General features: G+C 40.4%; 2 protein-coding genes across 2 annotated transcripts; one reads left to right on the top strand and one right to left on the bottom strand.

Annotated features, from left to right (window-relative positions):
* Positions 1–12341: 12341 nt before the first annotated feature.
* On the bottom strand, positions 12342–13304 carry LOC128937924 (basic proline-rich protein-like). The gene has a single exon (XM_054277805.1). The coding sequence runs from the start codon at positions 13302–13304 to the stop codon at positions 12342–12344; it is 963 nt and encodes a 320-aa protein (XP_054133780.1).
* Positions 12851–113693, top strand: BMPR2 (bone morphogenetic protein receptor type 2). The gene is made up of 13 exons (XM_054277650.1): positions 12851–13540; positions 64959–65132; positions 66391–66570; positions 92367–92477; positions 92997–93088; positions 95074–95304; positions 98198–98312; positions 99878–100038; positions 101188–101335; positions 102290–102426; positions 105948–106120; positions 107197–108458; positions 110151–113693. Exons 1-13 carry the CDS (start codon positions 13465–13467, stop codon positions 110399–110401), a joined length of 3111 nt encoding a protein of 1036 aa, XP_054133625.1. The 5' UTR covers positions 12851–13464; the 3' UTR covers positions 110402–113693.
* The last annotated feature ends 13235 nt before the right edge of the window (positions 113694–126928 follow it).

Consider the following 126928-nt stretch of genomic DNA (forward strand, 5'->3'; position numbering starts at 1 on the left):
CTGTGGTCCTTGCAATTTGTGATAAACATCACAGGCAATGAGCTGCCACTGCTGGGGACAGCCCTACCCTCCCCATCGTAGTCACCCAATGAGGAAAGCACGTGAGGAGAGGGTGTCTGGCTTGAAGCAAACTGCAAGGGCTCCTGCACACCTGTGCCTCAGCCCATCCCTCCAAACAAGGTGTAATTCCCCTTCTGAGGTGCCTCAGTTTGGCCTCTTTAGATTCATGCATCAAAAGCACAGCACAAACTAAACATCACCTTTACTCAAAGCTGCACAGGCTACGAAAAATACAGAATGCTTACTGTGATTTGTTTTGTGTGGATCACATCCTGTTCTCAGTGAGTTTCTGTTAAACATATCAAACACAGTTTGGGGGATTTCCCTTCAGCCTTCACAGCATCCTTCATTTCTCGCCCTCTGGGGTCATCCTGTTGCTGTTGCACTGTAGGAGCAAAGAGTTTTGACCAAGTATTTGTGAAACTGCCTGCACCCTAACAAACCTCCCTGAGCTTTGTCAGAGCCTGGACTGATGCTCGGAGCAGGGGAGAACCTGAGGGCTGTGCATGAGCACCAAGGCAGCCCAAGGCCTGCTGGGAGGGAGGTGAGAGTCCTGCCAAGCTCAGAGATGCTTTTGAAGGCTGCAGCTTCATCTGATATGATTTCATAAAGCTAACATTTAAGGGTCAGATAATGAGATATCCTGCCTTAGACATTGCATACACAAGCCCAGCCCACTGCGGAGACAAAAGTGGCTTTAAGCCCCATCTATCCATCTATCTGATCCATCTGTTTGCGTTTTGCCAGCTGGCATGAAAGGTTCTTTTATCTAAAACTATTTCCAGCTATTTCTTCTCTCAGAATCTCCAAAGTGTTTGCATTATTTGAAAGAACTATTTCCAGGATTTTTGGCTGCACAGCATTCAAGCTTCAGATTTTACAACAGGTATTTGAGCACATTCCCTTGCTTTTGTCAGGGCTTTTACAGCAGGTCGTCTGTCATGGGAAGGGTGTGTCTCCTGCTCCAAATATTCACTTTCTCATGTTATTTTTGATACCTCCTTAGCAATTGCAGCTTGGCAGCATATTACTCCTGGTAAGCCAAGTCCAAAAAATGAGTAGAGAAGTTTCATGTGTGTGATGATCTCCAACTGGAATGGGGAGAGGTTCTGGGAGGTGAGAGGTATTTCATTGTGGCTGCATCTCCTTGGGACTTATTGGGTTCTGGGATTTGCAGATGCCCTATTTGAAACTACACAGAGTCCTCCAGGTGAGAAGCTCAGAGCTGCTGCTGAGCTCAGTAATGCCCAGGGAATGGGATAGGGAGAATCCTTTTGCTGTTCTTTTGAGCCTGCCACTGAGACATTGGTATTTTTTTGTCCCAGATCAGCTATTTTTAAAAGACATTTTTATTGCTGCTCAGCACACGGTGGGCAGTGATGATTGCTATGTTTCCTTATGGCAGTACCCAGGCTTCTGTATGTTCATTTTTTCAGGAGTAGCTTTGATAGGTCCGAGTGGGAGGAACTGTGATGAGGATTGTACCTGACTTGTTTCAGGGAGCTTGAATAACATGTACTTGTCTTCATACCAAACAGCCACAGTTCCCACTTCCCTGGGTAGCAGCCACATAAAGGAGCAAATCCTGAAGATTGGCCTGTCCCTCACAGTGGTGCTGGATGGTGGCATGAAGCAGAGGACTTCAGCTACCTGCTGGAGAAGTGTTTGATGCCAGTCAAAGTTATTGCCTGCTATGCATGTCCAGCCAGCATAAAAAAGAAATCTTTGTTTTGTTGTGCCTTTTTTTTTTTTTTTTTGGGGGGGGGGTGTGTTTGTTTGGTTTGGGTTTTTTTCTAATGTAGCAATTTGTGGCCAAATCACAGGGTCTCGAGGGATTATTCTTGGATGAAAAAATTACTTCAGGATTTGGCCTAACATAACTTTAAGATAAAAACTTTTATGTAATCACTAATTCACAGTCGCAGTTGCTTTCGCTGCTCTCATTATCATTCCTAAGTTATTCTTTTCATGCTGGGAGTTGGATTTTCCTGGCACTGCATCTGTTTTCAGCAATGTATACACCACAATTGCTGACAACTAGGAGTTGGATCCCATGTTCCTCGACCCTGGCTGTAGCTTGTTTTTTCTGGCAGCACTTTAAAGTCTCCCATCTGCACTTGTCTCCTGATGACCAGTGGCGGTCCTTCAGCTGTGTGAGAAGTGCCTGATGTTATCCTGTTGTTCTCACACTCCTCCAGACCCATTTCTCGGCTGCACAGCCCTCTCCTGTTCCTAGATAGAGCCTTATCAGGGCCAGCCATGGCAATGCTCCCATCCCCTTCCAGCCCTCCCCTGTGGCCACTGGAAGGTCTGTTAGCTCTGTGCATTTTAGTGCAGCAGAAATGCTGCTCTGCTGCTTCTCTGGTTTTCCAGCCTTCTTTGCTTTTCTGTAGAAATGTCCCCCTGCCTCTATTCAATCTAGGCTCTGTAGGAGACCACCTCTGCACCCTTCAGTTGCTGAGAGCCGGAAGGAGAGCTGTGTGCTGGTGTCTCTACTTGCCTCTCATCTCCACTGGGCTATTTTTGCTCAAGCCTGGTGCTGGTTGCGCCGTATCCAGCTTACTCATAAGATGCCGCTGTTCCTCTTAGCAGTATTTTGAATGAGTACAGCTGTTCTGTGCTTGAATTCCTCCTCCCCTGGCTTACCAGGAGTATGACTTTTTAAGGGATGAGTGCTGTTTGGTAACAAGCAGGTGCCCTTGCTCAGCTAGGAGACTGGGTATTTCTCTGGGCTTACTCTGTAGTTTGATGTGGGCACGGTGTACTTGACAGATTAACAGTGTGTTCATTCCTCCTCCACTGCTTGTCTGGGTTTGTTTATTTCTGTTATTCCTGTTATATTCAGTTTCATTTGTTATTTTTGGCTTTTTGGCTCCATTTTCCAGGCCTCTCTCCTTTACTTACTTTTGCTCATGTTAAAGGAATCCTTCTTTGTGCTTTCTTAGTATTTTGAGGGAAAACTGACGAGTGTTTTGTGCTTTTTAATGGTGCCTCACCAGACAGGGCAGGCAGGAGCTTGCACATACTTGTTCCTTCCCTGTCCTCATTCAGATGTCAACTGACTTTGATCTTCCTATACCTCCCAGCATGTGTTGAAGCTTTACTAAGCACTCAGGGTTTCCATTACCTCCACACCACAGCTGACATGATGTAGCAGTTTTCAGCCATCCCTCTTTCTGCTGTCATCCACTGGCTGCCGCCAGGAAAGCGTTACCCCAGGCTGGGAAAGGACTGGGAATGGCTCCCTCCTGGAGGCCAGCTCCCACGGGCAGCAGCACTGGTGGTTAGGCACGTAGGCCTCCCTCAGCCAGGAGGGGAGCAGTGTCCCAGCCTGGCTGCATTTCATGGAAAGCCATTTTTCAGCTGATTTCCTTTCCTGCCTGCCAGTGCCCCATTGGTTTCCATGGTATTCGTGGTTGTGTAGGGGTGGCAATTTCAGTATCCTGGCAGCCTTCCAGGCTGCCTCTCCATAAAACCCTGTATGGTTTCAAACGTGTATGTATATATATAAGGTTTTTTTTCTTATTTTTCCTTCATCCCACAGAGCTGCTGTGTGCTTTTAAGCAGTTAATCTATTCCATCCTTCGCTTATCTCACAGGCACAGTGTGAGGTTGTGCCCTTTCTTGCTGGCAAGTTGCTTTGAGGTTCCTCTGATGAAAGGTTTGCTGTAAAGGCAAAAAGTGATCAGAGCCATGTTATCGCTCTCACTTCCAGGGGCTTCTACAGAACATCCTACTGAAAGAATAACATGGTCTCAATGACCACAAGCTGATTCTTGGAGCTGAACTTAAATGGGCTGGCATTGCCATCACTTCCATCCTATCACATTAGGGCTCCTTCCACGTGTTCATCCCCTTCTGAGAGCTGCTGTGGTCACTGTCGGTGGGTGTGAGCTCCCAGCCCGGCCACACATCTGCAACAGCAGTGCAGAAAAACATCAGAAAACCTTTTTTGTTACAGAGGAGATTCTGTCAATCCTGTTTTGTTTAAAAAACAAAACCAAAACAATCCAGGGCTTTGCCCTAAGCAATATTTGGAGTGAGCTGAGTACACATCTGGTCTCAGCTTCACGCAGGCTTTCATAATGGTCTCTAGCCATAATAGTCTCATTTTTTGGAAGCGAGTCATTGCTGCTCTTCGGGTTGAGTGAACTCTGATCAGGCGTGGACCTCAATGCGTCAGGGTGGAAAAACACCTCATGTCTGGGCTGTGGGAGGCTGGAGGGGTTGGAGAGAGGGGTGCTGTGCTTGGATACGCACAGAATGGCTTCTGTTACACATAACTTGAGAAGAGTGATTAAATGGAGACCTTCTTGGCTAAAGATGGCAGGGCTGTGATTTGTGATTTTGGCTGTTGTGGGCTCTGTTTCATCCGATAGGATACATCTGGCAAAACAGGGGAGTACCAGATTGAAGGCCCTCTTTGTTGAGATGGATTTAATGGCCCTGAGTTGAAGGAAGATGGTCCTTGGTCTGCTAAAGGGAAAGGAGCTGTAAACTGCAACATATATTAACTATATCTATCTGTAGAAACCACAGGAAGAGATAATCCAGTAGTAACAGCTGCCCCTGGAATTATTTGTGCACATGTTTGGCTCCAGAGCTTTTTACCCAGCTGGCTGGAGGTCACAGTGAGTACAGATAACTATTTGCCAAATGCTAAGGAGAAGACAGGACAAGGTCAGAAGCTCTTCTGGTAGCAAGGCAGAGTATGTTTAGCAAATGGTGCTATCTCCTGAATTGGGGTGAGAGATTTCATCAACAAAATACACAGGGGAGCTCTGAATATTAGTGGAGAGCAGGAAGAATATGCTTTACAGCTTTTGGTTAAGCCAAGAGAAACTTGAGACTTGCTGTTTCCTTCTGAGTCGAGGACTATCTGCCAGCCTGTCCCAGGGACCTACTCCTGCAGATGGGCACTGTGAAACTTCCAAGCCAGTGTCCCTGTCAGTGTGGCTCATAACAGAGATCTGAGTTTAGCATCCTCCTTTCTGTTAAATCAAAATGCATTTTCATTTAAATCCATATTCAAACATAAACCCTCTCCTGTAACATTTTCTCTCCTCCTTTCACTCCTCAGATCCTCTCTCTCCTGCCTACAGCTTCCTCCCTCTTTCTTTTCAACATTTAGTTCAGGGTCCATGCTTCTCTTTGCCCTCATTTCACACCCCTTCCACCCTTCTGTTGCTGGGAATGTGAGAGCTTCAGCACTTATGAGAGCTGAGCTATAGGGCTGGTAGTTTTTCCTTTTGCTAAATGCAACTTCTCCAAAGTTGAGGGGATGGTTGAAAGTAAATAAATACAAAAGTGAAACTGACAAAAATGCTAGAGAGGGGAAACCCTGCTCAGACATTGATTTTACTCAACTCAGAGGGGTAGGAAGCAACTGTGCCCTCAATGTTAGCTGCAGGCCCCAGCAAGTAGGACTGATGCTGGTGGCTGGAGTTGGTGTCCTGGCCTGTATCACTTCAAGGAGAGGGCTCCTGATGGATGCTTTGGGGAAGCAATTAGTTGGGTTCATGTTTCCAAATCAATCCATGAGAAGCAAGCAGGGTGTGCAGAGGTACTGACTCATTTCTTGATCTGAAGGAACAATCTTCTCAGATAAAAATGTCTCAAAATTGTCAGGCAACAGATGTCATGTTACAGGCAGAAGCAGAAGGGATAGAAATCTCCTGTTTGGTTAGTAAAAGGTAATAATTTTATTTTTATCTTGCTCCAGGTGACGTTCCCAGAGCTGGCTGCATGCAGGAGAGGAATGCTGGGCAGGCACACTCAGCAGCACCTTTCTCTGGAAGCTGTGGATCTGAGAGTGGTCAGCCCTCTGACATTGTCCTTGCAGTGGCAACAAAATCTGAGTTAAAAGGGGCTTCAATTCAGCTCTGTTTTTACTCCTTTTCACATTTGCAAGAGAAGACAAAACCTGAAGAAGCTCTGCTGTTGGGCTCATAGTTGATGCCTCTGTTCTCATTGCAAAGGACAGCAGTTCTAAACAGTCTGAGCAAAAAGGGTTCCCTCCACACTGTCATTTAAAATAACAAGGAACAAATGCATGCTGAAGATACCACTTCTGTCCTTTAGTTCAATGCCTGGCACTTGTCAAGCTGATGTGAAGTTCAAGGGTGACCAGCAATGAGCACAAACAGAGGCTGCTTCCTCTGGACCCCTACCATGGAAAACTGAGTGCAAGTCTATCACAGGCTTTCATTTTGTTCTCTGAGGGCATTTTATTAGCTTCCTGGTAGTATTGAGCTGATTGGAGAAATATCTTTAGGTTGTTTGCAACCTAAAATTTGCAAATTGTCCGCAAGAAATTAAAGACCAAAAAGGAAAAGGTGGCTTTTGGAAACCAACCTGACTTGCACTGCTAACTATCTTGTGTAGTGAGTAATTAAAAAACCAACAACTGAAAAGAAAAAAAATCCCAACAACGCAGAACCAGAAGGCAAAGGAAGGTAACAGTAGCAGGAGAGAGTGTTGGAGATTGCCTGAGCTCCGTTCCCAGCTGCCTGTTGTGAGTGTGAGAAGGCTCAGGTAGCTCTCAGGAATGAAACCCTGCAGGTCTGTGGTGATGACATACCCATTGCTGCAGACCAGAAGATGATTCTGATGCAGCTCATTACATTTCTATTTCTGACTACGTCCATTGTTGGATTTAATGAATAAGTGATGTTTTGAACTGATAAAAACCCTGCAGCAAATTTCCCATTTTATGTTGTGATGAACAAGCCAAGAGATTCAGACAAGCTGTAAAAGGCCTTTAACAGATGATTTCAGACTTAATTCAAAGTGGGAGGTGCTTCTCAGAGCTAACTTGAAAGTTTCTCTCACCTCCACCCCCAAAGTGGAGATAAGATTTCCACAGACTAAGCAGTGTTATCTCTAAAACAAGGCAGCAGCTGCTACCGACACTGTTGGTAGTTCATTATCACAGGGAAATATAATGTATTATGAAATGCAAAAATGCTGATTAACTATTTCACTGCTAATCCTTTTAGAAACAAAACAATCCCTTTGTTTATCCCACAGTGTGCATCTTCCTCCTCCTTCTCCTTGCATGCTCAAGGCCAACCTGTCCCACACCCACCTGCTTATGTTTCCACTCTTGATCCTCACACATGATCCTTTGATCATGCAATTATGGGCTCCCCATAGGAAACCACTTGCTACACCAAAATCAGGGCATGTGAGACCACCACAAAAAAAGAAGCAAAACATCAAAATAGATCTTTCTGGGGACTGCCACAAGAGTGGTGCAATTAATTTTTGTGTTCAATTTATTAAGAGTCTGTTATCAAAAGGTTAACAAAGCTGCCACAAAACTTCTTTTCTGATTTAGGATGTTGATGTCAAAGACTGTCATGACTTCATTGCACAGTGTGGTTCACCTTGTAGTAGATTACACAACAGCCTGGTAGAGCTAGAAAAACTCAAGTCTGAAAACACTTACTAGTACATGCTCATAAATGTTTCGAGGTTTTTTCAAAAGCTCAACAGTAGGTGCTCTTTTCTTTGTCTGAGAGACAAAGAAAAATGAAGTCATAACAGCCCTCAGACAGATTTTTATGAGTCTAAAGGCCAAAAGTAATGTCTGGCACAGATTATTTAACTGGACTAAAGGGGAAATTAATTCCTTCTGAGGCAGGGAATTTGATTTACCATTTCCTTAAGGCTTTTGCTAGAATTGGGAGCACGAGAGCCTGGTCTGGTATGTGATGCCACGGGAGCTTTTGCCACTGTCATATCTTGTCAGGACAGGCTGACCATTGTGGATAGGGCTTTTCTATCCTGTCAGAAAGAACAGAAAGAAACAGACTTTACCCCATAAAGGACTTCTCTGGGATTTCAGTCAAGGCTTGGTGTCCCTCTGTCCCTCCTTTGTAGAATCTGTTTTCCCAATATCCTGTAATACCAAGCCCCGGAAAAGGAGCAAAACCCAACAATAATTCAGACAAGATGAAAGTGCTGCTGGTAGTTTGTAAAAAGGCTCTGAAGGAGAGGGTGCCTTTCCCCAATCCCAAGGAAACATGTCCATGACTGAGGTAGGTACTTCTGTGTTCAGGTTGCTTCTGAAGTCTCCAGAGGTTTCATTGTTTTTCCTTATGAATATGTGCCTGCTTCCCTGTAAGTGTGGTCTTCCCACAGCCACCTTCCCTGCCCTGACTCCAAGGGGACTTATGGGGTGTGTTAATGCCACTGTGCAGCAGCCAGGATTGGACACTGATGGGAAAATCTATATAAAACAAGGAACTGAACACTTCCAAAGGTAACGATGTCTGTGTGTGATTTCTTGTTTGGCTGCACTGGCTAAAGCTGTAGCTGCTAACTCAGCAGACTGTAAGTAGACACTATTGTCTTTTCTGTGAGTTCTGGCTGCAAATCAGGATGTTAATAATATCTGGGGAGCTATAGGAGGCTTGGATCCCATCTATCAGGAACCACCTCTCTCTCCACACACAGGAGCAAGAGTGGGGTGATGATCTTGCTGACAGTTCCCTAGTTTAGCAATGAGTGGCAGGCACTTGTTGGGGAGATCTGTACCGACTCCATTATTTATTAAGCCATCACTTAGGATCCAGAACGGGTGTATTTATTTGTAAGGAAGTCTGTAAAAATCTTGATGGCTGTTCTAACATATGTTTATGCATCAGAGTCAATGCTAGGGAGATGCTTTCTTTTTAAATTAGGAACAAAATATCTCCTAAAAGCAAAATATCTGGATGTGTTGTTATATTCTTTCCTCAACGCTTACAGCAGCACTGGGAGAACACCCCAGCCAAGCTGACAGGCAGCCAAATATAATTTATGGCTTGTTTTAAACTGATTTGTTGACTTCATGAAAGGCCCTGTCAAAAAGAACAGTCCCCTGAGTCCTAACAATGATAACAGTTATATTGCATCAGCGCTGAAAAACTTTTGGATAACAGTGAACCTACCCTGAGAAATCTTCTTAAAGTGCCTGAACATTGGATTTTCTGAAAAGAAATGAAACTCAAGCTATTGTTTCATAGTTCATTTGCGTTTTCTTCATTCTTTGTTCATCTTATTTTCCACTGATTGAAATACTCTCTTGGTAGCATGAAAATAGTTTCCCTTATTCCAGTTAATTAAAAATAAAGAAGCGTGTTGTTTAAAGGAGATGCTGCTAACAAGGACTCGTTTGATTTCTCTTACGTGCAGTGATATCAACGTGTTTGTGTCTGCATCAGTCTGAGCCAGAGCGGACACTCCTGAGCCTCCTATCAGCTGCATTTCTCCTCTCTGTGTCTCACTGAAGCAAAGGGCAACCCCCACGTGCTGTTTGTGCCTGTGCTGTTCAGAGCTCCCTACCCAAGGGCAAGATACACGTCCCCTGCTGTATCTGACCCTCATCCTGGGGAGCTCCCAGCCACAGACCCTGGCTCCTGTGCCACCGTCCTCCTCGTCCTTGCCCCATGGCCGTGCTGCTGGGGCAGCCTTGCCTCAGCCTGGCTGGGAGAACAGTGAACACAGCTGCAAAAGACCATCTGCTTCCTAAGGCCATTCCTCCTCAGATTTTTTAACAGTCTTATCACCACTAAGCTCAGTAGTGTTGTTTCCTTGGTCAGAGTTCTTCCTGGTGGAAATACAGTCCTTCAGTCAGAATATTTTAAATCTTGGTAAATTTGATGTGTTTTCTCTTGTCTCCCCATCTTTACCTGAACCTGCACGCCAGATTTACAGTCCTGCAGCTCTGCAATTTTTCATTATCCTGACTACCTTTCTGTAGGTCTTACTTGGTGTTGCTGAACATTAGGAGAGCGAAATCCTAGCTTACAGATAAAACAATATCACAGGAAGAATTATAAATATGTTCTTGTCCAAGCACATAACAATGAGCGAGCCTGACTGTGACAGTTTGGATCTCTGGTTTCCTCCCAGCACCGTGGGAAAAGGAAGCTGCCTCTGTGCTTAGACAGCAGCGACTGCTTTCTACATCTGTGAGGGGGTCAGCCCCTCCTGGGCCCTGCCAGCCCCGGGGACACCGGGGTGCCACAGTTCCTGCTCCAGGGACACCGGGGTGCCACAGTTCCTGCTCTGCCGCTCCTGCTCTGCCGCCTGGCACCGGGCTGTGACCAGGGCTGGGGGTACCCGGCCCTTGCAGAGAACATCTGCAGGACTTGGGGAAGCAGGGGAAGTTCTTGCAAACTGCTGTGATTGCAAGTGTATGAGATCAATCCAAGGGCCTGATAGAAACTCCAGCAAAGCAGATGCACAGCCCCCTGCCCTTCAGTAGGGCGTTTTCTTGATCGGGTTTGGATGAAGGAAATGACATGTCATTTTTAATACAATTATTTCCTTTTTGTGAAACTAAAAGGAAATAATTGTATTTACAATGACATGTCTTTTGCCTTCATTTTAGGAAAACACAGAACAAAATACAAATCTGTTTTGTGGAGAGAAAAAAAGAAAAGTACTTTAAGGCAGAATATGTTTTTGTACAATTTCTTGTGGAGAAGAACTCCTAGTATTAATTAATGAGCCAAAACTAGAATTATTGAAACAAGTGAGACCTCTGTCATTTACTTCAGGCTGAGCAGGTTTTCATACACGTCATAAACAATTACAGTAATTTTCTTTTACCATCTAAACAGTGGCAGTGCTGTGCAACCCACATGGCAAGGCTCTTGTTTTCTCTAAACAAAGTAGATCTTGCTTATTTTATTGGTAGCTGCAGCTGGGCAGAAGGTGTGTGGCATAGTTTGGTGTCTGTGGAACCAGAAAAGAACATTGGATTTTGGTGCTGCAGAAAAATATTCAGTGTTGGGGTTTTTTCCTCTCTTGGAGGTAAAATTGTTCTAGCTGTTGAAGGGGGAGAGTTGGTGTTGGTGTTACTTCTAAAGGCTATTTCTTGACATTCATATTTCACAAATAACAGGAAGGATACTGTGGTTAACGTGTGGTTGCAGTTCTGGAAAGTGGCAATACAAATTACAATCTGTGATTCTATATTTTATTGTCTTACCCATAACCATGTTGGATCTGCATAGATTAGAAGTAAAAATATTGTAGGCAACTTTATAACTATCAGTGTAAATTCACCTTGACCCTAGGAATGTCAAACTATGACCCTGGCCAAAGCATCACAATGAAGAATATCCTAGTACAATTTATTTAATAATTCTCTTGATGATCAAAGTATCAGATTACATCTATTTCATCTATTATGGCTTGTGAAGAGGAATGGAATTGTGCAGAAAACTTTTATTATCACTAAAATTGTAACTCTGACTTGCAACAACACCATTTTATGTAGTATCATTCAATATTTTGAGGTGTGGAATTGGATTTCTGAACTTGTAGTTCACCCTTGAAACTGGTATAGGAATTTTGGCACAGGGAAGCATTTCCCATAATCAAACCTTTGGTGATGCCCAGATTTGAAGGTGCCTTCAGCGTGCAGGGTGTTCTTAAGAACCTTTTTTCTATGCAACAGCCAGTAGAACTTGTTTGAAAGAGCCTTGCTAGGCCAGAACATCAAACACTACATCCCAGTTGCAGCCCTCCCATCAGCTCTTTGGTCCTGTGCAATACAGCAAAGGTTAAAGCATACAAACAGCTGAGTGAGCTCACTTTATCTTTGTTTTGAAATCATAAAATATCTTTAATTTAAGAGGTAGATAATGGTTTTGCTTGAGAGAGTCACGTGGCTGAAGCTGAGTGGATTTCAGATTGGACATTAGGAAGAAATTCTTCAGAGAAAGGGCGATGGACTGCCCAGGGAGGTGGTGGAGTCACCATCCCTGGAGGTGTTTAAGGAAAGGCTGGATGTGGTACTTAGCTGACAGGGTGGTGATCGGTCACAGGCTGGATTCGATGATCTCAGAGGTCTGTTCCAACCTAAGGGATCTGTGTTTCCGTGACTTGCCTGGGCTCACCGCGGGAGAGCAGTAGGTGCTATGGCCAGCGTTCCTGGGAAGCTCACAGGGGGCTTGAACCCGAGGACGAGGCAGAAGCTCCGGGTGTCTGACAGGCAGGCCCCCGAGCTCAAACATGACGCAATCTCGGAGACTGCTGAACATTTTTTTCTTGTTGTTACAGCGTTTTTTGTGAATCCTGAGCTCACGCGTCCCTGCTGACAGCCTCTCTCACAGGCAGCCTGCATGGGGGGGGGCCGTCCGTGGCCTTCCCAGGAAGGTCTAGCGGGGCCTTCCCGTTCCCTCGGAGCCGCCCCTCGCCCGCAGCTCCCGCCCGTGGCGGTGCCCTCGGCCCCGCGCCCCCTCCCTCAGCCGGCGGAGCTCCGCCCGGCGGCCCCGCTCTGCCTACCTGGAGCCACCTCTATGGTGCGGGGCGGAGCCGGGCGGCGGGGGCGGTGCGGCGGGACGGGCGCCCAGGCCGGCGGCTGCAGCGACTCCCCTTTGTGTCTGGAGCCGCCCGTGCTGTTGGGGCGGGCGGGCGAGAGGGGGCGCGGGCGGCGGAGCTTCGGCCCTCGCTCGGCTCCCGCCCGCAGCCGGCGGCGGACAGGGGAAGGAGGCGGAGCGGCCCCTCGCCGGCGAGCCCGGCGCGGGGGGAGGAAGGCGCTGGCAGCGCGGAGGGGCTGAGCGGAGACCGGCGTGAGGAGGCCGGGCTAGGCTGCCCGGCGCTGTGGAAACTCGGGGCGGGAGGCGGAGGACGGGAAGGGCCTTCGCCCGCGTAGAGCAGCCGGGTGCGCTCGCAGCTGGAGCCGCCGAGGAGGGGCCTCGCCGCCCCGGGCCCCACCTTTGTCGGGGTGGCCGGGGGTGGCGTCGGTGCTGCGGCGGGGGCCGGGGCAGCGCGGAGGAGCCCGCCCGGCGCGGGAGGCAGATGGGCCGGGATGCAACCGCAGCCCTCGCCGTGAGAACAGGGGGCCTCGTCGCCGCCTTCCCCGGAGCGTGAGGCAGCGAGGAGGGGCGGCCAGAGGACAGAGACCTTTGCCGGGATGGGACGCGCCGCCGCCGTGAGCGCCTAGCTCGCTCGCCGTGCCCCGGCCAGCCCGCAGGGCCCGCGCTGACTGACACCGCTGTGGGCGCGTCTGGATATGTTCCCTTCCCAACCGGGCGCTTTCTTCGATGTCGTGAAGCTGCGTGGGAAATAGCCCGGTTCCCAGCGGGGTCGGGAGCGTGCCGCCGTCCTCCCCGGCGGGGGAGATGCCGCGGGGCTGGGAGGCAGAGCCAGGCGCTTCCCCCGTGTCCGCTGAGCGCTGCCGGCTCCCGAGGCATGAAGGCAGGCGGCTGTAATGGAGTAAGAGCGAAGACGGCTCCTCTCATCTGCCATTTGCCCTTCCAGACGGGATTGTAAACCAAGAGAGTTAAGGAAGGCTGTGCGAAAGCAAGAGGAATTTCGTCTCTTCGGGATTTAGCTTTTTTTTTTTTTTTTAAACCCCCCTTTTTTTTTCTGCTGGCGGCTCGAACCGTGGCTTGCCCAGGTATGCCTGCCTCACTGCAGCACCTTGAGCTGGTGCTCCTGCTCTCCAGTGCCACCCTACTGCTCGGCACTGCGGCTGGTGAGTAGCCACTGGGTGGAACGAACTGGCCATTTTGGCAGCGGGAAGGGGGTGGGGTCCGCTGGTATTTGGGCACATCGGTGCCTCCTTACAAAGTACTGGGCATTAATTTCAGCGGCGAAGCCTGATAAAAGTTTTGAAATCGTGATACGTTAAGTGTCTCGGGGAATAAAATCTGCTTTATTGTGTAAATGAGCTCGACCTGCACTCAGTAAGAATGCTTTGCTTAGATCTGCATGTCTTGTCTAATAACTTACTTCAGTTTTGGAAATATATATAATCTTTTTGTTTTGCATACCTCGCCCTTTGTAAGGTAATGCAGGAATTTTTAATATATATTTTAATCGTCAGCAGAGCTGTGCCTGTTTCGCTGTGGGATCTTCGGGCACAGCCATTTTTAATTTTATCAGCATCGGTGCTTCTCGGGGCCTTACACATGTGCTGTAGTTTTGTAACAGAATTACTGTAATGTGTATTTTTTTTTCCCCTGGAGAGATCTGAAGCAAATATGGAGCTATTTCTTTTGTCACTTGTGATTATAGAACACAAAAAAACGCTATTAGGGAATGCTGAAAGGTCTTGAAGGGTACTCTTTTTTATGACGAAGTTTGAAGCAGAAATGCTAAGAGCATCCTTACTCGTATATTTGGATACTGTAGTCCTATTTTTAATTGTCTTCGGAAGCTCAGTGTTAGATATGCAGGGTGTTGGAAAAGAGATGTATGTTGGTCTGGCATCCTTTGCTTTTCTGTCACGGTGACAGATTAACGTGTTGGAGCCCTCGAGTGTAACCCAGCTTTGTTAGGCAGGAATACCAATTGTTCTTGCAGTATGCTTTTTCCAGCACTTTTGGAAGACTCCTACGACTTTTCTGTCGTTTTACTGATCGGGATCCAATCTGCAGTGCTTGCTTTTCTTCCTGATATTTTGTAATCTTCTGGATATAGTTCATAAGCGAATCTTCAGAGGAAAATTGCTGAATGTTGCTAGGATGACCCAACAAGCATGGTGGTTTCCATGTTATATTTCAGTGAGGTCTTAAAATTAATTTGTCAAAGTTGAAGATACTTGGTGCCATTATTAGGAAAATCCTGTAAATGACACATGTTTAGGCAGTTTTCTCTGACTGGATAGTCCCTGATTTTCTTGCTTCTGCTTACTAAGAGGTCTCTTTCAGGAAGATTCATAAATGAAAAGCTCGATGTTCCCTATATCATCCTGACCTTTGACTGCCATTATTTTCGATGGATGTCTGCAGCGTCTCTCTGTGGTCGTTTCTGAGGAATGTTTTTGGTTTATTCCCCTCTTTTTTTTTTTTTTCCTGGGAGAAGGGACTTCTGAAGGTCAAAAATCTTGGTATTAAAGCACATATGAACCAAGAATGTTCAGCATCAGCATCTCAACTTTTTTTTCAAATGAATTTTTTTATAAAGTGTAGGTTTTTTTTTGCCTTTGTGAAAACTTCAGTGAGTTGGTCATTTCTGTGCCCTGATGAAGAAGGGTTCCTGAAGGAGCAAGCACAGATTTGTAGCAGGCCAAGGGCTGGGCAGGTGCTGTAAGAGCCCATTTGCACGGTTTACCCAATTCACTTCAGTTCTGACCTGGCAACAGCATTCCCAGTATTTCAGTTCTGCCTTGTTAAAAGGGTGTTAACGGTGCCAGCTTGGTCGGTTGGTTTGTGAATAGGAACCTATTTTCCCATTGTGATTTATTTCTTAATTGTGAAATTTTAACAATTCACATTTTAAAAAAAAACTTGGTCATAATCCTCTGTAAAAGTAATTACATGGATGATTTGAGCTTTAGTTAAGGAAGCTAATGGCTGATTTTAAGTTTACACTGCATTTCAGAAAAAAAATGTCTATACATGGGGAAGCTACACTAATGTGTAATTCTGCCCTTTTATGTTCATGAAAGAGCCAACACTCTTTCTTCTCTTCCCCTCCCCCAAAGTATGAACTGTATGCTCCCATCAGAGTGAAAATGCTGCCTTTGTAGCTTTGAAACCCCTATTAATTCTTTCTTCTGATTAGTGAACAGATACTATATCTCAGCAGTGTATAGAATTGAGTGCCTATAAATGCAGAATCATGACATCAGAGGGAAAGTATTTTGATAACAGGTTTTTAAGTTTCTGTCTGGAGGAGAAGAATATCTGGACCTCTCTGGGGAGAACTCCACAAAGACCTGGGTTTAGTATGGACAGGAAAGGGAAGATGAAACAATGAATAAAGAAGATGACACAAAAAATCTTACCATGGGGTTGTAGATGATAGTTCCACTCATAATCTGGAATATGAATGAAGCAAGAAGGTGGCTCTTCCTTCCCCTTTCTAATTGAAGATATAATAAAGAACTAGCTCTAGATGCAGAAATATTTGCTGATTATTAGGAGGAAAATATTACTGGTTTCCTCTTTAAAATACAGATCTTAACAGTTATCAGATAAGTCTGCATTTAAATAATGTATTAGTCTTTGTAAAGAGAAATGCTTTAGTGAGGATATTTTACTGACAGCAGTCTTGGGTAGAGGTTTAAAAAGCAGTATTGGAAAAAAATGGTTTGCAACATTTTGTTCTTTATTTTTCAAATTCTTTTAAATAGTTATTTCTAAATCTTTTGTTTAGAACTGGGAGACATATAAAAATATGTCTTTATATTGTAGAGGATTCTAGTGTGTTCATCATGAGGGTTTGTGCCTGAAAAGGTGGTTGGTGAACCTTTGAGCTGTTCCCCAGTATTGCAAAAGAATTTTGTTTGGGTGTTCGTATGGACCAGGTATTAAAGATACAATCTTTCCTCATTTCACTTGCTTACGTTCTGTGATATGCAATACTGAACCACTTTTCCTTCTGCATACATGGCCAGGGTAGACAGCATTCCATTGTCTAATGTGTAAATTATTTGCAGAAAGTATAAGGTGAAAATTAAAGCAAACAGAATATCCTTTTATCTTTGGGAGTATTTTCATAATTCTGTATCTGTGCAGTTCAACAAGGCTGCAAAAATTAAAGCATGGAAGGAATCGGATAGAAATTGAAAATTTTTTAATGATAATTTTAATTATTAATTAAAATGAGTGAACTGAAGTATCTTTATCTAATTCTGCCGTGCTCGTTTAAGTTACTTTAGTATCTCAACATAATTTGTCTGAAATGTGAATTGGGTGAAATGAGGAATAATCTCCTTTGGATATTCAACTTAGTTCTTCTAATTCAGTGTTTCAAATTAGTAACTGACCCTGTGTATCTTGCATATTAAACAGTGGGGTTTTTTTAAACTTATCTGCACCCTGATTTCTCCTTATTTACAAGAGCTACACCCATTGTTTATGTTTTTTTCAAATGTAACCTAAAAATTCTGCTTATTTTTCTGTTTGTGTTGGGAGTCGTCTCAGAAATCCTAGCCTGGGAAATGGAGGCCAGGCTGTTGGCTTGGGGTGCACACTGGTGCCTGAAGGATAACCACAGCACAAGTGCAGCCTGGACACCAGGCTGGGCCTTCATGGGCTGTGGGCTTGTGTAAAGAAATTGTGTAGCTGTGCAAGCTGTTCTCCCTGCTGGGAAGAGCCTTTTTTCCTTTAGGTGAATCAGCCTGTGTGAGCCTCTGTGATATTTTGGCTCAGGCGCTTCCAGTTCCCAAGCAGACTTCAGTACTGGGACACTGCACTGTGCACTGCTGGCACAGCCTGTGAGGAGATGGAAGCTGTGCTCATCTGGTGGCCAAGGAACTCAAATTTCAAGCCCTGAGACATTACACAGATATCTTGCTCCAGTGTGAATGGTTTTACCCTCAAAGGCACCGTGTATAAAAAGTTGGCTCAATTGTCTGCCTGTCCTTCTCTGATGAAGGCAGGCCAACCTCACTTCACCCTGGACAGAGAGAAGCATAACTGGATTTCTTAAAATTTTCTTACAGTGAAGTTTGTTGAAGAGGTTACTTTGATGGCATCTCCCTAGCACTTACTACAAATTTCTGTAAAAAAATATTTGTTGAGTTCTGCATTGTTGTTCCCCTTTTTATATTTCATTAGGTATTTATCAGTCGTTTGTATAGTCAGTGGAATTGTTTCCTTGGTAAATACCATTTTCCTCTGCCTTTCTCACTGAAGAGACAAGAAATTTGTATTGGGTTCTTCAGCAATGTTTTATTCCTAACAACAGAGTGCCTGGTACTGGAGCTGCATTGTGTTTGGACTCAGTCTGGCTGTGCTATGAACATGTGCTGTCATTTTCTGGGCAGAATATAACTTTATAGCCAGGGCTGTGAGCTGAGTGTAAAGTTTCATTTGGAACAAAATGTTTATGCCCTGAATAAAACAGGCTGGGTGATGATTTAGGTTGGGTAGGACTGGAATCTGTGCATAGCTTGCAGGCAGTAACTATTAATTTTATTGAGATTGTAGACATAGTAGAGCTACTCACTGCTTGATTTTGAATTTAAGAATAAGTGAAATACAGGAATTGTTCCCCAAAAGACTAACATTTCAGTATGCAAACTGATTTTCTACAGTGTGGATTTTATAGTGTTTTGTTTTGGGGGTTTTTGTGGGTTTTTTTTTGGTTGGTTGTTTTTTACCTGTTTGTGATTTTTGGTGGTGTAGTGTTTTTTGGGTTTTTTTTCCATGTTATTTTTTTTCTGAAGCATAAGTTTACAGAAGCATAAGGCTGGAAGTTGTTTCTCTGTTTCCTCCATGGCCTGGTAGTGTAAGTACAGATAATGATGTCTGTCTAACATCTCTAAAATCTCCAGTGAAGAGGGATTTCACAGCCTGTCTAGGTAGTCTGGCCTGTTACAGTGCTTAATTATCATGTTTTTCATAATGCAACAGTAGTAGATTTTTTTGCCTCTTTTATAATGCAAGATTGTTTAAGATATGCCATAATTAATATGTGGCAATCCACCTGAAAATGTAATGTAGTATGCATACACAGGCAATTGCCAGGGAATACCAGTTTAGATAAGTTCCTGTCTTTAAGCTTTTGATCATCAGTGTTTTGAAATGCAATTTTTCTATTTTTAAAAATTTTGAGAACTGTGGTCTTCCCAGAATTTTGATTCCTGATGATGCTTGCGTGACTGGAGATGTCTGTTCATGTGTTAATTGCAGAGCTGGGAGCTGGGCTGAGCAGCTGAGAATCTGATAGGAGAGGTCAGTCAGGGGGTGTGGTGAGCAGGAAGAAAGGCTGGGACAGGGGAGATATGAACGGATGAAGGATTGGGTCTGGCTTGCTGTGGGATGAGAACCAAGGCGTATGAGACGGCCAGACAGAGACAGTGTCTGAACATTTGTCAGACTTGCTTGGAGAATGAGTGGAATGAACCTTCTGCACTGGGAAGGCAGACAAAGCATGGTTATAGGTAGCAGTTTGGGAGATCTCTATTCTTTCTTGTGAGAATGAATGAGACGCACACAGTCATTCAGATGATGCCTTTACCCTTCTCTTTTTCCCTCAGTTTTGTAAGTTTCAAAATCACAAGCTTTTGGGTGGTGGTGGCATTTTGTTTCAAGTCACTGGGATCTGTCAGTTTTGTCAGTTGCCTTACTGAGTTTGCTTCGAATCGTGTGTTCTGTTTTGAACTGTAAATGTGTCTACCTTTTGTATCTCTCAGTACTCTGTATCCTCTCTTTGGTTTATTCTGTGAGAAAAGGAAGGAAAAATATGCATTATGGACCCAGAAGACTGACATCTGTGAACCCTTCTGTCTCCACCTCGAACTCCGTAATCTGCCAGCCAATTTCAACCATATGTGAAAGATGAGAAAAGTCTCAAGAGATTAATTTGCTACCATTTTCATGAAAAATTAGGAACTGAATAGAGGAATAGAGGAAAAACTTCCAAGGTAGAGGTTTTTCCAAGGGAAAAGAGGAGCATAACTCAGCCCAGGATGTAAGTGTTGGTGCATACACTGCTCTGGACTATGCACAGAATATTTTTTTTTCCTGTTCACTTGGCATGCTGTAGGAGATCTGGGGGAGAATGAGGGATCCCTCTGTGGGAGATGTGGGAGTTGGCTAAGAAGTGTGGGAGAAGAGTCACATTTCTAGGCAATTAGTTTGCTGCTTGTGGAACAACTGGTGCTTCTGAGACAATGTACTAGCCAATTTTTTGACTGAACTTGCAAAACAATGCCCAAATCATTTTACTGAATGCTTATCATCCATTTATGAACTTCACAGTGTGTATGAGTAACTTAAATGGTATGCATTGTTTTTCACACTTCAAAACTACATTTAGCTGATTGTCCTGTGTGTATTCTGTAGTTCAGATACCCCACACATCAAACTTCCTTATGATCTTCTTTTCAACAGTGCTGTAACTCAGGCTTTTCCAGTGGTCCCTTTGAATGTTTTTGTAATGCATATATTTATACTTGCTTCAATCTGTCAAGTTCGTGAAAAGTAGTTTATTGTTTGTTTAAGCAGGAGTAATGGCAAGGTGTGAACTGTCACCTTCTGGAGTAAGTGGCAGACAATGACACTGGCAGTGGTTCAGGGAACCTTGCATTACCTTGCCCACTGCCACTAACAGGTCAGTACAGAAGCTCTTACTATTATGTCCAGCCAAAAGCTGATGTTTATGCTGCTGCTTTCACTATATATCCTTTGACTGTTTTGAGTTGTAAGCAGGATGGGTGTAAGAAAAGATGGGTAAGAGGCTTTTTTGGGTTTTTTGGTGGTGGTGAGATGGCTGTAAGTATGATTGTAGGTCACATATGTTAATTGGCTCCTTAGTTTATACATTGGAGAATGCAGCACCTAATTAATATCAGAGTGTTGGGCGTTGGCAGTGTCATCTCAAGCTCGTCATTCCTGGCATCAAGTGCACTTCCCTCTGCATAAGTCACAAAGGTCAGCTTTACCTGGTGGGAGAAGCTGTAATGGAGTTCAGGGACAAGAACAACTGACTAAACATGATCTATTGCTCTTGCTTTTCCCTTATGAGGCTTCCTCAGCATGGTTTGGTTTCTGTTAAAAATAAAACATTTTATTTCTACAATTGAAGCAGCAGATACTTGATACAAGACTCCTAGACCATCCGTGTTAAAGAACCTTAATTAAATTTTCCCAAGAATTAAAATTAATCCACAATCCTTTGGTAGACTTCACAAAATTGTATCAGGAAAAATAGTGGGTTGTGATACCATTAAAGCTATTTTCTCTAGTAGTGATTATATTAAATAAATGATCTCACAGCAGTATGCTTAGTTATCCACTGTAAAAAAAATGCTTGCTTTTGTTAGAGTAGTGGTTCTGTTGTAGTCAGATTGTTGCTGAATCTACTTCAAAATTAGTCCTTCCTTCTGATGCAGAGAGAAGTCAGTAAAGCTGATTTCTTTGGCAGGCCTAGCGTTCCTATACCTTCCAAGCTGCAAAAATCTTGGTGTGGACATATTTTTTGCAGAAGATAATGTCCTGTGAATTTTTGTCAGTCTTTTTATTTGTTTAGATTTTAAACTCTAGAAATTGATTTTTTATATTTAAATGTGGAGAAGAGACTTAGCTGAAAATTTAGATGTTTTTAAACTATCAGTTCTTAAATATAAATTTTTATTATATTTACCTGTCTGAGATATGAATGGTATGTAAAACCAATATAGTAAGGTGAAGAAAAGTAAGATTGTAGTAGGAAAATTGTAGCAGCTGTCTTTTAGCTCGACAGTGGCACTGCCATATATATGCAAAGCAGTCACTCAGCCCAAGAAGCAGCTTTCTGTATTAAAATGATTTCGGTTGCAATCAGAGAAGGATAAAAGGAGCCCTGTAATGAAGTTCGTCTGGATGCCAGCGCGGTGTCGGTTTCTTGTGTTTGCATGTTTGAAGTTCTTTTCCCTTATTTCTGGCCGGGACGGGCCCGGCCGGGGAGCTGCAGCTGCCGGCCCCGAAACAGCCGGGCGGGCCGGGGCGGTGCGGCCGGGCTGGGGCTGGGGCAGGGGCAGGAGCCGGGCCCGGCCACGCGCCGGGGCTGCCGCTGCTGCTGCTGCACCGCTCGCTCCAGCCTCCCGTGCTATTCTTGCTCGGCTCTGCAGGCAGCGATGAATGACTCAGTGAATTTAAATGAGTGAAAAAACGATGTGGAAACAGTAGGAGAAATCATTCCTCGTGCCCACTGCGGTATTATTTGGACCTCTGTAAACTTTTTTATATAGAAAAGATGCAAATTCTCAGTTCTTATGTGTATGGCAAAGATACAGTGAAGATAAATTGTAAAACATACATGTATATATGAGAGAGAGTGTGTGTGTGTCTGTGCGTATCCCTACATGCTCACTGTTACCAAAATTCTACCAGTATGTTCTGCTAAAACCTAATACTTTTAATATTAGAACATTTACTGTTTTCATGGCATTCTTAACTTCCAAAAAATCATCATAAATGGCTTGTTTTGTGGGATGGGTAAACTTTACACTTATTAATTACATCCAGATTCTATCAGGACCTGTTAAATAATTTCTCTTTTAGTTATGCTAAGATGAATCTGACCTAATTAAATTTTAGTTAAATTTAACCTGTAGTAGTTAATGCTGTTGTAGCAGAACACAATTATTTGGTCACAGTTTTTTTCTCATTGTTTTAGCCAAGAATTTCAAATCTAATAAGTATCTTTCCTGATTTTTTCCATACAGACTTAGAAATATCTAAAGTGGCAAATAGAGAGACTTTGTTGTCTTTTATTGTTTCCTGTCAGAGAAATAGTACCATTAAGGAAGCTGTCAGCAAATTTAGCTTCCCTTATTTTAAGAAATACTGAAATAGAATGTTTGTATGCAAAACAAATAACCCCCTATTATTATTTTACTGATCTGTAGGTAGACTGTATAGCTACTTAAAACTGAAGATGTGGCCTTTGGGTACAGGAATACACAGTCTAAATATGACATCACAGAGTAAATTAATTTTAAAAATGGGGAGAAGGTGGGTTGTTTAAAGTAAGGAACACTAGTGATGCAGTAATAATATAATAACTCAACTTTGTGATTTCACTTGGAAAATGTAAGAATATTTTCCTATCATTTTGCAATGTTCTGGGGAAAAAAATCAGTGAGGTCCTAAGACAATAAGGACAATTGAATAGTAAGTGGTGCCATAATATATGAGACTGGTAAGAATATTATGAGCAGGAATCACTTCACTGAGGAAATCTAGGGGCATTTAAGAGGGAATGTACTGAAAGGGATGTTGCATTGAGTTCTGTTGAGGAATGGAAGAGTTAAATGTGGAAACAAGTGTTCAGATGTTATGTACTTTGAAGTAGTTATCAAAACAAAGTCTTTCATCTTGAAGAAGTGAAGGTCTGCAAATATTGTGAAGGAAGCAAATATTGCCAAAGTGATATCACGGCCAGCAAGTTGATTTTCTTGTCTGGTTTTGGAAGAGTGAGAGAAGGGTTAGCAACAAAAGAGCTGAGCTGAGAAGATAATAAGGCATGCAGAAAAATAAAGAATGAGCTTTTAATGTGGTATAAACAAAACTAGGAACAGACTTGGTGATCCAGTAATGAGGGGAGAAGATAGGTGGGGAAAAAAAAAAGCTCTGCAGTTAATTAAGGTTCTCATGAAACACCAGGAGACCCATTGTGAAGAAGAGTGAATTGTGTGTAGCACTAGGGCAGTGTGCATTGTCCTCTCACTCCTGGATGCCCTGTTTCAGAAGGGAGCTTGCACTGGCTAAGTGAGAAAGCATCTGAAATTGCCAGTAAATCCAGAATGTGCCCTAGAACTCTGTCTGAACTGCACTGTGTGTAGCCAATGCTTATGATAATAGCAGCAACAGGTTTTTGTTTGACCTGTAAAGAAACAGATTAAAAGCAAAATTTTAACTTTTAAAAAAGTTAATGTTAAAAAATTTTAACATTTTAAAAAAGTTTTTATGTGGCATATAATGCAAAAATTTACAGAACCTTTTTACAGAGAGCCTGAATAATCCACAGTTGTACTAACTGAAATAAGAATTTGCTTAAAATCTCAACCTTCTTAATGTCTTTGTCTTTTTGATTATGATTAATCTTCCATAAATTTGTTGTTACATATTAGTGAAAACTAGTGCTTAATTGAAGTGACTGAAAGGCTGTGGAGTTTTCCATACAGTACTTGTGTTTTAGGGTTGCTTTACTAAGGCAAGGTTAGATATGGCTTCTCTTTGGTGCTGGTTTAATGTATTTGTTGTGCATATGGTATCTTTTCTGCCAAGTTCAAATCTTTAAATATAGTTAAATCCATAGTTTTCAGACATCAGAATTCAGCATATATTTAATGACACTGATGTATAGCACTTCCAATCTTCCTGCAATATGTTCATGCATATAATGCAAAAGAAAAACCCAAAGATGTCAACAGCCTTTAGACAGGCTTCTAATTGAAGATAAATCAAGATAATTCTACATACTGAACTATTTTACTGTATCAACTAACTTGTCTTTTATATCTTTGCTGAGGGGGAAATTAACATTTATGTGAATGTTCTCTTTTTAAATGGAAATTTAATAAGTAAGTCACTTTTCCCTTTCTGTGCTGATGTGATGCCAGTTCTGAGCCTCTCAGTGTTGCTTTTTTCATGTGTTTGTGTTCATGCTATAAGCTTAAATCCAGAATCACTTTGGGACAATGAAGTCCAGTACAGTTAGATTCTGTTTCCAGATACTTATTATACAAGATGCTGGTGTAATCCCAGAAGCCTTTTTAGTATTCCTGTGTTCTGAATACGTTATTCATTTGTACACATTTATGGGTAGTTCTTTCAACTTGACAGAGGTTCTGGAGATCAGGCATTTTATTGAGGCTGCCAGGAAATACAGAGAAGTAAGCCTACTGCAATATCCTGGCTTCCCCAGATAAAACTGGACATCCTGGCTGGATGTTTACCAGTGTTATTACAGAAGAAGGTATTTGTGTCTTGATTCTTTCCTAGATTTGTCCATCCTTCTCCACCCTTGGCTTTGTTTTTCTTTTTAGGATGGCTAGAAGAAGCATGTCACAAATTTACCTTTATGTTACCGACATGTGCTTTCAACATGTGACTGCAGCCAACTGTGTAAAATGCAGGGGTACCACAAACAAACAGTTATTACATTGAGCTGAAATATTTAATGGCACAGGAGGGTGACGTATGCGATGGGATCTGATAGTAAATTCCTTTGTGGCAATGACATAAAGCAGTTTGTTTCAGTGCTTCATTGATAACACTGCAGCTTGCCTCACTTCCCTGAGGTGTGGGAATGCGAGGTGCAGAGGTAACTGCATTCCAGCGAGACTCAGTCTAGACAGGCACCAGAGCATCATTCATCCTGCAGCAAACAAGGCAGGCTAATCACCTTCTGAAAAGGGACCTTGCAGCTGAACAATGTGCTGTGCTGGGCACAAAGGCACCTGGAGAGCTCAGTGCCATCACCAGCAGCACAGGTCCTGGGGCTGAGGGTCTCACCTGGAGGGATGTGGTCAGAACTGCAGAATGCTGGCTCCCCCTCATTTTATAGGAGTGGTGGTTTTTGAGAGAAATGGTTTAATGAATTGCTGTACAGTTAATTATGTTTGATTTAAGGAAAAGCTTATTATCTAGTTGAGGTGGGAGGAAGTTTGAAGTGCTCTTTTATAGCAATAAGTATTAGAAAGCACCAGTAGAAACTCAGCTCCCTTTGATTGAAGAGGAACAGAGCGAGCTTTGGCTTTTTCAAACAGCATTTACAGGAAAAGGCCTTTTTTAATTGTATTTTATTTATGAAGTTGGATGGTGTCTATTTCTAAGGCATAGCAAAATTAAGAGGTAAGTGTGATGTGGCACAAAGTGAGCCCTGTTAAATGCTTCTGCTGGATTTGGTAGCCGTATCTCTACATGGACGCTACCAGAATTAGTTGGAGAGAAGTTAGTAGTGGAAAAATGTGGGAGATATTGAAGAAAGTGTGGAAAGGTATTTTCAGGTTTTCCTGGTTATGTGAGGACAAACAGTTAATAGCAGATGCCCCTAATAGTACAGGAGGCACAAAGAGTGAGATGCACCATAACAGCTTGAGGATAATTGTTAAGAACAGTTAACAAAGAGATGTGAAGGAAGAGAGTGAGTTCAGATGGAAACTAGTTTGCCAACTTCTGTGTTTGATTGACTCTGTGCATGTTCCTAACCTGTGGTGTTAAAACAGCTCTTGGAAAGAAGTTGTGAGTATGCAGATGCTGAGTTGCTGTAGGATAAATTAAGTAAATTTAACACTGTAGTTTCATATTTTATGTTATCTGGCTTTGTGGACGTCCTTCCTTCTCCCTTGTCAATTGTTCTGCTTGAGCAGGAGATTGTAATCCTGCAGATTAAGATCCAAGTGGAGCATTTAAAGAAAGGAAAATGCAAATGTTCTTAGCAGAGAATGAGCACAGTCCTGTAGTTTTGTTTTCACTCACAAAATCAAAATTGCGTAAAACCAGAGCATTATAAATAAGCATGAAATTAGTCATGTAAACCCCTAAACTCATTATAGCAACTATCTGACCTTAGTTCAGATGCTTTGTGCATAACTATGGTGGTTTTTATGAGGTGTTTCTCTGCCGGGTACTTGACTCATCTGGTGAAAAAGGGGTAATTTCAAGGCCTTGCAGGGAACAGACTTTCACAGTTGCACACTCTCCTGCTTCTCCCTTCCCCATGGATGTTTTATCCTTCATCTCAGAGGTGGTTCTTTGTGTGCTTCTTTCTTGATACTATCTCTTCTTAAATTTCACTTACTGCCCTTATTTCAGTTATTGTAAAAAGACATTTTCATTTCCACTTGAACATTGCTGTTTTATGCATTTCTTCTCTTTAATGAAAAGAAACGAGTTGTATCATGTTACTAAAAAGAGATCTTTGATAAGTGCTCAGATCAACTGGGGTGCATAAAGGAAGTGCAAGAGACTGAAGTTTATTCTTCCCTAGAGGAATGCTTAGCTTCTCTGACTCTTCTGGTATGCTTTCAAAAAGTAAGGCTCCTTTATTTTTCTACTTTTATTGTCTTGCAGAACACAAACTCTGAGGCTGTTAATTGACAGATGCACTGTGGATGTATAATTTGTTCTGGGGGAGATGCTGTTGGGGTGAGATTAGAGGCAGTGTAGGACGGTCATTGCCTACCTAAACTTGGCTCAGTACAGCCCACAAGAGGTGGCTCACCTACCAAACTTCTTTTAAACATGCATGAGCTTGAGTGAGTAATTAAGGAAGTGATTTCAGATATATATTTAAATAAGGCTTTCAGAAGAATCATAAGAAGCTTCGGTTAAGATTTGGGGAGAGGGGCAGTCAAGGTAAAATTGTGGGAAGGGCTGTTTTAGTCCTTGAGGAATATACAGGTTCCATGCCGCAGATTTCCAAATTATTTCTCTTATGGTGCATTTTATTAAAAGGTTCCAGGACTTTTGAGAGGCAAGCTGGTAATATAATTTGTCACTGCATAGACAAAACCCAAAGTTATTCTCAGCATTGTAAACTCCTGTGTGGCAGGGGAAGGTGGGTGTGAGAGTTCAAAAAGAAAATGATCATGCTCTCTGGGAGATCTGTATCTGGTCATTAGCGTGATAGCGGATAACTTGCAGTTCTACTGGATTTATTTTGAATTTTCATCTTTGTGTTGGAATTGTATTGTGCAAGACTGATGAGATCAGTCTTTGGAAGTGATCTTAGAATTGCAGTAGCCTTTGCTTGCTCTGCCCTTCCTATCCTTCCGGTTTTTATTCACCAAATGTATACAAATGTGAACACAAATACTGTCTTCGTCTCAAATGTCTCCATCTGAGGACAAAGAGAGAGTTCCTTTCTCATGTCCCATACTTGGCATATGGTAGCATTTATCTAGTTCTGTTAAGGACTGCAGAAGACTTGTTTTAGCAGTGCTTTCTGTCTCTACAGATTCCTGTACTGGAGTTTAGTTGTCCCAAGTGCAAATGATCACACCAAGTAGCAGTCCTTGAGCAGCACAACCACAATCTGTAGTAGTTTGTGTGAGGTCTACATCCCCTTGTACACTTATTTACACAGCAGCTTGAATCTGGATCCCCTGGCTGGCCTCAGGGCCCTGCCTAATTCAGGCTTGCTATTTCTGTGTGGAACAGAAATAGATACACTCAAAGGTAAAGTTGCCTGCTGCCCTTCAGGGCAGAAGTTGGTTTGGAAGCAGTATCTGGCTTTTGCTTTGAACCTGTGACTGTATTGAAGACAGTGCATAGTTGCAAGCTGCAAGCCCTGATATTTTGTAAAAACAGCTGAGGGAAAAGGAAGTAGTAGTTATGGCTGCTGTGTAAGATGAAGAAAGGAAATGGGAGCCTCCCTTAAGTGCAGCCACTAGGAAAGATAGTTAAAAATAGCTTCTTTTCCCCTCTAAACAATTGTCTAAGTTGCCATAAATCTTGTTTTTTCTTGGGACATGGAGAAAGGTCTCATTCCCTGGGTGCTCTGTTCTGAAACACCAGTTGTGTTTTGAGAACTCGCTCTGTGCACATTGATTATTGCAGGACAGATGTTTAAAGGGAAAAAGCAAACACTGAGGCCCAACTTTGACTGTAATGAGCAAAAGCATGACAGTACTTAAAAAATACATCCACAGTGGATGGGAGGAGGACCACAGTGAGATGAAGTATCTTGTTGTTGCTTAGTGTGCCACCAGCAAAGAGAACACATACCTGGTTTGCTGCCTTGGGGTGCATTGTCACCCACTTCAGCATCCATTCATTACAATGCCAAACTGTGGATTTTTGAAATTTATCATGGTAGAAAGCTGGTTGTGATGGTTTTGTACTAAGTAAAGCTGCTCTCAGAGAAAAGAGTTACGAGAAGTGACAGCTTTATTGCAAATCATACAATTATTAGAGATGGCAATTATAAAAGGAAATTTTTGTTTTGAAAGGTTTAGAAATTAATTTATTACTTTCTCAGCAATGTTAACTGCTCTGGTTTAGTTCTATACAAAAAGTTCAAAAGACAAAACGCTGTCATTTCAAATATATTTTGGAGTGTTTTACTTTGTGCCTTACCCTATTACTGTTTGAATTCTCATTAGTTAAACTGATTTTTTTTTATAATCATTCCTGACCACTACATTTCTTCAACTTGTTATGCCAAGCAGGCCACAGATTCCAAATATCTGTAGTTTTGTATCATCCACTCATGCTCTTTGTCTTTTCTGATTGACCTGCTTCTGAAATATTTAATAAAGCAGCTAAGAAACAGATGACTGAAGAGGTAGTGTGTACAATTGCCCAACTACTTAAATATATTTTAATGACTCAGCAAAAAGTGTTTATTTGGTAGGCACATGGTGGTTGTTCCTTATTTTAGATGAAAGTGAATTTCTAATCTTAAGCTGCATCTAAATTAGCAGTTCCAAGTCTCTTTACTCTGACATGCTTTCACTGCTTTTCTTAGAAGCAGCAGGAAACTAGAATGTTCCCTGTTCCTTATTTTCTTCCTTGTCTTTTGAGAGTGAAACTAGTTGGGATTTTATATTGTGAGAAAAAACGAATTGTAGAGATGTGAACACATTGCTAAAATTTCATTACTTTCATTTCTTTTTTTTTCATATTTTTGTATTTCCTTTGGTTTTTTTCACTTTTGTTTCTCTCTTCTGCCCAGTGTTCTTCAAGTGCTGTTCTGCCTGTGTAGAAGAGAGAAGAGGTAATTTGAGCCTTGGCATTATCCTGTTATGGTGCTGGAATGCTTTGGTGTCTGATACTAGTACATGTGGAATTATTCTGAGTCCTGCTTTCTCTGTAGATACCAAGAAATTCCTAGACCCAAAGGAGATTTAAATGAACAGATGAAACCCCAAGAGTGTTTTCATTTAACCATTTCTGAAGCTATTAATTTTTTGCATCTCAAGTAGTAAGTTTAGCATGAGGGAGTCCAGTGGGCTCGTGTCTGAGAATCAATAAAAGCAGATCACATGGATTTACCCAGATATTGCCAGCTTCTCAGTGCAGTTCGGTGAATGTAAAGATACACATACTGTGGGGAAGCTTTAATTAGTTTCTAATTAGTTTAATTAGTAGTTGTGGCTATTTTTTTTCTTGTAATCATTTGACTTCCAATCCCTTCCTATTTGTAACAGCCTTTATTTTTGCTAATGGTGAGCTTTGTAATTTTCTCAAGGCTTTCTGTATTTGAGAGAGAGAGCAAGCTCAGGATTGTGGTCTTAATTAAAATTATTGGCTTTGGAATTAGGAGACAAGATTTTAAGTCCTCTTTGGACAGTTGGAACTCTGAGCATCCAAATTCCAAAGTGGACAATGTAGTGTTATTAGATTGTTGAATTAAAATGCTTTAGTTGCCAAACCTTACGTTGTGGCCACATGAAAGCCATTATGAAAGTGGACATGGCTACTGAGCTACAGTTTCTTTACTGTGGGAGAAACATTCTAACTAGGCACAGATATCAAACTATATTAATAAAAATGTACAGTAGAATTAAAAGTATCACAATCTTTTGTGTCATACAGATGAATGTGTGGTAGAGTATTGGTTAATAGATGGAAAGGTAAGATATCTCTAACAGAAAAGGTTATTTCAATGATTTACTACTTGGAAGCACATGAAAATTTAGTGAGGTGCAAGAATGCTGATAACATAATTGGAAATTAACTTTTTTCTGTCTTGATTTTCCCCTGTGAAATGGCTGAAGCACCAGGTAGGCACTAGGCTAGTGTGAAGAAGGAATCCTCTTCACAGGGGCCATGGAATAAAGATTTGTTTAAGCATGGGGGGAAAAAAATCCATATTTGAGTTAGTCACCAGAAAAGACTGGACAGAGAGGAATTGTCCTTGGCTTAAAGTCTTTGTAGATTTCTTAGTAAATAAACTAAGGGGTAGATTTCTGATAATGGCACATGCACACAGTTTGTGCATAATTGTCTGTCTCTGCCATAGTATGAACGTGTTCCTTCATTCAGGATGGATAATATTCACTTGTAGCATGTAGTCTTGTTGGCACTAAACAGGAATCTGCAGTGATCCAATGAAAAATACATGGTATTTTACAATTTTTATTTGTTGATGTAATTCTCTAAATACTATGGGGTACAAATATGCAGTCTTGCATCCAGAAACCCCAGTGAGAGCTTTCTGCTGTAAGGTTATGGAAGAAATTAATTTTAAAAAAAAGAAAAAAAAAGACAGCCACAAACTCAAAACTTCATATAGTGAAAACAAGATGTTATTAAAAAGATATCTTGTTGTATGCTTTGAAGTGAGCAGTTTATTTCCTACTGTTTGCTACAATAATATTTTTCTCCTAAGCACAACATTGTGATCAGGATCATAGAAAAAATGCCAGGGACCTAGAGGGTGAGCAAGGGAAAGGGAAGAATCAAAAGCTGCTTCTACAAAGCAGAGTTGTTCTTTATGGGAGACCACAAGCATTTCCAGTCTTTCTTTTCTCTGTTGCAGCTGCATCTTCTCCCTGGCTTTTGGCCTTTTCATTTGGGTTTGACCTCCTTTGCTTTTGTCTGCTTTTCTGAGCAGTGGCACCACTGCTGCTTTTTCCACTGACCTGTGTTCTGCCTTTTCACTCTTTTCCACATACCAGCTTTCTTCGTATTTTTGGGGTTTTTTTTCTATTTTGTGTGTTTCCCTGGGAAAAGCAAGATTAAAAGACAGGGTCATGCTTTTAGTTCCATCTTTACCAGAGTAGCTGTTTGGCTGCTGGATGAGGAGCTGAAGTTCACCTCAGTTTATTCGTAAAGCACCAGATTTTTCCCTGCCTATGGAAGCAGCGTGTGCAACAATCCCATGTCCTAGGGAGGCTGTAGAGCACATCCAGCGCTGCTGGTCTGTGAAAAATTGAGTTTCCAAACTAACAACCCCTTCTGAAGTTTTTCAGAGGCCTATAATTTTGGTACTTTGTCAAAAAAATGAGCAATCCTCTCTCTGTTCCCCTTCCACTTCCCCACAAGAAAAAAAAAAGCTCACCGCAAACCAACCAGGAGCCACACCCTTGGTATGAGGCAGCCCGTCTGCCACAGCTTAAATTCAGCTTCTTCCACTTTTAGAACTTGTCAACAGAATACTCTAAAAAGGTATTTTAATATGGACTTCACAACCTATTTTTTCTAGTCTTGTTGCAGTCATGACAACATCGTTTTAACAGAGTCTGTTTTTAACTTCTCAGTAGAAGAGTGCTTGCTGTATGAAATCTGTGACCTCACTGATAGTTTGGTGAATGTCTTAAGCTACTGAAAATGGAGTTCTTCTAAGATGTGTCAGATCCTTAATTACAGGCGGAATTCCAGGCTGGCTTATAATAAATGTAATTACTCCCTTCCCTCTCAATTTAAATTAAAAGTAAGTAAATATAAATAATGTCAATCCAACTGTCCCTCAATGCTGTCCTCAGTTGGCTAACATTGGAAAGGTGGCTAAGAGTGCAATTAGTTTTTAGAAGAGGTTCTAAAACTTGAATTTCAGGTTATGTGTATAAACATACCGAGATGAAATAACGTGAAAATAAATGAGAACAGAAGTACTTGTTGTGGTGGTCAGTTTAACAAAACTAAATCATGATAAAAAGCCAATGGCAAAACAGACCTAGTGTGTTAATGTAAATATTTGTAACCTATTTGACCTGAATTACCACTGTTTTGCAATTTTGATGGAAACTTTCCTTCTGCTTGATTTTGTCTTGTAACATTATTAACAAATCCTAAAAAATATCAATTCAGTACTCAGTAATTTCATGGAGAAATGAAATTTGTATGGAGAAATCTGCAACTGCTAGCAAAATCTTTTGAAGAAGACAGGCAAGCACTCCATTATCTAATGATGGAGAATTGACATCACTGCTGTTCTGCAGCTTGTCCCCACTCCTGGTGCTTCTCAAACAAGCTACCATCTGTGGAGGACAGCATTCTAGTGACTGCTTAAGCTTGTTTTCTGCTGTGTAAGCAGAAGAATGTATATTCAGGTGAGTGTTTTTAATGGTCCTGTTCACAAGAGCATAAAACTCCTCAGAACTGCAAATGCTCCAATTTTTACAATCAAGCTCTCAAATAACAAAACCTTGTATCCCAATGGAAAGAAATTTTTGTGTTCTGTCTCTTGGACAGTCCCAGTAGCATAAACTGTGTCTGACAACTAGTTTTATGTATGAAAGATTATTTTAAAGGCCTTTACAGGAGAAATAGCTGTTTGTCATGGTCCCTCTTGTGAAGACAGCATTGCAATGGCTGCACAGGTGTAGGAGTGCAGCTGGCTGGTGTGGATGAGGCACCTTATCACACCCTCCATAGTTTGGAGTGCCTGCATCAGGCAGTGTAATATTCTGATGGGGCCAGCAAGATGTTTGATGTTTCTTAATTGACTCAAGACAGTTTTCTGTGGCCATGAGATGTGTTCAATCTTAAAACAAATATGAGAGACTGGCTGAAAGGTATGGGGGGAATCAGTGTACAGTACCCTCTACTTTTGTGTACACCAGGTGAAGCTTACAGTGGCTGTGTTGAAGTAGTTATCCTTCTTGGAGGGAATTTTTCATCCCCATCTTTATGAAACATATTTGGTGGCTCCTGCAGCAAGGGGAGACCTGCTGCAGGTGTGCCAGGCATTGCAGATGATAGGGGGATTCTGGGATTCTGTTAAGTGCATGTTTAGACACTCATGTTTTAAATTCCCCCATGCTGCAGTTCCCGTCACTGCTTATGATGAAATCATGTAACCAGTAAATTATTTACAGAGGCAAGGCTGCATTGGCAGAGGTGCCCTCATTGTGAAGTGAAAGCTCCCTAAAGCAATGAAACAATGTGAGTAGAATTGGAGCAGAATTTAAAGGAAGTCAAGATTGTGTGGCAGCCAGTCAGAAGGTCAGATTGGGTTTTCTGAAGTACTGGCTGGGTTTGTCTCTGTAATCTGATACTGCAGCCCTTGAAGTTTGTAGAGCTTTCTGGTTTTGTTTATAAGGTGGCTAAAATGTGTGTTTGGCATAGCATCTTGTGATAAGCCACTGTGGCTTTGCTTATCAAGAGCCTGTAAGGGATTCACAGATCCTCTTCTTAGGTATTGTTAGCAAGGCTGGGTGGACAAGGTCACTTCAGTTCAAGCTTGTTGAGAAGAGCATGCTGACCACTCTAGGTATGGCAGAAATAGTGTATTTAAAACAACAGCAACAAAACCACACTTCCCTCTCTCTACCTCCAAACTTACTCCCACCCTCCACATCCCACGTGAAAACCTGACTGAGAACAGACTTGTCAGCAGATGGTAAACTCCTGTTGTGGCCATGGACTGCACAGGCCTCCCAGGTCCACAGCCTTGTCTGAACAGAGCATGGCACAGAGGCAGCTGGCTGTCTTGGGTGGACATCAGGGAGAAATTCAACAGAAATAAGCAGTTGGATTTTAAGGCAAGTTTCAGAACACCTTACATTTCAGTATCTCAGGGATTCTTGCTGCTTTCAAATATTGTTACTACAAACTTGAATTTATTATCTATAGCACTGTAGTTACAGGCTTTAGGTTATGCCAGCGCATCTTTAAAAGTCTGTGGGAGTTTTTAGGTGTGTATTTGGTGTTAATTCCAATATCAAATATTAACCAACATTCCAATATTTACTACTATAGCTTAATTGCCTAATTTTACAGTGTTTACAGTGATTATGGATATGGTAGTTTTCAAAAGTTTTGTGGAAGTGAGAAAAATGAGTTTTGAAGGTAGATTACCCCCATACACACCCCCAATGGTCACTGAAGCTAGCAGGCAAATTGTCTGAACCGTTCTAAATATTGTTCATAAATAGTAATAGATGTCTCATTTGTTTTTCTGATTCTTAACTATTCCCTGTGATTTATTATTTCATTAGAAGCAAGCCATTATCCCACAGGAAACGGTTTTAGAGCTAATCTATACCACTGTAAGAAATTTTTTTTTTCTTTTCATGTTTCCTGCTTAAGGTAAGGCTAGATAGTAAATTTTTGAAGAGTTCTGAGTAAGTTACCCTTTTATGAATTAATTATTTGTTGTTCTTAACAGCTGCGACTGAGCAGCATTCATTGAATATACACAGAGGTAGTGCACCATAGCTAGAAGATAATTCAAATCCTTTCAGCTGCAGATAGTCTTATGGTGGGATGTGCTCTGCATTTCAGTGCTTTGGATATGTAATCTGTGTTACTGATGGTCTTGGAGCAGGTAGGACAAAGTGGAAACTTCGGGATTGGTATGGGAGCTAGGCAGCTGAAAGCAAAGGTAATATTCACTTGTCAATTATTTGATGCAGAATGGTGCTTGCCCGGGTCAGTGCATTGGGATTTGCAAATGGTGCTACAGTGTCACCATTTGTACAATTTTTGGTTTAGTGGGCAGTTTGTTACCTTGAAAATAGCTAACCCATGAGATAATAAGTTACTCTGTTCTAAATTATACAAAATTCCAACTGCACTTCTTTTATGTAGATAATTTTATCAAGAAATACATTTCTCTCTGCCTTATCCCTTCTCCTGCCACCCTTCTTCTTTTCATTTTGGGGTAAACAGAAGTAATTTCTCTGTGGGGATGGTGTTTAATGTGTTTTTAAAGATGATGTACAAATTTGTAACCATGAATACCAAATCTGGGGTTTGCATGGTATTGCTTTTGAAGAAGTGTCTGCAATTAACAGTTGTTGAGGTTTGGTGAGTGAGTGCCCTTTGAGGTAGGGAAGGCAGAGGGGTACTTGGAGTTCATTGCTTACTTGTGTCCCATTTGTCTCATTCTGGCAAGAGCCTTCAGGAGCTAGGCAGGAGACTGAGCCTTCTGGAGGTGGTGATTTAGTCATCCTTCTACAGCAGCAATCCATGAGGAAATCTCTCCCAGCTTCTCTCCTGCTCCTAGCAATGTAGTCCTTCCTCTCCCTTGTACTCATCTGGAACCCCTCATTAAGCAGCTTAAAGTCTCTAACTGGCAGAAATTTAAGCAGTGTTTTTGTGGGGCTACTGACCTAGTTTTCTGCCAGACTGGTGAGTTACTGCAGCTCGTGGGGCTCCTGCTGTGGGTCAGCTCCAACACTTGTTAAATAGTGGGAGTGTGCACTGCTTTTGTATCCTGCTTTGAAATTTTCTATGTTTCTGGCAATTATTTTGAGAAAGAAATTTAGCTCTGCCTGCTCACTATTTATTCAGGAATTTCGGACTGTTGGATGGTGAAACGCAATCTGTGTCTGTACTTAGATTCTGTGAGTGTCTGGGTTTCTTAATAACCCACATCTATATCCTATTGTAAATCTAAATTTGAAGAGCCTGTGGCACTTCCCTCTGGTACAGAATGGTCTCTATTTCTTCTTTTATGTAATTGGAGCATGGTTTCATATTTAGCCATCTAAACTTACCCTTTCTGTATCAGACTGATAACATAATTCATGTCTGTTGGTGTAGCAGGACTCTTCTGCAGAGAAGATGAATGATTGTAACAACATGAAATATAATGTCACAACAATACTTCAAATGTGAAAATTGCTGTAGAATTCTGTAGAAAAATACAGTATTTTTGTGCTGTACGAAATGGTTTACAAGCTGTAAGCAGTTAAATGCTTCATTATGAAAGATCTGGGTGATTAACTAGCAAAGTTCATAAGATATAAATTTTTAAGACTGTGTTGCTGTGTGTTTTTTCTTCTAACAGCAAATCTTTGAACTTTTTTACCTGCAGATAGATTCACCTGCCTTCCAAGCTGAAAGGCTCGGAAGCTATTTGCCTGCTTATCTTTCCTTATTTTAGTAACCATTTACATTAAGGAAATTAAAAGGATGTTCTGAATAATCAAACACCCTTTTATCTTCCATTATTATCAAAGTTCATTCTCATCAAACTAATTTAAGGTCATTTTTGTTGTGATACAGTGCAGTTGTCTTGTGTGGTTAACCTGTCTTTACACATCATCTCTCTGTGAAACACTCCTTGTTCCCAGTGCCTTTGCTTTATCCTAGATGAAAACCTGAGATGTTTGCATTGGACAAGTAGTCTTGAATTTCATGAATACCTGTGTGTAAGGAAAGGCAAGTCTGATTATTTGCAACACTTGAAATTCCAGAGTCAACTGGTGTTTGTCCAGGAGTGAAGTTACTCAGGGTCAGCACAAAGAAGGAAGTACAAATTTACTGCTCAGAGATGGGTCAGAAATGTCCGTGTGGAGTAATTATGAAAAGCCAAAACTGATGAGTTGTAAAATCTGGGGAGAATCCAGGCACCTGTGACTAGCAGGCTCATTGCTGATTTTGCTCTTCAACTTGAGTGATGGTTGCTCAACAGTCTGCTTTTGATTTTGGGTATTTTAATATGGATTTGTTTATTTTTATTTCAAAAAAATCTGATTTTAAATATATAATTGTGGTAAATTTTTCAACTTTTCACTTGGCTTCTAGAGGTTTCTAAAGGCTTGTTAGAGATGAGCATAAAATGGTTTTCAGGAAGGAAATGATGTTGTTAGTAAATAATCCAATTAAATTTTAATGCAGAGAATGTATGGGTGTCTGATTTCTCTGGGACAGAGAAATCGATCATTCGTAGCTACTGAAATAATGAACGTTTTCTCTGTAGTTTATTTAAAGGGATGTTCAGAGAGCCTCTTTGCATATTCTATCAAAATATATGCAAATTGACTACCCAGAAGTCCATTCACTGAGCTATCAAAAATGTATGAAAGCACTTCAAAAAAATTGAACCGAGCGATCCTGAAGTGTTATCAGTAACATAGCAGATTGTTTGCATTTCTCATTTCTCTACCAAGAAATCTGAAATTTCTTCATCAACTGGTAGATGTACTTGGTAATAGGTTGCTGGGAAATAGATGGTGTTACATTTTAGCTCCGCAGAGGTCAAAGAATGCAGTGCAGTAACATTTAGTGCTCAAAGGTTTAGTCTTTTACTCTTCTTTGTACAATTCTACACTGTTAATTACTCGGTGCAGGACGAGGTTACAACTTAGACTTATGTAAAATTCCCATAAAGGCACTGTGACAAGTCAATGATATAAAAAATAATTTCCCCGTGACAAAGGTCTTGGTTTTAATTTGTGGATGTGTGGAAGGAATGACACAGTGAAATACTGAAACAATCAGACAACAACAGCAGTTTTCTAACATGCCTCCAGCCAGCATTGATGAGTACAAATTTCTATTTCAGTGATATGACCACTGGCTCAAAAACACTGCTTTCTTTGCATTTGTAGAGTTGTTAGATGTTTGGTTTGCTGTTGAAGGAAGCAGTGAAGCCTGGGGTGCTGTTCTGTGGTGATTGAAGTTGGTCTGAACCTTGATCTGGCAGGGACTACCTTTGTGGACTTCCAGCCACCTCCAGTCTGCACTGGCAGCCAGCTGGCCTTGCCTTCTCTTCCCTGCCAGCCGCAGGGTTCAGTGAGACCTGTCTGAGAGCAGCTGCTCAGTATGACATCCCCCTGCTCCCAGCTTGGTCTTTGCCCAGAGCATCCCCAAACTGCTGCCCTGTGCAGTTCCACCAGTGTCAGCTCTGTCTCAAGAGAAACAGCAAGTATTGGAGGGGAAGAGGCAAAATGGTGCTAATCCTGCTTCAGTTTGGGTTGAGAGGCAGTGTAATGGCCCCAGGAGAGACAGAAGATTATTCCTGGATTACTGAATAACAGGGTTGACTAGAGTTATTGAGCAGCCGATTAGGAGAAAAATCTGTCTCACCACAATTGGTCCGTGGAGCACAAGAGACCCAGTCGTTCACTACTGGTGTGTAAAAAAAACACATAAACCAATTTAAAACTGCATTGTCTCAATGAAAATCTTGGCCTAAGCGTTGATGTTTTCAGAACTTCTTGCCTGAGGAGAGAGAGATTTCTTTTTTTTTCTTCTGCTATTCCCTTTGATAGTTTACTTGATTTATAGGAGATGGAGGCCTGTTTTGGGGCTTTGCTTTTTGGTGATCTTTGGAGCAGACCTTTGCTGCCAGGAAAAAGGAACTGAATAACTTGGAGCTGGTTGTGTGTGATACACCAGCTTTTGTTACCGTCTTTTGAATTTCTGCAGTGATTTTTTTTTAACCTCTGTTTCTGTCACTGGGTAAATAGCAAGTGGTGTGAATGCTTAAGTGTTGGGGTTTTTCCCTTTTTTTGTTTTATTTTAGAGCACCCATTTCTACTTGAGAAGCATTTCTTTGTGGTACTTCCCAGCCCTTATCTTTTGTTTCATGAGGGCCTCCCTAGAATGCTTAAATATGCTAATCCCTGGCAGAAGGAGGGTAAAGGCTTTATAAACTTTTTGGGTTTCTGAGCTTTTGGTTACTTAAGATAATGAGAAAATGTAAATAATAAAGATATGTAAATGATGTGGATATTTTTGTCTAAAAAGTATACTGTAGATATAGCTGGCTTTTGAGAGACTTCTGCAGTGGCAGAGACAGTAAGAGATGAGAGACATTGAAACAGAAAATCTGCACAGCTCTGAGGAGCTTTTTCTAGCTCTGCTACTGTATCACATTTGATGTATTTTAAAATAATATTAAATAATACAAAATAAATTATTATATTAATAATATTAACAATTATATTATTGCTGTTCTGAAAAGCTACTTGTTGAAATAACTCATCAGTACAATTTTGCATAGGGTTATACTGAACCTATTTATAATTTAAATATTTCATACTGAAGAGTTGATTATGACTGGGGTCTTTTTTTTTTCTTCTCCCATTTGATCTTGCTCTGTTTTGGATTATTTGGTAAAGTGATAGCTGCATTATGGACACAAGCTCTTACTGTGGGGTTCTGCATCATGTTTGGATAGGCTGTAATCACAACACACAGAAGAATGTGCAATGTGTATCCTGCTTGAGATTTTTAGGAAGTAATGTTCATTTTTGAAGAAAATACAGCATGGATATTTGATGTTAGACAGCTCTATGATTTTTAGAGGTACTAGCATGAGCAAGAAAAGAAGGATATGAAGACTATTGATTTTACCACTCTATTTATGATCTTTTGCAAACTTGCTAAAAACCAGGTTCAAAATCGTATTTTCTTGGGGCATGTACAACAGAAAATGAACAAATCTTTAATGATAAGCACAAAGTTAAGGATACATTTATGTTCTGCTGAATACTGGTCTCGAATGATAAGCCAAACAAAGACAATTATCTTGTGTTCATAGTAAACAGCTTGGGTTTGCATAAAGTCAGACTTTTCTTGGTGCTTAATTGCTTTTTTATAAAGTAATACTTTAAAATGGAGTTTTACACTATTGGATAATTCATTTTTTTATGTGACCTGGTAAACAAATGGTTTTGGTAGTCAGTTATGGACATTTTAAATGTCGGCTTACATGTTCTAAGGCTATAATTGTCTATTCCGACTCTAGAGAAAGATGTAAATCTTACCAAGATTGAAGGAGATCATTGCTAGCAAAATGTTTTGCTGCTGTTTTTAATGCAAGCTGTTTCATGCCATTACCTTCCTGAAAAGAATATTGATTAATGACATTATAGGATATTGAATTGCATTTAAAATTTTGAATTGCTTAACATCCATATTTGCATTTTAGTTGGGTAAAGCCCATCGTGTCTTTTCTATGGAAGTTGTGATTTGGTACAGTTGGTTTCTTTCTAAAGACAATTGGTAGATTTGCAGGATAGAACAGGGTGATGAAAAGGAGAAATACTCATTTCATATCTGTAGAAGAAAAGTTTCTAGAGTTTTTTTTTTCTTTTTTTACACAAAATGCTATAATCTCTGACTTAGAGAGTGCAAAACTGCTGCTGCTTAGAAACCAGAAAAGCGTACTGGAAAATATTGTATGTTTGTGTGTCTAACATCTGAAACTGGTCAGAATTGGAAATCATCCAAAAAACATATGCAATGTAAGTGTTGGATTTCAAAAGTACTGTACTCTGTTACTGGCGCCAAGTGAATAGCTGGAGGGAAACTAATGTAACACCCTAAGACCTTTTCACACCCTGAGCAGTGAGCTTGCTGAAATGCCTTTTAACCAGCACGATAATCCTTGTAAATGGTGTGTATTTGGTCATTGGGAAAAACCTTTTCTCTATACTGGAAATAAAGGTCTTCTGATACTTTGCCCATACATTAAGAATGGTGAAAGGCCGATCTTGTGCATTTTCCCATCTCCTTGTTAAGCATCACGCAGGGGATTTGTGCTGCACACCGCTGGTGGTACAAATAAATCACAAGTGTGGTTTTCCAAAGCACATAAGTGGCTCCTGAAGGAGTGTGCGGAGGGTGAGTGGCCTTAATCCGAAGCTTCATCCTGACTGCGCTGTGTGCTTTGTCACCGCGTTGTCACGTAGGCACTGGTGCCATCCTGCCTGCGGTGGGGGAGCTCCAGTGTCCTCTCAGCTCCTTCCCTCTGCTGCTGCTGATCCCGCTGCTTTTCTGCTTCATTACCCTGATGTGGGCTTTGTTGATGCCTTTTCACTCTGTCCCTCAGTCTGATTCAAAGGCTACTTTAGTGTATCTAAAGGAAAAGGTCTTTCACCTCCTTCTCTCTCAAAATATAGCCTACTTAGCAAATACTCCGTGGTGTGATTATGGAGCCGTGTTCAGCTGCACTGTTACAGAGATTTAAATGGAATCCAGACTGAAATTTTAGTCCAGTTTGGTGAGAAAATGATAAATGGAATAACAGGTTTTTCGTGATAGCAGCTTGCTAAATTACGGGTTGCTGAAGAGCAAACATTTCCATCTCTTCCATCCTGTTAATTATGCAGAATCAGTGTCTCTTCTCAAATATTCTTACGTATAAATTCTTATTTTTGCATTTCACAGGCATTCATTTGTATGTATTTCATAATCTAAATTAGCAAAGTGAGAGCATGATGCTAGTTGCAGCCCCTTCCTTCAGTACCATATAGTGGATCGCTAATTAATTTTCAAATTAAGTGATAACTAATACACTAAATCATTATTTAGGCATAAAAATGGTTTTACATTTCAGCTGGGTTATGACCAGTGGATATATAATTTGTGATGAATGTGGGAGTGGATTGCATGGCAATGGTAACCCAGCCAGTGCTTTTCTCCTCTTGGACAGATGGACTTACCTGCTGTCTTCCAGAATCTTTTCTCTTGTACCCTTAATCTTCCTTATCTGTACTTGTTGTTTGCTGTGTGTATTTCCCACACCCTGTGTGTGCTGTTAGGACTGTATTTAATTAAATGGCTCTCCTTAGCAGAATTACCCAGGTGCAGTGCTTTGCTGAGCAGCACTAGGAAATGCCTGTCTCAGGGAGCAAAGTCCCGTTGCCAAGTGTCATTTGGAGAGACCTGCACCCTCTTCTTCCTCTCAGCAGTTGGGAGACATTAGGTTTTATCTGTAGCATTTATTACAACTTCACTTTGTGCTCATTAAAGCTCATCCAGGTATTTTATTGGGTGCAGTCTCTTGCTGCTCCTTGTTCAGTGATACACGATCAAGCAGTAATCTTCTCCCTTCGCTTTGGGAAAAGCTTCTTCCATTCTGGGTGGAGAGAGCTGGTCCTAACCTAGGATGTACTTGCTGTGTTCATTAGATACTACAAACAGAATGTCTGTGATGTAAGATTTGCAGAGTAAATGCCTTTGCTAAATAGTGTGTATATAATTTTTATGTTTGAAACAAAAGGCTAGGGCTGAGAACTGCTTTCAGCACAAGATGGTAATGGGATGGTAAATTTCCTGGGTGGTTTTTTGAGCTTGGGCAGTGCTGGCATTGAGCTTGAGGAGATGGGATTCTTTGTTGGTTCACTGCTGGTAATTTACACAAGTTACACCCTGTTCAGATGGAACTTGGCTGCCAGTAGGATTTGAATGTGTGTTTTCTTGCAGGGTGTCCCTCCTGTGTGCAAGTGATCTTTTTGAAAGGATGTGTTTTGGGCCTTGTTAGCAAGGATTTGGCTTATACCCTGTAATATGATAGTCAGTCAAACTCAAATTACAGTTTTAATCAAGTTTGCAAATTATTGTAGAGAAAAGTGACATTTCTTTTCAAGTAAATAGACCCCTAAGCCAAACAAGAAAATCCTACTCCATAAATGGGTAACAGGCAGCATTTTCTGTGCACAATTCATTGTATTGTGCCTAATTTTGTTTTTTAACTTGAAACTTAATGTAGATCTGCTGGGAAGCAGAGAAACTGCTGTCTTTTGTATAATTAGGTTGTATTGTAATATATTTTGTTTTAAACCAAGCTTGTAGTCAGTCAGAAAAGGAGATAATCTAAAATATGAATATGAAGCATAAAAATTACTGTGATTTAAAAAATGTGAAGGTATGAGTGAGCATTACGTTCTTGAGCAAATTGAGTTAGTGGTGACGCTACTGTGTTGCTGAGGTGTTTCCTTAGTTGATACTTGTTTAAAGAATGAATCTCCTTCTGCTATGTAGAATTTGGTTCCTATTGTAGTTATTTGCCCTATCAGTGGTGCTTAGAAAAGAAATCAGAACTTCTCTACGAATGAATTTTTTCCCCTCAAATATTGAATATATAACTGAGTTTCTAGCAATTGAAATTAGAAGAGTTAAGAGGTTTTTTGCATCAAACGTTAAGTGACTTGAGCAGCACTATATGTAAACTTTGTTAATTGTTAGAAGGTATTAGCGCCCGCTTTTCTTGGAGGAGAGCTGAAGTGACACGGGGTTAGCTGCGGTGAAGCCCGGGCCATGCGATGTTCTAGCACGTCTAGAATAGGAAAAGGAGGAGAAGGCCCGGCCGTGAGGCGCGGCTGTGCCCGCGGTGCCCGTGTGTTCGGCGGGGGCTGCTGGCGGCGCTCGGCGGCGGCTGCAGTGCCCCGGAGCTGCCGGGAGCTCGTCAGGCGCAGCTTGGAGCAGGGCCAGGCATTCGGGGCAGGGGAGCCCCAGCCTTTCTCTCCCGGCCGAGGGAGGGGGAGAAGGAAAAGAGCGCTTCACCCATCAACTGCTGCCTTTTATTGTGCTGAAGGGGTTAGCTGAGTTCTTGGAAATAAACTCCGGGCCGTAACTTTTGCTGGCTCTTGTAAAAGTTGAATGTGGCCCCTCCTGTCCCTGGCCTTTTTCCTTGGCGTTAGTGAGACACAATAGCTGTAACAGGACATTCAAAGGTTTTCCCCTGCTCTTGTTCTATACTTGAAATCAAATGGGAAATAATGTGTTAAAGATGTCAACATCGCCACCTTAGAAAAATACAATCTTGTTTTCACATGTCCCATTCTTTGAAATCTGTAAATTATTAAAAAAAAACTATTCAAATCCATTTTCTTAAACTGTGAATTATAAAAATAATACTTTCTTTAAGACTTAAAACTAATTTTGTCTAATACTAAAAGTGTATCGTCTATATTAGTTATGGCAAAAATTTCAGGTAATTTGTAACTTTTTTGAAATACTCAGTAACTGAGGGAACTGTTGTAAGAGATCAAGAAAGAACACATTCGGAGAAGTTCTGCCTGGGAGAAGGATTTTCAACTCTGATGCCACATTTTTCCTTCTGAACCTATGATTTTGATGTGGATAAGATTTAAGACTTTCTAAAAATTGCAGTAGCTCTAAGCAGCACCAATATAAAAAGCTTTTAATTTAAGTGCTCCCCTGCTGAATGTTTTGAACAACTAAGATGAAAAACTGTGCCCTGAGATGTCTGTGCAAAGACAATCCAGAATAATTTAGTGTAGCTGAGCCATTGTCATGTGGATTGTTTTTAACAGGGGATTGGATGTGTGTTGGGTGGATGTGTCTGGATCTCTCTTCTTTCTTTCTCTTTTACCCAGAAGTGCCCAGAAAGATTGCAGGGGGAGCAGGGGGAAGCATGGAAATGAGTTCCAACCTGCTGCCAGCCAGGGATGTCAGCTGTGAGAGGGACTGTTTGCTCGTGTTAGCTGACTTGTTTTGCAAATTTGAAAAAACAACTCTTTCCAGACTTTTTTTAGAGAAATTACAGTCCCCTCATCAGTTTAATAGTTTATTTAGGAAGATGATGGCATTCTTAGCACAGCTGGGGAGACCTCCTCTACCTGAAGAAATAAATGGTGGCTTTTGTTGATGGCTGTGCTGGCAAAGCTTGTACAGTGCTGTTTTCTGTTTTGAGAACGGAACCTGATAATGAGTCAGAATATTCATAAAACTAACACATGGCCCCTCAGACTCCCCGGGACTTGTGATTTCAGCAAAACCCCTTTGTGGAGATGCAGTAGACAGGCTGTCATGCAGTTTACTGTTTGGGACCTCTGTGTATAGTTTTGTAGACTAGAGAGTATGTCTTGAAGGTATTTGTTACTGTTTTTCAGACATTGAACTTAAGCTTTAGGGAGTGCTATTGAATGAGATAAATTGTAGTAGAGGAGACTGTATGCTGGTGAAACACTGCTGTTTGTACAGCTGCAGGTCAGTTAATAGGGACATAAAGAAGCAGGCCAGGATGGGGATCTGAATAGTCCTGTATTGTCTGAAAACTTAGGAGGGTTGATGATGAGGGAGGGAAGCAGCCTGCCCATACGGTGGTGTTAATCATTTTCTGGGAGCAGGGCAGTGCAGGGGGCAGTGCTGCTGAGTGGTTACAGATAGCTTTAAACCAACATTTGCTTTACAATGCAGATAAGTTCTCTGAAAGAAAATGTACTCTTTTTTTGTTTGCTTTTTCACAGGGATTTAGAATTACTGTAAGGATTGAACAAACTGGTGTTAAGTCAGTGTAGTGGTTGTCTTTTGCTAGCAAATCTTATGAGCAAATCTTATGTGTGTAGAGAGGAGTGATCACTGAGTTGATACACAAGTATTGACATATAGTTGGTACTTAAGCCTCAAGGCAGTTGATTTACAGTTTCTTGTAAAATACTAATTTAGTTTTTAGGGGATGCAGCATCAGAGAGAGGAGGATCTACCAATGGCTATTACTTTCTGTAGACTTCTTTTTCAAGAAATGGTAGTTCTGCAAGTATTTAAAACAACACTGTCAAAAGCTAAAATATATTGCAAATATTGCTGACCAAGCAGAAAACTCAGATTTCTCCCTCAGTTGGAAAAGACAAGTCCAAGATTTACTTTGTTAATAGTACACAGCTATTGATAGTAGTGTGTAGGAAAAGTGTAACTGACCACTGCAGCTTATTTGTTTAGGAATACTAGAATGGGTAAAGAACAAATGTAAAAATCCTCACAGAAGCATTTGTTGTTGTCTTTTTCCCCCTAAGCTTGACAATGTCATATTTTGAGACAGATGTGAAAGATGTATCTATTTGCAAATTTAGAAGTTGTAGGTTCCCTTGACACAGTCTAAGTAATGCTGGCCATTTTTAGAGTCATATTTTGAGACATGGGAGCTCTACAGCCATAGATCCTGCATGCCATCTTTGTGCTTAGAAGTAGCTAAGATAGTTAGAAGGAAGTAATTTCATTGAAGTTTTACCTTTTTTCCCCACAAAATATGCACAAGTGAGAGGTGATCTCCTTGAACTTGTTTAGCTCACCAAAAAAAAAAGTTTTAAAAATTCTGAATAATTATGACCAAAACTATTTCTTGTTAAAGTTAAGCAGACAAGTATATGTGGTGTTTTTCTGTGCCTTGATAGTGTGCCAGAAATGTATAATCAAATTTGCATGTCTGGGTTTGCATTTAGTACCTAAAGCTCCATGTATGTAATTTAGAAAATATTTTTTGGTTAGATAGTTGGTTTAAGAATTTAGAGAACCATTTAAGAAATGTTTTCAGTTGTTATTGCTGTTATGGTAGCTTCTCATCATTGCTTGCAGGTTAGATACTGGTACTACTTGAACTTTCTCTCAGACCTCGACTCTATACCCTATCTATACATAGGATACCCATCAGAAATTGCAGACACTCCCTTGTTTATGATTTTAAAAATGAAAAATTACTGAAGAAATAGAATTTAAGTTATTACTTACACATTTGTCAAATGACAGTGGTAACTTAAACCTTTTTATTGTACTTCTCCACTAGTGACTGTCGGATTCCTCACCGCAATAGATGGATTTTGTAGGGACTCCAGTTAATTGGCAGCTGAGGTTGTTTGGAGTGTTATGTCCAGGGCTCTAGAAGAGAAGTATAGATTGAGCTCAGTCTGCTATTTTTCAAATATGGCCTGCACAATGTTAATTAATTTAATGACCTGTATATTTCTTTCCATTATTTATTCTCCTTTTGGAATGGGAATTCATACTGTCCCTATTTTCCTGCTCTTGAATTCTTTGAGAGGTGTGCCAAGGAAGCACAAATATTTGATGTCTGCTAAGAAATGTTTTTTCTTCCACTCATAAGAACTGAGCCATCTGTCAGCTATAGCAGAAACTTGCAATAAGAACTATAGGCAGTATTCTTTGGTGTGTTAGCACTTGTTTTCATTTATGTGTACTGGAGGACACAGGGCTGAATCTCCAGGGCATAAGGATGTTCCCAGTACAGGACCGTGCTGCCATTTGGAAATGGTGGCCTGCAAGCACTCTGTAGATGCTGGCACTGTGCCCGCTGTTAGCAGTGGTGAGTTACTCGTCTTTCCTGGCACCACAGCCCTGCCCAGGGCCTTCATTTGGCACAGAAGGTACAAAAATATGACAAGTTCACCTTGCAACTGAGGGGCCACTTCCAAAAAATTGATTGGACCAGAGCCTGGCAAATGTCTGGGTAATTATTTTTCAGGCCAGGAGCCAAACCAGAGAATCTATCAGAGTTTTCATTAAATACACGTGGTTTTGGCAACGGGAATACAGTGGAGAGCTAATGTATTCTGATGGTATTCTCTTTTTTACTTGAATATTATAATGGCAGTTATAGTTTGCACTGGCACCTGAAAGGATCTTTTGGTTTTTCATGCTTCCATAACATTGAGTTTTATGTGAAATGTTGGAACCAATGAACGAAATACACGATTGTCTGTTATTCACCCCTGGATGGCTGCATAAAAAAAGATAAGCCAATGGTGCCTTTATTCCAGTCTTCTGTCTTTTCCTAGAGGTAAAACAACCCTGGATCTTAAAAAGTCTCCATAGTACTTTTTAAAAAGTTACTATTGCTGTTAGTTTTTTCTAAGATTTTGATTCAAGGATATACAACCTTTTCTGCAAATTGCACCCAGGTAGCTAGGCCGAATTGGTTTGCAGCAGATGTAATGAAATGTTACAAAATACCCTGGATGCAGCATGGTGAGTCAAAGAGCTGGGCTACCAGAGAAATCTGTAAATGTGGAATTCTGGCACTGCTGAAATATGTGACAAAACTGTCTCTGACTTTAATGAGGTCAACCCTTGGGTTGTAAAGGGACTCAAATAAATACCTTGCATAACTCTTTTCTTGTTCTGATGGCATTTCCTGCAGGCATTTGGGTGCAGATATTGATTGCTTTATTTCTTTTCGGAACTGTGAAAATAGGTGAATTTATCCAAGTCTGTGTGGTCTTTGCAAGAGCAACTTCTGCAGCAGATGTCCCTGCTAGTCTTGGAGGCTTTGTAGGAAAGAGAGGCTCCTTAGAAAAGCAAGACAGACATGGCATTTTGTTCCATCTGGAATCTGAGTATCTTGCATCAAGGAAGTTTCAAGAGCTGCAGTTGCTATAGTGATGCTTGCAGTGATGTTTTTCAATACTTTTCTTTGAACACGTATAAAAAGTAAAGCTTAAGAAAATAAAAAATTGTCAGCCTCAGATTCATTTAGCTTTAAATGGTGTCTGGAGTAGAATCTTTTAAATCAATTTATGCATGTCAAGAAAACTGTATGAAATTAAAAGAATGTCTGCTCTGTTCATCCTACTGCCAAGTGTAAGTTTTGGGTTTTAATAGACAAAACTCTTGATTTTTTTGAGATGCTGTTTGTGCCAGTGTAGGATTAATGTTAGTGTGTGCTTCAGCAGAAGGTGATGGGGGGGTGTGTGTAGATCCCATAGGATTCAGTTGTTTGTGCTGCTTTACAAACAGGCACTGCTGTGAGGAGCGTATGGCTGAGCTTAGGTTAAAACTCAGCAGGACACTGCATGTGCCTCTCCTTCCACTTCCTCCCTGTTCCAAGTGTCTTGCTTGGGAAGCTGCTTGCTCTGCTGGGAAGGAGCAGGGAGATCTCTGCAGTGCTTCTCAGCTTGCACCATGACCTGGTGTTTGCCTCTAACGCTGCCATTTGGCACTTGACCGGAACTTCAGTACCATTTAAGTAAAGTGTAAATGGTGACATGTGTATGCTAAAAAAGGTATGGAAGTGAGAAATGGGGATTAGAGCTGATGATGGGAAAACTTCTGGCCAAATTGGGAGCGCTGAGTTTGCCAGAGGCCCTCTGAGAGCTGCTGTGCAGGGATGAAGTAGGAGGCACTTCTAAGTAATCTTTCCTTTGGCTGTAAAATCTCTTGTGCCTCCTTTTCTTTCCATTGGAGTGGTTCTGGTGCCACTCACCTCTAGCCAGCATGGTTTCTTTGTACTCTGCAGAAACGAGTATCCACGAGATGTTTACTTTTCTGTCACATTTGATTGGAAATTGCAAGTGAGCAATGTTTTATGATGGGCGGGAGAGGAGGACAGAGTCTGTAAAAAAGAGCTTCTCTTGTCTTGGCGTCTGGTGTCTCTAGGTTATGGAGCAGACACAGGGTTAAGAAAGGGACTCCTTTTTGTGAGGGCAGGAACAAACCAGTGGGAAAAATCTCCTCTGCAGTCATTATTACTGCAGTGCTGTGCCCATCCACTAGTGGGTTCCTATCAGGGTGAGCTCCTGTGGGTCACTTTGTGGGTTTGGCTGGCAGGCTCACCAAGAGAATGTTCCACCGTAGGTACTTGTGCCAGTCAATTTACCAGGGCCCACAGGAGTCTCTGGAATGTCCTCACCTTCCCTCCCTCAGATTCTGGAGTTACATATGCTATCCCATAAAATGAGAGAACAAATTGCTTCTCCTGAGTAGGGACTTTGATAAGAACTTTATGGTAACAGGCAACATGATAGTAACCTGGATGGATTTTATCTTTCCTATTTTAACGTTTTTGATATTTATTTGGATGAAAGCCTGAGTTGGATCCTGTCTCAGTTTATTAATAATCAGAATAAAGACACAGTGAAATGACTCAGGGCAAAAAACACTGAAGTGTGGAGGCCAGGTCACAGGCTGAGGGATGCCAAAGACAGTCACAATGGAGCCATGTGTCGTGTCAACTTAATGCATCTGTTAGTGTGGGGGTTTTGCTGCTGATACTTTTTAATGGTTTAAAAAAGAGGAACTAATTTCTTCATTGGGAAATTACATTGTAGTAGGAATTAATATCTGCACAAGCTTGGATAAAATTAGGTGAGAGTGACGGTGACTTGGCAGCGGTTCACAGGAGCTGTGCTGTGTGTATAGAGTGACCTAGAAAAGGTGCAGTGGTGCCTAAGAAAGAAACTGGCAGCTGCTATCAAATGCATCAGGGGAGGAGCAGGCCTGGAAATGATAAGCAGATTGAAAAAAACATCAGTAGGGACTGAATGTGGTGGGACTTTGAAAGGTAAGGTATAACGAGGTTAAGCATCAAGGGGAGGGAGGAATAGCAAGAGAGAACTTTACTGCTTCAGGGGTGCAGCAGGGAGGTGGAAAGGTGCATAATAATGACTCCTGTGGTGGTGTAAAACCTACCTGGAACTTTAAATGTCATGGGACAGATTCTGCACTCACTGTTTCATTAACTTTTAAAGTCCAAATACTACTATTACAATGACAGTACTTTATGAGTAAGCTACTCAGTGTGTTCAGAGATTGCTGAAGTTCACTGTACATATCTTGCCTGTGTTTTCAGTTACAAGTTAGTATTTTCCAAAGCTTGAAAACTGTCGTGTCCTGTTAACGTTTTTCTGTAGTGTTGAAAATACCCTGAAACTTGACTTTCATGTACAGAAAAAAACAATTATTTTTGTTTGGAACTTCATTTACATTTGTCTTTTGGTTCCTTGTTTGGCTTTGTATTGAACCAAGAGAACTTCAGCTGAAAGGAATGATGTCTTTCTGCTTATTAGGTAGAGAAAGCTCAGGCATAAATAGCATAAATTAATCAATCCCTCTTTTTTTTTGATCCATGGGATAATGCTCGTTTTCTTCTGTAACTGGTGGTCACTGGTTTATTGTCAGGTGGTAACAGTTGCACATTTCCTTTGTTGGACATTCTTCACTTTCATTTGCTGTTACTCTACAAAGCTGACCTGGCCTGGATTTTTGTGTTTGTGTTTTGTGTTCTGTTCTCCTCTTCACAGAGAAGAGACTTATTTATCTGCCAACATTTTCATTATTTGCATTTCACTTTAGTGTTGATACCTGTGTCATACATCCTTATGGTCCAGTGTTCTCAGAGAGCACTGACAACATACTAATTAGAGGCAGGGGGAAAGGATTAATGAGGCTGAGCATGAGTTCCTTTTATATTTCCTCTGAGATCCGACTGATTCTGTTGTTGGGATCTTCTTCATTTTAATTTCTGTTAGTGTTTTCTGGTCCCTGAATAATACAGTGGCTGGGTAGCATTAAACCTCACATCAATCAAATATTTCCTGTTTTCTCATCCTCATTGTCCTCAATGATGTGCAACTGTGTTTTAGAAAAAAAGGTGTAATGGAAAATACAGCTTTTAGAAATAAAGAAGACAAAGGCAGTGTGGATGAACTTGTGTTTAGACCTTCTTAGACATCTTTACTTGGATGAAAGGGTAGGGAGGGGGATTTCAAGAGATTTTTTGTAAGAGTGAAAAAAGCTTGCAAACCTGAGAGGTTTACCTTTCAGTATTATGGGATAGAGACAGCAAGCAAGATCTGGAGAATAACCACGTTGTAAACAAAGAAGCTGATGATAAAACTATGATAAGCTGCTTTTCTTTAACTACTCTGCCTTGTTCAGACAGAGCATTTAAAAACTGTGAGTGGCTGTTGTTTCATCTCATCTCCGACACAGGATGTTCAAAGACCTTTAAATCCCCAGAAGGTGAGGGAGAAAAGACAAACTAGAGAAGAAGCAAGTAGGAAAGAATAATCTATTTAATCTAAAAGCTTTCTGGAAAGCTGTGCTTTGAATAACTGGTGCATATTTATACTTCTGTAGTTCCCCCTAGGCGGTCTATCCTCTTTTGACTGGCTGTGAAATTCTGACTTTGGCTTCCTCTTCTGAGATATAGAAGCCATATCAATAGCTAGATACTGTGATGAAGATGATCCTGTTTTTCTGCCTGTACAGGAATCTTAGGATTTAATATTTAATTTCAAGTTACATAGACTAAAACCACTCTTAGTCAAAGTAAACCATATGCAGCAAAAAGAATGCCATGTCCATACTTCTCATAGAGATACACAGCTCTACTCTGAAAACATTTTTTTTACCAACTACCTGAGGGATGAAGTAAGTTGGTTACTAGTGTCAGCAGAAAACTAAAGACACATCCTTTTCTTTTGTAAGCAATGCTTAAATAAACACATCAGTATCTTTTTAAATATGCTGAGTTCTGCTGCTTTCCTGTTTGGTAGTAGCTCAGTCTCCACTAAGAACAATATTTCTTTCTCACAGCCTTAGGGAGGGAAAAATATTTGGACATAACAAACTATTAGAGGACTATTTAATAGCAAGGACTTTTTTTATTGAGGGCTCTTGGAAGTTTCTATTTCACAATTTTTTCTACACGTGAACTGAAAAGATACTTGAAAACATTTTGAAGATAAGCCTGTAACTTCCAAATTGTTCTGTTTTTTCTCTTTCCATGATTTTATTCTAGCATGTATAAGGTGATAAGGTCTCATGATAAGATGAATTTTGGCATTGGTTTAGTTTTTAGTGAGACTGGAGGAGAAGGCTGAAAAGTCGAACCTTCACTGCATGGCATCCTTAGCTCTGAATGGCAGTGTTTAGTAAGCCTCCAGTTCTTCATTTTGCCAGGTTTTACTGTAAATGTAGTTTATAACAAGATTTTCAAAAATCTCATGCAATTCCTATTACATACATTCCCTTTTTATGTATCATAAAATAATGAGTTACTATCACATTATCCTTCTGTACCCTTCTCTCTGGCAACAATGGAGTATTCCTGAAAGCACTTTCCAAGCAAGCTAGCTGTCTACAGTCTATGATAATCAGCTGTAATGGCACATAGGCAGCTGGTTTGTTAATCCTTTGATTGCAGTATTAGTTTGTCTCAGAGATTCTGAAAACCTGTCTGATCCTGTAAATGTGTTTAGTGAATATTTTCGAATAAATTATATCTTGCCTTAAGACTCTAAAACACATATTCAGCTTATGAGTTGTGTATTTTCTGCGTTTTTCCCTTTTGTGATATCCATGTTTATGTTTAAAGGGGGAAAAAAAAAGACATGTCTCTCATAAAACTGCTTAGCAAAATACTGAACTTAAATTCATTTAACACTGGAAGGATTTGTATTTTAATCACCAGAAATTGTCCTTATCTGGCTTATCACCCTGTCAAGTAATTCAGGCTCGGATCAGGATCTCTTATTTACAGAGATTGCTAGTAAGTTTTCCTTTATACAAATCTGTTAAAAAGAATAGAAAACCTACTTTCTAGGTGCATATTGATTATTTTAAATGAAATAATCTGTACAACCATGTATTTTTTATATAAAAGCGTGAATAATGTGTGTGCAAACATGAGTATTTCTTTATGTTGCACTTTAATTTTCATAAATTAGAGCCAGTTTTCTAGGAAATAAGTACATGAGTTAATAAACCTGAGCTGAATTTATTTCAAGCTGCTATTTAAATGTTTGTTGCAAGTTATATTGCTTTCTAATGTTTCTAGTTCAAATTAAAGAGAAAAAATTATCAGTTCATACAGTCATAGGATTGTTAATGTTGGAAAAGGCGTCTAAGATTAGCAAGTCTAACCATTAACCCAGCACCTCTGTGTTCACCCCTAAACTACGTCCCCAGTCATAAGTGAAAATGTTCCCAGTAGAGGCTAACAAAGTGTTTGATCACAGTTTTGTTTCAAAAGACACCAAATCAAATAAGTAATATTTTTTCAATGTCCCTGTAACAAGTGTATATAACACTTTTGGTGTTGAAAGCCTAAAGTCTTCTAAAAAAGTGAAAAGACGAAACCACCTCTTTACTGGTAAATTCTGCCATTGTAAAGCCTCTGTGCTGTTGTGGTTTTTTGGTTGTCATAATGAGATTTGGCATTGTTCCTTCCTTACAAGTCCCAAATGCCAAGATGCTGTTTGTGCTTATTTCCTGCCTTTTAAGTAGGTCTGAATCAGAAAAAGTTCAGACTCTGCTGGTCTGAGATGCTGATCTTGTCTGTGTCTGTGGTAGAGAGCTGCAGTGAGTGGGAGAACCCCCACAGTCTGGCTCTGTGCTCACCCCTGCAGCAGCTGGCTGGTGGATTAGGCTGCCTTGGCTCCTGCAGAACCTGATGTTTTCTGCTCACACTTCTGCTGTGTCTTGAGAGATGTTTTAACCTGTGCTCCCTGAGGTATATGTGCAGGGTGAGGAGTTCAGATGGTCTTTTGACCATAGGTCTAGCCATCATCCTCAGGTGCATAATGCAAAATGTTAAGCAAGCTGATCACAGTCCTTTCCTTGAGTGTCTATTTTGGGAGTGCCCTTTTCCATGTTTCCTGTCATTAGCATCAACAGAGATAATTAAAAACAATCTTCTTCTGTTTAATTTTTTTTTTGTTTCCTTGTCCCCAGAAGTTGTTTCCTTGGTGTGACGTGCTGTACTTCAGTATGTGAACGCCAGTTCTTGAAACAAGTGTGTTCAGTAACCTGGGCTTGTCTGCATGTACCAACCGTGCCCTTTTTAACTGCATACATTTAGAAATCAGGAGTTAATGAAGAGCTTGTCTTGACTAGACACTGATTTTTTTTCTGATTATACAAAGTCTGCAAAAGTTTGCCTATATCACCTTCTTAGCCAATGAAGTTGGTTTTGGTACAACGAGGATTTAAATGGAAAAATAATAAATGCATAAAGCAAATGTATGAGTTGATTTTAAATAGTGCAGTGCTGTGCCCATAAATTTCTAACAATTTAAGCACCATAACATCAAGAAATACACGAACAGTGACCTCTGTTCAATGGGCTGATAACCTTGAAGTCTAATAGAAACAAAGTCAATATTTTCTGGTTTTGACCAGTTCAACAAACGCCATAAATACCTTTAGCTGACAATTCTTTCCATTCCTGCTCTCAGTTAAGGAACACAAAGTAGGAGTGCTTGAAGTGAGTCCCAGGTTCCTGTAGCAGCCCACAGTCTCTCGCAGGTCCTCGATAGCCTGTCCTGTGCAAGAGCTGCCTTTCCCCTTGCGCTCGCTGCCTTAGGGTGCCTCAGCAGCTTTCATGTTGACCGTGCTCTTGACTCAAGATAACAATGGTTTGTGGGGCATTCTGTGGCATACTAATAAATGCCTTGAAGAAAAAGACTTGAGATGTTTTTGAATTTAAGCATGTGTTCTGTGAGGAATTCTGGAAAGGTGAGAAGTTTCAAACCCTTGTGGAGCATGTCTGGGTAGAAGCTAGTTTCTGCCTTTTGCTGCTCTTGTCGTTTTCTTCAGGGTGTAATATTTCAAAGCCAAATAGATTATGCTTCTCTCTGAAGGCAAAATATGGTTGTGATTCTGGAGCTTAATTTCCTTGTAGCTTCAGGTCCAAGAATGTTTGCCAGTTTTTGAATGTTTCAGCATATTCACAGTAGTGTATTCACAGCAGCGTATTCACAGCATCCTGAAAATATTTATAGGAAAAATGTTTGTAATATGCTGTAAGACCCAGGCTGTATGGGTTCTATCTTTTCCCAGATTTAAGGTACTGTAAAGCTCTCCAGAAAGTGTTTCAGTAATATCTGCAGTAGAACTGGCATCCCTGCTAGGTAGAAAAGTGAGTGCATTACGTGTGTTGGGGGATTACCAAGTAGCAGATCTTTTTTAGAGGGAATGTAAAGCAGACTCTGAAATAAGCAATTTTGCTGTGGGAAGTCTGAGTTTGGGGGATAAATATCACATCATTAGTTTGCTTTAGTGTTGCTTTTGCTGCAGAGTTTCCTGTGTTATTCCATGCAAATACTTTACTTTGACAGCCCAGATAAACAAAAGCCAGACGCTCATACCCAGAAAAAAATCCTGAACTCCAGTCTAGGGCAAAGATAAAGAATTCAGGCTTTTTCAGTTCCATGAATAGACACTGGCCACTGGAAAAGATTATGTGTGACTAAGGCTGTGGTGATTTCTATTCTGACATAATTGCTGAACAGTAACATGAACTTACTTATTTTTTCTTTGAATGGAGACAGAGTCATTTAGGAAGTGAAGAATATATAAAAACATAATTGGAAAAATGCAGGACTTGTTTAAATCCTGTAACTTAGTCACTCTTTCAGATTAAATGTAGACTGGGATTTTTCAGGGAGACCTTGAGAAGTTGGATGTCTAAAATCCTGTCGAGTCAGTGAAGGCCAGCTACTCCCTTTCCTGTGCTTTTCCAGAAATCTGGGTTTAAATGAACTTATGTGCATGTTGGACTAATTCTTGAATAAAGTGGAAGGTGTACTTAAAGCTGGCTTGCAAAGTACTTCTTGTTGAATTTTTTTTTTGCTCTACATTGTGCATCTAAGTAGATTCTCTCTGAGGTGATTCAGCTATGTGTAAAGACTTGAATTCCTGTTTGCTCATGGAGTAAAATAAGCAAAAATAATTTCATCTAGAGACAAGACAGTGCAAACAAGTCAGTGGATTTGCAACCACAAGGATGCTTTTTGCCATTTGAATCCTCACAGAAAATCATCATCTTCAACTTTATTAGTTTCATGGAAACTCTAAGATTTTTTAAACAAGCATTTGGAATTGAGGGTAATTTTTTATACTTTATCCTCCACTAATGTGTTTAGATGAGTAGATTAGATTCTCCCTTAAGTGAGTGTTAAACATATTCTATGATTTGACACTTTTATGGTATTTAATGGTTTAATCATGTTTTATGCTAATTTGCTTCTACTTAGGAGTAGTCTACTTAGGAATATTATAATATATAATATTCTGAAAAATCAGCTTTTTCAGAAGACTTTTTGTATGTGCTTGGACCCTTGTGTTTCCATATAGAACACACAGACTGGATTTTGCTTTGATACAAAATGAAGTTTTTGGAAATTACTCTAAATTGAAGTCTGATGATAAAGATGAGTATTTTAAAGCTTAATGAAGTGAATGCTAAAATGCCATGACATTTTACTGTTTTTACAATACCAAGAAACTTGCTGCAGTCTCTTTCTTGAAAACCTTCAGCTATTTCTGAAGTGCCAAGTTGTGTGATAAAATGTCATCAGGCCTGTGTAATTACTGAACTAAGATACTGGTACAGTTTTTTTTAACATACCAGAGGGTTTTTTTCAGAGTTAGCAAGTGATATATTTGGGAATTTCATATTGGTCAGATTGATAACCTTTTTCCACTACCTTTTTGTTGTGTGCTTTTTGTTGTAATTCTGTCTTGTTGAAAATCAGGGGGACTTCAGCAGAGGGGGAAAAAGATGGAAGGTGGAAACCTGCTGGACTAGACAGACTCACACACTTAGGACATTTGTTTTTATTGTATAGCTGAATGCAGCTATGCAACGATGTTAAGGAAAATGCTGAGTCACTGTGAGAGGTAGATTCTTTGTCTTGTTTAGTTGTATACATTGTGGAGGAGATATTGTAAGGTGGAGGAAGCTCTGATTAGTGCTTCCTGTAGTCAAAGGTCAACTTGTTATGGCTGTAGTGGAGACTTTAGGACACTTGGGTTTAATTCTGCAGTTTGTCCTTCTCTGACCCTGGCTGAGTCAATATCCTCATTACAGGTTCAGCTCAAATCTCTTCCCATATCAGCTGAAAAATTCTTATCCTCTTGATGTAAAGTAGTATTAACTGTTCAAATTCACTTGACATTCTTGAATTTTGACCCCAAACACAGGTGTTGCTGGCTTTCTTGCTACTGTGTCTTGTTCTCTTACTAGGTAGATAAAACTTTGCATCTGTAGTAATGTCTGGTGCTCATGAAGTCTGCACAGCAAGGTGGTCTGGTGATCCTCAGAAACATTTAGAAAGTTGTAGAAATAAGGCAGTGACATGGTTTATTGGCAGTAAACTCAGGTATTTTTTCATAAAATCTGGCAGTGTTTGGGAACGACATAATTTGTCAGCTGCTAGCAATAAATCTCTGCCATCGTGGTTCTTTGCTGCCTGGCTTCTCTTGCATAAGCTGGGTTCTTCTAAGGCAACACTTCTTTTGAGAGTGAATTGGGTAAAAGGAGAACAAGGCCTTCAGTACAGAATTTGAGTTGACAATTTACTTTTTGGCCTCTCCGTAATGGCTATTTACATTGATTCCAATTGGTGAGATTGCTGGTGTGGTGGATGCATCTGGTCAGAGATGTACAGCACTAATGTAAGGCTGCAAGGGGGGCACATTTTGGTAGTCAGGAGCCAGTGAGGTTGTGCCAGGAGGGGCAGCTGGTCCCAGAGGAAGCTATGGACTGTGTACCAAAGTGGTCTGAGACAGCAGTGCCTGAGTGGAAAGCAAAATGTGAACCTTTTGCACAGCGTGAGTCAGTGCAGTTGCCACATGGTCTGGCTCTGTTGCACTTATTTAGTGCTAGCAGACCACTGGTTCTGCAGAATGAAGCTGAAACAATGAGATACCCAAGGACTGTTAAAGACGACGCAGCAGGAAAAGGCTCCACTGATGTCTCCATTGCTGCTTGTAGCCCCGATCAGCCCACAACACTCTGTTAGAAAGTGAGCAAGGGAAGAAAACAGGTTTCAAATTTACTTGCTTGCTTGAAGGCTAGATTGAGAAGGAAGGACCATGTATATCCATGTACAGAAAAAAGACACTTGAATTTTCTAGTCTGTTTCAAGGGCAAAGGACCTTGTAGTTAACATAAGTTATTTTGTCATCTGCCTGTGCAGTCAATCACTTTGAAATGGGTATCAGTACAAGCATTCATTTCAGTTTTGGCACTAGTTCTCAGTCAAAGCCTGGCTCTGTTTAATTGCCAGCATTTGAAACTGTGATGTTAGTCAGCAAAAGCAGACAAAACCAAAATAATTTTCATCAACGAAGGCTAAGGGCGTGCAGTGTACTGTGAACAGATTATTTCAGATTTTAACACCAAGTGTAAACTGTAAAGGGTTACTTGTCAAAATATATTTTACAGTATATCTTGAGGTACATATTATGTCCTGTAACATAGTTAAGGATTATGATGGTTTTTATTTCCCCTCCTTTTCTTAGGAGGGGAGGAAAATATGTAAATTTACCACAGATGTAAATTTCTGAAGCATTTTTCTTTACTTTCCTTCCTCCTTCCTAGAAGTTCTGCTGTATTCTCTTGTGCAAATTTCCATTGTTTCATCTTCATGTCTTTAAAATGTGAGTCCAGTGGTTGTGTAAAGCAATAGGCTGTGCAGCCTGCCTGACCAAACATTCCCAGGCTTTGTGTTGCACTGTGCTGCTCCTGACCTCCTGCTCAAAAAGTCTCCAGGCCATTTCAGCTTGGTTTAGACCTTCATGTCCTCATGCCTAATCCTTAGGCAGACAATTTATTTGTTTTTCTAACCAGTCAGTACAGAGCTCTGCTGTTCAGTTGGTCAAACATGCTACAAAACAGAATACAGAAGTATAAATATGTGGAGGATTACCAGTAGTTTAGCTTTTTTTCCTCCCACTCTAAGTTGATATTGAGAGTGGTCTGTCTGGAGAAGCACGACTTCCTTCAAAAGACATCTGCTTATGATATATTTTAATATAAGTGGATACACATTTAGAAATATTTGTAATTAAAGCCTCTGAGGAGAAAAAGATAAAAAAAAGCAACAGAGTATTTGCTAAGTGATGATTTCTTCAAGATTCTATTTCTCTGTACATCACACGAGAATTCAGCTGTCAGTATTTGAAAAGATCCTCAGAGGAGCTTCCTGGTGTGTACCTTCCTTGGAATAGCACGTCTTCATGATGCAAACTATCTCATAACTCTGTCCCAAGGGCAATGATGTTTCCCCCTATTGTGTAAATAAAAGAGTTGCACAGAAAGCTGACAGAGCCAAAATAAAACAGGTTTTGTGTCTAAGGCTGTTCTGATGAAAATCTCACTAATTGAAAGGACAAGTTACAGAAAAAATGTCAATCTTTGAAAACAAATCTGATGCAGCCTACTGAGATTTACAGTTCAGTGTGTGGTGGTCTGTATTTAAAGAAATTCCATTACAGGCAAACATGCTCAGAAACCTTTTTTTGCCTTTTTTTTTTAAGTTGTCACCTTTATGGACTTAAAGGCAGTTGGTGTAATTACCAGCCAGGTACCCATGTGTGTGGTCTGTGATGCCAGCAGGTCTGCTCTTGTAGATTGCATGCAGGTTTGTCTTCAGACTGTTCTCACATTCTTTTATTTGTCACTGTTGAGTCACAAAATGTTTTGCCTGGCATTAATCATAAAGTGGCAAGTGTGTTATTTATCTTTAATCCCAATGATTAGATCATAGAGTAGCATTCAAGTAACATTTGAGTCCTTTTTTTGTTCCTTTCCCACTCGCTTCACAGTTGATGTGAATTCTGTGTACTGCATTGGATAGATGCAGGGTCAGGAAGCATCACTGAAGTACTAATGAAAGTGACTTCCGATGCTATTAATGAAAATATGACTCATGTTCTAAGGATTTGCAGTTGGATTGCTGTAACTTTTGGTATTTCTCTTTCATTGTTTTCAGTAGTTGTTTTCCTAGAACATGCAGTGATCATGAAAGAATTACTATATTAAAAACAATAGCGATGTATTCATTTGATTAAACTCCTGGTATGGATGAATGGTGTTCATTTCAACACAATAGATGCACTTGGAATTTTCTTCTGATCTTTGCTGTTCAGAAATATCTTTAGTGGGGAAAAAAGGCAAATACTCAGATAGTAAACATCTCAGGATGTTTTTGTAGTGAACAGACAGAATTCACTTATCAGTGTGAATCAGTTCTCTGTTTCTGAGCAGCTGGAAATAACATCATGATTACAGGGAGAAAATAGTGAAAAAAATCTATATAGCGTTTTTTCTGTCATTACATTAATATTTCTTTTTGTTGACAATAGAACTGAATAAGATGGTAAATCACATAAAACCCTGAGCTGTATGCCAGAAGGAAATTCCTGAAGCCCTGGTCCTCTTTTTCAGGGCTGTATAGTGGTGTGGGGGTGAACTGTATGCCCCCAGACCACTGCAACAGTAACCATGAGCCACAGGATGGACTTGGGAAACAATGGGCTATTCCCAGTTCCTTTGTGATTCCAGGGAAGTAATTTATTGTAGTCTGCTTACCCATTCTTGGAAAATGACAATAAGTTTTCACAGTCTGATTCAAGTAAAGTCTGTTAGAAGTGTGTGTGGTGGTCGGACTCACCAGTAGTGGCAGCCAAGCAGGAAAGCTGAGAACATTTACTGATTCTTAGATGACTGCTTGGAGCACCCATATTCAATCCAAATGCTACTTGTGTTTGTTTCTGAAACTGTATATAAAAATGTATTTTTGTGTACATAGAAGTGTAAAATGGGCTGGGGAGCAGCAAAACTCACTTTGAGGTTTGTTTTTTTTCTGGTTTGTGATAGAGAGTTGAAGAGCTTGCCGTGCTCTTGTTGGCTTTTTCCTTGGTAGAACTTGTGGGAATGGTGCTTGCCTTCTTGTCTTTGTTAGAAATCTCTGCAGGATGAGAGAACAGAAGCTTGAATTTGTTTTATTACTTCTATTGAAGTATTTTGACATAGTTTGTCTGGTATGCAAAGACAAGAGGAATGGAAAATTGACATTTCATTATAAATCCTTCATAATTTCTTGTTTAAGTTTTGTTGTCCTCTTCAGTGTCATCCTATCTGTTGCTTCTGCAGTTTCTCCAGTAGCCAATTTTTCAGTGGTGTATGACATGTAGGCATTTAGTTGCCATTTATTTATTTCAAAATCTCTCATGAAATTTCATTAAAGGGTCAATTAGAAAAGATCTGAATGTGTGATGAGCTCAATGTGTTGAACAGAGTTTACTATGAAATTACCATATAAAGGTAAATTCGGAGTTTTAAAGGATGGCTTCAGCCATGCAGTAGATGTGCTGTGAAACGTATGCTGCCACTTTGGTGCTAGGTCTTAGTTGTGTTTGTGTGCTGGGACATTTCATGTCTGGGCAGATACACTGCATAGCTTGATCTGTAAATGAATGCCTTCTGCATTTTGCTGATTTGAGGATACACTGCTGGTGCATCTTGGGTCTGTGGCATCTGTAAGGAAAAGGGCACTGCACAGTGAACTGCTCATGGCTCCCTAATATCTGGCGAGCACACACGTCTGCAGGGACTTTGCCCTTCATGTTTCTGACAGGTAGCAAATGAACTGGATGGATCAAATAAAGTAGTTCATCAGCCTCAGTCTTCATAAGCTAAGTTATTTATTTTAATTGCTCTTGTTGTTTAATGAGGATCTTAACATTAAGGTATTTCCTCGGGTCTGTTTGGATCTATTTGAACTGATGACAAGCAAGAGAATCCAGTAGTTCTAGTCTTACCCTACCATCTTGCCTGCCTTGGAGACTAAAAAGAGCCCAGCTGAGAAATAATTTTTGTGTCTTGTTTGCTGCACATTGGAGACATGCAAGAATTGCAGAATGGTTGAGGTTGAGAGGAACCTCTAAAGGTCATCTGGTCCAACTCCTTGCTGAGGTAGGCTCACCTAGAGCCAGCTGCCTGGGACCATATCTAGACAGTTTTCAAATATTTCCAAGCATGGAGAAACAGCTTTGGAACTGTTTCCAGCTAAGCTGCTCCAGAGTGTGTTAGTGGCTGCCCTCAAGCATTGCAGGTGCAGGGATCCCAAGGGACAGGGAGATGGGTTTCAGCTCAGAATGCACCCTGCATACCTGCTGCCTTCCTTGATGACTGAAAACTGACAGACAACGTCATCTATGTGGAACACGTGGAAATCCAAATGAGCAATGGTATTTCACCTTGAAGAGTAAGATTTCTGTTGAAATAGGTCAGCTTTTATAAAGAGGCACTCCAGCACTTTTGTGTGTGTTTTGTAGTAGTACTTTGTAGTACTTCTCTTGGGCAAGGCTTAAGGCATACAAACATACTCACCTGGGCTAGAGGCTGCTTTCAAGACCTGACCTAGAAGTATTCCAGTACTAAAAGTTTTTAAATCTGACTAGTTTCCACTGCCTGGAAGAAAGAAATCCCAGAGCAGGAATGTTCTGAAATCACAAGCAGTAACTAAAGCAGCTCATCTATTCTGTTGTTCTGCAAGATGGTTTCTGTACGTCTGAATGCCCTACCCAATTTTCTTCAGCATTACAGCTTCAACAATGAATGTACAGAGGACACAGAGAGAAATAAAGTAGCTTTTGTTCCATGTCCCCTGTTCTCCAGATGTTCCATGCCATCAGGGAAGGGGCAGGGGTCAGCAGAGTATTGCAGTGGGTACTGCTCCCACAGGGGCCGTGCTTCCCTGAGTTATAATCGAAGCAGGAATGTGCAGTGATCAGCATGAAAACTGTACTTCTTGGATGAGTAACCTTGATTTTTTTATTGGAAAAGTTTCCCACTGAGATCATCTGACGTTAAATTGTGTCAAGTTCACCCGTATTTTTATTGCTTTGCAAGAAAATTGATAGACAATCAGGTAGCTAGCGCTGTGTTGTGTTTTCTCATGCTTGCCCCATCCTCCCCTCTGCTGGTATTCTTATAGGGAAATGCAGTCTTTTTAAATCAGAAAAGCCTTTGGTAGTTACTTTTATTTTCTGTAGTACATGTATGGTTGGATAGCATCTAGCATGATTCTTAACAGCTTCTCTTTTTTTGGGTGTGTTCTCATATTCTTACCTCTGAATCTTGATCCTAGGAGTTTTATAGAAGGATTAAGCGACCTGAAAAGTGAGCAATTAAAGCTGTCTCAGTTGGTGGTGCACAGACACGATACATGTCATTATTTTTTGTCTGAGTCCAAGGCAAACTCAAAATGTTTTGGTTTGTTTTGGTCTTTTTTCTTCCTCTATTAGTTCATGGCTTCAAAGATTTTTTTTTTTTTTTAACATATTGAGGTATTATTAAAGTGGACTTCCTGGAAATTACTTTTCTTTTTAAATAGGGAAACCAGATTTGTGTGGCTGTTTCATAAATTCTGTTCCTTTAAATCAATTTTTCACAAAGGCAAGTTATGAAAGGGCTTATCTTGGTGCAATTTGAGCATTTTGTAAACAACCAGATCTTGGATGGCCTTAGCCCCACTCAGCTATCATATGCAAGCGGTTTTAAAACCTTCCTACTGTCCCTCAGAGCAGATGTGTCCTATTTCACAAGGCTTGTATACTTTTGTCCCATTGTGTCTTGAAAATTATAATTCTGTGACAGTTTTTTCTCCTTTGACTTTCCACAAAGTGAGTCAGATGCAGCTCCCTTACGGCAGTGGGTGCTGTCCTTTGCTGCGCTGTCTCTTGGCCAGTGCCATGTCGTGGAGCAGAGAATGCAGCACAGATGCTTCACGCCTGGCATACTCAGCTGTTCTGAGAATAAAACTGCAGCGTGCAACTGGCAAGTTCTGCTGCAGGCAGCATGTGCTGGCTGTTCATGTGTGACCTTTTTGTACTCAGTAACTTGACTAACTCTGCTCAGAGAGTTTTTTTTAAAAAATCGGATGTGAAATTTAGGCAACTGACTTTCTGACCAGAGTTCAGAGAGGTGGGTGAGCAGCATGGACTGCCAGCCAGGTTCTTAGAGTGCGGGAGCTGCAAGGGGTTGAATTACACTGGCTTAAGAAGTTTCTTTCTCCTCAGCTGAAAGTTTTGCCCCCACTGAGCTGACATGCAGCTCAACGGATCACACATGCTCTGCCAGACCAGTAGAAAAATCAGCTAAGTTGTGGTATTTTAATTACTGCTGCCACACCATAAACTGGGAAACACTGAATGCTGGCCTGAATAGTGCAGCAATCTATAGTTGTCTCAGCATAAAGGAATTACAAATTTTGACTCCTAATGAATAGTAACAGCCTTAAAAGTGAGACACGTGTATCCAGGTCTCTTGGTTTTTCTTACCCAATCACCCCAGCTGGTGACACTGTGAAGCAGTGTTCTTGCAGTAAGTCTGCTTGGCTGAAACATGGCTTCTCTGGGAGTAGTGCTGAAGAATGATCAAAGAAATAAACCATCTGTGAGAAGATATTTTATACAGGACCTTTAATAATTTACAATTACATATGCTGTAATTTTACTTGAAGTTCAAAATCTCTTTTACCCAAAAGACCAATCTACTTCATCTTGCATCTTTTTGCTGCCAATGCTTTGTTGAGAGTTAAAGAACTGGATGAAATCTGGTTGTTGAAAAATGTACTACAAATTCTTACTGTGATTGGATGTTTGCTGAGCTGTACTTCTGAATAGCATCTAAGTGCCTTGTAGTTACTCATCTAGCTTTTTTTGAATGCATCTTTTCAGAAGGCCTTAATAATCTCTTTATTAAAGTTAATATTTAATGCATGGAATCACTGACAAAAATGATTTTTCTTTCTTTGGCTAAAGCTACCCAGAGTGAGGAGCGGCTGTGTGCCTTTAAAGACCCCTATCAGCAGGACCATGGAATCAGTGAGAGCCGAATCTCCCAGGAGAATGGCACAATTTTGTGCATGAAAGGTAGTACCTGCTATGGACTTTGGGAAAAAACAAGAGAAGGAGACATACATCTTGTAAAACAAGGTATGTAACAGTTCAGTTTTAGTGCAGTAGTTTTGTTACTTATTTCCCTTCTTTGTGATCTAGCCAGCTCATCCAAAGCTGCGCAGCTGCAGAACTAGACTTCTTGCACATTGTTGAAATGCATAATTTTAAACTCCCATTTAACTGTTTTAAATGTGAACAGAATTTTTGTTTGAAATTAATAACTTCTAAAAGAGACCAGAGACATCAATGTACAGTTGAAAGAAGAAGCATTCAAATTTCTTCCTCATCCAGAGGAAGATGACTTTCTTGAATTTCAGTATATGAATTGATATAATGATAAATTTAACAGAAAGGGTCTTATTACGTAAAAAGTGTATATTCATATTGATTGGATGTTTGCTTACAAAGGAAATTGCAGCTATATTTCAGATATCAGTGCTGCTCTGTGGGGAGAATGAAGGTAGAAGTGTGGAGGACCTTGCAATTTCTGGAGACATGTTTTGATTATGATTCTCAGGGATTCTTCTCTTTTTTACTTGGATGCAAGTTAATGTAGTATAATGCTGAATGAAAATGCAGCTGGTGTTTACAAATAGCCTGTGGAGCTGTAGTCCATGATTCCTGTTTGATCTGGCAATCTGCTGAAGGGAGCAGCTTGACTCCTCACCTCTGCCCCACTGCTGCCCCTTTCCCTTCCAGGTATTTGTGGATAAATGACATTTAACTGCTGTTGACCATGCTTGGGAATGAACAGTTGCTGCAGGGACAAAGGACCTGGTATGAACCAGGCAATAGGCTGTGGTCCTGTAGAAAAGTCCAGGCAGTGATGCTGACAATGAGGAAGGGCAGAATTTTGAAAACTATGCAAGAAGCACCAAGCTGTAGATGCAGTCTTGTGGCCTAAGGAAGGGATTGGGTCACAACTCATTTAGTCTGTGGACTAGAAAATGGTGATATGGTCTGTGGTATCAGAGAGATGAGGAATAGCATATTTCTGCTTAGAAGGCTCAGAAATTCAGATTTTATCATAGTAAGGCAATAGCTGGACATTGGCCTTCTTCCCTGCCCACATTTTCTTCTCCTTGACCATGGGGAGTTCTAAAAGAAATTCTTCAGGTTTTGGTTTAAAAGATGGTAGTAAAGTCAGACAAGCAGATTATGGTAACTGTTCTCACCCCATTCTGTAATGTTTAATCAGGTAATGTATGGATTTCTGTAGGTGTGTTGATCCAGTCAGTAGAATTAATTTTATTATTACTTGGGGGAAAAAAAGGTCATTTGCTTCTTTTTGCAGGTTGCTGGTCTCATATAGGAGACCCACAGGAGTGTCACTTTGAGGAGTGTATAGTTACAACCACCCCTTCCTTGATTCAGAATGGAACATACCGCTTCTGCTGCTGTAGTACAGACTTGTGTAATGTCAACTTCACAGAAAACTTCCCACCTCCTGACCCCACTGATACAACACCTTACAGTAAGTCAGATCTTTGTGTTTCTGTCTTTGCATGGTATAAAGATTTTAGGGAAAGAGCCTTCTTTTTGTGCTACTGTTAAATGTGAAACCTGTGATCTTTCTGTGTCACAGAGATGGCAAACAGAGCAGATCCTTCCCTTAGGAAGTTTGTCACACTCATATTCCACATTGTTCCACAAATAATGAGCTAAATGCTTACAAGAGGATTGTTTGTATTGGCAAATGCTGAATACAGTTTATATTTTTCAAAATGGTCTGTAATCTTGTGTGTTTTGATATTTGGATGCTCAACCTCATAAGCCTGTGCAGGTATTCAGAAGATTCATGACTTTGTTGAGAAGAGGCCAGTGGTTTCATTAACACTATGGTACCTTTGGAAAGTTTGGCCTGTCTGTTCAGTCATAAATCACAGGTAGTTTTGAGTGGTAGAACTGGTCTTGTATCACAAATTCTCTCTAACAGTCTCTGAAATCTGACTTCTTTCTTTGACATATCTCTGGTAAGGGCTAACTTCCACATAATGTTCAAAGAATATTAGTTTGAGCAATGTAATTTTCTTTTCAGTTATTTATTATCAAATCAGCCCAACATACAGATCCAAATCAAGGGATCAGACCCCTTAACCTGGTAAGACAGAAGCAAGATCATAATTAGCAGGTACACTGTTACACTGTGTTCCAAAAGTTAAGAACATGTAAAGAGGCTGAGTTAGTGGCCTAATCTAAACATTTGGCTAACCTTCTCTAAATAAGAATTGTGAAAAGGAAGTTGAATAAAGTTAGGTATGTAAATGGAGGTACAACTGCTCTGTATGTCAAGAGCTCTTTATCGGTGGAAAGTATTTTGGGAAATGAAGGTGTGTAATTGGATAGCATTTACAGCTGTAGAATGCCAAATGAATAGCTTGTGTTTAGGAATGATAGTGTTTGAATTAGCTTCAGTGTGAAGATGCTGATAGTTATCACGGTGCTTTCTAAAATGGCTGTAGGGTCTGGTATTTGTAAGGACATTGGATCAAAATGAGGGTTTGGTTTGGCATGCTAAAAACCAGTGGTCTTTAACTTGGAAAGTGTGTACAGTATGAATGGGTAAAGAAGTTGCTAAAACATTTGGTTGACAGTACTGTTTGTAGAACCAGTGAACAATCACCATTTGGAATCAGTGTCACTGTGCAGTGCAGAACAGACTCTGCTTGACTTTGGTAAGAGTCATGCCCAAATGTAACTGGAGTTAGTGTTGTGCAGGGAAATTAGACAGGAGGAAGAACACCTGTAATGGTAATTCCTTGTCCCTTTCTGTCTCCCCAAAAGAGGAAGACCAGGTTATTACCAAATGATTTGGGCTTGTTATTCTCAAAGGATAAAAATTACAAGCTGAATTAATTCAGTTGTTGAGTGATAAGATCACCAAATAATTTTAAATGGATTTTTTGATACCAAAAGATCTATCTTGATTTGCAAAGGGGTGGGGAGGATGGGGTGGATTAAATCTGTAACACTGTCCTTAATTCACCCAGCTGTAATTGAATGCTGCAGTGTACATTTCTACTGACTCAAACTGTTTTGTGTTATTGTGTCACCTTCCATTTTCATAATAGGCAAATTTGGCTTTAGGCATAAGCACAAGCAAAGGAGGTTGCTTCAGAGCACAGTGTCTGTCTGCTTTGACTGGGTTAGGAGATGGAGATGGGCCATTCCAGCAGCAAGGATGGCCTCGTTTACCACTCTGGTGTTTTGTTTGTGAAGCTCTACCAATGCTGCATCTGACAGGGATGGGGCTGCTCCTGGCTGTTGACATCCAGCACTCTGGTAGCACCATTCTGGAGGTACAGGATACTTGAGAAAGCTGCAGGGGTGAAAAAGCAGGGAGGCTGCAGCACACAGAACCCTGCAGTGTTACTGACCCACATTCCAAGTGGTGTTGTGTTCATGGTTTCTCAGCTCCTTCCAGAGCCCATTTTGGTGCTGTAAGATTATATTTTGGCACGTGTATTAAGTACAGAATTCTTCCTTTGGCAAGGTTGAGTTTTTACAGAATTGTTGGGAAGCTTTGTATTAGTTACTGGATACCTTTCTTGGGCACTCTTCCAGCCTTTCTGTTATAGTTGACAGAGTGCTGTGAGGACATTAGCAAGGTTAGCTGCACAGGCTGTGCCAATCTGTGTTTCCAGACCTTTTAGATTATTAAATTGATCAGGTCACAGTCACATGGGAAATCTTCTGCAGAAGGTTATTTCACTATAGCCTGTGAATTGTAAGAGCATTATTTTTCATCTGTATTTTTGATAAATAAAGTTCTTGAATGGCCCAAAGTAAGGTAGCAGACCCCCTGGAACTGTACTTACAATCCTGGAAATGTTGAAGTGGAGGTGATTGGTGTACAATTATGTGAAGCCTGATTAATTCTGCCAACAGTTAACTAAGTATTTGTAAATGGTTTTTTTCTCATTTCCAGTGAAATCATACAGAATAAAAAGTTCCTGGAATGACAAGCAGAAATTCTGCTGTAGCTTAAAAACTAATGGAACCTGAGGACCTTGCTGATGACCCTAATCAATTTAAAGCTTAATTTTTAAGGGAATTTGCAGTTGTTCTTTTCAAGATGTTTCCTTGCAGCTATATGAAGGATCTGTGGAAACAGCAGAATACTGTTAGGCCCTTGAGCTAAATCCACCCAGAAAAAGAATGGAATAAAACAATTACTTTATACAATCTTTTGGTTGCCATTTTTCTATGATACTTAACAGTGGTGTGTTGAAAGATACAGCTAGACCATAAATGATTCAAGAAGGACAAAATTAAGATCTTAATACATGTTAGGTATATCAAATTATCATTGTTGTGACATCTAGCAATTAGAAAAATTAAGTGTAACATGTAAGATAATGTCAATGTTGTTTTTAGGATGTCAAAACATTTATCTCACAACTGTATCTGTGTAGAACAGAACAGTTTGTTGTTGTTTTTTTTTAATTTATGTTTGATTAGAGTATAAATACATGTAATCCAACCTGTTCTGTAACAAAATTTTTATACAAATGAAAAATAAGATTGAGGACAAACAGGTTCTAGAAGCCTGAAATTTAATCCTTACTGCTTCCTAATGCACAGCTGGTAATTTAAAACAATCATACATTGAGTAGTCATAATATTCATCTCTTCTATCTTAAAGATAATCCAGGCAGATTTGAGTAGCTGTTGGTTGCTAATCCCTCCAGCTAGAATTTTGCAAATATTGTAGGATGGGTGATAGTCTAGAAGCCACAGTCTGGAGTTATTAAAAAGGCAGAGATTAAGATAGCTGTTTCCTGATGCCAGGAGAAGTAGTGGTTGGGGAATGGTGTCTGTTTCTCATTTCAAGATTTGCCTGTGGAGTTTGGAGCTGCTCAAATGCAGACGTTCAGAAACAACCACTCATCCTCTGTCTTTAACTTGCACTTTTGCAAGACAAGGGAAAGATGTGCTTTCTTCTTCTGTGATCAATCTCTCATGGATAGATTCACTCTTCTTCCATCTTATATTTTCAGCCAGTATACTCATATACCCCTTAACACTGTCCAAAAGGGGCCAACTGTGGCTTCTTGGGTCAGTGTGTTGAGATGTATTTACTTTGTTGGCCTTGTCAAATATTTAGTTTGACATGCTAAATATCTGCCTGTTATGACTACAAAATGCCTCCTAAATTCTGAGACTGTTTTGAAGACAAATTTATTAGTTCTTCAATCATTCATAATAGCCAGTTGAATAGAAATTAAGTAGCTAAAGACTTAAATGATCTCTCTTGTTGGTCATAGATATATTGCTGTAATGAAACATTCACATTAAAATAACATCAAGATGAAAGAGCAATTTTTAATTATTTTTTCCCTCAAGGCTGCTTCCTGGTGCTGCAAATAAATTAATGTAGCAGCAACTGAGTGTTAAGAATGTATTTTTCTATGACAGGTGTTGTATTTGTGTGATATGTGGAAAAAATCCCTGGCAGCAACAGTTGAGCAGTTACTGGTACATGTGGTTGAATGTTGTATAGGGTTTTCATCTCATAACAGCAAAGGGCAGCTGCTACTTTTGGAGGATTTAGGAAACCTCTTTTAAATAAGAGCGCTGAGTTTTGGATAGAAAGAGACCACCTCACACTGTCAAGGAAGTTATTCTTCACTCTGTAACACTGATAACAGGCTTATCTTTCCAGTGTAACCTTCTTGCCTCTCTTTGCCAGCCTTCTTGCTCTGTACATGAAATAGCTATGTAAAAGTCTGTCTTGAAGGGCTCATGGAATTGTATGGAAACTTTGACATACACTGCAATTAAAAAAAAAAGAAGTAATTACAAATATATGTGGCTGGGACAGGTTAATTATGGTAGTAATGAGACAGTTTTCATTTAACTATTGTTTTTGAGAGGCAGCAGTTAGACTCATGTAGCCATGGGCGTGTGGCCCAATCTAACTCCCACTGAAGCTGAATTAGATCATGTCAGGCTAATTTTGGAAAGTTGTAACCCTGCTCACTCTCAGTTGTCTTGAACTGCTTTTTCTGGAGAACAGCATCCAATATTAATTTATAATTGAAATGCATTTACTTCAGCTGGGTTGCAGCACCTGAGCAGCTACATTTGTAGTCTTTAATTTCTGATCTGCCTAATCTAAAAAAACACTCTGTAAATAAACTTTTTCCTTCATGTGCATTATTCTTTTTGTTTTAAGGTGATTTAGATGTAGAGGAAATGACAAATCTTTGCAAGGTGGCAGATCTCAGGTTTTAAAAGATGGAGGTGGGAGTGATCTACACAAGGAATAAAACTTGTACCCTTGAAATGACTGGGGGTCAGTGAGGCAGCTATTCCTTCAGTGAGGAGGCATTCTATAGTAAGACAGTAATTAAGGGCCTAAATATTTAAAAAAAAAAAAGAAATTTGCTTTGAGACAATTAAGCATTTGATGCAAGAGGATGGTACTGTACCTCTGAGGAAGTTGCTTTAGGGTGCTGTAGAAAATGAAGTTGCTGAGCTGCTGAAGGAGATACTGGTGAATGTGCATGGAGATTTCTTAGTCTCTCTGTTAAGAGATTGCATGTGGAGCAACTGATGGAGGGAGAAAATGAAATGTAGGGCTTTTTTAAAGCAATTTTTAAGTATACTGGATTCATTATGAAATATTTTGATTTTTAGCCAGCTGTTAACAAATGTGTATTCTCCTGAACCTTCAGTTGCCTTTCTGTCTAAAATTTAGTGCTTAGTGGGGTGTTTTTGCTGTTTATTTGGTTACAGGAAACTAATTAACTTTGGAGGGGGCTGTGACACTGGGTGCACATTGCTACAAATGCTTAGTGATAAGCTTTCAGAAATGTTGGCTAATTAAGGCTATGTCTTGTATCATTGCAACTGAGGGAAAAGTGATGGTGAACTAGGGTAAGGGAGAAAGAGTAGAAGTGAAAGTTTTTGCAGGAGGCACAGTATTAAAGCAATTGCTATAGAAGGTTATTTAGAAATTCAAGTGAAAGCCTTAGCTTCTGTAGAACCAGTGCAATGTTTTGCAAGTCTCTCAAGATAACTGGTAATGCTTGTCGAATAACTTCAGTTTCCCATTAAAACTGAATCTATCAAAAGCAGAATCTCTTAAAGATTGTTGGTAGCAGCACTTAGCTGTTCTAACTTCTAAGACATCATAGTCTCCTGAGATTAAATTTGAATCTTTACTGAATTTAAAAGTAAAGCTTTGATGTGAAATTGGAGTCTTGCATATGAAATGTTAGCTGTGAACGCAGAACATACTTAGGCAGAAAACTGTATGTGTAAATTTTTTCTCTTACAAAAACATTTAATCAGGAAGATGAAATTGAAGTGTTTTACTTGCACTGACATTGAAATGTTTTGGAAATGTTTTTAAATTTCTGCTATGCACCAAACCCACAAAATGCTGAAAACCATGTTAAAAGAACAAACACGTTTGTTTGAAAAAGCAGAAACATTTCAAATATTATTTTTACAAAGACACCAATAACCCCAAACCCAAACACTCTTTTAAATTTTTTTTCCTTTTACGAGTATGTTCCTTGCTGCCTTGTCAGCCTCCTGTTGGAGCACACTTGATGGGAAAGGTAACTGCAGGAATTAGTAGTGCATTGGGACCTGGAAGGCCATGAGCAAGGATCTTCAGCAAAGTTCTCTTAAAAATATGCTGGAATCTAAATTTTTTTGGATGCGAGGTGGGATTTTTTCTATTTCTTGACATTGCAGTGTAGTGTGTTTGTTAAGTACTAGAGCTGTATTTGTGCTTTGTTTTAGGGGGCTAAATGTATTTTTCTTGAGTCCTTAGAGATTGCAATTTCTCAAGTACCTGTGAGCATAACTTCTAGCTTATTCATTTGATACAATTGTCTGATCTGCATCTTTGTCACCCTTGAAGTAGCCTGCTTGTTTCTAGTACTGCACAGTGAATATTTTATTCATATTTAAGATCTAAAATTAAGAAAGGAAACACAAATTTTTTGTAATGTAATCGCTGGTTTTACCATCTTCAGTAATAGTGAAAACGTGCATTTTAAGTTAACTGGTATCTGTAAATAAGTGATTCACAGTCTGTTATCATGTGCAGTTCCTGAGGCACTAATTTGCATCTCAGCTGGAAGTTACTTGCTTATGTTTTATGCACTTCTAAGACTTTAAAGATCTGCAAATATCTTTGGGTAATACAAATATAGTAATGATGCTCTTTCCATTTACTGGGAATGCTGTGTACTGTCAGACTTTTATGTGTTGTATAATACATTCAATGTCATCTTTAGCTGATACCTTCTGTGACTGTGTGTTGGGGCTTTATTGTGAATGCCTTACAGACCCAAGGTAAAAGTAGATAAGGCTTCTAGGAATTATACTCTTTCAGAATGCTCTAGTGGAAAGCTGGACTGTAAATAATAAAGGTACCAGATAAGGAATTGTTTCACCTCATCTCAAGGCAAAGTGGAGAGTAGACAAGGATGCTATACTTTTCATGTCTTTATTCACATGCTGCAGTATGCACTATAATACATATATGCCATATCATCATTATTCTAAACAAACCCTATGCTGCTACTTAGTACAAATAATTTGGGAAATAGGTAGGAGAGCTCTCTGAAAGGCAGACTGACATATCAGTGCACTTTTGGATGACATACATAAACAGGCTTTCCAGTGGTGATAGGCTTCAGTAACTATTGCTCAAATGTTTTAAGGCAGGTGCTGTAAATTTTAATATTTCAGTGGGAGTTAAGACTACAGCTCTGTGAAAGCATTTCTCCTTTAAAGACTCATGAAATTTGTTTAGGTAACTCTGCTCAACAAAGCATACTCAACTGAATTAGCCAAGATAGTGTACATTGAAGTCATTGCCAAGCAAAATGGAAACACTGTTTATGTTTTGTGGATGTTCTGCTTGTCTGTGTCCCTGTGCTTTTTCAAATGTTTATTTTCACGTTGGCTGTGTTGATCTCCTGCTTTCCCTGTCTTGTCATGCTAAAGGCTCTTTGCACTGAGCCAGAATGGCAGAAATGGCTGTGTACAGGCTGCTCTGTGGCTCCAGCTCCTGACAGAGGGCATTAGCTTCAAAGTACTGCAGTTGTGTCTCCCTGGGCAGCCTGGAGCTGCTGGGCTTGCTGTGAACACTGTTTCTCACAACCCCCTTTGTCCTGCCGTGTTACCCACAGAGCATTCCTCAGGATTTTTAGCGTGGCTCTGCTCTGGTTTTCTTGAACAGTTTTGCAATGAATGGAGTTAAGATTAAAAGGCACAAGAGCTCTGTGAAGTTTGATTATAAAGCACTGCTAGGTGTTGCCAGCTACTACTAATAAATTCCTACCCTATGCCCAGCACAGTAATAGTCTTTGTCCTCAGACTACTGGCATAGTAAGAGGCAGACTTGGGAATGGAGCTGTTAAGTGCAAAACAGAAGATCACTTATCAATATTGGGTCATTTGGTGTTCAGTGCTATTGGGCTCATCTGTGTAGAACAGTGAAATGGATCATGGAAATCCTTTCATGTCTTTTTCTTGCTCCTTAATTAGACTTGTTTCTGTATTATGTGCTAGTTTGCTGACAAAAATCTGATTCTCTGTCATGGTTTTGAAATAGATACAATTTATAAAGAAAGCTTTAGGTTCTTGGCATTTGATTTAGAATAACCTGTTAGCCAAGCTGCTTTTCAGTCTTACCTGAGTTGCAGCTGTAGCTCTGCACAATGCCTCAGAGGAGACTGAAAGTCCAGACAGAAACTTAAAATATGTTGGCCCTTCAAAGTTGGTCATTAAGCACGTTTCCTTATTGAGCCGTTTTTGATAATTTTTTTTTCTTTATCTGAAAAATAATGTGGTCCAGAAAATCCAGTATATTACTTAACATTGATTTTTGGCTACTTTCCTTATGATACAGCAATCAATGTATCTTCAGAGAGAGTATGCTATCTGGAGGTAAAATGCTAATGACAGTGGCACAATCCTAGGAGCTCTAGGTAAATAAAGCATTTGCTTTTAAGAGTGTGATGTTGTTTCTAAGGACACTTGAATTACTTTTAGACAAAAGAGCTGGAGTTTTGTAGGTTAGCTGCCAGGTGGCTCCTGTGGAGCAGAGGCTGGTGCAGAGCAGGCTGTGGGTGGAGATGGCAGCATTGCCCCCAAAGCAGGGAGCAGAGCTGCAGGCAGCCCTTGCTGGGTTGGATCTGGCTTGCAGGTGCTGCAGCCAGAGCCTGAACTTGAGACTGTGCTTATCTTTGTATATATGCACTAAGAGACTCTTCTTTGTGTGATTTGATTTCTTTCTCAGCTGTGCCGGTGGACCACCTTCTGTTGGGGGTAGAAAAAGGGTTAGGAGCTATACTTGATGGAAGCCATGGATCATCTCTTTCCCTTCATCCTTTCATCATATCAGACAAAATCTTTGCATGTAGATGCATATTGGGGATCAGTGTTTTAAATTAGTTTTCCTTACAAGGAAAGGCTCACATCCTTATTAAAAGAGTGAATGGCAAATCAGCTAAGTGCCTCAAGTGTTTGGATTGTGAACATGTGACTAACTCTGGAATTCTCAATGTGAAGTTTCATAACTGGGCATCTAGCTCCTGACATATGTCATCCTTGCTATAGTTATCTCCATTATTTCTAAAGAACTGAAATGTCAGGGTTGTTTTGAAGTTGCCTGAGGTGATCTGTTGGCTTTCTGGGTAACAGAACACTCATGCTTGAAAAACAGAGTTCCTAGAGCATCCAGGGGAGCCAGAACAATCATTGTGCTCCTGGTTGTGTTACCCCTGATTATACACCACTTGCAGGCTTTTGCAAAGCTGCAGTTTCTAAGATGGAATAACTCCTGTTGTTGCTGTCCAAATGGAAGATGATGGCAGTGTATTCACTAAAATCTTGGTGAAGAGTCCTGTGGATGTAATTGTACTTAAACAGGGATTCAAGTTGATACCAAAGTCTGTTTATATTTGTGTTGGTTGTATAATGAAGAAAGCTTTCTGTGGCTAATAGGTCAGACTAGGGTGTGGTGAGTTCCTGAAAAAGTTATAAAGAGACCTGAATGAAGTTACAAAGAATACAGTTCCTCAATCCATTACTACTTTTGTATACCCATACTGAGTATTTCTTTGTCTTTTTATTTTATATTGGTATTTTGTGGTGTTACTTTTCTTAGTCATGCTGCAGTTTTGTTTTCTTTCTCTGATAGGTTTGGGAATATTCCTTTCTTCCTTATGTATTGAATTAGCTGTTGTTGATGTATACCATTCACTATTATTATTTTTGCTGGTTTGTATTTAATAAATAAAATGAATGGTGAGGTGTTGCTATGGACACTAATACATAAGCATTAGAGTTAGGACACCAAGTGTTGTGTCTATTTTTGTGTGCGACAGAGTCCTTTTTTGCCTTGTTGCAATTCTTATTTGGACTGAATTTTGTGGTAGGAGATCTCATTTTTCATGTCAGCTGTTTGAGGTCTGCAGATTTTTTTTTTTGTACTTTAGCTTCCATGTTTTCAGTATCAGAATAGGTATTGATCTTTCAAAAAACCAAACATCAGATTTATTTAGATAGTCCATACATTTCTTTCTCAGAAGACCTTGTTTGTTTATCAGTGTTTTATTTTTCGAATATGAGATGTTTTGTTCTGTAACACATTTCTTAATTTGAAAGAAATCAATATATTAATTAGCCTTAAAATATAACTTACTGAGTTTCACCCTGTTTCAGTTTGTGTTCTATACTTCCATGCAGAATCAATTAATGGAAAAACATTTGCTGTATAGATATGTGTGAGAGGGGGAGTTAGGAATTCAATCTTTAAGGGCAAGGAATGTACTGAAAGAGGGAAGTGTGAAGATTTACCATTAGCTTTGCTTTTTTTTTTTTTTTTAATTGTGCTTTAGCTTTTTTCTCTTATTTTGAAGTGGAAAGAGTTGTAATTTTCTGAGAGATGTAAGAACTTCTTTTTCTAAGACATTAATATCAAATTGCAGTGAGACAGGAGTTTATGATCCAGCTCTTTTAAATTCCTTTGAGATTCCAGTGAGGTGGACTCAGATGTTTAATCACTACAGTTTAATGCATTTATTTGAAAGGTTGAGCCTTTCAAAATACTGCATATATGTTTCTTGGCATTATTATTTCTTGAAAACTTCTGGAGTACCAGTGAATGATATTATACAGCTTTTGACTTAGGCATGGAGTTTTGCCTTCCCTCGGCCTGGTGGCATGAGGCTCATTTAGGATCTGCTTGCAGGCCTTTAAGTGTTTTCTGAGTCTAGCAAAAAAATTCCTTGTTCCAGACATTGGTATTGACTTAAAGCTATATATAGTTGGAGCAAGGGTGTAAGGTATCCTTGCATCCTGTGTGAAAACACTTCTCACTTTCGTAATGCTAGAGCAGGAAATACAAGTGTTGGAGCCGTAGCAGTGAAAGTAGTTCTTTCCCCCTATGCCAAATAAAAATATTTCTTTTTCTCTTATTTCTTTTTCTCTTTGAGTTGTGGTTCAGTGCCCTGTCTGTCGATGTGTTCACAAGCTGATATGTCTGTCTGAAGGAATACACTGCTGATATGTGCTCTAAACAGCTGAACCAACTGTATGGAGCCACTTGTGATCATTTTTGCTTGGCTGTAGCTGTTTCTCCTACTGAAGCATTAACCTGCTCTAAAAGTAGTGGTGCATGGAGAAATAGAGCTTTAAACCCCAATAAATTAATACTAGTGTAATAAAACAGAAGCACAGTTTTTATGTATGTATTCCTTTGACCTGGGGGGTTTTTCTCTTTAAAAAAATGAAAACCAATATAATACACACATAAAAACTTCAAAAAGAAGCAAAACCCAAATCCACCCCCTGCTCCCCAACAGAAAAACCAGACAAAATAACCCCCAAGCATGGAGAAAATACCCACATTCACACCAACATGAACTCCTGACAGGGTAGACATTCAAACTGCAGGAAATACAAATTGGTTGTATTCAAACTGTGGTTCTGTTTTTCTCCATTTCTGTTCTCTGAGGATATAATTGCAGTGACTAAGGCAAAATGGATGATGCTGAGCCTCAGTGGATTGCACTGAGCAGTGTTCTTCCTTTGGATGCAATTCCAGACTCTGCTGTTTCACAGTGCTGTGGGAAAGCAGAGAGAACGTGGTGAAAACTTACTGCAATTAAGGCATGGAAAGCCAGAGAAATCAGTGACAGATGAACATTTATTTTAACTGTTTTTTTGAGAAGTTTTTTCAGCGAGTCTGAAGAGTTACTTGAGTTTGTCTGTATCAGCAGGGTCAGCAGCCCCATCCTGCCCTGGTTACCTGCAGGTGAGGCTGGGCTGTGCCCCCCACAGTGGGCTTGGGGGAGCCCTGCTTACCCTGGGTGAGCCACTCCCAGCTGCAGAGCCATTCATGGCATCTCTGGAGCAAGTTGGAGCTGTGTGGGGGTGAAATAAGTACAGACTGCAGGCAGGAGCATCACACACACACCTCTGAGTGCTGTGCCAGGCACTCTGGGGCTGCTGTCCCAGGCCCTGCCAGCCCTGCTCAGGCTGGCACAGGCACACAGAGCCCAGGGAGGTGCAGGCTGTCCCTGGCCAGCATTGGAGGGTTAAATGGGGCACTTCTGCCTGGCACCAAGAGAATAGTGAGTAAGAGCAGTGGGAGGGAGTGCATCAAGGAAAAGGTTTGAAACTAATTTGAGATTTCAGTGTTTGGAGGGGAAAATTTTCATAATAGTCTTGAAATGTTAGATATCTATGATATCTAATAATTAAATATTGCTAAGGGAGGGGAAACTCATAAGTTGTGAATCCTTGATTTCACTAGATATTCCAGAATAGACTAAGTGAAATAAAGTACCAAAGATAGCAGTCTGAGCAGGTTCTCCCATCTCTGCTGAGCTTGATCCTACACTGAGCTGGTGTGTATCACTATAGTCTGTAGTAGACTACTCAGAGCAGGAAGTAGAGGTGAGCACAGTCCTGCATTTAAGAAGACTCTGGCTGTGTGGTCATTGTGCCATGATTGCTGTGGAACAGAAGTTTCCTGTTGTATAAGGGGACACAGCACTAAGTATTTGATTAGCTGAGACCGGGTGTCCCCTAAATGTTCATCACATGTTCATTTTGTGCCTGCACACTTACGTGTGAGTTGGTAGGTGGACACAAGCAGGTAAATTTAGAGCTTTTTCTAGTTTTTTCTACCTGTATAAGAATTGAAATTACCACTTATTAGGCATTGATAGTGCTTAGGCCAAAGCTGATGAGTAGCCTAGCACATCTGATGCCAGAAGTTGAATTCCTTGTCCTGCCTTTGTAATCACTGTAATGGGTTATGTCTTATTCCCAAAAGTGCTGTTGGCACAATGCCAGCCTGTGTTATGATAGAGCAATTGAAATGAGATTGGAAGGCAGGCTTTTCCATTCTTTCTAGATGCTTATGGAATGAAACAGTTACAGGTAGGTGCAGGTTTTTGTGAGAAGCAGATATGTTCTTGCAAATGCCATCAGCTTCCACCTCTAATGGAGCTATCTTTTGATTGTTTGGTGGAAATGTGGTCAAGTACTTGACAACTTCATACATTTTTGCAGTGGACTGGGTTTCTGACAGACCTTCCCAGGTGTTGAAACCCTTCAGGAAATGGCAGCTTAGAAAGAAAAGTAGAAAGTGTGTTGTGTAAGTGTCATGAAACTCACAGAACACTTGGATTTCCTTTTTTAAAGGATAGATTGGGAACCAGAACTCCTGTCTAAAACAATAATAAGACAATATCTTCTCAGAGGCATAACTGGTGTGATTACCTGTGAGTTGTTAGAAGGAAAAAAAGGGAAAAAAAACCCCAACTATGAAACTATAGTTAAGGCTGAAAGCATGGAGTTGATTTGCAATCATAAATCCTCATTTTTGTCCTGCTTATGTATATTCACTTTGAGGAGGCTTACAGAATTGCATATCCCTAAAGCTAGACTAGTGATTGAGTGACCAAACAAGGATGTGTTAAAAGTGTCTTCAGTGAAGTGTAGAAATGCTTTGATGGTGACCAGTTGGGAACCAGAAGAGCCATTTGAAAACCTTGTGTATGACTGCATATATTTTGTGATGTGTTAAAGCAGGAGCACCTGTCAGAAAGGAGTCTGTCACAAGGTTAATTTTGGGGTTTTTTGTTTTGCAAAAAAAGATTTCTACTTGCTTAATGGGACTTGAGGTTTTTGCCTTTCATTTAATAGGATTTCATGGTACGGTCAGGATTTGAGTAAATTAGATTGACAGAAGACTTCTTTATATTCATTTTTTAAAAGACTCCTTTTTCCATTGTAATTTCTACAGTATCTGTGTAAATAAGTGTCTTGTGAAGGTTTTAGACTTACAGTTTAATTGTACAGCATCATTGAAACAGCTGAAACCAATACTCAGGGCTGTGACCAGTTCAGGGATTCATTTAAGAAAGTTTTTATTATGGAAAATATGTTTAAAGTAGAAGAGTTACAGAAGCCATATCATTCAATATGTTTTATTCAGTCTGTGAAGTTCATCTAGCAATCATGCAGATTCCAACATCGTTTGCAAGTCATTTCCATAGGATTATGAAATGTCTCCTCATGACCTATTCAGATTTGTGTTGAAATATTTATTCCTGGTTTGAAACAAGTTTGTTACTGTAGGGCAGACAGAACATGTTATACAAGTGAAGTCAGCTGTAACACGAATTGATAGCTTTGATGCCAGCCTTTGTACTTGATGGATGTATATTTATTTTGGCAGGGATGTTGCCTCAGATATGGTCCTTCCTCCCTCCCATGGCCTCCCTGCTGGCTGCTGGAGCTCAGCAGAGCTGTGGCTGTGCAGCACAGCTGTTGGGCACTGCTGGGCTGGAACAGCACCTGGGAGTAGGAGGCAAGGGATGCCTGAGCTGGCACTTGTGCTGCAAGAGCCGAACATCAAACGGTGTCTGTATTTCATCTGAAATCAAGCACTTAGATCTGTAGAGGGATTTTGCATAAGTGCAAACTAAGGATTGCTATTTATCATTATTGCCTTTTTCATCTTCATGCTATTTTAAAGTAATCAGAATAACCTTTGAAGTTAGGGGAGGTACTGTTTTTCCCATTATATAACTAGCTAACATAAAGCACTAAGAAGCAAAGTAACCTACCTAAGATCAGGCTGTTCTCTGTCAGAGCCAGAAACACAATCTAAGTTTCTCTTTGTTTTATATTTCAAGTTCTGGGGAATTTTTCTTTCCTTTAGGAAAAGGAAATGCATTTACACATATCTAAGGTGCACTTGTGTGCCCTCATACAAGATGCAGTTTTCTGTTTGAGGAAGGTCACTGCAGCTGGTGCCTTGGAAGCAGAAGCTGTTTGGCACAGGAGGTTATTGATTTTGCTGGGGTCCTCGGGAGGTTAAAGCCTTTCTCCTCTCTGGGCCTCTCACTGTGTCAGCTCCTGCTCTGTCACGTGCTGGCCCTGCCACTGCCTCCTCCTCATGGGCTTGTCAGGTTCCCACAGCCTTTTCTGTCCTTTGTTTCCTTCTGCTTGAGGATGTCTCCAAATAGCTGCATCTCCTATCTGCGCAGTATCTTTGAGAGAGAGGTTCTTCCTGCCCGGAAACCATCTGAATCTCCATTTAAGCAAGGACAGTAGAGGGAAACAGCCCTTGCTAAGGCCTCTCAGCTGGGAAGGAGAGGTGGTTTTCAGCAGGAACCAGGAGAGGTTCAGCTGCTCTGCCACCCTTCTCTGCTCACTAGCAGGGACACAGGGCGAGCAGTGTCCTCAGGGATGGCCTGTGCTGAGTGGGACCGAGTGAGGAACAGGACTGAGACTGAGGCACCGATGCAGACTGAGTGAGACTGCCTGTGGTCCTGGGGAAGAGAAGGGGAGATGCTGTTCACATGTTCTGCAGGCTCCCTGGAGTGAGGCAGGAGGGGGAATTCTGTCTGATCCCAACTTTCTGCTTCATCACTCAATTCCTTCTAATAACCATTTCATCTGGGACATACCTGGTAATACCAGTCAGTACGATGCTAGAGTATAGAGAAATGTAATGGTTATTTTCATCTTAAAATTATGGAAGACTTCAAAAATATTTTTCCAGTCCTAGAAAAAGCATTTGCTAAAGTTAGAATATGGCCAGGTAGAGATGATGATTGGGGAAAATAAGAGAGTAAGTAGGTAGGATTAATGGGAAAACAGGACGTGTGCATTCATGTTACATTCTCCTTCTAAACCATGATAGCAAGAGCTAGAGCAGATGTGTACCTTTTGGCAAAATACAGGCATTGTCTGAATTTGTATTAGCCAGACAAAACAATCTTTTACTAAGTGTGAATGTTTCTAAAATATCAGACAGGTTTAACTCACAACTTTGTAGTGTAGGCCTTCAAATTTAAATTTACAAAACCTGTTATGTACAAAAATGTACGCTCTACAGAGTTGTATTAGAAGTACAGAAATATGTTCCTGACTTAAAGAGAGTGGGAGAAGTTAAGTTTTAGTACTATAATACTTGCTACACTTGAGGATTACACTTGAGGATTACAATATTAAGCTGATTTAGGGTATTACATCTGGAATACCAGGACATAAACCAATCGTATAAGGAAAGATTTTGTCAGAACTCGTTCTTACCCTGTTTGTATTGATCTTGGGCTTCTACTTGAAACAGGTTGGCCGCCTAAAGTTGTGCTATAATTCAGATTTCATTGCATGCTTAGGGAAATGTTTTGGAATAAACACCCTGTACAATCATGTGTTCTAATAAAATCAGTTCATTCTTCATTGTCCATTGCTAAGGTTGACAAGAGAGAAGAGCTATTGCTGGAAGGCGGTGAGGGGAGGCGTGCAGCTGTGCTGCCGGGCCGCAGGGCTCGGTGTCCCTGCCCACGCGGGAGCAGCAGCAGCACAGCTCTGGCCGAGCCTGGCAACGGAGGCGCTGCCCTCCCTCGGGTGTGCCCGGCTGGAACCTGCTGGGGCAGGCCCAGCGTCCCGCCCTGCCGGCCCCGCCTCCCTTCCCCCCGACCGGAGGGTGCCAGCGGGGCCTGGGTGTCTCTGGGAGCAGGGGAGCCCGACTGCCGGGCAGCCAGCACTCCTGGGCTGCAGCACTCCTGCAGGCATGAAAAGTGCAGCACCAGGGGTCTGAGCTGATCCTTTCCTGAAGGATCTGAGGGGCTGGCTGTTAGCTCATCTGTATAAAAACAGGCGTTTCAGTGTTTTGATGTAATTTTCTGGGCTCTATTTTTGGTGCCTGGGAACATTACAGACGTGGAATATGTGGCTATTCAGCCTGTTGGAATTAAAATAACTTCAAATATCTTTAAAGAGGCTTTCTGAAGCACTCATTTTTTTCCATTGCAACACAAGTAGTTTTTGATCCAGTGCATTGCAGAGGCTGGAAGTGTGCCATATGTTAAAGCTGGTGTTACCATTTGGTTTGATAAGCAGGAAGTCCTGTTGGTCCAAGATGAATATAAGGGGATAATGTAAATGTTATTTTCAGCCTTTTTATTAAAAACCATTTTTTTTACTTTTGTTTCAATATGGAAGATGTCCCCAGCACGTTGTTAAGTGCTCTCATTAGTTTTCCATTTAGCTCGAAGGTAAGGTTGAGGTGTACTCAAAACCAGTTTGACTATAGAAGCAAGATACTTCTTTTATCTCTCTAGTAATCAAATATTTATTGGTATATAGGGAACTTCAGAAAGAATAACCTAGATTTAGTTTTGTGTTAGGGTTGCTATTTATTTTACATACATCACGATTATAAGGTTCTATTCAGTAGTGTTAGAAATTATACTGAAGATCTCTGAACTCCCAGAAGAAAAGGCAGGAAGAGAAGTTTTGTTGGGTTTTGATGAACTCATTAATTTCTTCTGCACACATGTGACAAGCTGCTAATTCACCTCTCTGTATCTAATCATCAAAGAAAGAGCACTTAGGGATTTCATAACCCACTCTCCTGCCAAAGACATTACCACTCTTGCTTCATTTTTGATTTTGATGTATCATGGCAATCTTCAGCATCAAAAAAACCTCCAGATTGGGTGCTTGGTGGCAGCCAGTACACCAGAGAAGGACAGAGGAGGGCTTTTAGAGACAAAGCTTACATTCAAATTACATTTTCCAGCAGCAGATTTTTGAAGAGAGATCTGCCTGCTGAAACTCTGCCACCACGGATGACTGACTTCCAGCTATAGCAGGATTCCTCTGGAGCACATTATGGGAAATAAATTTTACAGCCCAAGCTGTATGATGTTTTGAGGCATTCACTGAGGAGGCAGATGGATCTGTGATGCATGAGTGCCAGGTTTTGATGTTACTGCAAATCTCATGAGAGACTGATGCTTTCTGACATCCAGGTTCCACACAGTGATGTGGTTATGTGAAAAGTGCATTAAAATTTTAGCTCTCCCGATTGGAGAAAAATATGAAAAGATTGTCATAAAGGGCACCTTATGACAATGAGTTTATAAAATTTTATATAAAAAGTTAAAATCAGTCAAATAGGATGATGCTGCGTGCAAAGTGGAAACATATTTGTGACTGTTTAAATCTTTTCTTCAAACACTGTGATGATTGGAAGCAAGTGCAAATTATCTGTTTCATCTAAGCCAATAGACTAGAAACCAGAGACTTGCTGTTAAGTCCAGGGAAAACATCCATTTTCAGTTATGAAAGAAAACTGCCTTAGGGTTATGGATTGGCAGGATTATTTTGTTAAAGAGTGTTGCACCATCTCCCACAAAAAATACAGTTCCCATTGTGTTTTCCATCTGCGTGTGCACTGTGCTTCCATAGAAGTTATATTGCTGACTTCATTGTGCCTTCAAGTGCCTCCAAGATTTTATGTGAAAGAGTAGTTCCTAACCTTAACTTTGGTTTAAGTATTGGAGATGGTCATGTTGATAACATTTTGTAGTCCTACTACAAAATTTTGACATGGATCTTAATTTTATTAATAATTTGTCAAATGCTTACAGAAAGATGCAACCTTACCTCTTATACATGGGTTCATAAAACAGAATTAGGGTTATAGTTGATTTAAAACATGCACCTGTAAAAGCTTAGGTCAATAGCAGAAGTTGTTAGGAAATGCTATTTTTTTCCTTCCATCATTCTCAGCTATACATAGATTCAATAGAAAATTGAGAACAGCTCCTGCTGGAGTTTATTGTAAATGTCTGTAGACCATATTTTAAGGGTATTCCAACCTTGTAACTCCAACTGAACAAAAAAATAATTGGTTTAAATGCTTTTAATTAAATCTGTGTAGATGGGACTCTTGTTTTCATTATACGATAATCTGACCTGTGTCCCTGGTATCTAAAAGGCTACTAACATTTTTTGTTAAAATTTTGTACTTTTCCCCCCTTACGTGTTTTGTCCCCTGCACTGAATGAACTTAGGATTTACATAAAACAGTTTGGGTTGTTCTGGCACAGTGCTTATATCAGAGGCTTTCTTGTCATTTGCTCTAATGTGATGAGGACTGTACTCTCTTGCTGCAGGACTGATCAGGAATGAAGCAATGGTCACTTGGTCAGAAAGAAATGTTGATTACTGTGCAGAAAGGAGGAGAGGAAAAAAGACCTTGTGATGTGTTTTTGTTTGGTTGGAATGTGCTGCTAGAATGCAGTAAGGGATGCATGTTTTACTAGTTGTGGAGAATTCTGAGGACACGTTTGATCCAAGCTTTGCGTAGACAAAACAGATAAACAGATTGTAATTGAGGTCTGTGAGCCCTTGGAAAGGATTGCTAATTGTATGTTTTTTCAAAGGATCAAGATCTTATCAATGTCATGAAAATTGTGCAGGACTACTGTGAGAAGAAATGTGACTTTAGAAGCATGTTGAATTAAATATACTTGAAAGGCCTCTTTCTGATGTGCAGAGCATATTTGCAGTTATCTGCAGCTGAGGGCCACATTGCCCCCACCCTGCAGCCTCCATCTCACACTGTGCTGGTGACAGAACCAAAAGCTTTCCTTCTTCCTTCTGATCTCATCCTTGCTATCGCTGAGATTCCTTCATGGAAGAGCAACTTGTGCACCAGATTGGCTATGAACATATTGAATCTATCACATCAAAGAAATAGTTGGAGGATGGCGTGAAGACTCTGCTTCTTTTTAAAGTGATCTGTATGGGCAGATCTTTTGAATCCCTGTGTAATTTTACTGACTTTGATCAGAGTCCATACAGCTGTAGTTGTTTTGAACAATCAGATGTCACTGTTGTTCTGTGAGGGTTAAAGAATGGTGTTTTCCTTATTTGTTAAGACTAATGTTGCTACTTATGTGTGATATGGCAAATTAATTAAATGTTAGTATTTTGGTACCGATCGGCTTTAAGATCACTTTGCTTTTGATACATAGCTACCAGAAATTCTGTGGGAACATAGGTAATTACTTTTAAAACTGGTTTTGATTATATAGAATAATTGTATGTTTGTCTAAAATGTTTTTATACAATGCTTCTCTAAACTTAAATGCACACATATATTTTCTAGAATTATTTACTAGTGTGTGGCAGATACACAGCTGTGAGTCATTTACATGAAGAGCAGGCAGATTTCTGAAAATGGAATGAAAAGCTTTAATAGCAATATAGAGATCTGGTGGAAATTTATGTGCAAATGCCCTTTATTATATGATCACCACCATGTAAATATATAGCTTTGAAACAGCATTCCGAAGCCCAAGGTTTCATATTCAGATATTAGAAGGAAACAATGTCATTGCTTGCACAGTTTCAAGGCCATATCCTTTTGTGTGTTTGTGTTGGGATACAGCCTTTAATTACACAATCAGAATTTCTCCCTTGAGATTCCTAGTTTTTCAACTTGGTTAACACTTAGTGCCTCTTCCCATGGCTGTCTTTAGGTATCTCCTTGTAACAGTGACCTCTCTGGTGTCCCAGGGAGCTCTCTGGCCATTGCAGTGTAGCACCTTTGGTGTAGGGTTAGAGAGAAGATTTCTGGACAGCTTTCAGCTGCCATAGGGAAGAGACTGTCCTCCCTTCTCCTCATTTCCCATTCCATTTGCTTCATACCCTCTCATTTCAGTAATAGTACTGGGGAAACAATATGTTGAATGGTGACATAGGAAATGTGAGAACTTGCCTGGCTTCCACACAGTTCATCATCCAGACTGGAATGTTTCTCCAAGAGCACAGATATGGATGCTTGACCTGATGCTATGGTGTTGGCAGTGGTGGATTGGTTGGTGCTTTTTCCAGAGCAGCCTCCTGTCTGCAGGTCTCACAGTATTTGCTGAAGGGGAGGGAAGATAGAAGAATGGTGCATCCCCTTTCTGGCTCCCAGGAAGGAGTGTTCTGTATGTTTACAGACTCATTTGCCATTGGCTCTTGTTACCTGGCTTGTCTCAGTTTTCTCTCATTTCTCACAACTTTCTTTGGTCATAGGATAAACGCTGATTTTAAATTATGGAAACAGGAAGCCTACAAAAGAGGCTTTAATTTTTGAAAGTTAAATTAGAGAGAAAAAAAGTTTTTTCAAGCATAGGCACAGTTGGAATATTTTTGCATTAATTAATATTACAACCTTACGTTTATAATGGAAAAGTTACTTTGAAGAAAAAACATTGATCTTCCTGATGCCATTAGCACTGGCAGTATTCTTCATTGTATGTCATTCCTGGGGAAGTTTAGGAAGGCTGCAGTTTGACAACTTCCATGTGTGGTAGTATGGAAGCTTAATCCAAAATCCTCAATTCATCAAAGATACTGTATAAGTGCTTGGAAAATGTTATGGCAGTCATGTCTGAGAAAAGGGAGAGAAATGCTTCATGTGGTAGAAGTGCCTGCAGGGAGTGTCCCAAGAGCAGGGCTGGGTTCAGCCAGATGACTCACTTCTAACTGAATACTGGAAGCTTTCCTCTTCGTGGTTTGCTCTGAAATTCATTCCCAATTATTTGTGTGTACCTTCTCCATACACAGGAGCTGTTGTACTTGGGTTTTGGAACCTGAAAACAAGCCCTTTATTGGTGATGAGGTCAGGACACTTCTGGGAATGGTGGCCTGTTGGCTACCAGCTGCTCCCCAGCCAGAAAGAGGTTGTCCTTCTGTTTTGATGAGTTGTGCTCTGTTTCTTTTTCTTACTTTAAAAAAAAAATTGCACTGTCTGCTGTGATATTTCTTTGTGATGGGATTGCTAGACTTGGTAGACTGTAAGAATTACTGGTAAAATGTTCCAAGACAGAAGTGGGTACATGCTGGGTGCCTTCCACATGGAATCTCTGCACTGCTGCTTGTAGAGTCAGTAGATCTGTGAGCAGTGCTCCCCTTCCCATTCAAGTGGGGTAAGAAATTGGCTTTTAAGGTTGTTTGGACCTTACAGCAGTTTCTGTTGGTTTCAAGTTTTTGTTGTGGCACATTTGGTGTAGATGAGGGAGCCTAAGCTGAAGTTGGAAATAAAAACCTCAGTAACAAGTAGCAGTGAAACAAGCACCTTCATTAGCCTTCCTTTCAGTTACAGTAACATAAATAGGAGAAAGCTCTGACAAGATCTTCTGTGTACAACTGTCGGTAGAATTTAGTTCAGCAGCCAACTCCTTAATTATTGGATTGTCTAGAGTCTGCAGCTAATTCTGCCCTTTATGGCATTGCTGTTTTTATGCAGTACATTGTTTTGGAAATAATACTGAGATACCAGCACTCCCAGTCTGAGATTTGAAAACAGTGTTTTTGAATCAGTTGATATTTGTCACTATGTACCCCAATATTAGTAATGATTCAAAAAACTCAAATGAGATTATTGAGTGGTTGTTAGACATGTTTAAAGTCAGTTTGTACAATGACATGATGAAGAAATACTGAAGCTGTAGGGCACGTGTCTGGTCCTGTAAATAAACTTGAAAAGCAGAATCCACTGATTTGAGGGAGGGGTTGTCAACAGTTGAAGACCAACCAAATGTTAGTTCAGGAAAATGTAATATCAAATCATACCTTTCATAAGGAATGTCCCAATCACAATGAGTCACGGTTGTTTTCACCCAGACCATGAGTTCATGGACAAAAGCATGAAAAGGAACTTCTATACTTGTGCATTTTACATCCTTATTTTAAAAGTGCCTTGCTTAAAGGTTAGTGATTACTTTTATTGACCTACACTGATGTGTCTTTTGGTGAGTTAGTTAAAACATATCTCCAAATAATACCAAGAGAAACATGACTCTTGTGCATATGCATATAAAAAACTTGTATGAATTATTACTTAGAAGTATGTAAAAGAGCAGTTGTGAACCTCTCCATGTGCCTTGAGAGGTCCTGTATGGTTCTTAGCTAGACATTTAAAGGTGAGTATGGTGTGAAAGACTAAAGATTAAATATATCCAGACAAGGATTAATAAAAACAGTGAGTTAATTAAAGTTTTGGAAGGTTTTGAAACTGGGTTGATAAGTGACATATCCTTTTTGTTCTGTTTAAGAAAGATTGATAATCTGACAACATCCAAAGTAATTGTTTTACAAAGCAGGTAGAGGGTTGATAGAAATAGCACTTTTGGGGGTGAGGGAGGCATTGGAGCTGTCTGGGCCTTTTGTCATGGTGGGGTTTTTGTGCTTTCCTTTTGGTGTAGATTTACAAGCAAAAGAGAGTGAAGTTGTCCTTGCTGGGAAAGGACTGGCTGTCACACACAGCACTTTACTCACTCATGCTGTTTTGAGCTGCATGTTGTCACTCCATTGAGATGCTCACTTACCCTTACTAAGAAATGTGTATTTATTCTTAAATTTATTATTATTGTTCATCATCCTGACAGTAGTAACTTGCACTGTAGGACTGATTTGGCTGTTGGAATGTTGACAGTTTTATTTTTAAATATTTGTAAGAATTGAAAATTAGTTCAATATATGCCAATCTAAAATTCTTATGAAACAACTCTCCTTAAAAAAAATTAAAACATTGTTTCCTCTGGAAGGCCAGGGAGGTCTGTGAGGTTACCTGGTGGCTGCACAGCTACCCCCTAAACAGAAAAAGGCTGCAGAAGGGATGGTCCATCAAGGAAGGAGAGAGAAATTATCCTTTTTCTCTGTGTGTTTTTCAGCTGCTGAGGGGAGCAAAATGCTGTCTTGAGATTTTCTGGTATCTCTTCAGCCTGCAGAATGTCAACATTCACAGGCTTCTAAGGGGAGTGTGCCAAGGCAGCCAGAGCTGTGGAAGAATGTGTTGCTCAGCATGCCCTTGAACAGCAAAATCCTTTCTAGGGTAGTGGAGGGCCCTCCTGATGGAGGCATGTTGTTAAGCCTTTGATTATACAGAAAACTAAAGAAGAGCAATCAAACTCGAGCACCAGATATCATTTGGCACACCATGAGGGAAATGATTGCTGGTTATTTGGCAATGGGAAGGTAGCAAATGGCTGTGCTCTAGTTGTGCAGGCAAGGAAAATACAGCTGGGATTATAACCAAAGGGTCAGTCTCTGCAAACCTGCTACTCCTTAGTACGTGCTAGGAACTGTCTTGAACTGATGCAAAACCCTCCACATTTAATATATGTTTTAAAAGATAGCCCAATAAAATGTAAATTTCATTCATAAAAATATGAAAGTCAAAACTACCATTTCCCTGCCAGCAGTTACTCATCTGCTTGCACTTGTGTCATGTTTCATATAGCTTTGTATAATGTAACAGTTTCCTTTATGATGTTGTGGCTTTCAATATATATGCATGCCTATGCTTTGAATACATAATTTAGATGACAATTATAATGTGTATCTTTTCATCTCCTCACTACAGAAGTCACAGCTCATATTACACATTAGTGTTCTATGCCAGTATCTTATTTTCATGGTGAAAGTTATTTTACCAAAACCAGTAGTGATGGTATTTCTTTTGATAGAACAAATTTAAATTTGATGGTATTGTGATTTATCACAAGCTCTGTTTTATTTAAGGTGAGTATCAGATATGAGCTGCATGTTGGTTTTGATAGGTGATTTTTCACATACTTCTGTCACAGCTGAAATTCTCTCTGGCATTCTATTTTACCAGCTTTTCATTATTTCCCCTTACTGTTGTGGTTATGTAAAAAGGACAGTTGTTGTCGTTTAAATTTGCTTTTCCTTCTTACATGGTTCTCTTGTGTATGTCCATACTGGGAAAATGAAGTAGTGAATAATGTTGAATTTCTTTTAAATGCAATCCAAGAAAAGTGAATTTGTCAGTTTATTCAGCTAGTATAGATTGGGATAAATTGTATTTCAGTCTCACCTAAAAGTTTATTCAATGTTTAAGTCTTGTGTGCATTTTATATTTTGTGGTTTTAGCCTAGTTAGGTCTCATTACAGTCTTTTAAGGAGTACTTTTTGCAGTATGTAAGACATGCTTAAACATAGTTCCCAAACTTGGTTTTGAAGCCAAAGTAAATGAGGTTTTGTAGCGCCACATTCCAGCGATTCTGACACCAGAAGAGTATCTGCACTAATAATTTTTTGTATTAAAGCGGCTGGATTTTTATACGCCTGCAAGAAGCAAGACTGGACTCTGACATGGAGGAACATTTCAAGGCACTAACAAATGTTTTCAGGAAATCTTTTTTCCTCTCTGGGAAAATAAAAAACCCAACCAAGAAAACCTGAAAAAGCAAGATACTAATTTTGAGAAAAAGTCAAATTATGTTTTACAACAGACTCAATAAAACTAGTTTCATTTAATTTTGTTTAGTGTTTTATTTTTGTTTCAGATTTCCTGCTTCAGTCTGTAGAGATACTTCTGTCTTTTTGTGTGTTAAAAATTATGCCAATAATTATCTGAGCACTTACACGAATCAAAACCCCCAAGTATTTTGAAATATTTGCTTAAGTGGACTTATGTATGTTTTAGGTATTTGAGTGAATGTGAAACATTCAATTTTCATCATATTTGCAGCCCAGTTTGCAAACTGAGATTTTTGTCCTGGGAAAAACAATAAAAAAACCTTGTAAAGGTGACAAACCTGATTCATACCAGGAAAGTGGATTAAGGCACAGATAACAGATGAGAGCTGCATCAGCTTGGCCTTGTATGGCTGTGCTGAACTTTGCCAGATAGAAAGAAGGATCACTTTCTGCTGTCAGTGCCTCTCGCTGCAGGGCAAGGGAAACCTGGGCCAGGCTGCTGATGGATGTGTGCCCAGCTGGTTTTGGGCTGACCAGCTCTTCTGCCATCCCTAGATGTTGAGGGGAAAAGGATGTGGGATGTTAGACAATCCAGAGTACATTTTTCTTCTCATTGTTGTAATAACAATTACATGTTTTATAGTGTTGATTCTTTCAAATTTACAATTAAAGAGTCCTCATCTTGTTTGCTTTCAGATTCTTCTCATTCTTTTCATCGAGATGAGACCATCGTTATTGCCCTGGCATCTGTGTCTGTACTGGCTGTTCTCATAGCTGCTCTGTTCTTTGGATACAGGATGCTTGCAGGTAGGGCTTGACAATATTTTTGGCTTTGTTTTTTTCCATTGTTTGTTTGGCTATTGCTCAGAGCTATACTTAGGTCTTCTGTTCTCCCCAGTCCTGTTATATGCTTGTACATAATGCTGCTCCCCTTTCTCCTCTCTGACATTTTATGGTGATATTCCTTTTATAACAGTTTGGAGAGAGTTATGACTTCTCTAAGCTGGCATTTTGGGACCCATTTTTCTTCTACAAATCCTCTGCTCAGCACAGCTTAAGTGAGGTGGTGAACATGCTTTATAGTTATTGCCAGTGACTTTGAATTATCAAAATAGTTGTGTAGCAGATATCTCTAGTTTGTGGCTTATCAGCACCTTCACTGCTCATTTTGCTGATTTTGAGAAGATTTTACAGGACTTCTTTTTACTTATTTCATCCTTGCCTACTATATGTAATTCTGCCAGGTCCCAGGTAAGTTGCATTTTTTTCACTTGGAGCATGTCCAGAAAGGAAACTGGCTGATTTCCTCCTCACCCTCTCCCCCAGGAGACCGTAAACAAGGTTTGCACAGTATGAACATGATGGAGGCAGCAGCATCAGAGCCCTCATTGGATCTGGATAATCTAAAGTTGTTAGAGGTAAATATTCAACTCAGTTATTAATCTTTATTTTTATTTAATATAATGCTTGTGGTCATATCCCAGGCATAGTTACAGAAATGAATGTATCAGTGCTCCTGTAATATTTGCTTCTAAATCACAGCTTCAAGAAGAAATTAAAATAAAAAAGGGTTATTGCAGGTACATTTTGTCTAATTTTTTTAGTAATGTTGTTGGCATTTGCTAGAACATGTTTTACCTTGAGAACAAAATAAGAAACCCTGGGAGGTAGTGGGGAAAATTAGAAGGTGCTATATTTCAGCATTGCATCAGAAGATCCATCTGTTTTGCTTGACACTGCTTGCTTTTAATACAGTGTCCTACTGTAGGAATTTAAAATTCTTTAGTAACACTCTTGGAAAATAGAATTTACTGCACATAGGGTGGTATATTTTAGTATATGGTGCATTTCTGTGAAGTCATTCTTCCCTGTGGGGCGCTATCCAGCTCCATGGCAACTAGAGGCCAACCAGAACTTTCTGCTCAGCTCGGTGTTAGAGATATCATCACAAAACTGCAAAATGTTATGCTTCCAGTTGGTATGCTTGATATAGCATATGGAATTTTTAAAACCTTTTAGCCAGGAAAAAATGAGTAGAACAACTGAGATGCAGAGTGGTGCTTTTCTTCTTTTTCCCAGTAGAAGCCCCACCTGGAGATGCAGACTGCAGACATGCAGTGTGAGTTCTCTAATGGTGACAGCACTGATCAGCAAAGAACTTTAGGTGTCTTCTGACACCAAAAAAGGACTTGAGGCAGAGTTTAGGAGAGTCTAACAATGGGTTTTGTAAAAGTGTGCAAAGCCCCAGATGGAAGCACTTGTACTGATAATGCAGTCTTGAAGAAAGCAGCGACTTTCTCCAAGTCTGAAACTTGGTAGAGAGAAAGGCTATGGCCTTTCTGACCCCTTGCCTGCAGTCACAGGGACAAATGTTTTAACCTGTGCTTGCCTTTGGACATCTCTGTGGGTAGACTACATTGCACATTCATACCTTGAGCTGACTTGCTGCTGTTTTGCAACACAGTGCTATCAAAGGACTGAGAAACAGAAAGTTTCTCAATTAAATGATGCTTTATTTTTGAAAACTTTCCTGTAAGACAATTTTATAATCTTTAGAAACATTACTTTTGTTATCCCTTCTGTTTTCTCTTCCTCCTCTATTTGTAAGTATTTAAAAAGTTTAAAAAATGGCTAATGAAATCCTTACAGTTTCATGTATGGGTCTTCCTGAAAATTATTTTACATAGGTGCTTAAATTCTTATGTAGTTGGAATTTTTTGAGCTTTAGAAATGAGGGCTCTTCCTGAAGGTGGCCCTGCATTTTGGCTTAGAGATCACTTCTTTGTTCTGCAGTTACTATGGAGATGTGAAAGGCCATTCTTGAAGACTGTCTAATATAGTGGGGGCTAGAATAAATATTCACAGGTAGTCAGGAATTAATTATTCCCTTCTTTTAAAATCTTTCCACCTCTTTTGGCATCTATTTTGCACTACAAATGCATATTTTGTCACTACTAACCTGAAAGGTACAGCTTACAAACTGCCCTAAACCTAAATTATTTCCCTTAAAGTCTGTGATTTCTGGAGTGAAATGAAATTGATCACATAAAAGCTATAAATCTTTAGTAGGCAAAAGTTGTAAGAGAATTAGCAGCACTAAACAGATGTGTTTTATTGATTCTGTATATAAAAATACTGACTAGATTATTTATTATATATGTATGGATATTGAGATTATAAATCAGTTTAGTAAAGGCTACGTTGGCCTATGCTGAGGTTTCTAACTCCAAAATAGCCTCTATGAAAGCATTCTAATTCTGGTTTTCATTACAAAATACTCGTCATCTTCACTGTATTATAGTATAAGTCAGGATAAAAGTTGGCATACAATTCTTGTAGAGTGAAAACTCGGGTTTTGTCTTCACCTATTATTTTGTGAACAAATTATTTCTGTTTTTTGCAGCTGATTGGCCGGGGGCGGTACGGAGCAGTGTATAAAGGTTCCCTAGATGAACGCCCAGTTGCTGTGAAAGTCTTTTCTTTTGCCAATCGTCAGAACTTTGTCAATGAGAGGAACATTTACAGGATTCCACTGATGGAGCACGAGAACATCGCCCGCTTCATTGTGGGGGATGAGAGGTTCACTGCAGACGGCCGGATGGAATATTTATTGGTGATGGAATATTACCCCAATGTAAGTGCTTCAAGAAAATCAGTCGGGTTGGTTAAGAATCCTAAGAATAGCCACGTGAAAAGGAGGTACTTTAGGTTTTGGTGGTGCCTCTTGCACAGTAATGTAAAAATAATCCATATCAATGACAGTTTTAATGGATCTTATTGTGGGTTACTGTAATACCTTTTTAGACTTCCTGGTTAGTGCTACCAAATGTAGTCTTACAAATTCCTAGCTCTGGAGTACTTGGTCTTGGTTTTGGTTCAAGGTTTTTTTAGTCAATTTTGTCTTTATTCAATGACAGAATTTGAAAAGTTGTTTTTACTTAAAAGTAATCTAATAAATGTAAAACTTCTTAATATTAAGACATTATCTCTGTCTTATGGCATCGCTCAATAGCTGTAAATAGTGAGGTTTTTTACAGTGAAATGTAATAGATACAAGATCGTTGTCAAACTAGTTTATAGTACTATAAATCATAGTGACTTTTTATCCTGGTATCTTCTTTAAAGCTTTCTGTAGCATATACTGATGATGTAGGATGTGTCTTAAGAAGGCAGCCTTACTTTCCAGAACCTTCAAATCTCATCAGCTAACTGAAGGCTTGTATTTCTCAAATTCATGGATTAGGGAACTTCATGCTCTGTGTGTGTACACACATATACAGAAACAGAAACATTTAAAAATTACACAGTATAAATGTGAATAGCTTATCTGAAAAATCACAAAATGTATGTGGGGGATATTTATATGAAAATGCAAAAAATGGTGTCTCAGTTTATCTTGGGGGAGTTTTTTGCCTGTATATGGGAAAGAACCTTAGTTATTCAATTAAATAATTTTCTTTAACAAGCTTTTTAGTCTCAAGTAAGCAAACTTGTATTTCCTGCAGAGTGTGAAGGGAATGGCTGAAGCCTGATCTTTTGTGGAGGCAGTAGGACAACAGCTGCTTATTTGAATAGCAGAAAGGAGCAGGACAGTGCTACATAGCAGTAATGATGGCCTGTCTTAGGGTTTTTTAGGCTCTGTGCATATGCTTGTATTGCAAGTTAAGTGCACTCATGTAAATACATGCCTTAAACACAGGTATGTATTTACACATTTGTGCACTATATACAAACTTAAGGCAGCAAAGCACAAATATAAAAAGTGACTTAATTGAAACTTCTAAGTGAGAACACACTCCATCATGTCAGCTTGTAAGACAGGCATCTAAGAAGAGATTGCAGAAACTGGAAGTGACCATGAAAAAGGTCAGTTGTGCCCATACCAGATGGATAGTGGCAAAGCATGCGATTCTGACAAAACTGGCATGTTTTCATATAATAAAATGAAAGTTAAGTAAAATCAAGTGAGTATTCTGCTCCTAGGAGGCATGGCATAACTGTCTTCAGAAGTGATCTGGTTTTGCTATTTTCTTGAATGAAAGGATTTTCAGTTGAAATGTAATTTGATTGCAATTTGTGTCTTGTTGCTTATGTAAATAGGCTCTGTTAATGACCTGATTAAATGTACAGATGAAGCTTATGACTTCATATTATCAGATTCCTTCCCAATGTGGTATTAAGAACAGCAAGATTAGTCTAAAATCAATCCACTGTTGTTTGGAAGTCATTGGAAAAAGTGCGCAGCAGGTGTAATTAATGCACAGTGTGATCTGTATTTTAGTGAGCAGATGTTCTGTTGTATGTGGAGTTAACAGCAGAAAAGGAAGCCTGCTGTGGCAGCCCTGGTAGAAGGGAATTCCAGTGTTCAAACTGGAGCCATAAATCTGATTTCAATAAGGACTAACCCATACAAGATGTGCAGATGAAATATTCCCCATCCAAAACATCATTCTCCCTCATAATACTTTCCTTCCTGAAAATAAGAACACACAAGTCAGGGCATTTTTACACGGAAAATTGTTCTTGGTGTTACCTTGGTGAAAGCAAGACAGATAGGTTTGAGCCAGGTTGTGTTTTTATCCAAACATGCCCTCAGACCAAAGGAAATAGGCAAGTAAAAGGAATGCTATGTGCATTTATCAATCAGCATGCTGTTCTGATGGGACTCTGAGATGTAGCAGGTCGGTAAGGGAGTCAGTTGTAAAGCATGACGTGGTAGGAAATATGTAATAGCCACAGAATTATCACCCCAGTAGTCAGACACTCTTGTCTCTTCAGAACAACAGAAAAAGTGTTCTAAAACACAAATAGAATCTCTGATTGTTAAAAATATCACTTTTGATAAAAGTTAAAGTCAGAACGAATATCCCCAATTTAATGTGTAACTCATGACTGACAAGATAGTCTTAAATACAAATATATCTCCCTCTAAATCTTGACTAAAAGTCTTCCTGGTTATCATTTTAACTTCACTAAAAGCATAAAATCACAGACTTCAGCTGGCTTAAAAAACATCTAGTGGTGGGCAGGCTCTGCAGCAGAAACATCTTGAAGCTGGTTTAATACAGTGAATTTTTGCCAGTCACCTTATGACAACAGTCCTGTGGCCTCCATTAGAATTGGTTGAAATGTCAACCCACTAAGCCAAGAAAAAAAACAAAGCTTAAGTGATAATGGTCTAAAGCCCACATTTTAGAAACCCAGGCTGTTACGTCAGCAATTACCTTTATTCTGTTCTGCAACAAGACTTTTATAATTAATATCATTTTTTCTAGAGGCAGTCCCTGCTATTCTGTGATAAAATTCATATTTCACTTCAGAGAAATGAAATGGCAGCACTGGAATGAAACTTCAGTCAAATACTGTGTTTTAAAACATGTGGGTAAACCCAAAAGCAGTTACAGGTTTATACCTTTTAGAAGCAGTGGATAAAATTGAGTCTCCAAAAGATTTTGAGTTATTCTACTGGATAATGATTTTAATCTGTGGGGGTTTTTTGTTTTGTCTTTTTCTGGGGTTCTTTTCAGGGTTCTTTGTGCAAATATTTGAGTCTCCACACAAGTGACTGGGTCAGCTCCTGTCGTTTGGCTCACTCGATAACGCGGGGCTTGGCGTACCTGCACACGGAGCTGCCTCGAGGAGGTAAGGCCAGGAAGGGATGCAAAGATCTCAGTATATTCTTATTTCTGTCAGGTCATAGATTCCAGCCTTTCTTTTATCCTACTGTGAGTAGGAATTGATGAATGCAGATAGAGATTGCTCAGAACTTCTGCTCTGTTCCCTCCTTGGGAACCATGCTGTGGCTCTGTGGCCCTTGTGTGACAGCCCTGGCTCCGAGGTGGGAGAGGCAGGAGGAGGCAGAGCTGTGCATTGCTGCTGTATCATGGCAACAGATTACTGAAGAGCTGAAGCACTGCCTGCCTCTCTGGCAGAGGGTAAACAGATGAGGTGTTGTCTGTTTTTGCAGTTCAGAAATCACCAAAGCAGTTTTTAGTTTGTGTGTGAACCGTATGCTATCAAATTAAATATTCTAACCCCACTCTAGTTTTATTTATCATGTCTCTGGATTTTTGTTTGAGAGTTTGGGCCTAATCTTTGCTGTGTACAAACAATACTGCTGGATTTTCTGGTACTTTATTAGAGTACTAGCTGTGACAATGTATTGATTGGGATCTCTCTATGTCTGCATGCATGCTTCACCCAGTATTTCAGCAGCTGAAGTATCATAATTATAAAGTAGATATTCTGAGATCTATCAGTCTGCAGAATATGGCCTGGCACTGAAATGTTAGGGTTTTGGCAGTAAATAAAAGGCTGGTTTCATTATATCTCCATTGAGGTGCTAATGTTTGGATTAAGATTTCAACCTATATATCTCAAATGTTAAGCATGAGCACTAGCAAAGAATGACAACTAAAGATGCTATTAAAAGTGCTGAAAATACCCAAATCAGTATTCCTATGTGCCATTGAAGCTACAGCTATCATCTTAACTTCATCATTTTGAGATGTGCAGACAGGTGTGTCCATTAGCAACCAGAAAATGTGTAAGCTTTCCATCATAAAGGAGAGACAGCCACAGTCTGTGAATGCTAGGAGGGAACACATGGAGTAGAATAAATTCCACACTAAAACGAGTTCTGTACTGCTGGCTGCTTTACTAACAAAATAAATAAAAAATAGGAACAACTGAGATTATTCTTTGGAAAAGGTCAGATCCATTGCAAGATGAACATGTTCAGACTCTCTGGAATAATATTGTCTGCATACCTTCTGAATAAGTGCCAGTGATAATTCCAATTGTAATGTAAATAGTTGGTGCTGCATTTGACACAGGAGTGTGGAAGTGACAGAGAGTATTTGGAATGGCTGTTGGGGCTGTGGCAGCAGGTTTGTGTTTAACTGTACAATGTCTCCACTGCCAAAGTCGTGCTGAAATACCCCTTGGGAAGAAGAGTGTTGGTGAACATCAGAATTGTGTATGGCAGTAGCCTAATATATCGTATAGATACAGTGAAACTCTGGCTGCCAGTCAGTTTTCTCTAGGAAGCTTCCTCTGGAGCTCATTGTAAAGAAACAAAAACACTAGCCTTCTAAAAAATAAAGTGATTCTTTATTCATAATAGCTGAGCAGACGTAACGAGGTTCTCTCATTTTGCCAAGCAGTGGAATTGCTGAAATGGTAAAAGCACTTGTGTGTCCAAACAGAGCATTACAAACCTGCAATATCGCATCGTGACTTGAACAGCCGCAACGTGCTGGTGAAGAACGATGGCACGTGTGTCATCAGTGACTTTGGGCTCTCCATGAAGCTGACTGGGAACAGGCTGGTACGACCTGGTGAGGAAGACAATGCAGCCATTAGTGAGGTGAGTACAATGGTTGGATGAATGTTCAGCTGGTACAATTTCTGTAATGGGGAATGCAGTATGGGTGAGAAGGGGCTGAAGCCTCCCCAGGAAGAAACTGTGGAGGCTTCGCAGTTTCTGAGAAAACTATTCTCAAAATACTCATCACAAACCTGCCATTTTGAAAGGCGATAGATTGGCAGACTGAATTTTCTGTGTGAGATACGAGAAGACACAAGGTAAGTTTGGTTGCCATGTTCTCTGTGATTATGTGGTAGAAGTCCCTTTGGTTTTGTACTGCAAATGCTAACTGAAGACCAAACATTCTTTGGTGTTTTTTTTTAATTTTTGATTTTGGTGTTAATTTTTCTGAAATGGTGACATACCACATTTTGCATCTGCTGCTTGACATCTGATACAGGCTACTGAAATACAGTGAGACTGTTTTAAATAAAGAGTGCCTAATAGTTCAGTGTAGTTGTTATCTGTGCTTTTACAGAAAAACTTCATATGTCATTCAAAGAACATGCTACACGGTGCTAATCACTCTCCCCTAGAAAGCAATTGCTAAATTGAAAATACCTAGAGCAGAAGAGCTCCATCTAGATCTTTCCATACTGATAAAAGAAACAGGGAAACTGCTGGTTAAAATTCAGGGTTGTAGAATAGTCCTTTGACAAAATACTGTCCTACAAGTACTGATGAATAAGTGCTCTACTCTACCACATATCCAAGTGAAAATGAATAGGTATCTTCCAAGACTGTTCATAACCTTTGACTGTGGGAGTTGTAGGGTGGAACCTTCCTGACAGTCCAGGAATAGAGAACAAGTTTCTTATTCAGCAGGATCCTCTTCCTTATGATACATACCTTGGTGTTTAACAAAGCAACTTGGAAAAGTAAACACTTCAGCTATATCATATTTCATTTGAGAACATTAAGTAAGGGACAAAATAATTTTGTTTTGGTACATACAAAACAGTGGCAGAGTAGGGGAAAGGTTTTGTTATGACTAGACTGGTAAGAATCTAAAAAACTGGGGACATTGATTAGGAACAAGCTGTGTTTTCCTTAACTGTAGAGAGTACCAAGCAGAAAAGGGCACAAAAAAAGTTAATTGAATTTGGAAATTCCTTCCTGATGTGAAGCTCTGATGTGATGTTTGCCCAGGTCGGTACGATCCGCTACATGGCCCCAGAAGTGCTTGAAGGAGCAGTGAACTTGAGGGACTGTGAATCTGCCTTGAAACAAGTAGATATGTATGCTCTGGGCCTGATCTACTGGGAGATATTCATGAGATGTACAGACCTCTTCCCAGGTAAGGAAAAGAACTGCAGAAAACCGTAACAGTAGGAAGTGGCACCAGCACCCAAAGCTGCTCCTGAGCCCGAGCTTTTGAAAGTGGAGAAGGGAAGCCGTTCCCTCAGCTGCTTCTGCCATTGAGTCGGTGCCATCTAGTGTTCGAGGTGGTGCTTGTCAGGACATCTGGGGGCGAGGTGTGGCTCCTGCCCAAAGGCTCGGTAGGACCTGATCAGGCGGTTCGCAGGCCTCATGCTAGGTGCCTTTTGAGCATTATTATTGTTGTTAGTATTACTGTCCAGAGTTTAAAAACACTGAGTGTTAGACTGATGGCAAAGGCTGTGTTTCCAGTTCTGAGAACTGATAGACGTGCTTGAAGTGTCTTTCAGACTTTTCACCATGAAAACATGCTATGACTTAATGTAGCCTTTAGTCAGTTGTACTTTTGTTTAGGATAGGACATGGAAAATTTAGGGAAATCCTCCCTACCTGTAACATAAACAAAAAGGAAGTGGACATAAAATTTGCACATGAGATTGGTGCCACATGCACCATCTTCTGCCCAAGCTCCAGCATATAGAATGGATCTGAAATGCAGCATACTCTCTGCAGTCAAACAGCTGTTCTTGGTGTGCAGAGGGTTGTAATCCTGCTGGGCTTCCTCCCAAATGAAGTACATGGAGATCATCAGTCAGTGGCATTTCACAGAAAGTTGGTGTCATCTCCAGGCTCCAAGACATTCCAAATGTGCCACTGAACCAGCACAGTCTGAAGATGCTATCCTTTGAAAGGTTGCTGAACAGCACTTAATTCATTTGCAGTTAATTCAGCTTTTTTTGGAAGTTAGACTTTGGGGAAAGTGGGGAACATCTCGATAGACAGCAACTTTGATAATGCCTTTCATCAACTGAAAGTCTTTGCTCTGCCTTTTAATCTGTGATTGATTTTTTTCCTTTCTTTCTTTTGCTAACAGGGGAATCTGTGCCAGAGTACCAGATGGCTTTCCAGACTGAAGTCGGAAACCATCCCACTTTTGAAGATATGCAAGTCTTGGTGTCTAGAGAGAAGCAAAGACCAAAATTCCCTGAAGCATGGAAGGAGAACAGCCTGGTGAGGGAGAATATTTTCAAAGAAACAGTGATTTAACCAGCTTTAGGGTGTACTCATTTCTTAAAAGCAATTCTTAAGGTTTTTTCCTCTTTGTTAGTATTTAAAGATTGAGAGCTGTTTCTGCATGAACTTCTCAAATACTGAATTCAGTTTTTAAAAGTTATTGACATGAAAGACAGATTTCTTTCAAGGAAAAATACTATTATTGTTGTTGTTGCATGCTGCAGTGTGATTATCAAAGATAACCTGTTACATTAATTTCAGACATTGTCTGTAGTATTGGGCATGAAGTGCCCATGTGTTCTCTGTGTGCTGAATGAGAAACACAAAGCCATTTTTTGTCTTTTGACATCTTATAAACTAATAAAACTGAACTAGGATACCAACTAAAATAGCTGACAAAAACATCAGTATACTCTTCCAAAACTAAAATTGGTAAACATTGTAATAAACTTTTTTGAACTTGTATAGACCTCAAGATTTGCAGAGACTAAAGCTTCTAGAAATAATTTCATTTTAACTACATAAAAGATTTTATATGGCTTCATTTGATCTGCAGTTTTTTTTCAAGACTATCAACATTATAACATTGCTTGTTGTTTTGAGTGAGTGTAGCTATGGCTTAGAACCTTGCTGCTGTGCGCCAACAAGTTAGAGCAAGTCAGCTGAACTCTGGTGACAGTCTGTGCTTGCTTTCATCTGCAGCAAAGCTCAGGCAATGTGAATCCCCTTGCTTTGGAGGGGACTGTTTGTCTTTTATTACAAGCGAAGTGCAGTGCAAACAGGGACTGGGTTCCACCTGATACAAGGTAACACAGCTGAATTGCAAGTGTGAAACTGCCGTGTTTGGCTGTTATTTAGAAGGATACTTCTTGTTTTTCCCATTTTGAATGATGCCCATCAATCTTCAGAGGCTTGGTGGTTGATAAGTTTGTAGCTGCTGTGCAGACCAGGAGGAGCCCAAGGCCTCGCCTGGTGTGAATAGGTGGGGGCCTGCTTTCAGAGGAGCATAGCCTGCAGAGGTACACTGCAGTAAAACATGCTGTAACCCAGCTGAGAGCTTCCAAGAGAGGTGCTTTTATTGCACACTTTGGCCACCCAGTCTCAGGGGCAAAGGGGGAAGAGGAAAAAAGAGAAATCAGTGCCCAAACTATATAGGAAATCAAACAACAGCTGTTTTAACTATAGCCATGTTGGCAGATGTGGTGTTGGAAGAACCAAGCTTGACAGCTGTTTCTGAAACAGTTCAAGGTTTGTTTTGTTTTGCAGACTGCCATTTTAAATGTTCATTATGTTCTACCAAGCTGATAGGCTCCAGCATTATTAGATGATCCCCATATTTAAAATGCCTAGCACATTCTTTGTGGTGTTACTAATTTTTTTTCTGTATAATCAAAATGGTGGTAACTCCAGCTCTAAGAATTTATCTACACCATTGCTTTAAGAGAAAAGAATAATAATCACAGGGGTCAAACAACTTCTTCCACCCTATGCCAGTTTAGGATAATATCTGAATGAGCACTCTAGGGCGCAGATAGTGTAGAAAATTAAGCTCCAGATAACCTCACTCTGGACCCGCATCCTAACCTCCTGTATCTAATACATGAGATAAAAGACTTTATTCCATTATTTAAAGCTCTGCTGTTATGTTGGGTTGTAATACCATCATGCAAATTCATCTTTGAAGCAAATGCATTTGTCCTTTTCATTTGAGAAATACAAATAAAAAGTAATGCTTTCTTTTTTAATCCCATAATTATCAAAAGATTTGGAATCCTCATTTGTGATTACCTATGCAGTCTTAGTGTGCTTCTGGAAGCATCTATGTTGTTACAGACCTTGATTAGCAGTGTTGTTTTTCATAGTATAAAGCAAGAACCTGAGCAGAGGATGGACATGAAATAATTCAAAGGCTTTAAGCTGTGTTGAGATATTACTATATTCTTGTCTCACGTGCCAGAGTGGGGCCGCACTTGGCTTCAGAGGTCAGCACTGAAGGATATTAGCAGAATAATAGAATAATGCAAATTTCTGGTCCCTTCTGTCTTTTTGATGAGTGCTGGTACTTGTAAATAGTTCATTTTAGCATAGTTGTCTTTCAACCTGAAATTAATAGCAAACACATAATTGTGGTGTGATGCTGAAGAACTCCAGTGTACTGTCTGTACAGTCACTACTGTGTCCTTTAGTGATCCTTAACACATCAAAAGGAAAGGATCTGCTGCAGGACAGACAGTATTCAATTAAACACTGGTTGAAAAGTCTTGCAAAGAGGAAAGGCAGGAGATTAGGATATCCACTGATTTAGTCTGAATGGTGACAAAATCAAGTCCTAAAAGCTGAATGAAGGCATTTTATTGTGGGAGAGAAAATGGATCCAGTACCCTGACTCATGTCCCTCAGCTGAGGGGAGAGTATTGGCTTGTCCCCTGTGTGATCTGCTGTGGGAAGGGAGGTGAAAGGTTTGCTTGTGGGGGAACTTGTCCCCACCTGTGCAGCCAGAGCTGCATCACCAAGCAGCAGCGCTTGCCAGATGCAAGCCATGCCAGGAGCTCGCTCCGTGGGCGAGGAGCTCTTGGCTCGTGCTCAGAGCTGGTCCTGGCTTCCACTGCCAGCAGGGCACAAGGCAGCTCTGGCACACAGACAGCCAGCAGGACTCACTGAATGCCTCAGTGCCCAGCTGGGACTCTGCACAGTCCTCAGGGCTGGGGAGGTTAAAGCTGGGCTGTAGATGGGAGCTGTGCTGGCAGACCAAATCCTTTCTGTGGCCATGGGCTGGCAGCAGGGGCCCAGAAATGTCTGCCTGGCTTTTGTCCTCCAGATAGAGGGCAAACAGGAGTGTTCAGTGCTCATCATTTCAGTTGTTTCCTCTCCAGTTCCCTGAGCATATGGCAGCACGTTTTGGAGGTCCTGAGCTCTAATCCTGACTGTACAGCTCATCCCACAGTGTGATGCCAGGAACACGTGTGTGTTTCTGTTTCTCCACCTGTAAAACAAGTGCAACAAAAATCTCCTCCCATGGGGCAGACAAATTCATTGATACTTACGAGACATTTGGATGTCACTGTGGTAAACAGGAAGACAAGGATGATGAAGAGAGCACAGCTGTTATTTGCATACAGTGCAGGGGAGCAAAGCAGTGACCATTAGCAGAACTGTGAGAATAACCATGGCAGCATTTCCAATATCAGCAGTCCTTAGTACACAGCTCTTATAAGGCAAGGAGAGTGAGCAGAGCATGCATCCATCAGAGGGCTTGGCTGAAGGCTGTATGGACATTGGTGAATGTAGCTTTTGCTAAGTGTCTTCCCAGTTGATGTGTGTATGTGAGGTGTGTTAATATTAAATTGCACATTGCTAGTATTAGGTTTAATTTGCTGTGAATAAAATTGTGTATCTTCTGTTTCTCTCTTTCACCAGCTTGTGACTGTTTTCAGGCATGTAGAATGCTGCCATAAAACAGTAAATTAGAAGTACAGTATGAAGGTAAAATAACTTAAAGGGGTTTTATCTCCTGGCAGGCTGTGAGGTCACTTAAAGAGACTATTGAAGACTGTTGGGATCAAGATGCAGAAGCTCGACTAACAGCACAGTGTGCTGAGGAGAGAATGGCAGAGCTCATGATGATTTGGGAGAGAAATAAATCAGTTAGTCCAACAGTCAATCCTATGTCAACTGCCATGCAAAATGAGAGGTAAGTGGAGAGCACATTTGGGTTTAGACAGCAGGGAATGCCCAATGCAGCGCTTGGCTCACTCCAGGGCAGAAGCTACAGCTTGCTGCACCCATTCAGTGGTGTGTGTTACATGACCTGGTCTGCATATGGGTATTGCATGGCAAAATCCCAATTGCTTGTGTTCTTAAGATCTCCTGTGTGTCCCCAGAATTCAGGCACCTTTTATGTATACAACTGTATTTCTCACAGAGGGGCCTTTTAAACTGAGCTTAGGCAAACTGTCCCAGCAGGCTTGCCATGATGGGAAGTGACAAAGTGAATTGTCGTTAAGTACACGGGCTAAATGATGCATCAAACTTCTGTTTAAAGTGTTCTGCTAAAAACTGTGAATTTGCAGTCAGTGTGAGTTCAGGAAATTACCAAGTCTCAAACCTGTAGTTTTTCAGTTTACAAAGTGCAGGGCCATTGTTTAAGTCATTGTTGTTCTGACCTCAGCAAGAGAAGTGCTGCATGTTCTCTCCTTATATATGATCCAGAGGGAGTGAGAATTTGCAGAACTGACTTTAGTGCTTAATAGTATACTCTAGAAATCCAGATTTGAGAGAAGAATAATGTTGTTGTATATGACACTGTTCATTGTCATGAAAAAAATATTATGTTCAAATCATAAAATACTTAAATTGTTAAAATAGTAGCATTTTCATGGGTTAGGACCTTGTGACATTTCCCAGAATCACTTTGTTGATTTAGTCTCTTGGGTTTTTGTTGACCTTCTTCACCATCACTTCTCTGCATCTAGAGCAGAACCTTAGCAGTTGTTTGCCAACTGGACAAACAGTGTATTGGACAAATAGAACATTATTTTTCTGCTAGGAAGTAATATCCATAATGAAATTTTGCCCTAGTAAAACAAATTTTTTTATTCCCAGCCCTTTTCAAGGAAGTTGCTGAAATACCTTAGTTTGTACTGTATCTATCCTTAGTTTGTGCATGAAAATAAACAGAAAGACACTCAGCTCTCTTAAATGAGAGGCGTTATAGTATGAGGTGATTTTTACATATATGATCTTAATACCTCTTATTTTTTTTTAAAGGAATCTGTCGCATCACAGACGTGTATCAAAGATAAGGCCATATCCAGATTATTCTTCCTCTTCCTACATTGAAGATTCAATCCACCACACTGACAGCATAGTAAAGAACATTTCTTCTGAACATTCAATGTCCACTACACCATTGACTTCAGGGGAAAAGAATAGAAATTCCATTAACTACGAGCGGCAGCAAGCACAAGCTCGCATCCCCAGTCCCGAGACAAGTGTCACCACTTTATCCACCACCAATACAGCTGGCCTCACTCCCAGCACCGGCATGACCACCATCTCCGAAATGCCTTACTCGGATGAAACAAACTTACACACTACAAATGTCATGCAGCCGGGTGGGCCCACCCCTGTTTGTCTGCAGCTAACAGAGGAGGACTTGGAGACAAATAAATTGGATCCAAAAGAAGTGGATAAGAACCTGAAAGAAAGCTCTGATGAGAATCTGATGGAACATTCACTTAAGCAGTTTAGTGGGCCAGATCCGCTGAGCAGCACTAGTTCCAGCTTGCTTTACCCACTGATAAAACTTGCAGTAGAGGTGACAGGGCAGCAGGACTTCACACAAGCTACCAACGGTCAGGCGTGTTTGATCCCGGATGTCCCAGCTGCTCAGGTCTATCCTCTACCCAAGCAGCAGAACCTACCGAAGAGGCCTACTAGCCTCCCTCTAAACACCAAAAATTCAACCAAGGAGCCACGGTTAAAATTCGGTGGCAAGCACAAATCAAACTTGAAGCAGGTGGAAACGGGCGTAGCCAAGATGAACACTATCAATGCTGCAGAGCCCCACGTGGTGACGGTGACCATGAACGGAGTGGCCGGCAGGAGCCACGGCATGAACTCTCACACTGGCACAGCCCAGTACGCCAACGGCACGGTGCCCTCTGGCCAGAGCAGCGGCTCGGTGGCGCAGAGGGCCCAGGAAATGCTTCAGAACCAGTTCAGTGGCGAGGACAGTCGGCTGAATATCAACTCCAGTCCCGACGAGCACGAGCCCTTGCTGAGGCGGGAGCAGCAGGTCGGCCACGATGAAGGTGTCCTGGACCGCCTGGTGGACAGGAGGGAGCGGCCGCTGGACAACGGGCGAACGAACGCCAACAACAACAACAGTAATCCCTGTCCAGACACTGCTGCGGCCAGCATCCAGAGTGTAGTGAGAAATCCTGGGCAGACCCAGAGCAGAAGAGCACAGAGGCCTAATTCGCTGGATCTGTCAGCCACAAGTAGTTTGGATAGCAGTAGTATGCAGTGTAAGTGCCTGCAGGGCTGAATGGTTTCCCTGACACCTCTCTACCTAATAACTGCATATATCTGCTCAGAAATTATTTCTGTCTCCCGTTTCTCCTCAAAGCATACTCATTAAATCTCATATAAATGTAATTTCCCTCAGCACAACTTCTGTCTTTTTGATACAGTCCTGTCTCCATCATTTCCAGTATATTAGATCACTATCATCCTTCTACATGCACAGAATAAATCTGTCTCTTTCTAACCCATCCACTCTGTCTCTAGGTTAACTTTCATTATTCCTTGCAAGGCTTCTACCTTTGGTAGCTGCAAAGCATATTGGAAAAGTGTCCTTTTTTTCTGCAGGGGCACTTTAAACCTTTTTTTTCTTACTTTTCCTCATTCTTTCAAGTGTAGCTGTCTCTAAGATGCATTGATTAAAATAATTTATTATAGTAACTACTTATATGCTTAATGATTTTAAAGCAACTGATTGTACTGCATTAGCCCGGCCTAAGTGGACAGTCAGGCATTTTCTATTTTGCTGTCCTAGCTCCAACAATTAGAGAAATTCTTCATCAGTTTGCCATGTACATAAATATTAATCCATGTAATTAGAGAAGGAATTGATTTTAATAGTTTATTTCAGAAAAACTTCCTTGAGAGTTTTATGGCCAGAGGTCTAAGAGGTTACAATGGGGTTCTCCTTTTTACAGTAAGAATGTAATCATGTAGTTATAGTTAAATTAGGTACATCCTCTGGATTTGAGCCTGTTTGAGCTATTGGAAAGATCTCGTGGTGTGCATTTTAAAGAAAATATATTTCCAGAAGTCACTGTAGTCTTGAAAGGTGCTTGCAAATCTCATGAGTGTGTTTAGGAAGATGCTGTGATACTAGTGAAGTAAACTGGATGCCAGGCATCTTTGGAAGTAAAAGGTTTAAAACCAAACAAGAACATATCTTTCAAGAGATATAATTGAATATTTAGCGATGGAATGTTTAAGCCTTCCTTTTAAGTAGGAGACCTTCATTTTTGTCTTAACATGTTGATGTGAGTTGAAATCTTACCAAGATAAAGAAAAAATATTATTGCAGTGACTTTCTTTAATTGAAGTTTAAGTTACAAGAAGGGGTTGTGTAAAGTTTTTTTAACAATCAGATTTTGACTGCTGAAGTTTTATCACTGTTAAAGTTGGTTCTGCCAGTTTTACAACCCAGCACTCCAAATCCTGACTTAATGTCTTAACAGAGAATGGACTATTTTATTTTCAGGTGAAATGCTTTGCCAGGTGGAGTAGGATTAGGGGACCTAACATTGCACTATTTAAGTGTTAGCCTTTGCTGTCCTGTAGTAGCAATGTTCTTTTGTACCTCCCATTGCAGGTTATATAAGATACTATGATTGCAAAAGCCCCTCAAATGTCAAATGCTGATTCTCCTGTTTGATGCCCATGTGCACTCCAGGTAACACAAATTACTTCAGTGAAGTAATTTCTGACAGAGAACAGAATCTAAGCCCTTGTTTTAGTGGCAGCTGTTGTAGTTGATACACCTGTCATGCCTCTGCCCCACAGTTGCTTCTGTGTTTGTAGATTTTGTTCTTTTGTTTCTGTTTCACATAAGTAACAACCCTGGACTCCAGTCTAATCTCGCCTTTCTCATAATGCTATTTTCTGTTCTGTTTTCTTGTTTTGGTTTGGTTTTTTCCCTTCAGTAGGTGACTCCTCACAGGATGGCAAATCAGGCTCAGGAGAGAAGATCAAGAAACGTGTGAAAACCCCGTACTCGCTCAAGCGGTGGCGTCCATCCACGTGGGTCATCTCCACGGAGCCGCTGCACTGCGAGGTCAACAACAACGGCGGCGAGCAGGCAGTGCCCCCCAAATCCAGCACTGCTGTGTACCTTGCAGAGGGGGGCACTGCCACCACCATGGTCTCCAAGGACGCAGGGGTGAACTGCCTGTGAAGCGCTTCAAAAGCCCACCTTTGTTTTGCGTTATTTGAAACAAACGTGCAGAAGACATTTTAAAAAACTGCTTTCTCCTCCTGTCAGCAACCCCTACCAAGGACTCGCTTTAAATAGATTTCAGCTATGCAGAAAATTTTTAGCTTATGCTTCCATATTTTTTATTTTGTTTTATTTTTTGAACGTTTTTGCACTTTTATTTAGTATCGCTAAAGTTAAGTCTGTCTGTTTTGACCACGGAATATATATATGTGTATCAAAGATGTGGTCTCAAAATATTTTTTTAAAAAAAAGTAACAAAAAAAAGTATTGCTGATAATCAGTTTGGACCAGTTTCTTAAGGTCACTAAGAACATAAGCAGACTATAAGACAGGTTTGACTGCAGTGGTGTCTTGTAACCATGTTTTGATTTCTGTGCACAAGCTAGTCTGTATATTTCTATGTTACAAAGTGTATTCTCTTTTGAACCCCTTATTTTCCTTGTGTCATGTTGAAATGTGCAATAGTCTATAGTTCATAGTAGGCTTTATTGAAAAGTGTGTTTCTAAAACTGCCACATGTTCCCATTTTTGTATTTGTTAATTTTTCCTTGACAGTTGAGCAGTCAGCCGGTCATGACAGTGAACTTTGCACATTGTAGCCAGCTTGAAGCAGCTGCCATTATCACATTGTGCTCAGAGGTGACAATGCATGAATTTTCCCCAACTTGAAAGGGCTTTAAAAAAGGAACAAAAAAAAAAAAAAACCAATCTGAGCTCTGTACCTTTCTTTTGATCCTCCCTAATCAAAATGTGTTTCCTTTATAGTAGTAGATGCCAGCCTGTGAAGCTAAGTAACAAAATGTTGAACAAATGTAAGGAGACAGTGTCAGCCATTTTTCCATTTTATTTTGTGTGGAGTTTCACCCCCTGTATTTATGTAAAACCTTATTTAGATCACTAATGATGTACATTGAAAAATACATTTTATTCAGAAATATTAGTAATTGTCATACTTTAAAAGCTTGAGTGAAGATAGGTTGTGAACGTATTTTGTTTACACAGAGAAAAAAACCATCGATCTTACTTGGCACAAAACAGTTTGGTGATGAGTCACAAGTCTTTCCTGATTTACCTCCTTACAGACAGGAAGGAGTAAAAATGAGCCTGATTCCTTATGCAGGTAGGTGCATCCTAATTGATTGTTGTTGCCAAGTTGAGTTGAAACTCGTCCTCCCTCCAGAGTTCTTAGAGGCCCTCATTCATCTTGTTAAGGTTTATTGCATGCTTTTAAAAGTCATGGGTGTTTGTGGGGGAGGGTTGGGGATTTTTTTTCCCCTCTGCTTAGTCCCTTCTTTCAGTTGATATGCACATTGATTTTAGCTGTCAGTGAATGTGAATGTAATATGTATTGAGATAAATAGCTTATTCACTATCTCAAGTAAACCCTTCCTTTTTTTGGAATGATTGGTTTTACTGTCCACTGAAAGAAAATAATTTTCTTATTAGTTAGAACCTCCTTCCACCTAAGAAACAGCCTTCCACCTGAGAATTCTTTCCAATTGAAAACCCTTCAGTAAAAACTATTTGGAAATAAAAAGATGTATCACATCAGTCTTTGGTAACAAGCAAAGATTTATCACTTCATCTGAAAACTGGTGATGTTCAAAGAAAGAAAATCAATTCAGTCAGCCTGCCAGACTCCTGTGGCAGGATACTGGCAGCAAACAATTGCCTCCCCCAGCCTGTCTCCTTTCAGCTGACTGAAGCAGATGCTCTCTGCTTTTAAGCTCATTTGTTTCCTTGCCATTTTACCATTTTTTCCCCCTGAGGTAAACTTTGCCAACCCTGTTCTTCTCTATCTGCTGATACAGCTAATCTAATACATGCCTTGCTTACATCTGATTGATTCTTGCTGTTGCCGAAAATTCCTTGCTTGTTCTTGATTGCTATGATTTTCTCTTGTAACACTTCTTTACATTTCTTAGATTCTCCTAGATATCTCCAAGAGATAGCACTATAAATGCAGACTTTGAGTAAGTGTAGTTGTAGAAGTACAAGCCACAAGGCACATTTTGAGCTCCCTATGTTCTTTAAGCACCAGTTCAAATAGTACCTCTCGTCTCTGAGGCATAATTATGCTTTCCCCCTGTATAATGCACTTATATCACCCCTTTTTAAAAACACAGCCTTCTTCTAGTTTGACTTTTAATTCACTCTCTGGCTTCCCATCTGCTGCAGTCTCACGTCCCAGATGTTGAAAACCTGCCAGTTGCCCAGCTGGGTTTCAAGACCTGAATCAGAATTTCTGGCATTCTATTCATATTGCTCACTGGGTTCTCTTCTCCTCTGGCCTCCTGTGAGTCTCCATTTGGGGTGCTTGGTGGTGTTTTTTGGGGAGCACTGATCGTGGTCTTGAGGATTCTTCACTCCTATCCCAATGACTTTTCTTTGCCTTGCATGTATCATCCATCAGCATTTCAGAATGTGGGCTGAAAACAATATTTAGGACTCTTACTAAATCAGACTGTTCTGGGGAGAGAAAAATTACTTCTCTGACTGCTGCTTCCTTCTGCTGAGACAGAATTGCACCAGTCTTTTAGCCTTTCTTTGCAGGCCATGCCTTTGTAAGAAATCCAACTTTTTTGTGATCAATGCAATCAAAATAACTTTAATACCAGATCAAGATGTTGTTCTGCAGATTTCCTTCAACATTCGTAAACAATACTTTTTTTCTTTCCTTTGTCTATTTCTGTTACTTGCTGGAGGGTGTTTGGAATAAATTATAATTAGTAGCAAGATTGGCTGTGCAATCTACCATGGATAAATGTAATTTGTAAAATGATAGAAAAATGTACTTTATCAGGAAATGTAGATTAAACAGATAAAATCTGTTCTTTTTTGAAAGGTCAGTCAAAGCAAACTCTAAAGTAGGTCCCAAAATACTGTAATTCTGCACAGCTAGATTAAATCAGGTTAGAAGTTTGGGTTTAATGTTTAATTTAGTAATGCCATTTTTTTCCTCACACCACATAATCCAGTGTCCATAGAATACTATCTCTGTAAGTTAAATGAAATTGAATTTTCCTGCTGCAGGGAATCGTCCTTAACCAAACAAAATACATGTAAGAGAAAGAATTCTACAAATCAAACATGGGGATGGTTGTTATTGTACAATAAACAAGGAAACCAAATGTGATTCATTTCCTTGTGAGTTATGATTTTGCTTATTTGATTTTCAAAAAAAGGAAAATTATGAAAGTTGATAATTTTCCATCAATTTCTCATGTATATTGCAGGCAAGATAAATACAGCGAAATTAAAATAGAATGGTAGTGTAAATACCTATTAATTGTGCCACTGTCAAATAGGCAATAGTAGAATATTTGTTATGTAATTTATAATGGAGAATTCAAGTAAAATGATAGAGCAAACAGTTTTGATGTTTGTCTGTATAAGACAAAATCCAACATCTTGCTGGGTATAGAAAATGGTTTACTAGCAGAAGGCAGGAGAGTTGTTTAGGTTAATGCATTGTCTCTTGTTCTGTGTCCTGTAATAGAGATACCAACGTAACATGGTTTTTAAACTGTGAATTCTAGCCCTTTGAACAGACATGCTTGTTGGTATTTGTATTTCTCAGATTGTAATTGGTATTTACAGGTCAGATTATCTGCAACATTTCCCTGAATTTGCTTATAGTGCTTTACAGCTTGATATACTAGCCAGTTAGTGTTACCAAGGCCTTTCTTGAAACTCCAAGATGCACTTACACTGCACAGCTCAAGTAAAGGTATTCCCAATTTAAAAGAAAACCATCTGATGGTATCATAATTACAATATTTTCAGAAACAACATTTCCATTCTTGTTTTGCTTTCTTGGTGCCACTCATTTGTCTCTAGTTTTTCATATAGAAAATTATCTGATTTTCAAAGGCAACACATTTTGATTTTTTTTTTCAGTGCACTGGGCACAAAACAATGCAAGATAGATGCTGGCAATTTTCAGGAAACAAGCAACAAAAACCTCCCACCTCATGAATATGTTCAGAAAGTTCACATCCTCCTACCTGTCAGCTTTCTCTAAAAGAAATCTGGAATCCTACCTGCCTCAGAGAGGAGAATAAGGAAGTTCTTTAATTTATGGAATAAATTATTGGCCCCAAACTTAATAGTAATGAATACTTACTTAAAAAGATATATATATACATTGTATATGCCCTAGTTCCAGTGTTCAGTGCGTTTTGCGCCAATGATATTTCATTTTTAAATGTTAAAAAATATCCACTAATACAACATTACTGTGTGGATGTTCAGATTGTTATTTTCTTTACATGAAAAATACAAAAGTTCCTAACCATTCTTCCATTGAAATGTTACTGTGGACATTTCTTGCCTAATTAGGGTGAATTTTAAAATTGACATATTTAATCTGTACATTAGAAATTAATTATGCTGTAGTTTTTACTTGTATAAAAATGATGGCTGGTCCCATTGCTGGAATAGGCTGGGTTGAAGCCATAAAAATAATAATTGCCAAGCACAGTAGCATATAAATGATCTGATATCTAATTGGAAGATTTTTAGCAGCTCATCAAAGTGAAATGAAATTGGATTGATCAGTCTTTGAAAGATCATAGACTGGACAACAATATTGTGCATAAATTGGGATTATTTGAACTTTTCTGTCTGCTCTCCCAGTACCCATTTTAACTGGTAACTATATTAACTTTCTTTTTAAAACATGCTTACTAATTTTTGTTCAACCTCAAGCCTTTCTTCAGTGAAAAAACTATACATATTGCAGTGCAGCCAGATATATATATATTTTTTGCAAACTCTGTGTGTATTTAGATGCATATATATGTTGTGTGTAAGTTCCAGGATTAAATTCTGTGAGTTACAGCATCAGATGGTAGCACTGGTAGAAAGTATAATGTGGGGGGGATTTTTCATATGCCATTTTAAAATTGTCTGTAGTGCATCACAGTAAAGCTGGGATCAGACTGTGACACACAGTCCAGTAGTTCAGGATCTCCTGTGACAGACTTGTCACTGATTGTTTGGGTGGAATGGATTTATATGAGAGAGAGAGAAAAGCCTGGGAATGCACATGACAAGCTTTATCTGAAGCTGAGTAATTTAAGATACCTCTCTCAATGATCAAAAAATAACCCAAAACACTTAAAACGTGATAATTTTTACAAGGCTTTTTTATGTAGTAGCTATAGTTATATGTGTGGTTGCCATTTAAACATAGTATTTTAGTCCATTAAATCAAATTGCATTTTAGGCTTCTATATTGTCATATGAAACTGTAGCTATAGAAATACATCCCTTTTTGATCTCACCCATCCCCCAAGTAGGTTCAGTTTTGACATGAAAGAGTAACAAATCAGTTTTCTCATTTGGGGATTCTTCTGTACTGAGTAAAATTGGAGGCAGAACTTCCATTTCTGCAAGAACAGATTTGTGCTCCTGCAAATGCAGATGGATGTTATGTTCAGCACTTGTGTTCCTGAGGGAATGGGCACCTCCAGGGCTCGTGGCTGAGCCCAGTGCTCTTGGAATCCAGCAGGAGTCTGCCTCTGGCAGTGGGCAGAGGAGCGGTGGGTTCTGGCTGTTCTGTTACAGGTTTCTGGGGAGGATTAGCCCTGGGAAAGCTGATGTGGAATGTGGGAGTGCAGGGGCAGCCCTGGCTCCTGAGCCTTGCTGGGTGTTGCAGTCGGGGATTCAGGCTGTGGAGCTGGGTCAGCACAGGGCAGCTGTGGCTTTGTCAGGAAGTGGGACTGCACGGGGGGAGTGGGAGTGGAAGGGTTCAAGATAAATCCTCATTTACACCAAGGCCCTTTAATGTTGATCTGGGCTCCATGCTGGTCTGTGTTAGCAGTGCATTATTAATACAAGTTACTTCTTGCAGCCATTTCTGTTTATTTCACTGTGGTTTAATATACACGTGTGCATAATAAGCAGGAACTAGTTGGAGTTATGCTAATTCTTAGTGTAATCATCAGCCATTTTTCAAAGCCTATTGCTGATTTCATCAGCAATTGTTTGAATTTGCAAGTCATTCAGTTGGTTAACTTCAATGCATACACCACAGCACAGGAAGGATTTCTTCCCAGTCCTTACAGGCTTCTGCAGATCTATCACTGGAGTGTGTCCATCGTGGCACAGCGTCTCACCTGGTAACTATTTTAAAGCAGAAATAATTAGCCTTTATAACTTTCTAGTTCCAAGGTCTCCCAAACCTCCACTTTTGTAGCCCATTCACTTGTTTTTAAGACAGAAAACATGTGTGAGGTTTGTTTCTAGAGCACTTGATTCACTTTCTTTTTTGTGCTTCAGAACTGTATCATGAAGTTTCACACTTCAGTCTTGTTTATTCAGAAAATAGTTAATGTTTCTGGTCTTTGTAGTTTGTAAGAAGTCACAAGAACAAACAGGCAAGTCCAAGTTATAGCTGACTCATTTGTCACTTTTGAATTTCCTGATTGGTGACTCTTCTCTCTCTTTCACACTGTTGAAATGTATTTAAAATGGTTTGTGTTTCTATGTTTCTTGTCTGCTTTTTGTCTCTAGAGGAAAGCGTGCTCTATTCACATTTATATAAGCTGGAATAATGTTTTACAATCGCTGTTGATTATTTTCCCCCCAAATGCAGTATAAGAGGAAAATAAACATGGCAAGAAGGAATTTTTAGGGTTTGGTCTTCTGTAAAGGCTGAAGTAAGAAGATGTGAAACTGCCATTTTCCTTATGAAAGACTGTAAAGAGAGCAGTACTTTCTGAGCGAGCTTTTCTAGGGGAAGAGGGGGAGAAATCCTAGAATATGGAGTCTCATCAGAACCCTTTTGTTAACGGGTATTTTTGGTTTTCCTCTCAAACGACTGAAAAAATATCATGTATGAATTTATAAATAATTGCTTTCAGTTATTTCTTTTGTATAAGCTGCGCAATACCCTTGCTATGCTGTATAAGTTGTTTCATGGAACAGTGTGAGTATGAAATAAAAAGCTAATTTTTGGTTTTTAATCATCTGTGGATGCCACTATGAAAGCTGACATTGTTAAAGCCACTACAGAGTTTTCTATGAATACTTGTAAGAATTGCTTTGTTATATATAAACCTAAATAAAGAGATTGTATTGATACAGAGACATTGGATAAGAACATTTAAAAGGCTATTCTTTAGGCCTGAGAGAAAAGGCTTGCTGTAAAAATGGTGCATTATTCCATTTATTAAAGATCATATTAATGACAAAAAGCACGGTCTTTTGTTGGTGGTTCATATCGTTATTGGCCATGAGTATTAACATGCTCCAGGAGTGAGAGGAAGAGGAAACCCCCCTTGCATATGTGTGGGTTGGTTGAACTGAAAAAGATGGATTGAGTTACAGTAGAAGGATGCTGCAAATTTCCCCTGACTGACGCTTTTCCTCTATACACGGATTGGTGGCATCCATTCTGCAGCTTGGATGTTGATTTATCTCTCCTCCTCAATTACTGTTAATTTATTTTTCTCTATCCACAGTGATTCTTTTTGCAAGCAAGTAAGTGATGCAAGTCTCTGGCCAAAGAACTAACTCAAAAAATCAAAGAAAGAAGGGAGACAGAATGAGGAGCTTCATTTCTTGCTGTCATAAATAAGGAGGAAACAACAAACTGAGGCAAGTAGTGTATGGCTGAGTATCTGCCTGTATGGCAAATCATCTCAGCCCACAAGTGAAGCTAGAAATCTTTGGCTACAGGGAAGGACCATGGCAGGCCTCGCTTTCCCTGGGAGCAGGAAGCACACTGGGAGTGGAGGCCAGTGTGACAAAAGTAGCTGTGTCCCCAAAAGCAATTCTTACTTTTGGCTTGGCTGACAGTAAAAGCAGCCAAGTCCTGCCCTACCCCAGCAGGTGTGGCTGAGCCTTATCCTCAGGGCATCTGAGAAGCCTGACTCAGCCCTGCAGGAACAGAGTGTGAATGGTGAATTTTACTGATAGATTTTTCTTTGGGTGCATGAGCTACTTGGTCTTAAGAAAGTCTCCTCATGCTTTCCCTGTGTGACCTCATACACACCCCTGCCAGCTCTCCCCTGCAGAAATAACCACTTTTACTTGCTTTTGGTTTGCTAATGGGAATTGAAAATAAAACAACAATAATTATATTCCCCTTTGTTCCAGAGCAGTGATGCAGCTGCAGTACGTACTTTGTGGAACACAGCCATGTCAGTCTTCCATTTGTTTCCATTCAGGGTTTTTTCCCTATTTACTTCTTGCTAATTCTGATGTTATGGAAATTCTCCACATGCAGGAGATTATACACATCTGCTCACTGCCATGACCCAAACCACATTCTATTGGATTAGAAGGTTCATTTTCCATAGGCAGGAAGACTCAACTATACCAAAATATTTCTATAAATTCAGCCTTTCATGTTAACCTGAAACATTGTCATTCTCCATCCAGGGAAGAGTTGAAATGTTTTGATTCCTGGAATTTAAACAGCACACTTGGGTACTCTCCTTTATGTCAGGGGATCTTCTTTCAGCTCTCAGTACCATGGGGAAAGTCTGTGAGAAACCCACAAATGGTGATCTGAAGTCATGCTTTGGGGATCACTGATGCCTCTTTTACAAAGACAACAAATGAGGCTGCCTGAGGACAGCTGGTCTGTGGGAGGTGATTAAGGAAAGCAAGTCTGTATTTACTATACAGTGTCTGAGCAAATGGCATTTCCAGACAGGGCTCACATGAGCACTGGAAAAATGTTAAGGATGCACATATTGAGAAATGTTGGAAACAACTGATCCAGGTGCATTTCAATTCACAGGACAGGAGCTTTCCAGCACCCTCTATCACAGTCCATCAAGTCCTTTTGAGAACAGGGACATAGAGTGAGTAGAGAGCAGGCAGGTGCCTTGGGCAGATAAAGCCCAAAGCCAGTGGGCAGCACCTCACGTACACGAGGTGGATTTGAGGAAGGAGAAAGCATGAAGGGAAGGTAGGGAGACTAGTTTCAGGCATCAGCAACACTGTAGAACTCAGCACTTGTCTTTGGCCCAATTTCTTTGTTGTTGCTGCCAAGTGCTAGCAGGAAAGGATAGTATAGGGCGTTGTGATAAAAAGGGTACAGAGGTTGTACAGCTCGTTTTACCCGTGCCACTGAGTGTGACAGGCTGCAAGCAGCTCCTAGGAAAGGTACAGGCCTGTTTGCTTTCCCCTGTCACCTACTGCAGCCTTTGTTTGGGAGAAATTCGTGCCACAAGCTATCAGATTTCCTAATCAGAATGACTAGAAATACAGCTTTCTTAAGCTACTTTTGTGCACAAGGGGCTGTGGGGAGTGAGATTGGCTTGTGCTCTGTTCCTGGTTTTGTTCCTGACAGTCTGTGTGCTTTGCAGTGACTGGTATTTTGCCAGTCTGCTGTAATACTGAAATTACACCTGTTTTCTCCATCTCCTTCCCTTTCATTGCCTTTGTCCCATTTCCTCTTTCCTCTTATTGGAAAGGTAATAATTGATCCTTGCAGATATGTTGTAAAGAGTAACTTCTAGCACCTCCAGGTCTCTGGATTGGTTAAAAAAATGAGATCTGGGACAACTCACTGTAGCAGGGTATAGGTGGGACTAGCCCAGGAGGTAGGCATTGCTGATGTACACATCAGCTGCACTGGTGCAACCAACATGTGTATGGATGACCAGGGAATTTCCTGCAGGACTGATCTCTGCTGAGGTGGAAACACTTTATTGAGAACCTGTTTTTTTTTTTTTTTTTGCCTTTCCAAGAATTTTCTTGCAGGACCAATAGCAATTCTGAATCAAGCCTCAGAAGTGGCTGGCTTAAAATCACTATTAAGCAGGCTAACTTTATTTATTGTTTGTTTCTGGAAAACCAAAATGCAACTAAATCATGTGTTTGAGCTTCGCCCTGTGATCATGAGGGATAGAAATGTGCTTTTAAGGCACAGACAAGCAGAAATTCCCATCCATTTATATAAGCTGTGAACTGAGACTGACATGAGAAGTATTTGCAGCCAGGCAGACGCAAGCAGCAGTGTCAAGAAGACCTGATCTGGGCACTGCGTTAACCCCAGCTCAGCAGCCAGCCGCGGGAAGGGCTCACAGGTTCTCCTGTGGCAAACCAACAGCCCCAGGAGTCCTTCCCCTGTCCTGGGGTGAGGTGCAGGAGGCAGGCAGAGGAACTGCACTGCTGGGGAAGGGGGGAGGGAAGCAGGAGGAAGGGCAGAGTTGTTTCAGGATGAGCCCTGGTGGGATGCCAGCTGGAAGAGCCGTGGCTCCGTGCTGACGAGTGGCACAGCTGAGAGCAGCTCTTGCAGGCTGAGCTCTTGCTCAGTGTGCAGCCTGAGGCAGGTGCCCCTCCTTGGGGGAGCTGGGACAGCCCAGCACAGCTCAGGTGGGCCTCAAGGAGAAGGGACACTCTGCAACCTGGCCATGATGAAGCTCCAGCTCAGCCATGGCGGCCACAGCAGCTGGAGATGTCTGACACCTTGTCTGAGCAGAATCAGCCTGACACCTTGTCTGAGCACTTGGCTGTGAACAGCAGCAGAGCTGGGGCTTTACCCACCTGTGCTTTCCTCCTCTCCAAGATGACATCCTCTCTCTCGGTGGTGGCGCTCTGGCTCTCCCCGAGGCACTCAGGCTGAATGGGAGAGGCAGTGCGTGAGGACAGGATGGTACCACAGAGACAAATTGATGTCTGCTTCGGATGTGACCAAGCAAGTTAAAAGCTCCCCTGCCACCCATGGCTGAGTGCAAGGGAGGATTCAGAACTCTGCTTGATCCATTCTTTCCTAGTAAGTGTTTTCCCAAATTGGAGAATCACATGCTTATGCTTCATCACACACTCTGCTCGAGTTAATTAGTTTAACTACAGAGCGAGTATATGTCCGTGGAGAGAGAAGAAAAATCATTTTGTCACTGCCTCTCAGTGCATGAATAAACCATGCCAACATGCTTTCCACCAACTCTTTACCTTTTCTAAATGTTACATGAACAAGTACAAGCAAAAGATTTTAGGCCCGAATCAGAAAGAGTGAACTCTCTTTTCTGCTCTCTTAAGTGTCTGTAGTTACATGCCTATTCATCACTTACACAGGATGTTTATCATCCTACAACATGGTCATAAAACCTACAGTATAGAAATATTGCCACTTACCAAATTAATTTATAGTATCAACATTTGAAACAAATACTTTATAGTGTGTAATTCCATTGTCCTCACAGTACAGAAATTGTGCTGGTGCCTTGCCGGAGCAATCAGTGTTTAATGTTTGTAAATGAAGAATTTCTTCTGTCATTTCCACAGGTTCTTCTAACATTAGATTAGAAACACAGAAATGCATTACATGTCTAAACACAACACAAATACCGACAAATCTAGTATATTTGCAAGTTCTGTAAATATGAGCTAAAAATGCTAAGATTTTGAAAGATAAAAAAAATTCCTTACTTCCTAAAAGGTAGGAAAGTTTTATTATTGAATTGGAGGAACCATGTGCAAATTATCATTCAGCATCTTGTAGGGTACCTGGGGTAGATTAGATTAGATTAGACTGTTTCTTTTTTAAGTGGACTAGGCCACTTCTCTCAGTGTTACTGAGAAAAAAGATTCTGGAATGTGGTGGACAACATTCTTTTCCTGCTGCTCATTCTCTTCCCTCATCCCCATCCAAGAACAGTTTCAGGTCCCATCACTGAAGAAAGTGAGACTCCATTTGCTCCTTCAGCAGCTGGACACTCACCACAGGGTTATTGCTTAGTGTTGCTGCTGACTTTTAACAGATGCTCAGAAAACAGATCTGTATGCATGGAGAAACATGTCACATGTAGGTGAGCTTGGCACCGGCCTCTAAAGAAATTAACCTCATGCTTCTCTCAGGTAATTATGTGTGCCAGGAATGTGCAGCGGGAGCATCTCCCAAGCCTGCATGTAAGTGTTGCATTGAGAACTGAGTTTCTTTGTCAAAAATATGTTATCTTAATGTCAGTGAGGCACTGAAGCCTCTGAATGTTATTTCTGTGACAACTTTTCTTAAAGATTGTACCTTATAAAATGTGACAGAAGTGCATTTTGCATTTTTCTTATTGCGGGGAGTTTGATTTATGTCCAAGGTCCCATCTGTTGTTTTTTATTGTTTTAATCTTAATACCTTATTTCAATCTGTTTGCCTTCTCAAATCCCCACAGATATTCTGGAATATTAACTAGGCTCTTACAGGTTTTGTGTGAAGCAAATTCTATTATATTTGTCCTATTTTTTAAATGTCTTTTTCTCCAGTTGATGTTCAACACCCACATAAACAAGCAAAACAAACTGACTCTGCAGGAGAGAGATGAGAAATGCGATGAAATATCCTGAGGCATAATCCAGTGTTTAGATCAGACTCCCAGAATCTTTAGTCTTTCAACCTTCAATATTACTTACATTAACTGTAGGTTAAAAAAACCAATTTCAGGCAGTAGATTGCTCCTCTACATGTGCTGCTTTGCATTTATTTAATTTTGGAATAAGACAATAGCATATTTGAAGCTGCTTGAAGTATTGTTATTTTCTGTAAGGTTTACTATCATTACGATTATTTTAACAGAACATTTTTCATAGCTATTATTATGAGCAGTGAGCAGTACTACTCACACATTTTCAGTCTGTAGTACCAGAAAGCTCCCTAAGTATTATGTTTTATTAGGCGTGCAGTGGGATTTGGGCCTCTCAGCTTAGTTAAACCTCTTTGACCCTTGTTTCTCTGCTTTTCATTTGGTGTTAGCAGTTGAACAGTTCCCTGACTTGTTTACATCCCTGCTTTCAGCAGGTTCCAGATTTGTTCATGCAGCTCTGAGTGTTTGATCAGTCTGCCCTTGAGGGCATTCAATATGCTTCAGCCTTTGGATTGATTTGTTTGGATCTGCAGCATTCACCACAGGCTGTATTTCAAGGAAGAGCCAACAGCTTGCACACAAGGGGCCCTCTGCCATAGCCAGGCTCCATCTCCCAGCAGGTTTTGGCAGGACTCTGGATGGGTGCTGAGGGCCTGCAAGCCAGTGGGATGTGGGAGTGCTTACCGCCTCCTGGGGTGGCACTGCAGCCTGCTGTGTGAGCACCAGTGGGTTGATAAAAATTCCAGGCAGGGAGGAGCTGGAGACACAGAGATGGGCCCTGTGTACGTGGGGTCACGTGTGACTCCAGGGCATTTGGAGTCGCTGAAGTGACTGTGGGCACTAAAAGGCAGATGCACATGCTGAAGGTAGAAGGCTCACAGCCTCTGTGGTGATGAGGAGTTTCATTCCTGTTTTTGGGATCACTGTTGGCACCATTACATTAGGTGTTGTGGCCAGAGTTAGAGTGTCATGGATTTGAAGAAACCCCAGCCTAGAGGTTCCACATGAAACCATAAGAACTGTGTTGCTCAGAGGTGGCCTGGACAGCATTTGGCAAAGTGTGCAGGCAGAAAGGAAGGTGACAGCTGAAAGAAACCCAGAGCCTGAGAGGTGTGAATTGCCAGGAGAGTCTGGGGATCTGGATCCAAGTTATCTGGGGCTGGGGTTTTGTTTTGAGGGTTTGGGTTATTTTGTAATTGAAAACGAGTTTCAAAACTATTTTCAAGTTCATAATCCTGCTTTAGCTCTTTCCATTATTTCCATAAGGTGTAGGAGTAAGATCCTGTTGTAACACATTTGTTACAGTTTAAACAAATGAATGTAAGAAGTACACGGTGTTTGAGCAGGGCTGAGTACATGACTTTACATGTCGAGCTCTCACGTCTGCTGCGTGCACAGCAACACAACTGATGATGAGCAGTGCACATAAATGCTGTGCTTTATATTCTCACAGCTACTCTGTGGAGCAGTGTCATCTCTGCAGTGTGACAATAACGTGGGAAGTACTATCTATAATTGTAACAGGTATCTTCTGCAATCCAAGTCGTGACTTGGCTCCATAGCATGAGGCACGAAAATAAATATGAATCAGTACCTGTCACTTTGGCCTCTTCAAAACAGTAACAGGAGTGAGAATGCAGGCAGAATATTTTGTGCTTTAGAAGTATCTTTATGGCACACTCCTTGCAAGTATTGGGAGATACTGCTCCCCAGTATTTCTGATGAGTGTAAACTGGGATGAAAGTCTGCTGCACAGCTGTACAGGTGCTGGGAGTGGGTGCTGTCACCCACTCAGAGGGAAGAACTGCGTCTTCTGCTCTTGGCTGAAAAGTTCAGCAAAGAAGTGAAACAAACGCTGCATAAATTAACCTTCTTTAGGATAACTGCTCTGTTCTGGGCTGCTGTTGTGGTTTAACCTGTCAGGCAGCTGACAGGTTAACCCCACACAGCTGCTCTCTCACTTGCTCTTTCCCAGTGGGTGGGGGAAGTGAACTGAGGGGGAAAAAAATGAAAATTTGTGGGTTGAGATACAGTTCAATAGGGTATATGATGATGATAATAGATATTAATACAATATAGTAAATATTACATCTATATATATAATAATATAGATAACAAGAATAGAAGAACACAGAAAGCAAGTGATGCAGACTGCAGTTGCCCAGCCAGCCCCTGAGCAGCAGCCCCCAGCCAGCTTTCCCCCTCATTCACATGCTGAGCTTGCTGCTGTGGTGCAGAACATCCCATTGTCCAGTTGGGGTCAGCTGTCCTGTCTGTGTCCCCACAGCTTCTTGTGCCCCCCAGCCTCCTTGCTGGGGGGACTGGGTGAGAAGCTGAAAAGTCAACATTTCCCCTGGTGCTTTCTGCCAGCAGCTCCAGGTAGGGTTGTTCTGTAGCTGTGGTGTTTTACCAGTTGGTGAAAGCATAGCTGTTGTTTGTTGATTGCATCCCTTGGGTTCTGACGATGTCATCTTGCCATTTAGTTCCCAAAAACTTGTTCTCCTTGTCTCTTGACCTTGCTTTATGTTATGGCAAAATGGGCTTTCAGAAGGATTTGAACTATTTTCTTCCCCTTCTCAAAAATTTATTCTGCTGTGTTGCCGCACAGATGAGTCACAGAAACTACTGAAGGACAAAGCAGCAGACAGGTTCCATTTATTTCTCCAGACATGCTGGGTGCTGGTTTTCTACCTCCTGGGTGTCTACCTGTGGAGAGCTTTAAAGCTGAGGTTCTCTTTTTCAGTATGTACATGGAGTCACTGAGGGAATTACAAGATCCCTTCACCCCCAATGATACAGTATGCAGCTTATACTGTCTCTCAGTGAGGAGAACACTGTCTCCCAGATATTTCATTAGTTATGAGTAAACTGGGTTTTTGATGCCTTGCCCCATTGTACCAGCAGTGCTGGTGATGGCTACAGGAAAATGACTGGGAAGTGTCCCTGTGTGTGATTTACAAGGTAACAAGTAAATTGCACAGTTGAAGCAAGGGATACAATAGGGCTGATGGTGACCTGCCGGGCTTCTGGTGCCTTCAGTTGGCAGCCACTTTCAGGGGTAGCACAGGGTAATTCTGGAGACAGGGCACGGCCTCTTGCAGAAGGTTTTGGTTGACCCTTGCAGCTCTCCTTCAGGCCATATTACTAGCATTTACAGTACCTGTGAGAGAGCATAATGCCTTTCAAAATAAATGTAATTAATCCAGAATGCAAGAGCTTACGTCACAACAGCCTCATCACTACATCTGTCCTGTTCTCTTTGGCCAGTCTGATTCCCCACAAACAGCTCTCGACTCTAACAAGAGCTTTACCCTTCAAGGCTTTAGGTAGGCCAGTATCCAGGCATCCTTAAGAAGGACCAGTGTCTTGATTTTCAGGTTTGTTTAACTTGTCAGCCACAAGGATGGATCTCTTCAAAGGGGAATTAGGGATTTTTGAGTGAAGTGGGCTTCAATCAGAAACAGCAAAGGAGAGAGGAAAAAAGAAACCCAAGCACAACCAAGATGAACAGAGACCAATATGTAAATTGTTGTCACACCATGTGTATCATAGCAATGCTTTTCAGTTTAAACATGCAACTTGTAGAGCAATATTGAAAAGAATTTGTGTAAGTACTGGTAGCTCAGAAGGCGTTTGCAATAGAGACAGAAAAAAGGTTTATTGATTCTTTCTCGTATTGAGGGTACTAACATGTGTTTGCCTTGCATCTAAATAACCAAACACGTAAACTAAGGCCTGTTCCATGCACTCATTCACTGCTCTAATGTATAAATTTCGTTAAGGGGATACCAGCAGTTAACAAATATTATTAAAAGATTACAATGAAGATGCAACTAATCTGACTTAGCAGAGGAGAGTAAACACAGCAGTTGAGGGAAAAGAGGGTCAAGTCTGCCTGGATATTGCCCACGTCTCTGGTGCTATCATCGCTAACACCGAGCTGGTGGCAAAGCGATTGGATAAACCGCAGTGGAGCCCCGTCCCCTCCTGGAGCGCACCTCGGGCTAGGAATGATGGAGTAGGGATAATGGTCCCTCAGAACGGGTCCGAGAGGCGGGGGAGTCGCCGCCAGCCCGCAGCTCTGCCCGTGCGGCGGCGGCGGCGACGGCGGCGGCGGCGGCGGCGGCGGCGGCCCGGCGTGAGGGGAGGCGTGAGGGGGAGTCGG

The sequence above is a fragment of the Melozone crissalis genome, unplaced genomic scaffold, assembly GCF_028551555.1.
Source record: "Melozone crissalis strain CALT ecotype California unplaced genomic scaffold, PUWL_Pcris_2 ptg000023l_1, whole genome shotgun sequence".
Lineage (NCBI taxonomy): Eukaryota > Metazoa > Chordata > Aves > Passeriformes > Passerellidae > Melozone > Melozone crissalis.

Excerpts from the sequence above, each read along its gene's own strand:
- LOC128937924 (XM_054277805.1), bottom strand. The coding sequence starts at position 13,304 with ATGAGAGGAGCCGTCTTCGCTCTTACTCCATTACAGCCGCCTGCCTTC.
- BMPR2 (XM_054277650.1), top strand. The coding sequence starts at position 13,465 with ATGCCTGCCTCACTGCAGCACCTTGAGCTGGTGCTCCTGCTCTCCAGT. Across the intron at positions 100,039-101,187 it reads ACAATGCAGCCATTAGTGAG|GTCGGTACGATCCGCTACAT; the intron begins GTGAGTACAATG and ends ATGTTTGCCCAG. Across the intron at positions 102,427-105,947 it reads CATGGAAGGAGAACAGCCTG|GCTGTGAGGTCACTTAAAGA; the intron begins GTGAGGGAGAAT and ends ATCTCCTGGCAG.